A 122356-nucleotide genomic window follows, 5' to 3' on the forward strand; every position below is an offset into this window, starting at 1 on the left:
TGATGACACAAGGGATTCAGAGTTGGCACAGTGCACAGAGGAAAATGGGGAGTGGCTGGAGGAGAAAATGTAGCTGGTTGCGGTGCCACCATGTTGCTCAAAGTCATGAATTCTGTGTTCTGTGCATGAGAAACATTGTGGAGGCAGTCCTGAATGAACTGATGGCAGTCATGAGTTTCTATGAGTGCAGGAGCTGCTGTGTAAAATGGGCTGACCATTGTTTTGAGCCACCGAAGAGGTGTGGCAGAGTGGCCACTAACCATGTGAGTCAACATGCTGCTGAGAGGTTGAGAACCAAACACAAATGACAGAGGTAGTCTCTGCCAAGGAAGAAAGGAAGGAAGGAATAAAGGAACGAAGGAAGGAATAAAGAAGAAAGATTGCATTTAACATCCCATGGACACCAAGGCCATTAGAGACAAAGCACAGGCACAGATTGTGTGAAAATTGAGGAAGGAAATTGGCTGAGCCCTCTCAAAGGAACCGTCTCGGCATTTGCCTGGAGCGATTTGGAGAAATCATGGAAAACCTAAATCTGATGGCCAGACATGTGTTTGAACCATCATCCTTCCAAATCCCAAATGCGAGTCCAGATGAAAACATCATCAAGTGTGGGCCTGAGGACTATAAATTCGGATTATCAAGTCATTTGCAGCTCAAAGCTTGATGGGCGAGCCAGCTGGCATGTGGGATGATAAACAGGGCTGTGAATTTATGACTTCTGAGACGGAACCAACCAGATAGTGTTGGCCACTGATGTGTTGTTTGAGTACAAAGAGTCTGCTGTCGTAATGAGAGCAAGGTGGATGAGGCCAGTCACCATCTTTGCGAATGTCTAGGTGGCTTAGATACTTTACGCGGTTTGGTGCACCTTCTGTGAACTGTGCAGTGAGTTTGGGAGGTCACCTGATGAATGACAGTTGCAAGCTGGTTCACCAAACGTGCATAGTACCATCAGAAGCAATTCTGCACAAGTGTAGTGTAGTGTGGTTGGTAGGGTTCTGTGCAGGTTCACATGCAATTTGGTTGGCAGTTGGGTGGGAGTTTGTTGTGGTGGTTCAAAGGTCAGGCAGAGTGATGTAGGGTCAGCAGAGATTGGGCAAGATTGGCTCAGGTCGTGGTAGGTGAGAGGTCGATTGTGTTCCCAGTGTGGCTGCAAGTCACATTCGACACCACTATTATCACTGTTGTTAATACATTGTTGATGTTGAATGATAGAAATATTCTATCTACATGTTTGAGTCGCACATCTAATGGTTCTTGCTTGTGGGCAACCAGGGCCAGTTGCACTTATGTGGGAAGCTTGATGACTCATAATGCCCATAGAATATGATCAGACATGAGATGTAAATTTGAGTGCATAACCGATGCCATAGTTTCTTTTAACCGTTCATTGTAGATGACGCAGTCTAACTGTTCCTCTGGGGAATGAGTGAGACAGTAAAGGAGTGTCATTTTTGCAGCCTCACATTTATTGTAAGCAGGTGGGGCAAGGATGATACCACTGATCATATCCGTATGTTCACCTGGTTGACCAAGCAATGTGACGAATTTTGACCTACCACTGTAGATACCACTTGAAGCAAAACTGCTGTCCACAATGACAAATTGCAGGGTTGGTTAATCAGGCCAAAAAGGTGACAGCTTGCAATGGGTTCCTGGTCCATTGGGTTGTCTCAGTGACATCCATAGAGGAAGAATGGCTGTGTAGGTTCTGTGTGGGGCACAACTTGATATGGGGTAGGCAAATCGCAAAACAATGCAGCCAGATGCATGTGACCCAGAGTGAACGAATTTACACATGGCGTAGATGACTCCTTGGCAAAAGGAAGCAAACACAAATCAAACTGGTTGGATTAATGTAATGTGGAAGCAGCTTTGTTTACAAGTTAAACAGAGTCCATTCCAAAATAACAGAGTAGGCTGTCCAACACACTCCACTGTTCAGTACCATTGTTCATTGTCAGAGTGCTGTCTTGAAGAGTGTCACTATCACTTTTAATAACTTGAGTTGCGTGAAAGGTATTGTCCATAACTACAGGTACCATAGGACGAGACCACTGTGTGCAAGCACAAAATGTGCAGTACAATGAAGATTAGACAACAGCATTGTAGTCAAGCAATATACTTAAAAACCCCATATCAAATGCAAACACAGCCATTGTAGGTCACCATTGTTGCACTACACTGCATGGATAGTATGCAGGATAATAATACTGCACAGAGCCAACAGAGCACACTTTTTATTTTGCTTAAGGCTGTACAAGCCAGATACAACTGCACACATTGAAGACATTAAGTGCAATAACTGTCAAAGATTGCATGCATCGTCTTGGTTGACTGTCAGTGATGATTTTTGTAGTTGCAGAGTTGCCAAGTGTTAAAGGGAAGCATATAGCATTAGTATATCCAAAGTACATCTTTTTATATTATTACTATCATTCTGGATGTAGGAAACCTTCAAAAACAACCACCAAACTGGTTGGTAGGACCAACTCTTAATAGTTTAAGACTCAACCGAGATGGCCTTCATCTCCCTGGTTAAGCATGTTATTTTGTAGACATGGCAACTGTATCATGAAACTCAAACTCTGTGGCTGGATCTCATGCAGGGTTGCACCCCAAATAGTTTAAGAAGGTCTAAACATCTTTTTGAACTTGATATTTCCCCTCATAAAGTGTGGAAATTTGTATTTTTTCTGTATTTGGGCTCACAAATGAAGTATAGGTGAGTACTCATATATTAGCATGACTGTGTTCTTCACACTCTATTACAATCACTCTACCATGTAAAACTGAATCAATTCCCAGAAAACCATGATGGATCAAATGCAAACTTCGTGTTGAGATTAAGATGTGTGCTCGTGAACGAGTTGTTCTTGTGGGAGTTGGAGAGGGGCATTGGGCAGGTATAGTGCTTCCATGTTTTGGCTGGGCTAGGTTTTGGAACTGGTCCTTTCTGTAGCTTGTGAACGGCTGTACAAGCAAGCAGCACAGAAAAGACTGGGTACTATATTTTGGCAATGTTCTGTAAAGGTTCACACCCACCAAGTTTGCAAAACAGTGCTGAAACCGCCACCTTGACAAGAGAACACTATGATTTCCTGTGAACAACCTGACAACCCAAACAACATAGTATTTACTAAAGCCACAATGCCAGGCTTTGCATGTGGTTAATTAAAATCAGAGAACCATTTCTGCAAATTTGTGAGAATTTGAAATTAACAGCTTAACAGTAAATTTACCACAGACTCCAGGAGGGCACTAATGCCACCTCTTGCCCCCCCCCCCCCCTTCCACCACCCCTCATTCCCATTGAGGAGGTCTATGCCTGTGGCATATGGCTTTCTGTGCACTGCGTACTGGATGAGGAGACATAGTTTTCACATGAGGGGCATGCCATAATCTAGCTAATGACTTGGACTCTATCTGTTCTATGATGTAAAAAGCATTACCACTAAGTATATCATCAAATTCTGTTTCAGTAGCCAGTTACTACATAAAATTTCAGGAAAGAACACATTGTTACCATAAATGCTCAAACTTGCTGTAATAGATGACGTTTACACACCTACAATCTAGAACTGGCCTTAATGTTTTAAAAATACACTCATGGAAAAAAAATCACAACACCATTAATGCAGACTAATGAAATTTCTCTCCTCCCATGAACCATGGACCTTGCTGTTGATGGAGATGCTTGCATGCCTCAGCAATTCAGATAGCTGTACCATAGGTGCAACCACAACGGAGGGTTATTTGTTGAGATGCCAGACAATTGTATAGTTTCTGAAGAGGGGTAGCAGCCTATTCAGTAGTTGCAGGGGCAACAGTCTGGATGATTGACTGGTCTGGCCTTCTAACATTAACCAAAATGGCCTTGCTGTGATGGTACTGTGAATGGCTGAAAGCAAGGGGAAACTACAGTAAAATTTTTCCTGAGGGCATGCAGCTTTACTGTATGGTTAAACGATGATGGCGTCCTCTTTGGTAAAATATTCCAGAGGTAAAATAGTCCCCCATTCAGATCTCTGGGTGGGGGCTACTCAGGAGGAAATCATTATCAGGAGAAAGAAAACTGGCATTCTACAGATCGGAGCGTGGAATTCAGATCCCTTAATCGGACAGGTAGGTTAGAACATTAAAAAAGGGAAATGGATAGGTTAAAGTTAGATACAGTGGGAATTAGTGAAGGTCAGTGGCAGGAGAAACATTATTTCTGGTAAGGTGAATACAGGGTTATAAATACAAAATTAAATAGGGGTAATGCAGGAGGAGGTTTACTAATGAATAAAAAAACAGGAGCACGGATAAGCTACTATGAAAGTATAGTGAACACATTCTTATAGCCAAGATAGACATGAAGCCCATTCCTACACAGTAGTACAAGTTTATATGCCAACTAGCTCGGCAGATGATGAAGAGATTGAAGAAATGTATGATGTGATAAAAGAAATTATTCAGATAGTTAAGGGAGACGAAAATTCAATAGTCATGGGGGACTGGAATTCAATAGTAGGAAAAGAAAGAGAAGGAAAAGAAAGAGAAGGAAAAGTAGTAGGTGAATATGGCCTGGGAGTAAGGAATGAAAGAGGAAGCCACCTGGTAGAATTTTGTGCAGAGCATAACTTAATCAACACTTGGTTTAAGAATCATGAAAGAAGGCTGTATACATGGAAGAGACCTGGAGACATTGGAACATTTCAGTAGATTATATAATGGCAAGACAGAGATTTAGGAACCAGGTTTTAAATTGTAAGACATTTCCAGGGGTAGATGTTGACTTTAACCCACAATTTATTGATTATGAACTGTAGATAAAAACTGAAGAAACTGTGAAAAGGTAGGAATTTAAGGAGATGGGACCTGGATAAACTGAAAGAACCAGAGGTTGTAGAGAGCTTCAGAGAGAGCATTAGGGAATGATTGACAAATACAGGGGAAAGAAATACAGTATAAGAAGAATGCATAGCTTTGAGAAATGAAATTGTGAAGGCAGCAGAGAATCAAGTACGTAAAAAGATGAGGACTAGTAGAAATCCTTGGGTAACAGAAGAGATAATGGATTTAACTGATGAAAGGAGAAAATATAAAAATGCAGTAAATGAAGCGGGCGAAAAGGAATACAAATGGTTGAAAATGAAATTGACAGGAAGTGCAAAATGACTAAACAAGGATGGCCAGAGGACAAGTGTAAGGATTTAAAGGCATATATCACTAGGGGTAAGAGAGATATTGCCTACAGAAAAATTAGAGACCTTTGGAGAAAAGAGAACCATCTGCACAAATATCAAGAGCTCAGATGCAAACCCAGTTCTAAGCAAAGAGGGAAAGCAGAAAGGTGGAAGGAGTATATAGGGGGGTCTATAAAAAGGTGATACACTTCATGGCAATATTATGGAAATAGAAGAGGATGTAGATGAAGATGAAATGCGAGATATGATACTGCGTGAAGAATTTGACAGAGCACTGCAAGACCTAAGTGAAAAAATGCCCTGAGAGTAGACAATGTTCCATTAAAATTACTGATATCCTTAGGAGAGTGAGTTCTGACAAAGCACTACTAGCTGGTGAGCAAGATATATGAGACAGGGGAAATACCTTCACACTTCAAGAAGAATATAATAATTCCAATACTAAAGACAGCAGTTGTCGACAGGTGTGAAAATTGTCGAAGTATCAGTTTAATAAGTCATGGCTGCAAAATACTAACACGAATTCTTTACAGACAAATGGATAAACTGGTAAAAGGTGACCTTATGGAAGAACAGTTTGCATTCCTTGGAAATATTGGAACATGCGAGGCAATACTGACCCTACGTCTTATCTCAGAAGACAGATTAAGGAAAAGCAAACCTATGTTTCTAGCATTTGTAGACTTAGAGGAAGCTCTTGACAATGTTGACTGGAATACTCTCTTTCAAATTCTGAAGGTGGCAGGGGTAAAATACAGGGAGCAAAAGGCTATTTACAATTTGTACAGAAACCAGACTGCAGTTGTAAGAGTCAAGGGGCACCAAAGGGAAGCAGTGGTTGAGAAGGGAGTAAGACAGGGTTGTTGCCTATCTTTGATGTTATTCAATATGTATATTGAGCAAGCAGTAAAGGAAACAAAAGAAAAATTTGGAGTAGGAATTAAAATCCATGGAGAAGAAATAAAGACTCTGAGGTTTGCTGATGACATTGTAATTTTGTCAGAGACAGCAAAGGACCTGGAAGAGCAGTTGAATGGAATGGACAGTGTCTTTAAAGGAGGGTATAAGATGATCATCAATAAAAGCAAAACAAGGATAATGGAATGTAGTCGAATTAAATCAGGTAGTGCTAAGGGAATTAGATCAGAAATGAGACACTTAAGGTAGTAGATGAGTTTTCTTATTTACGGAGCAAAATAACTGATGATGGTCAAAGTAGAGAGAATATAAAATGTAGGTTTGCAATGGTAAGGAAAGCATATCTGAGGAAGAGAAATTTGTTAACATCGAGTATAGATTTAAGTGTCAGGAAGTTGTTTCTGAAAGTATTTGTATGGAAGTGAAACATGGACGATAAATAGTTTAGACAAGAAGAGAACAGAAGCTTTCCAAATTTGATGCTACAGAAGAATGCTGAAGATTAGATGGATAGAACACACAACTAATGAGGGAGTGTTTATTGAATAGAATTGGGGAGAAGAGGAAATGTGGCACAACCTGACTAAAAAAAGGGATCGGTTGGTAGGACATGTTCTGAGGCATCAATGGATCACTAACTTAGTTAAAAAATGGTTCAAATGGCTCTGAGCACTATGGGACTTAACATCTGAGGTCAGCAGTCCCCTAGACTTAGAACTATTTAAACCTAACTAACCTAAGGACATCACACACATCCATGTCCGAGGCAGGATTCGAACCTGTGACCGTAGCAGCAGCGCAGTTGCAGACTGAAGTGCCTAGAACCGCTCGGCCACAGCGGCTGGCACCAATTTAGTATTGGGTGGAAGTGTGGAGAGTAAAAATCGTAGAGGGAGATCAAGAGATAAATACTCTAAGCAGATTCAGAAGGATGTAGGTTGCAGTAGTTACTCGGATATGAAGAGGCTTGCACAGGATAGGGTAACATGGAGAGCTGCATCAAACCATTCCCTGGACTGAAGACCACAACAACAACAACAACAACAACAACAAAAATGAAATTTCAGTAATACATTTGTCTAGGTAATATATTTAAATAATTAACGTTGCAAGATCACAAGTTAATGTAAGCATGAGATAAGCCATTGCAAATGTGAAATGCTGGTACACTGATAACTGGTGTAACTGCCAGAATGTTGAATGCAAGCACGCAAGTATGTGTCCATTGTGTTGTAGAGGTCCTGGATGTCAGTTTGTGGGATGCAGTTCTGTGCTTGTCGCACTTGGTCAGTCAATACAGGAACGGTTAATGCTAGTTGTGGATGCTGCTGGAATTGTCATCCGATGATGCCCAATTGGAGGTAGATCTGGCGACTGAGCAAGCCAAGGGAACACATTAACACTATGTTGGAAAACACCCCCTGGAACACTGTTCATGAATGGCAGCACATCAGGTTGAATCACCAGACTAACATACAAATTTACAATCAGGGTGCATGGGATGATACTCATGAGAGTGCTCCTGTTGCCATACAAAACTGTACCCCAGACCGTAACTCCAGGTTTAGTTGGTTGCTGGCCCTCAACAGGCTTCCTTCTAATCAACATATGACTATCACTGGCATCGAAGTACAAGCAACTTTCATCAGAAAACATAACAGACCTCCATCCTGCCTTCCAAAAAGCTCTTACTTGACACCATTGATGTCACATGTGGTGGTGGTTTGGGGTCAGTGGAACACATGCTACAGGGTGTCTGACTCGGAGCTGTCGCTGAAGTAACCAATTTGTAACAGTTTGCTGTGTCACTGTGATACCAACTACTGCTCAGATTGCTGCTGCAGATGCAGTATGATGTGACAGAGCAACATGGCCCTCCACATCCCAGTCTTCTTGTGACAGTAAATTCTCGTGACCTCTGCTGCCAGCAATCATGTACAGTGACTAAATTCCTGCCAAATCTTTCTGCAGTATCTGCAGAAGGAACATCGATCTTCTCATAGCCCATTTACAAGACCTCATTCGAACTTAGTGAGATGTTGATAATAGCGTCTTTGTTGCCTTACAGGCATTCTTACCTAACAATAATCACTATTTCCAATTTCAAAGGCTGGGTTGTTTGAGGGAGGACACCAGACAGAGAGGTCATTGGTCTCATCGGATTAGAGAAGGACGGTAAAGGAAGTCGGCCTTGCCCTTTCAAAGGAACCATCCTGGCATTTACCTGAAGCGATTTCAAAAGTACCTAACCCTTATGACTGTTACAGCATGTATTTAAAACAATCCTGATTTGTATCCTTTTAGTGGCGCTACTAGTGCCACTTTTATGCAACTGAATTTGAATAGACTCTATCTTTCAGATGTAGAAACATGCCTATGAACTTTCATTTATGTTGCATAACTCCTTCTTGGTCATGCAATTTTTTTTTTTCCCTCAGTGCGTTTTTGTGCACTTTACCATTTTTAACCCATTTACTATTATATTCTCATTGTTGGTGTTTTTAGTAATTTCATATGCTATTTATTGTATTGTAAAATTCATCCCAGAAGAGCAAAGAGTTATTTCGGCATTAATGAACCAAGTCCCTACCAATGTGTTGGTGAGATAGGACCCCACTGAGACTGTGGGCACAGATGGGGGCACAAAAATTGACAAGAGAAAGAACAAGAAAGGAAGGTGATTTGAGAATAACCTGGAGTGGTATGTGAGTTCTCTCACCCTTTGTATTCCTGTCTTCTACTTCTAGAAGAAGCCTTTCTCTATGACTGTAAATGCAAGCTGTTATTACTCAGAACTACATTCATGGAGTAATTTATTACCCCATACTCCACTCTCTTGTTTACAATTAGGTTCCAATTGCCACTCAACTTCCATGTGTCCTTCATACTTGCTGTGCTTTTGCATTGTGCAGGTTTGTGCTAACTGGCAACCATTAGTTTCATAGATACATAACAGTTGTGGTTGAAATCTGCTCCACGAAGTTATAAATGTTACTTTTCTTATTTGTCATCACAAATTGTTTTCAATTGTTTTAGACAGAGTGGAGGAACATTTGAACAATGATCAAATTTTGTAGTTATTGTTAGCAAGTGAAGACTCCTGACTCATTGGATACACCAGATTCCTTTCAAGATGCAGCAGAGTTTAATGACAATGAAACAGAAACATCAGATCATGAAACAGACAGCAAAATAAAGGATGATGAAGAGGTAAAAGAGGGGAATATTCACAAAGAAAACCAAGAAAAAAAGGACAATCTGGCTATTTTTATGGAAAAAAGTTATAAATAAGAATAGCAAGATGGTGCATCTAGATTTGTAAAATAACTTGGAATGGCTTTAATCAAAGCAAATGTGAAAGAGGGGAAAAGGAATTCCAGGAATTTTTTAGGGACTTACAGACTGCAGTGGACAAAGTTCTTTGAACAAATTTTGGAAATGATAGCAGGGTCAAGGAATCTGCAGTGCAAGTCCAGGTAGGACCAAGTCAGCCAGAAAAGTCAAATGTCACATCTTTCCATGCATTAGAGACACAAAAACTACCACAACATGTTATAAATATTGAAAATACAGGTGCAAAATGATTTCCGTTAACAAAAATTTATTTATAGATTCCAATGACAGAAAATAAGTGCTATACTGATTTGTTCATGTACCTATTGTCATTTTTTATTGAAAGTCATTGTTTACTTTTTCTTTATAGTTTAGCTAAATGATTATTATTTGATCTGAAAATGTGTTCCTGAACACATTTAAAGTAGTTTTCTTTGGTTTTTTTTATATGTTAATTCCAAAAGCTCTGTTTAAGAGGCCATTGTTAATGTAAAAACATTAATTGTAGGTAAGATCATGTTTTTTTAATAAAGATTGACAGTTTTTGGTTTTGGGGTTGAAGACTACCCCATAGGTTATTGACATCAGTCTAAATAGTGAATGTACTTAAGGGTTGAAAAATGGAAATAAGCGTACAGCATTGTGGGCCGGGAGTCACCCATTCGGGAAAGTTCGGCTGCCGAGGGCTAGTACTTATTGCATTTGACGCCACATTGGGTGACTTGCACGTCAGAGATGGGGATGAAATGATGATGAGGACAAACAACACCCAGTCCCTGAGTGGAGAAAATCTCCTGCCCCAGCCGGGAATTGAGCCCGGGCCCCTTGGCATGGCATTACACCACGCTGACCATTCAGCTAACGGGGGCGGACAGTTAAGGGTTAAGTTTTTAGGACAGCCACAATCCACAGTCAATAGTACCAATGTCAGGGACTAATCTCTGACATCAGCAATATAATCAGCCAACTAGTCTGAACTGTAAATTCCACTGTTTCTGACTATAATCTTGTTAAAATGAGTGAAACTGGCCAACAAAAAATATTGACTATGACTTGTGGCTGGCCTACTAACTTAATTTCAACAGTCACTGTTTCCCCTGCAGTCAATGCCTGTTCTTCCAAGTTTTTGTCACAGTGTCATTTCGAGCAAGCAGCATCATAAAGAAATGACTACCATCAAACAGATATCTATTGATAATATGGACTTTGTGGCAACAGTATGATTTGTCCTCACAGCCTGCAAAGGAACCGAATAAAATAAAAATGTTCTTTGCTAAAATTATGCTTTCCAACAAGTTGATTTCACAAAATAATTGTTCTGTAACTTCTAGCTTGTGAACCTCCAGGGAGCATCTGCGTGAATAATAAACTGTAATTCAGGTTAAAGGCACTGTTCATAGAGCCTCTGAACATATGTTTGGATTTTCTGAGAGCTGACTATGCTAAAGTCTAGGGACTTACCAATTCATTTGTTGCATTAGCCATTAAAAATTTGGTCTCAAAGTTCAAATAAATGCAGGAAGAAATTTGCTGTGAAAAATAATGTCCACTACTCACAGTGCTTTTGAGATTTAACAAAACTGAGTTTATTCAGTTCACTGTAACACTTATCACAGGTTAATCATCCAGTTAATGAATGTATGAGCAAGTGCTTAGATCAAAGTGGAGCAATATATATATTATATTATATATTGTGTAAATTTCTAGAAAAGTTTTGGAAAATAATCGAAGTTTGTTTCCTGCAAGTTTAAGGTTCCTCAACTGCGAACCAATTGAAGTAAGAGACGAGATTACTCACAAACGTAACTACAGAAAGGTTTTAGAGTTCAGACTAGTTCACCTAATGTGAAATACTCAAAGTCTACAAGTTGAAAATATTTCAGAGTATTCACTAGTGACATGCATGAAAATTACAAGTCCACGGCTCAACACTTATGAGAAATTTTGACACACCTGTGATGCGATCTACTGTCCCACATACACAATCACTCCCTCTGTTCTCAGAACTCTGTTCCAACTGACCTGAACCAAGTGTGTAGCACAAAATGGCTGCTGCCTACAAAGACCTCACTTTGATGAGAGTCAAGTGCAAACATTTCCAACTTTTGCTATATATGTAAAAACCATAAGTTTAATGTTATGTATATGTGCTGTCCTTGGCTTTTCTCCAAGTTAAATAGTTTATTAAAAATAGTGATATTGTCTAAATAAACATTGCCTTAGATTGTTTTGTCACTAATAAATACAAACAATTAAAACAAAGCATATTCGTACATTCCTATTTATGTTTATATAGTAATGTTGCTGCTACTTTCAATATTTCATTTATTATTGAGGTAAAAATTCAGTTTTTGTATGCACAGAATGCACATTTCAGCCTGCAATTTAAAATAAGTATTATTTATTTAAAAAAATGACTGCAGTCTCCTAGTAATGCTCAATGAGACCTATCCATAGACATTTTGTTTGTTAAAACTGCTTTATGTGCTGATGAAATATTAAAGTTCGTTTTGCACATGAGCCATTTAGCAAGAAATAACTTAAAACTACTCTTCAAATAAAGGAGGTGTTTTCACCCATGCACTCATCTTATTTCTGTCTTTGTAACCGTGTTACAGACTTGTCTATAACTATTCAGACTCAGTTTTTTAATTTTTTTTATTAGGTTCAGTATTATTTAATATCTGTCCTGGTCACTCAATTCAGCCATGGCAGTTGCCCTCTCCATGTTTCTCACCAGTCACCAGATGTGCATGTCTTTCCAACCACAAGGCCAGAGCAGACATTTATCTGCTGGCACCTGTCCTGTGGACTTGGTAATTCTCACATTCAGAGTGCCCCCCAACCACTAAGGCTCAAAGTGTGCTGACATCAATTGATGACACCATGAGACATGTGTGTGTCACAGAGCTCTGCCCAGCTTGGCCAACCCACCCTTTTGGCTATCAAAACACACCCCATCCTGGCCGCACCTGGTCCCAGTGTCACAACATGACATGTCTGCCTTTTTAAAGCTTCCAGTCACTCTTACAATACACGGATACTTAACCATGTCCAATAATGGAGTTGTTGTTACTACTTCACTATAGTCTAGTAGGATCTCAAAGGTTGCTGAGTGAATGCCAAAGCAAACATGCTATTTACCCGAAGGCTTCAGATTCTTGCGAATTTCTGTTGTCTGAAGAGTAGAGTGAGACTGTTAGAGCTGAAGTGGTTCAATACATTTGATAAAGGAATAAGTGAAATGGAAAACAGATTTCACATACACTAACTGATCAAAAGTATTCAAAGACCTATTTGTGAACATTTATATGGGTCATGTCCATCCTTTGCCTTTGTGATAGCTTGAACTCTGTAAAGGACACTTTCAGTAAGGACTGAATGCCTGTGGAGGAATGGCAGCCCGTTCTTCCTAAAGAGCCAAAGCCAGAGAAGGTAGTGTTGTCAGATGCTGGGGTCTGGCGAGAGCTCATCCCAAATGTGTTCCATTGCATTCAGCTTGGGACTCTGGGCAAGCCAGCCCATCTCAGAAATGTTACTGTCTGCAAATAATTTCTTCATATTTGCAGCTTTCTGACAGATTGCAATATCATGTTGATACAAATTATCACCATCTCCCGATGTGATGGTTCGTCTTCTTTTTTCTTCATTTGTTGCTTCATTGATTGTCCTTGGTGTCGACATACAAAAATAGGGGGTGGAAAGTGCAGTACTGTCTACTGTAAATGATGTAGCCGGCAGGTGCAAAGTTGTGTTTCACAGTACTTTAATTTCACTGTTCACAACCCCCCAATAATACACAGTTATATGGCCCGTGCACTATTGTTTAACTTTCGATAAGCCTCATTAATAGTTTGCAGGCAAACCTCCACACACTGCTACAATTGTTTACTGTTGAACATCTTCGAGTAGTAAAAACCTAACCACAACATACACAGTTCTTGAAGAATAGAAAGGTACGTATGAAACTTCCTGGCAGATTAAAACTGTGTGCCGGACCGAGGCTCGAACTCGGGACCTTTGCCTTTCGCGGGCAAGGGCTCTACCGACTGAGCTACCCAAGCACGACTCACGCCCCGTCCTCACAGCTTTAATTCCGCCAGTACCTCGTCTCCTACCTTCCAAACTTCACAGAAGCTCTCCTGCGAACCTTGCAGAACTAGCACTCCTGGAAGAAAGGATATTGCGGAGACATGGCTTAGCCACAGCCTGGGGGATGTTTCTAGAATGAAATATTCACTCTACAGCGGAGTGTGCGCTGATATGAAACTTCCTGGCAGATTAAAACTGTGTATTGATTCTAAGGTACGTATGGATCAAACACTGTCATTGTTTTAACACATGGCCTAATTGTGTAACACTTATTTCACAGTTAAGTTGAAGCATTGTTGTTCTAACCAACACAGGTTTCTCATCTGAAACTCAGCCATGACTGAGTGTCTCATGACTAAAAATCAGTCCCATATATCATCACAAGAATAGGCCCTGAAACTACACATTGTTCAATGTTTACTTTACAGAAATTACAATTAAAACTTAACTCATTAAATTAACTTAATACATTGAAAATTTGGTTCTTTTTAACAGTTTCTACCACGACAAGAGTTAAGCTGAATTATTTGTTTAAATAATGGAATTAACATATATAGTTATGCAAACAATACTTTTGACAAAACTGTTAATTACTTTGGAATTAATTAAGGCCTGGCTTTGTTAACATGTTTTCAAATAGAGCCAAATAAATACTTAAAGAATGCTAGTGTTTTGTCCTCCAAACGTTTCTAATTATTATAGAATTTATATTTGTTTATACATCAACAATAGAATTTAAGTTTCAAAAAAATTACTGATTTCACCCTATAACAAAAGATACTAACTAGGTATAGTCAAAATATATTAGCAAATCAACTACATACATAAAACTAAGCCCAAAATTAGATCTGGTGTTATATTCTTTAAAACTGAGGGCCAACCTTTCTCTTTTATGGAAATGCAGATTATACTCATGTAGGTTCATAGTAATTAGTTAAAAGTGAAAAAAAATGAATTCTAATGAGGCAGATGGCAAAACAAGAGAGGAAGTAAAAAAATATCCCTGCTTGCTTCGCCACACATACTGTTCCTCTACTGTATGTCACTACACAATGTTGTAAAATATACTCATATTCTGCATCCTTTTTTTAAGTGCTGTTTGAGGACCACACCCTAACTATGAAAAACACTCCCATACTATAACATCACTTCTTCTGTACTTCGCTATTGGCTCTACACATGATAGCAGGTAACATTCTCCAGACATTCACCAAACCCAAAGCCTTTCATCGAACTGACAAAAGGTATAGCATAATTCATCACTCCAGATCACTCTTTTCCAGCTCTCCACTGCCCACTGTTGGTGCTCTTTTACACCACATCAAATGTTGCTTAGCATTGGCTACAGAAATATGTGGCTGATGGGGAGCTGTTTGACCATTGTATCCAATTCTAACTCCCTATATACAGTCATTGTACTAGCTGGACTGTTGGTAGCACTTTGAAACTCATAAGTGATTTCTTCTGCTGATTTCACACTATTTTTAACAAACACCCTCTGCAATGTTTGATGGTCCCTGTCTGTCAGCATGTGAAGTCTGAGTTTCAATCTCACAATCACGTTACTAACAGTTGACTTGGCGAGCTTTAAAAGTGTTGAAATGTTACTGATGGATTTATGACTCTGGTGACATCCAATTAAGAGGCTGCACTCAAAGTCACTGAGCTCTCCTCCGCCATTACCGCTTCTCTACTTAAAACACAATACTCCCTGCCTCCTTTATACTGTCAGCTCTGCCTCTAATGACATCTAGTGCTCAATCCCATGTTACATGGGGGTGTCTGGATACTTTTGATCAGAGAGTGTATGTCACACTGTTTAATTCTACTTTAATTCTTGGTCAGGATATGCCTTAAGCGCTCTACATCTTATCTCGAAACATATCCAGTTTAATTTGGTGCCAAATATAGCAGAAATATTGATACAGTATAGCCAGTCAGCAAAATAGCTGCTGTCACTTCTGGATGAAAGAGTAGATCAGGAGCATTGATACAGCTCCCCATTTGGATATTTTGTCTTCTTATTGTCCTCCTCCTCTATCTTTCTCTCTCTCCATTTTTTCTGCAGTATGGGTTGAGAGATGCTTCATAGCTTTGATTATATTTAGGATAATGTCAGTTACTTGTGAAGACAATATCAATAAATTAACGTCAACTATGGGCACAAGCAACTGTCAGATTTTGTTGTCTTGTTGACAGACACAGTTGCTAAACTAGACTTCAATGGCATAATCGGTGACTCTGCCTAACTCAAATTAAGGAAATGCAAAGCAAAATTATAATAATAACAACAAAATTCCTGGAAAAGGCTATTTTCTCAGCTCTTAATCACAGCCCATTTTCTTTTATTCCTAATCATTAATTCAATCAGTATTAATAATTTATGAGGAACAAATGAAATCTATTCTCTATTAAACACCATACTAAAACCAATGTACAGCAGCTGCCATAAGCAATAAGACATATCTATAGTTTTTTTTAGAAAGGTTATACAACTTGTAGATGATATGCTAGTAATTTACTAACTACAATGAACTAATTTGCTGTGGTCAATATTTTATTCCTATATAGTTTATTTAGACATTCATTGTTCAATAAAGCTTCATTTTTATTAAGCCTAGATACAGTAAAAAATTACAAGATTTGTTAACTCTGAGTAGAAAAAATTGCCAAAAGGTAGTTTTGGAAGGGGGAGATGGGGGGCACAGCTTTAGCATTTCTGTCAGGGTGCTTGATCACCTCAGTATGGGTAGCTCCTGCTGTTAGGTACCCTATACACTGATGTGACAAAAGTAATGGATAATGACATGCACATATACAGATGGCAGTAGAATCACCTACACAAGGTATAAAAGGGCAGTGCATTGGTGGAGCTGTCATTTGTACTCAGGTGATTCATGTGAAAAGGTTTCTGATGTGATTATGGCCACACGATAGGGATGAACAGATTTTGAACACAAAATGGTAGTTAGAGCTAGACACGTGGAACATTCCATTTCATAAATCACAAGGGAATTCAGTATTCTGAGATCCACAGTGTCATGAATGCGCTGAGAATACCAAACTTCAGGCATTACCTCTCACCATAGACAACACAGCTCCCAACAGCCTTCATTTAACAACCAAAAGCGGCAGTGTTTGTGTAGAATTGTCAGCACTAACAGATAAGCAACTCTGTGTGAAATAACCAAGGAAATCAATGGGAGACCTGAGATGAAAGTATCCAATAGGAGTATGCCGAAATTTGGCATTAATGGGCTATGGCAGCAGATGACCAACATGAGTGCCTTTACTAACAGCATGACGTCACCTGCAGTGCCTTTCCTGGGCTCACAATCATATTGGCTGGACCCCAGATGACGGGAAAACAATGGCTTGGTCAGATGAGACCTGATTTCAGTTGGTAGAAGCTGATAGTAGGGATCAAGTGTGGTGTGGATCCCATGAAGCCAGGAACCGAAGTTGTCAACACGGCACTGGGCAAGCTGTTGGTGGCTCCACAATGGTGTAGGCTGAGATTACGTGGAACTGATTGAGTCCTCTGGTCCATCTGAACTGATCATTGACTGGAAATAGTCATGTTCGACTACTTGGAGACCATTTACAGCCAATTATGGTCTTCGTGTTCCCAAACATAGAAGGAAGTTTTATGGATAACAGTGCACCTTGTCACCAGGCCACAATTGTTCATGACTGGTTTGAATAACATGCTGGACAATTTGAGAGAATGATTTGGCAAGCCATTAACACTTATGGGACATAACTGAGAGGTCAGTTCATGCACAAAATCCTGCACCAGCCAACTTTCACAATTATGGATGACTATAGAAGCAACATGATTCAGTATTTCTGCAGGGGACTCCCAGTGCCTTTTTGAGTCCATCCCATATTGAGATGCTGCATTATGCCAGGCAAAAGGAGGTGTGGCATGATATTAGCAGGTATCCCATGACTTTTATCACCCCAGTGTACAACAGCAATGGTATTACTCATTCAACCATGGTCTCTTCGCGAGATATACGTAGGAGGGAGCAATATACTGCTTGACTCCTCGGTGAAGGTATGCTCTCGAAACTTCAACAAAAGCCCGTACCGAGCTACTGAGCGTCTCTCCTTCAGAGTCTTCCACTGGAGTTTATCTATCATCTCCGTAACACTTTCCCGATTACTAAATGATCCTGTAACGAAGCGCGCTGCTCTCCGTTGGATCTTCTCTATCTCTTCTATCAACCCTATCTGGTACAGATCCCACCCTGCTGAGCAGTATTCAAGCAGTGGGCAAACAAGTGTACTGTAACCTACTTCCTTTGTTTTCTGATTGCATTTCCTTAGGATTCTTCCAATGAATCTCAGTCTGGCATCTGCTTTACCGACGATCAACTTTATATGATCATTCCATTTTAAATCACTCCTAATGGGTACTCACAGATAATTTATGGAATTAACTGCTTCCAGTTGCTGACCTGCTATTTTGTAGCTAAATGATAAGGGATCTACCTTTCCATGTATTCGCAGCACATTACACTTGTCTACATTGAGATTCAATTGCCATTCCCTGTGTTTTTCTTAAATTTCCACAAGTCATATTACTGCTCTTAATTCCACATTCTTTTTATTGCACTAATTTTTGGGACTTATCTCAAACTAAATACCATACCAAAAAAATATTTTACACATTTGTCCTATTGTAATCATTGTCTTCATTTGAGTCTTGGTAATGTTTACATTTACTTGATTACTGTGAAAACTAATAGCATTGTTGTTAATTCCAAAACTGTGTCTGTCAGTACAATATTTCTCTTGTCTCTCTGTATTTCACAATACTAACCAAGTTAAGTAAATTTGTACAGAATATGTTAAAAGAATGCAAAATATTACATGAGAAAAGTGGAGATGGCAGCAACTCTACAGATACATTAAAATTGTACTCCCCTGTCCCCTACTCTCATCATTGAGGACAACAGAATGCCATTCCACTCTGCAGTCAACCCTTTGTAGGCAACAGAGTAGCCATGCTTAGTGGTGTCATGGTATCGGTAGCAGCCTGCCCTGGGGCTTACATGACCTTAATCCTGCTGCAAGCAGCTGGTTCCCACATGGTCTCTGATGACACAGTAGGGGGAATGTGTGCCCAGATTTTGTCCCTCAAGGATGTTCGGACAGCAAATGCTGCTCACACACTGTGTTGATCTTGATGTTCATCTGTACTATGTAGACATCCAGAAACTGATCTATGGGTGTTTGAGTGTTCCAGGTGTTCCAGAGATCACAACTGAAAGCAGTGACACATCACTGTGCACTGTGCCCAACAAGCGCAGCACTCCATGGATACATCTGTCCAGCTTCCCACAGGCCCACAGTGTGACCCTGTTCAATGACATCCTAATCAGTGGGGCATGACTGTATCCTAGAATAAATGTTGCAAACACTGTTCATCTCTAAACTCAGCACCACGGTTGCTGCTTGCAGAGTCAAAACATAAAACACAGTGGGGTGCTCACCACTTATCGACTACTGTCATGAACATCTTTTCTCTGACTTATGTATTTAAGGATGAGAGACCTGTCATTCAAGGAATGGGATGTATCACTACAGGGCATACTGAGGGTTGTAGTGTTAGTGACTCATTCGTCATGATCATCGGTGATAAGATGGTGCTCAGGATCCCATACTTCAGTTGACCTATATCAATCAACTGAAGTATGGGATACAAATTTTATGTAAATTTAATGTATGTCACTCCCCCCTCCTTTACATAGTTAAACTGAGGAATATGATGCTAGTAGTAGCAGAGGAACAAAGCAACATCTGTAACATTTGATATAGGTCAACTGAAGAATAGGGTGCAAGTGCTAGCATAGGCAAAGAAGTCAACATACATTAAATTTGCATCCTGTACTGCAGTTAACTTATAAAGATCTGTTGAAGACCCTGATACAACTCATATATGCCAACTGAGGTACTTCTGTCCCTTATTTTTTTTTCCTTTTTTTTCCCACTAGTATCCTGTTCTTCAGTTGAGCAACATAGGTCAACTGAATAATACAATACTAGGATTCAAATAAGTGATATACTTAACATTCTGTTCCAAATATGGGTGTATGTGATATATGTCTGCCATCTGTTTTCTCTGTCCTGCATTCTTTTGTTTCTCAATATTCGTCTTTGCTGTTACATCTGTGCAATACATAATCTACGGTAACTTCTGATGTCATTGGTCAAAACTGACAGGCTGTATCCCATTCTACAGTAAGCCCAAATTGAATATAGGCCTATATAAGAAAAAATTTATAGCTATTAGCAATATCGTACCATTACAAAATTGGCTATTAGCAGAAGATGAGTGACAGAGATGTATCAAAATTACAAAACCAATAGTTGTAGGTACAATAAACAACTGTGAAGTAAATGTATACATAGACTCAGGAAGTGAAATTTCCGTTTTGTCAGAATCTTTATTTGATTTTTTAAGACAGAAAAAAGTTTATCCAATGTTTTCTGTAACTGGTATATATGTAGCATGCACTATAGGAATTAAAGCTAGACAAATTAAACAAGAAGTACAATTATCAATAACACTGAATAATTTTACATTTATGCAGACCTTGTACTGTATCTCCTGGGGTGGTCATGAATTTGAAATTTGTAAATGCCATATAGTGATAATTGTTGTATGAATAGCTGCTGATGTATGCCAAAGAATAAACAAATGCATTGTGTTGCAATATATTCCATGGACATTCAAGATTCTGTGTCTGAACTTTCTGTTCTTTTGTCTTCTTCTGTTCTTAGACTCGAAGAGGAAAGAATGATTGCCTGAGGTTCATCTTGCTGTAACAGTCTATGTAAGATGTAAACGAAACTGAAATATAGTTGTTCGTGACTTCAAACTTGTGTTTGGTACATAATTATTTGTAAACCTAAACTTTGCTTGTCCTGATTATACAGGGCCTTAATGGAACATTGACCATTGTTTGGCATCATATTAGAAAATAATTAGCAATTTTCTTTCAGCTCATCTTCGAAACATGCCGCCGATTAGAACACTAAACTTTCTTTCAGATACCACCAGCTATGCAGCCGCTATGAATAATTTAATATATTTCACTTTCAGATTTTCGCAAGGTTGCGAGATAACATTCCAGGCAGAAAGGACTGGTCACAGGATTCAAGTTCTAGTATAAGATTTCACCTGCAAAAGATTATGCTTGTTATCTCATATTGGTATTCGAGACGAAACTAGGTTCTGGAGTTACGAGTGTTATTACTTCACATTGAACTGACATACGAAATATTATCTGGTGCTATAAGCACATGAATTTTAAGTATACCTTTGATATATATTGAGGGATATCTCTGATAATTCAAGAGAGAGACAATTCGTTATTTATAATCCCCTAACCACCCTGAGTACTGAGTTAGTTTGCTGATTGCTGATCAGCTTTCGGCTAAATTAAATTACACTCCTGGAAATTGAAATAAGAACACCGTGAATTCATTGTCACAGGAAGGGGAAACTTTATTGACACATTCCTGGGGTCAGATACATCACATGATCACACTGACAGAACCACAGGCACATAGACACAGGCAACAGAGCATGCACAATGTCGGCACTAGTACAGTGTATATCCACCTTTCGCAGCAATGCAGGCTGCTATTCTCCCATGGAGATGATCGTAGAGATGCTGGATGTAGTCCTGTGGAACGGCTTGCCATGCCATTTCCACCTGGCGCCTCAGTTGGACCAGCGTTCGTGCTGGACGTGCAGACCGCGTGAGACGACGCTTCATCCAGTCCCAAACATGCTCAATGGGGGACAGATCCGGAGATCTTGCTGACCAGGGTAGTTGACTTACACCTTCTAGAGCACGTTGGGTGGCACGGGATACATGCGGACGTGCATTGTCCTGTTGGAACAGCAAGTTCCCTTGCCGGTCTAGGAATGGTAGGACGATGGGTTCGATGACGGTTTGGATGTACCGTGCACTATTCAGTGTCCCCTAGACGATCACCAGTGGTGTACGGCCAGTGTAGGAGATCGCTCCCCACACCATGATGCCGGGTGTTGGCCCTGTGTGCCTCGGTCGTATGCAGTCCTGATTGTGGCGCTCACCTGCACGGCGCCAAACACGCATACGACCATCATTGGCACCAAGGCAGAAGCGAATCTCATCGCTGAAGACGACACGTCTCCATTCGTCCCTCCATTCACGCCTGTCGCGACACCACTGGAGGCGGGCTGCACGATGTTGGGGCGTGAGCGGAAGATGGCCGAACGGTGTGCGGGACCGTAGCCCAGCTTCATGGAGACGGTTGCGAATGGTCCTCGCCGATACCCCAGGAGCAACAGTGTCCCTAATTTGCTGGGAAGTGGCGGTGCGGTCCCCTACGGCACTGCGTAGGATCCTACGGTCTTGGCGTGCATCCGTGCGTCGCTGCGGTCCGGTCCCAGGTCGACGGGCACGTGCACCTTCCGCCGACCACTGGCGACAACATCGATGTACTGTGGAGACCTCACGCCCCACGTGTTGAGCAATTCGGCGGTACGTCCACCCGGCCTCCCGCATGCCCACTATACGCCCTCGCTCAAAGTCCGTCAACTGCACATACGGTTCACGTCCACGCTGTCGCGGCATGCTACCAGTGTTAAAGACTGCGATGGAGCTCCGTATGCCATGGCAAACTGGCTGACACTGACGGCGGCGATGCACAAATGCTGCGCAGCTAACGCCATTCGACAGCCAACACCGCGGTTCCTGGTGTGTCCGCTGTGCCGTGCGTGTGATCATTGCTTGTACAGCCCTCTCGCAGTGTCCAGAGCAAGTATGGTGGGTCTGACACACCGGTGTCAATGTGTTCTTTTTTCCATTTCCAGGAGTGTACATTACACTGTTCATAGTATTATTAGAGTTATTTCTCTTTTGTTTTGATGTCACTTTATTAAAAGCTATTAAAAGCATAGATTTTTTATTAAATTATTGCTAAGATAATCCTTATCATTACAGAGATGGTTTTCGTCAACACAAACATTGTTTATGTTTTGCATTTAAACAGCTCGATTCATATACACCAACAGCTGATTGCACTGAACACTTGCTTGTGGGGCCAAAATCGAAACTAGAATCCTGAGACCTAAACTAGAATCCTGAGACTTAATTTCATTGTTGTCATTGATTATATGTATGTATAAAAGAATATAGTGAATAGTAATTAACGAATAAAATGTTTCCGTTACATGTATTATACACACAGGAACGACAACAAGCTGACTGAGAATCTGGATGAGGGATCGCAAACCCACACTGTTCCTTATATCAAAGATAGACTGTGAGGTAAGGAACCGAATGCACACAACCAGGTTTCTAAATAAAGCTAGACAGTAGTATCTGGGCACATGCAATTAATAACAAACTTTCCACATAGTTACCTTCTATCATTTCGATTGTAACTATTAGTGTAGAAAGTGTTGTTTATTTATTGTCTGATTTTTGCATGTGACACTATTTACATCAGTTAACACCATGGTTAGACCGAGTACAAGATGTAACCATTTGGAACTCGAAAATTATGAAACCAATACTTACTTACTTTCCGTGTCCGGAACTAGACTTCAGACTACCAAAAATCAGCAGCCAATATGGCCTTCTCATTTGCCTCCCATAAGTCATTCATTGTGCAGGGCTGGTATGAATATGGACAGATAAGCAGGTGTTGAGGATCCTGGACAGAACCACACAGACAGAGAGTGTTCTCATTCTCTTTTAGGAAACCCCATTGCTGCAGGTTTGTCTTGCACTTTGGCACTTCTACCCTCATACGGTTTAGGATTCTCCAGACTGTGTATGGTAGCTCTCCACCAGGCGCCAGTTCTTCTTTTACATCTTTATGGGGGTTTTTCAGGTCGATTCCCCACCTTTTCAAATGATTTTCTGCAGCCGACCCTTCCAGGGCTTGGGTACGTGACTGGAAACTCTTCCTCGAACAAAGCCGTCGGTCAGCAGGCTGGTGTCCATATAAAGGGTGATGCATGTCCTTTTCTTGCTTGGTTTTTTCAGCTTCGGCAGCGATGTCATGTTGTATGTTAGGTGGTGCGAGCCCCATGATTAAGTACATCTTGTGCACTGGGGTTGGCCTCAAGCATCCAGTAACAATCCGTGCCATTTCATTCACCGCGACATCAACTTTTCTCGCGTGTGTTGATGCAGACCATACTGGAGCGGCATATTCCATGGCTGACACACTGAGCGCAAGCACTGAAGTTCTCAGGACTTTTGGGTTTGCACCCAAGGATCTGCTGGTTAGTTTCCTGACGATGTTGTTTCTAGTTGAGACTTTTTCCTTTGTGGCATTACAATGATGTTTATAGGTCAGTGTGCGATCAAACGTGACACCAAGATATTTGGGTGTTTTACAATGCTTGATATGTTCACCTCTCCATATTACATTTAATTCACAATTTGCCTTCCTGTTCTTTAAATGGAATGCACAGACCTGCGTCTTGAAAGGGTTCGGCCTTAGGTGGTTTGCCTCATAATACTGGGAGAGATCTTCCAAGGTACTGGTTAATTTCTCCTCTACGACCATAAAACTGTTACCTTGGGCTGCAACTGCAGTGTCATCGGCATACATAAATTGGCGCGTGATGTTTGGCACTGGTTGGTCATTTGTATATATATTATACAGAGCTGGGGCAAGGAAGCTTCCCTGAGGTAGGCCATTCCTCTGATTTCTCCACCTGCTCGCCTTGCCCTGGAGACAGACGAAAAATCTCCTATTATGCGGGAAAGTACCTATCAGTGACGTTAAATGGTAATCTCTTGTCACGTTATATACTTTCCTAAGGAGCCTCCGGTGGTTTACAGTATCATATGCAGCTGAAAGGTCTATGAATGCCACTCCCGTGATCTCTTTCCTCTCAGACTCATCCTCAATATGTTGGGTCGGGTTCAGGACTTGACAACAGCACAATTTGCCTGGTCGGAAACCTGCCTGCTGTGGGATGATGTGTTGTTCCAAGACGCTTTCTATGCAACTTAGCGTCAGGCATTACAAGATCTTAAAACAGTGACATAAAAGAGACACAGGTCGGAAGCTTTTTGAATTTTCAGAGTCCTTTCCTGGTTTCAGAAGTGCAACCACTTGGGCTTTCCTCCACATCTTTGGAATATGGAGCCTTTCTACACATGTGTTTATCAAATATAGCGGCCACTGTAGGATATTACTGCCAAAGTTTTTAATTTGCCCAACTCTAAGTTCATCGATACCAGGAGCTCTGTTAATCTTCAAGCTGGAAATGGCTGCAGTAAGTTCTGACATTGTAAATGGTGCCTTGAGGTGATGATTTTCCTCTGCCAGATCACATGCTAATGATTCCTGGTACTTTCTGCCGTGGGTTTTGCCATTCATAAGGAGTGTAGTGGCGACTTGGTCTGCCGTGACGTTGGTAAATTTATCACTTGACTTTGTGGCGTCACCATTTAGGTTCTTTAACAGTTTCCAAGCCCACCTACTGTTCAGTTTCATGCTAGGTTCTCCATGAGGTCACACCATTTGGCTTTGCGGTTCTCAGCTATGACTGACATGAGTTCATCGCCTGCGAGAAGTGTTTCATCACCAAATGGGTCATTATCGTAGAGCCTCTGGTATCTTTCCAGTAGTGGCTTTGTGTCCTCAGATAGTCCCGAAATATACTGTGTTCTGCATCTTCACAGTATTGTTTTCCTAGACACCTTCTGAATGAGTTTGACAAAAGAGTCATACATCTCAGGTTGTGGGGGAATTTTGTTATTTCTACATCAATGAGCTCTCTAACATTCTTCCAGTTGGCCTTTTTAAAATTGAACCTTCTTTTGAAAGGAACTTGTTCAGGCTTAACAACTGCATTGACCGTGCATGTTATGGGCTGATGCTGCATATGGGCATTGGCTCCCAGTCAGTTTTCCACATTGGCCAGCGAGTTTCTTGCTAACAAAGATGTTATCGGGATTGTACCCTTTCTTCCATCTGCCACTATTAAAGGAGCTTGGCAGCTTCGGGTCATGTATGAGCAGTAGATTGTGCATCTCAGCCCAGGTCTCTAGTTCCACTCCACTGCTGTTAGTTTCTTTATAGCACCATGTAGTGCTCTGGCAGTTGAAATCACCCAATACAAAATTAAAGTCTTGGTAACTGAAATTGCAAGGCTCAGTGAAGACAAAATCTGATTCTGGAGGTTTATACACAGAGGTAACGTTATACTGATGAGTTTGAACAGTTAATATCTCAATGTCTTGCTTTTCAGTCAGTGATGCAGAAGTGACTCTAATTCCTGGCCTGACGAAGATGGCTCTACCATACCGTTCATGTGGTCTCTCCAAGTTCATCTTCATTCCATCTATTTTGGGTGTTGGTCTTGTACTGCCCCGATTAGTTTCTTGAATCAGGAGGAAGTCACATTGAAATTCTTTACACAAGTCAGATAATAAAACTTCTTTGTCTCTTGATATTCCTTCAATGTTTATCGACATCGTCACAAGTGGCCTTAGAATAGACCGTTTGGGTAGGGTCTTATTGGTCTTCATTTTCTCAGAAGTCCGTTCCGGTTGTTGAAGGTTTAGCTGCTGATAAATCAACGTTGCCCAGGGTGCACCCAATTGTGATTCCCGTTTGTATCTTGCTGTCGCAATCTTCGGGAAGGCAACTTCATTGCACCCCATGAAACCAATGAACAGGTGGAGAATATTCCAGGATTGTTGGCAGGAGGGACTGTAGTTAGTGAAACTGAACGAATTATGACCCCACATGACAGTGTAGAATCACAGACTAATAGTTGTCAACAGAGTTTACAATCACTGAGGGACAGGAGACTGTCAGACCCACAGTTGAAATCAGTTGTGACAGAGCAGCCGAAAGCGAACGAACACAGGCAGAGCTAGCAAATCTAAGTGATATGCTTGTGTTACTGTTCCAGAAATTGGAAATAATGGAACAGCAGAGAAAAAGAGAGCATGAGGAAGATATCCAATGGCAAAATGAGTTTTTTGAAAAGGTTGAGACTACCATAATCGTTAAAGTGGACAAGATATTAGTCAAATGCGAACCAGTGTTAGTAAAGAAGTTCAATCGTGCTCTAGATGTCAGGGATCAGCATATTTTAGAACACGTTAATAACAAAATAGAAAAGGTAGAATCAGATGTATCTGAAGTTAAGAAAAGTTTGAAGGATGTACTATACAAAGTAAATAATTTGGCTGGAGAAGTATCGAGGTCAAAGAGGTACAGGAACCTCTCAATGCCAAAGTCAAACAACAAACCATGGGCATCGAGGAGATTTCTTTAAACATAGAATGAAAGGTAGAAGCTGAAGTGAAGTTAGTAATTCTTGACCATGTTGGATATAAGAGTCATGAAGGTACAAGCATTAACCACGAACCTTTAAGACCCGAGATTATCAGAAAACCACTGGGTGACTGTGATCATAGAATTACGAACTGTGCCACACCTAGTCCAAGCTGCAGTAGTTCATTTAATGTACAGCAGGGTGGAAATAATGTATCAAATCAGGACACATCCGAAATTCACCAGCAAATAAATTGACTGTCAGTCCATCAGTCTATACACAGTGAATGCATGCAGAAATAATCTGATAGATGTGCACAATGATGTACCCACTCTTACTACACTGAAACATGAGGAGTCACTGTTGAACCACAGACAATTTCAGGTGTTTTTCAAAGAAAAGAAATATATTGATCCGGTAATATTCATAAAGAGTTTTAAGAATGTGTTACCTGCATCCTGGTAGGAAGGGCAAAATATACAGTTTGTTATCTCATATATTACCGGAGGTGCCACATTATGGGCATCAGAGATGGCAGAGAACTGTCATTCTTTGAGTAAGTTAGAGCAATATTTTTTGGCCAGGTTTTGGTCGGTTAGTATACAAGAAAGACTAAGGAAAAAGGTATATAACCCTGAGATCTGCAATTACAAGCTAGGAATGCTCTGAAAATATTTTGAGAAGTATATCAACAAAATGAGGTACTGGTCAGAGCCGATCACCACACGTGACATGCTTAGGATATTGGAACCCAAGTTGCCTATCTCAATATGAAGAGAGTTGATACATGTACCCGACAATGATTTAGATACATTCATGTTGGTCATGCACTCTTTGGATTTGACACAAGAGGATGCACAACAAAATAATAATGGTGAAGGAACAAGTAATAACCACAAACGTAGGAATAACGGTTATGGAAACCAACACCAGAATAATAACTAGGGATATGAATGTGTTGGTAATAGCTATGAGAGATTGAACGGACAAAAAGGAGGGAATGGAAACACAGTAAATGGTACATCAAGCGGTAACTGCTCTCCCAATAAAAATAGAAGGGATGTGATGAATTGGAAAAGGAGGAATGAGGAGAATTACAGAAGTAATTTTCAGCTCAAAAGTATGAAACAAGGAGGTGGCCATTGACGGCAGAATATGGCTGCTAACTGGTCAGCACCATCAAATAGACAGGAACAGGAAGTCCCCATCAATAATGTCAAAGCCATTCCCATGCCAGCAAATACTTCGATATTGACATGAGTTAATAACCCGGGTCCCACACAAAATAATACTAATAGACAGCACAATGTGCAAATAGTAGAAATTGCAGATGATAAATGGCCAACAAACTACAGGGGGTCGACGTAAGCCATCAGCACTCAGCCACTAGGAATGGAAGCGAAAGCAAACTAGAAAACGATATTAATCAGATTGCTATGCTGTGTTATAATGACAGCCAGGATTTGTCGCAGGAATTAGTCACAGAACTGCGTAAATGTTCTGACCAACAAACCAAGACCATGCAAGCTGCGGTACATGTAAAAGCGACAGTTTTAATTGACACAGGAGCGTCTGTGTCGGTGATGTCTGAGAATTTCTTTAATGTCATTAACAAAAATAAAATGCTGCTTATGTTACTGTTTCAAAATTGTAAAATTATGGGAGCAATAAATGGAAAGTCACAAAATGTCAATGCTCAGGTGTAGGCAGGAATAGGAATAGGAAATGATGTGATATTATGCACGTTCCTCATTGTTTAGAATTTAACTGCAACCTGCGTCCTGGGATGGGACATACAGAGGGAAAAAAGCGCCATGATTTACATCCATCAGGGCTTTTGCTTCCTACAAACACCTAACAAGGATTTGCAATTACCATTGATAAAAACAATGATAAAGCACAATAAGTACTGTCGGTGGTTCGAACATGTAGAAGTGGAACCCTTTGTACTTAATATACAGGATAATGTACCACTGAGGGCATATCCTGAAATAAAAGAACAGTATGATGAAAAAATTGTTAAAATATGAGATTCAAATGGAAGTAAGGGAGTCAGAATATTTAACTAGTGAACAGCAGCATGAGCTTTCTCGATTATTGAGTAACTATACAGGCACATTTTAGGAAAAACCCATACTAATTCAAGGATATGTGTACAATATGCATGTATATCCATACCAGACATTCTGTCATACTTCCTACTCCATGCCTTGGAGTAAACATGAGCCTGTGTCAAAGGAAATAAAGAAAATGCTGTATTGGAGAATAATTGAACCTGATTTAAAAATGTATATACAGGGAAGGATAAACAGTTAAGAAAAGTAATGTTTGTACCTGAAATGTCATGTAAATAGTAAAATACTTTAGTTTTATATTCATGTGTTAAACTATCATTGATAGTTTGTAGTTTTATAATAGGGAATTGCATTAATAAGACCTTCAGCCTTAAGGATGACCCTGACACAGAAACAAAGTATAATTGGCAAGAAATAATTGCATTGAAAATATAACTGAGAGAGAGATTTCAATTTTATGTGTATGTAGTAGGATAAGAGATTCAAACCATGGCATTTTTAGGGTATAGAGGAAATGCCTACCCTTCAACCCCAAACAACTGGGCCCCTCTACGTTTCACAACCACAGTTGTAACTCAGAGCTTGCTCCACATAAGGTTGAACACCTTTGACAATCAACCATGGAAGGAAATCTTTTAAGGAAAATTCCACCACTTGGCAACAGCCAGGAAAGACTGCATTCGGATACGGTGGACAGTCACTTGAAAGATAACCTAGATGAGTCGGAGCATCTGAAAATACCCAAGACTGACAGCAGACTGAAACTTAGACTAAAGGCAGGACAGATAAGTAACATAGTGGTGCACAATATAAATTCTCTCAATCAACAAGGTAAACTGAAAATTTTGACAGATGAAATGGATCAACAGGGGATTCTGATAACCAGACTTCAAGAAATGAGAAACACTGATCAACAACCAATGGAATCACAAGGATATAGACTTTACAGGGGAATATCAGAGAAAAGAGCAATGAAGCAATGCTTGCAATTTGGAACAGGATTTGTGGTCAACCTCAAAATGATAGATTCCAAAATAGAATTCAAAGCACAATCTCCTAGGCTCTCAACATTAACTACAAAAGTGGCAAATAGAACATACGCAATAATAAATGCCCATGCCCCAACTAAGACTGCAGAGAAGATGTGGATGGATTTTGGGAGCTTTGGATCAGACAGCAATGAACATCAACAAAAATCACATCAAAATTTTAATTGGAGACTTTAATGCCCAATTAGAATGGGAAAAGAGATGCAGAGATGTAACAGGGAAATGGCCAGCACAACAAAGAAAAAAACAGAATGGCATTAAAGCGGTGGAATTCTGTAGAAACCATGACATGATCTCAAAATCAACATACTTCATGAGAAGACCAAATAAACTTAAAACCTGGAAACACCCAGACTGGACGAAAGGAGAATGGCAGTTGGATCATGTCTGCATGGATAAGAACTACCACAAGGAAATCTACAATTTGAAAGTCCTGAGAGAAACTGACACTGGATCAGATCATTACTTGATAAAAATAAAAATTAAACTCACCCCACTGAGAAAGAAAAAATCCCACCAAAAAAGAAGATAACCAATGACCCTAATAAATTGATAAATAACAAGGAATATGAAGAACAAACTAGGAATATAAAAATAACAGATGATCTGGATGAAATAATTTCCCAATTGAAACAAATAGCTGACCAAGTAGCCCCAATAAATCCAAGGAAAAAACACCAGTGGTGGAATGACAAATGTGATAAAACAGTGGAAGATAGACACCACACCTGGTTAAGGTATCAGAGTCAAAAAACAGAAGAATCTTGCTTGGAACTCACAAAACAAAGAAAGATGACTCAAAAAACATTAAGGAGGGTTAAACGTCAATATAAAAAAGAGCTACTTTATACGATAGAAACAAATAGTAAGAAAACAAATTCATGATATTACTGCAAAACATTTAGCAGACAACTCCACAGATATGATCCCCCAACACTAATGCTAAAATATGAAAACAATAAAATGGCCTGTAGTGATAAAAGAAATTCAGAAATTTTAGCAGAAACATTTAATGAACTACTAAATTGTGAGGATCCTCCTGAGCTTCTTGAAATAAACACAGAAACTCCAATAAAAACCCCACTAGTAAATATAAACCCACCAACAATTCAGGAACTCTACAAAGCTTTGAACGAGCTCAAGAACTACAAATAAAAGCTCAAAAACTAACATGGTCTACAAAAACGTCTATCAATTCAAACAAAGTTAAAACACTACAAGACGGTGGTTCAGCCAGAGCTAACATATGGAAGTGAGACTCTTTTTTAAAGTCACTCAGAGAAATAGTGTCGACAAAATACTAAAAGTAGAGAGAAGAATAGCTAGAACATCCAAAAATAAAAGTACCAGAAGGAAGGACAATAGCGGATAGTGCCAAATGAAGTAGTGTACAGGGAACTGGAGCCCATCACAGATACAGCACATAAAAAATAGGATTTCTTTCTTTGGCCACATAATGAGGACACCAGAAACCAAATTAGCAAGAAAAATGGTGCAGAAACTGTGGAATCTGAAGCAACAAGTAGGCTGGATCAAGGAAATTAAAGAGGATATGGGAGAACTAGATATAACCTCAGATGATCTGCAAAACAAGACAGAAAATCTCAAGAACCTGAAAGACAAGAAAATAAGATTTAAACCAAAAGTAGACAAATGACACACAATGAAAAGGGTCTTTACAGGTGAGGAAAGACAGGAAAGATCAGAACAAATGAAAAGATACAGGGCAGTTAAGAAAGAATGAAACATGCACTTACTGAAGAAGGGGACCACTAAATAATTGACTAAAGTGGTACACTGAGGCCATAAAAGCAAATATTAACAGTAGTAGTAGTAGTAGTAGTAGTAGTAGTACTTGTAGGATAAGAATTTCTTTTGCGTTTTTTGTGATCAAGTAGTTTTAGTAAGTAGAAAAATGGTGTGATTTAATAATATTAACAAGTACTTATACGAGTGCATACAATGTATCAATGCATAGTCGTGACAGTTGATTGATTTCTCAGAGTGTGAATGTAAACAGGCATGTTTTAATTAGAACACTGTTTTAGATCTAAGTAAGAGTTTTATTTGCTCCAGCAGTGGCCTTCAGCCATGTAATAGCATGTGTCCAGGGAGCACTATCGAGAATTAAAGGAATATATGTTTTCGTGTAGAGAAAGTAACTGCTTGGTATAAAGTTTAGAGCCACTATATATAAGGAATGATGTGCGCGAAAGCATGAATTGCACACCTGCAATTGAGACCTAGTTTACGGGCAAATGATTCCTCACTTAAAATTGTAAATAGTTAAAAGTGTGGATCTGTGATAAGTGATGAATAACACACATGTAAAACTGCCTGAGGATCAGTAGTCCAGATGGCCAAAGGTCTACTTTTGGCACGAAAGGTTGAAGGAAGTCCATGGCATAAAATTTATGCAAAGAACATCAAATCCTAATATGGATTAAATGTTAATGTCATGGCTTGTAAAACTGAAAGATGTAATGTCAATGACAAAGCCAATACATATAGCAACTTAGTGAATAGTGCTTCAACAGAAATCATATGTAAAGCAATTTAATTTGCAAAAGCATCAGCATGTGCTACGAAAGTGAAAAAAGTCTAGCAAACGCATAAAGACAATGAAAGACTATGTCAATGTGCACTTTTATCAGTTAAAATTTTTAAGAGAAAAGGATTATGAAATCTGAGTATGAAGGCTGGTATAGGAATTATTTTTATTCATAAAAAATTTTACATTTCGTGTATTAAGATTATGCCTGTGCAGCAAAGTTGACTTTGCAGAATAATATGAATATTAATATCATGTGAAGCTAAAATGTGTTACAGCTAGCGAACACTGTGAACACTGTAGTGAGTGTTGACAAAAGTAATTCAACCTTTGGACACCCAACCATAGTGACAGGTAAATAGACTAACTGACTGTTATACAACTGTGTACGCACGTGTTGTGAACAATGGTACAGAGTTGTAATTTATGTAAAGTGACTACATGAGTTTACAGGACACTCTGAGAGTGTGAAACTTTGCTAGTTATGAACCAATACACTGTGTAATTCTCAAAGGAATTAAACAGAGAATACATCGTGTTCTGAAATCTGGACTAAAGGTTGCTCAGAAAATTGAATACATTACAGAACATTAAAATGAACATTCAAGTATGAATATCGGATGAATGGACCACTAAGTAATTCTCTTTTCGCACTAGCCAGAAACATCTGTTACATAAATAGTTAAAATTAATGCTAGCTTGGGTTATTTCATGTTCACGCACCTGCAACGGACACAATGCTGAGATGGCATGAGAGCAGAGGTGAATCAGCTGATCAGAGTGCCAACTGCCGCCACTCAACAATCGCGTCCGCAGTATCGTCACACCACCATTTTGAGGGTTGAAAATCGGTGATCGATGATGTGTATTACATATGATGAGTGCATGTGTGTTGCAGTAACAAGATTCAGTGGTATCATTCGAAGTGTGTGTTCTACTATAAGTGAAACATGCTCAGCTTATCACCTGCAAGAAGAGTGTTTTTTATTTCCATTTATGTGATCATAATTTCACAGTTTTCCCATGTTGCATTCCTTGATGTGGTTCCCTTGGAGAACTTTCAATCAACATGTCCTTGAGTAGAAGCCAAATCGAAAGTGGGATTTTAGAGACGCTGAATGAATGTGGCCTTGGTAACAGTCTGAAGGCCCTGGGCTGGTTTCTAACTCCTGGATTTCCCATGCCTGCGAAAATAGATAGGGGGGTTAACTCAAAACATTTTCCGGTGAGATTTGTTAATACCTTTCCAGACTGAAACATCTGCCACACGGGTAGGGAAGTATTGTAGTTACACTCCCTTAGAATTAGGCAAAGCACATATGTTAATTAGTATTGTGTGCAAATGATTTTTTAAAAGGCCATTTAAGAAACATACATGAACAATGTAGTGAAATTTGAAACTATAATCGAACAGTATCATGGTCTGACTGGTACGCATAAATAATTTTGTCCCAACCATCCCAGGGGACAATTGCACTGTATCTCCTGGGGGGGTCATGATATGAAATTTGTAAATGCCATGTAGTGATAATTATTGTATGAATAGCGGGTGATGTATGCCAAAGAAAAACAAATGCATTGTGTTGCAATATATTCCATGGACATTCAAGATTCTGTGCCTGAACTTTCTATTCCTTTTTCTTCTTCTGCTCTTGGACTCGAAGAGGATAGAACGATTGACTGAGGTTCATCTTGCTGTAACAGTATATGTAAGTTGTAAATGAAACTATAATATAATTGTTCATGACTTCACACTTGTGTGTGGTACATAATTATTTGTCAACTTAAACCTTGCTTGTCCTGATTAGACGTGGCCTTAACAGAACATTAACCATTGTTAGGCGTCATACCTCCTGCCACCGAACTTCACTAATTCCCACTATATCTAACTTCAACCTATCCATTTCCCTTTTAGTGGGAAAAATTATATATAAAAACAAAGATGAGGTGACTTACCGAACGAAAGCGCTGGCAGGTCGATAGACACACAAACAAACACAAACATACACACAAAATTCAAGCTTTCGCAACAAACTGTTGCCTCATCAGGAAAGAGGGAAGGAGGGGGGAAGACGAAAGGAAGTGAGTTTTAAGGGAGAGGGTAAGGAGTCATTCCAATCCCGGAAGCGGAAAGACTTACCTTAGGGGGAAAAAAGGACAGGTATACACTCGCACACACGCACATATCCATCCACACATACAGACACAAGCAGACATATTTAAAGACAAAGACAAAGACAAAGACAAAGAGCTTCAAGGAATCCTCAGAACCTTAGGCCCCCTGCAAAACCTTTCACCTGACTCCATCAACCTCCTGACCCCACCGACACCCCGCACCCCTACCTTCTACCTTCTTCCTAAAATCCACAAACCCAATCATCCCGGCCACCCCATTGTAGCTGGTTACCAATCCCCCACAGAACGTATCTCTGCCTACGTAGATCAACACCTTCAACCCATTACATGCCGTCTCCCATCCTTCATCAAAGACACCAACCACTTCCTTGAACGCCTGGAATCCTTACCCAATCTGTTACCCCCGGAAACCATCCTTGTAACCATTGATGCCACGTCCTTATACACAAATATTCCGCACGTCCAGGGCCTCGCTGCGATGGAGCATTTCCTTTCACGCCGATCACCTGCCACCCTACTTAAAACCTCTTTCCTCATTACCTTAGCCAGCTTCATCCTGACCCACAACTTCTTCACTTTTGAAGGCCAGACATACCAACAATTAAAGGGAACAGCCATGGGTACCAGGATGGCCCCCTCGTACGCCAACCTATTCATGGGTCGCTTAGAGGAAGCCTTCTTGGTTACCCAAGTCTGCCAACCCAAAGTTTGGTACAGATTTATTGATGACATCTTCATGATCTGGACTCACAGTGAAGAAGAACTCCAGAATTTCCTCTCCAACCTCAACTCCTTTGGTTCTATCAGATTCACCTGGTCCTACTCCAAATCCCATGCCACTTTCCTTGACGTTGACCTCCACCTGTCCAATGGCCAACTTCACACGTCCGTCCACATCAAACCCACCAACAAGCAACAGTACCTCCATTATGACAGCTGCCACCCATTCCACATCAAACGGTCCCTTCCCTACAGCCTAGGTCTTCGTGGCAAACGAATCTGCTCCAGTCTGGAATCCCTGAATCATTACACCAACAACCTGAAAACAGCTTTCGCATCCCGCAACTACCCTCCCGACCTGGTACAGAAGCAAATAACCAGAGCCACTTCCTCGTCCCCTCAAAGCCAGAATCCCGCACAGAAGAACCACAAAAGTGCTCCACTTGTGACAGGATACTTTCCGGGACTGGACCAGACTCTGAATGTGGCTCTCCAGCAGGGATACGACTTCCTCAAATCCTGCCCTGAAATGAGATCCATCCTTCATGAAATCCTCCCCACTCCGCCAAGAGTGTCTTTCCGCCATCCACCTAACCTTCGTAACCTGTTAGTTCATCCCTATGAAATCCCCAAACCACCTTCCCTACCCTCTGGCTCCTATCCTTGTAACCGCCCCCAATGCAAAACTTGTCCCATGCACCTTCCCACCACCAGCTACTCCAGTTCTGTAACCCGGAAGGTGTACACGATCAAAGGTAGAGCCACGTGTGAAAGCACCCACGTGATTTACCAACTGACCTGCCTACACTGTGATGCATTCTATGTGGGAATGACCAGCAACAAACTGTCCATTCGCATGAATGGACACAGGCAGACAGTGTTTCTTGGTAATGAGGATCACCCTGTGGCTAAACATGCCTTGGTGCACAGCCAGCACATCTTGGCACAGTGTTACACCGTCCGGGTTATCTGGATACTTCCCACCAACACCAACCTATCCGAACTCCGGAGATGGGAACTTGCCCTTCAGTATATCCTCTCTTCTCGTCATCCGCCAGGCCTCAATCTCCGCTAATTTCAAGTTGCCGCCACTCATACCTCACCTGTCTTTCAACAACTTCTTTGCCTCTACACTTCTGCCTCGACTGACATCTCTGCCCAAACTCTTTGTCTTTAAATATGTCTGCTTGTGTCTGTATGTGTGGATGGATATGTGCGTGTGTATACCTGTCCTTTTTTCCCCCTAAGGTAAGTCTTTCCGCTCCCGGGATTGGAATGACTCCTTACCCTCTCCCTTAAAACCCACTTCCTTTCGTCTTCCCCCCTCCTTCCCTCTTTCCTGATGAGGCAACAGTTTGTTGCGAAAGCTTGAATTTTGTGTGTATGTTTGTGTTTGTTTATGTGTCTATCGACCTGCCAGCGCTTTCGTTCGGTAAGTCACCTCATCTTTGTTTTTATATATAATTTTTCCCAAGAAGAAATATTGAATTTAATTGATGAAAGGAGAAAATATAAAAATGCAGTAAGTGAAACAGGCGAAAAGGAATACAAACGTCTCAAAAATGAGATCAACAGGAAGTGCAAAATGGCTAAGCAGGGATGGCTAGAGGACAAATGTAAGGATGTAGAGGCCTATCTCACTAGGGGTAAGATAGATACCGCCTACAGGAAAATTAGAGAGACTTTTGGAGATAAGAGAACGACTTGTATGAATATCAAGAGCTCAGATGGAAACCCAGTTCTAAGCAAAGAAGGGAAAGCAGAAAGGTGGAAGGAGTCTATAGAGGGTCTATACAAGGGCAATGTACTTGAGGACAATATTATGGAAATGGAAGAGGATGTAGATGAAGATGAAATGGGAGATACGATACTGCGTGAAGAGTTTGACAGAGCACTGAAAGACCTGAGTCGAAACGAGGCCCCCGGAGTAGACAATATTCCATTGGAACTACTGACGGCCGTGGGAGAGCCAGTCCTGACAAAACTCTACCATCTGGTGAGCAAGATGTATGAAACAGGCGAAATACCCTCAGACTTCAAGAAGAATATAATAATTCCAATCCCAAAGAAAGCAGGTGTTGACAGATGTGAAAATTACCGAACTATCAGCTTAATAAGTCACAGCTGCAAAATACTAACACGAATTCTTTACAGACGAATGGAAAAACTAGTAGAAGCCAACCTCGGGGAAGATCAGTTTGGCTTCCGTAGAAACACTGGAACACGTGAGGCAATACTGACCTTACGACTTATCTTAGAAGAAAGATTAAGGAAAGGCAAACCTACGTTTCTAGCATTTGTAGACTTAGAGAAAGCTTTTGACAATGTTGACTGGAATACTCTCTTTCAAATTCTAAAGGTGGCAGGGGTAAAATACAGAGAGCGAAAGGCTGTTTACAATTTGTACAGAAACCAGATAGCAGTTATAAGAGTCGAGGGACATGAAAGGGAAGCAGTGGTTGGGAAGGGAGTAAGACAGGGTTGTAGCCTCTCCCCGATGTTGTTCAATCTGTATATTGAGCAAGCAGTAAAGGAAACAAAAGAAAAATTCGGAGTAGGTATTAAAATTCATGGAGAAGAAATAAAAACTTTGAGGTTCGCCGATGACATTGTAATTCTGTCAGAGACAGCAAAGGACTTGGAAGAGCAGTTGAATGGAATGGACAGTGCCTTGAAAGGAGGATATAAGATGAACATCAACAAAAGCAAAACAAGGATAATGGAATGTAGTCTAATTAAGTCGGGTGATGCTGAGGGAATTAGATTAGGAAATGAGGCACTTAAAGTAGTAAAGGAGTTTTGCTATTTGGGGAGCAAAATAACTGATGATGGTCGAAGTAGAGAGGATATAAAATGTAGGCTGGCAATGGCAAGGAAACCGTTTCTGAAGAAGAGAAATTTGTTAACATCCAGTATTGATTTAAGTGTCAGGAAGTCATTTCTGAAAGGATTCGTATGGAGTGTAGCCATGTATGGAAGTGAAACATGGACGATAAATAGTTTGGACAAAAAGAGAATAGAAGCTTTCGAAATGTGGTGCTACAGAAGAATGCAGAAGATTAGATGGGTAGATCACATAACTAATGAGGAAGTATTGAATAGGATTGGGGAGAAGAGAAGTTTGTGGCACAACTTGACCAGAAGAAGGGATCGGTTGGTAGGACATGTTCTGAGGCATCAAGGGATCACCAATTTAGTATTGGAGGGCAGCGTGGAGGGTAAAAATCGTAGAGGGAGACCAAGAGATGAATACACTAAGCAGATTCAGAAGGATGTAGGTTGCAGTAGGTACTGGGAGATGAAAAAGCTTGCACAGGATAGAGTAGCATGGAGAGCTGCATCAAACCAGTCTCAGGACTGAAGACCAGAACAGAACAGATTATGCATGTTATAAGCTTATGAGTCTGAATTATTGAACGATTTACAAAAAGATGATTTGTACAGAATGTTACTAAAGCACATTATAGTATTTTCATATAAAGCTGGAGTACTAGATGATTACATGCATTGTTTTATGATCAAGGATAAAACTCCTTTCTTTTGTAAACTGTATCCTCTGCCCTTGAGTGTATGTCCAGCAGCACATGAAGAAAACAATAAGATGTTGCATGAAGGAATAACACAAGATAGCTCAAGTGTATGTAGCAACCCATTACTGGTTATGTGTAAAGCCATAGAGGGAGTATGTCTGGTACTGGATGCACGAACTCTGAATAAACTTATAGAAAGAGATGGACTGATCAGTACAGATGAGATTTTGACAAAATTTGAACAAGCTAGAAATTTCATTTCAAAGGATCTCACCACTGGGTACTGGAAGGTGAAACTGGACGAGAATTCAAAAAGACTTACAGCATTTCTGTACAATGGTAAGTCATACCAATTTAAAGTATTACCATTTGGACTGAACGTCTCAGTATCAGTCTTTATTAGAGTCTTGGATGTTGCACTAGGTAAATATTTGTTAAAAGAACTCTGTGTGGACAATATACTTCTAGTATCCAAGAGGTGGGGAGAACATTGTACTTTATGGTCAAGAACACTAGCAAAGTTTTAAAGGCATTACTATTAAACTATCTAAATAATTTTTTGGTAGGGAGGAGCTCGATTCCTTGGAGACCTAGTAGGTACAAACGGGATAAAACCTGATTCAGAATGAATCAGAGCGGTAAAAAAATGTGCAGTACCAAAGAATACCAAACAGTTAAACGCCTTTTCAGAATTAACAGTTTTTTATAGGCGACATATTCGCGGTCAACTGGAGAATAACCCAAGATTGTTAAACTTGTTGAAGCAAAGATCAAAATGGATTTGGAAAAGTGAAGGGTCTAATGCTTTAAATCAAATTAAAGTAGCATTGGTAGCAGCACCAATTTTAAAACATTCACAATTTTTTTAATTTTTAAAAAACTTGGGTTGAAATGTATTATCATAGTAAGATTTTGTGAAGTACGTCAAAGCATGAAAGACAGTAATCAAGTAGTGTTTTAAAAGTTGTATCCAATAATACTCAAGGGACTGCACAACCACACAGCAGTAGATCTTTTTGGTGGGTAGTTGACTTACATATTTGTAATAGTAGATTGTTGGTCGAAGTATGCTAAGCTCTATCCAATCAAACAAGCTAACACTGAAACAATAATTAGGTGTTTAAAGGAATACTTCAATGATATAGGAAAACCTTGTAAGATATTGACAGACAATGGACCATCGTTTACCACTCAAGCCTTTAAAGAATTTTTAGGATGGGAAAACATTAAACACATTGCTATTTCAAAATATTGCCCGCAAAGTAACCATTGTGAATTAATAATGAAGAACATTGCTTGACTCTGTAGAACCAATTGTTCAAAGCAACATACAGATAGTGCACAACTGATTCCAGAGTTTCAAATGATTATTAATGAACTGCCAGACCTAACTACAGGCCTATCAACTATACAAATAATGGAAAAACAGTTTATAGGAGAACCTTTGTTAAAATTCTTTAGTTGGCCAAACATGAAACATTGCCAATAGGAAAAATACATCAACAAGTGACAAACAACCTAATAGACAGTGCAGATCTACGAGTCCAACGATACAATGAGCAAGCGGAAGTGCCACTGTTTAATATTCGAGGTCTAGTGCTAATCATTGATCATTACATGAGCTAAAATACTAAAACAGACTAGTAAATTTTTTCCTAAGTATGTTGGAGCTGAGTGAGTTCCCCATCCAAAAGCATTATTTCTAGTAGAGCCAACTACAGGAAAAGAAGAAGGACATACGAGATGATAAGGATATTTAAACAATAGAGTATCTGACTGGAAACCCACTCAAGCATTGTTTTTTACTCTGAACAGTGTGAATTGGCTGATTTTTTTAACTTTTATATTTAATTATTGTCTTGTGGGTGGGTTTTTGTTCATTTTGGTGGGGTCTGCAGACATCAGAAGCCACACAAACACAATTAACATAGCGCTATTGTTGACTCTCCACAGGCATTCCATAGCAGGGTGTTGGACTCACCTTTCAGGGCCTGTTCAGGTGAAGTTGGGACATTACCATTCTGTAGGGCATATTGACCACTCTGTGTCCTAATGAAGTACCTGGCACAGAGGGTGTCCTGGAATAGGGGGCATGGAGAGGGATTATTTCTTTAGGGGTCATCTTCTTTCCTTCTTCGGATCCAACACTCTTGATTCTATTTTTCCACTTTGTTACTTCTCAACTTCTGAGAACCAAGTATGAATTTCCTCTTTCCATATTCATATGTCTTTGTTGCTGAGACCCTTCCCTGTTTTCTGTATCAATAGTGGCATTCATCATGGAGTGATTAAAAAGTTTACTCCAGCAAACTGGTCGAGGAAAAATGCGCACATACACACGCATGCATGTGTGTGCAAGTTTGCATGCCCCCCCCCTTCACCCCCCCCCCCCCCCCCCCACACACACACACAAAACAGTGTACAATCATACACCTGATCTCAAGCACATTTGGGAAACATAACAAGAACAAAATAGATTAATTTTTTTTTTTTTTTTTTTTTTTTTTTTTTTTGAGACAGTCACGTCAATTAATTTTTTCAAGGTGAGAAATAAAGAGGCCAGGCGTCAGAATAACTCGAAAGATAAGAGTGACAATTAAACATTTAAAAGGAAAATAGTTCTGGAGGAGAGTAGTGATATGAATTAGAGGATGGAGAGAAAATCAAGAGTCTGTAGGAGTCTGGTGGGGAGTGCAGAGATAGAAAAAAGAAAAACAGAAGGGAGGAGTACTCAAAATAATAGTAAAGATGCTATGTGATGCACTTTATGGGTAAGTTACCACACAGAAGGGAACTTATACCAGTTTCTGATGGACCCAAGGAAGGGAGGACCCCAATTACTTTATGGGAAGTGAGGTACATCATGTTAGCAAGGGTACAAAGTTAGAGGAAAGAGTACTGAATCCCTGGAAAGGCAGTGCGGGGAAATGTTTACGAGTTTTATTATTTGCACAAGAGTAGAGACCCTGGATAACAGATTATTTCCTTCAGACTGCTTAAATAAAATTATTAAAGTTAAGCAACGACCTGTTTCCAAGGATACAATGTAATCTCAGAGTGTTCTGACATTTGATCCTAGACTTATAGATAACATTTTCCTTCTCCAAGAAATAAATAGATTTTCGTAATAAGGTATAATAAAATGTGTGTTACTGGTAAAACCAAACACAAAGAAACACTTACTGCAATGATAAACTTAAAGAAAAATTGAAAGTGATAGCAAAACTATCATGTCTATTTACGTAACACATCCTTAAATACATATGTCAGAGGAAAGATGTTCATGGCAGAGTAGTCGATAAGTGGTGATCACCCCACAGTTGGAAGGTATTTTAAATTGTAGGTGCTGATACCACTGACTGTACGGAAGTGGATAGCAGACGACCCTACCCGCTAAGTGGGAGATAGGGGTTTCCATGGAGTGTTTTAGCTGCTGTCGCAGCTAATCCGCACATCAATAGCAGACAAACTGCGCGAGAATTGGCAATCTCAAAAATGTCGGTGTTGAGAATGCTACATCAACATCGATTGCACCCATACCATATTTCTATGCACCAGGAATTGCATGGCGATGACTTTGAATGTCGTGTACAGTTCTGCCACTGGGCACAAGAGAAATTACGGGACGATGACAGATTTTTTTGCACGCGTTCTATTTAGCGACGAAGCATCATTCACAGACAGCGGTAACATAAACTGGCATAATATTCACTATTGGGCAACTGAAAATCCACGATGGCTGTGACAAGTGGAACATTGGCGACCTTGGAGGGTTAATGTATGGTGCAGCATTACGGGAGGAAGGATAATTGGCCCCCATTTTATTGATGGCAATCTAAATAGTGCAATGTATGCTGATTTCCTACATAATGTTCTACTGATGTTACTACAAGATGTTTCACTGCATGACAGAATGACGGTGTACTTCCAACATGATGGATGTCAGGCACATAGCTCGGGTGCAGTTCAAGCGGAATTGAATAGCATATTTCATGATAGGTGGATTGGTTGTCAAAGCACCATACCGTGGCCTGCACGTTCACCAGATCTGATGTCCCCGGATTTCTTTCTGTGGGGAAATTTGAAGGATATTTGCTATTGTGATCCACCAACAACGCCTGACAACATGCGTCAACGCATTGTCAATGCATGTGTGAACATTATGGAAGGCAAACTACTCGCTGTTGAGAGGAATGTCGTTGCATGTATTGCCACATGCATTGAGGTTGACGGACATCATTTTGAGCATTTATTGCATTAATGTGGTATTTACAGGTAATCACACTGTAACAGCATGCATTCTCAGAAATGATAAGTTCACAAAGGTACATGTATCACATAGGAACAACCAAAATAAAATGTTCAAATGTACCTACGTTCTGTATTTTAATCTAAGAAACCTACCTGTTACCAACTGTTCATCTAAAATTGTGAGCCATATGTTTGTGGCCATTACAGCACCATCTATCACAAAGCGAAAAAAGTGGTCCAACTAAAACATTCATATTTCTTTACATACTACACGAATATGTAATAAAAAATGGGGGTTCCTATTTTTAAAAAAACGCAGTTGGTATCCGTTTGACCTATGTCAGCGCCATCTAGCGGGCCAACCATAGCGCCATCTGGTTTCCCCCTTCAAGCTAGACAAGTTTCGTTCTTTGTAGTTTTTTCATTTGACGCATATTTCATGAGATATTTGGCCTGGTCACGATCAATGGACCACCCTGTATATTTAAAAAAATTAGCAACAATAAAAACATAATATACATGGGAGCAAACAGCTTTAATGCATTGGGATCAATTCCTAAAAATCGAGAGGGTCCATTCTACTGCATTTGGAGTGACCATATAGGGAAACACATACGCTGCTGGAAAAAAAGTTACTAGACCTGGAAATATGACGAGATTTTGATCTGATGACTTTCTATGCTACCTGGGGGTTAGCAGATATACTAACAATGGTTTCAACATCGTCCGCCAACAGATAGCATAGCTACCAGAGTGCGATCTGTGTCTACCCTTTAAAAGGAAATGTTCACAGCTAGAAGACTCAGAGTGGTGCAAATGTGTGAAGCAGGCAACCACCACAGACATGCACTCAAGCTTGCTGTAGCAAAGTAAGCGAATTTGAAAGGGGTCAAATTATGGCTATGTAAGCAGTGGGATTGTCCTTTCTGAGAACTGCCACAAAAATTGGACGTGCTCCGTCAACTGTGCAACAATGCTGGTATCTGTGGTCATATGAACATTCTCACACCCATAGATGAAGTTCTAGATGTCCGCAAGGCACAGATGCCCACCAGGATCAACATATTGCAAGGGCAGCAGTGGCAAATTATAAAGCTACCACAGCATAGGTAAGAAGGCTTGTGAGACCAGATGTGTCAACATGACATACTGCAAACCAGTTATTAGCAGTGGGAGTATGAGCATGCACTTTCTAGCCCATCTTCCATTCACACCAAAGCATCAACATGCGTGGCTCAACTGGTGCTACCAGAGAATCATTTGTAAGACAAAATGGTCCACCAGTCTTTAGCGATGAAAGAAGATTCTACCTGCACACAAGTGATGGTTATTTGCATGTACGACATAGACCTGGTGAGTGCTCTCTCTTGGAGTGCATTCATCCAAGACACACAGCCCCACCCCAGGCATTGTTTTTTCTAGGATGTGATAAGCTACTAATCTCATTCATCTTTGGTTTTTATGGAAGGTATGTTATCTAGTGTTCGGTACACGCAAATGTTGTTAGCCCCATACTTTGTGGTTCTTGCAAAAGGAAGATTGTGTGTTGTTCCAACAGGATAATGCTCACCCACAAACTGCCTGTGAAATTCAGTATACTCTGCAAGATGTGCACCAAGTTTCCTGACCAGCACGATCTCTGGACTTGTCTCCAATCGAGCATGTGTGGGATATGATGGGACGAGAAGTGACTCATGTGACTTTACAGTCAACAACTGTTACAGAACTACGTGAACAGGTTGAGCAAGCATGGCATAATGTATCCCAGGACAGTATTCCTGGATGCCAGAGTCAGTACCCGCACTGCCACCCATGGATGCCACATTATGTACAAATACAGATGTTTTAGCATGGATCTGTACCTGGTACATCCTTGGAACTGCTTTTGCTATTGATCTCCAAGCATAATCATTTCATTTACTCTGTATGCACTGTTGCAACATTAAATCTTGAGTGAACTGGAATCCTCACTTTTGATTGCTATAAGTGAAGTGTTATTTCCAGCAACCGAAAAATCTTGTTTTTTTGGTTATACACGCTGGCCGATGAATGTACTGAAAGGAAAGCATTGCCTATGTATCCCACTGTGATCTTGCACGCTAACATCCCCAAGATGTTTGGGCTCACATGTGGTTCCTCTTCATTGAAATGTCTTGGCTCAAACTCGTCTAGGGGTTAAACCGCATGTCACGTTGTTGTTGTTGTGGTCTTCAGTCCTGAGACTGGTTTGATGCAGCTCTCCATGTTGCTCTATCCTGTGCAAGCTTTTTCATCTCCCAGTACCTACTGCAACCTACATCCTTCTGAATCTGCTTAGTGTATTCATCTCTTGGTCTCCCTCTACGATTTTTACCCTCCACGCTGCCCTCCAATACTAAATTAGTGATCCCTTGATGCCTCAGACCATGTCCTACCAACCGATCCCTTCTTCTGGTCAAGTTGTGCCACAAACTTCTCTTCTCCTCAATCCTATTCAATACTTCCTCATTAGTTATGTGATCTACCCATCTAATCTTCTGCATTCTTCTGTAGCACCACATTTCGAAAGCTTCTATTCTCTTTTTGTCCAAACTATTTATCGTCCATGTTTCACTTCCATACATGGCTACACTCCATACGAACACTTTCAGAAATGACTTCCTGACACTTAAATCAATACTGGATGTTAACAAATTTCTCTTCTTCAGAAACGGTTTCCTTGCCATTGCCAGCCTACATTTTATATCCTCTCTACTTCGACCATCATCAGTTATTTTGCTCCCCAAATAGCAAAACTCCTTTACTACTTTAAGTGCCTCATTTCCTAATCTAATTCCCTCAGCATCACCCGACTTAATTAGACTACATTCCATTATCCTTGTTTTGCTTTTGTTGATGTTCATCTTATATCCTCCTTTCAAGACACTGTCCATTCCATTCAACTGCTCTTGCAAGTCCTTTGCTGTCTCTGACAGAATTACAATGTCATCGGCGAACCTCAAAGTTTTTATTTCTTCTCCATGAATTTTAATACCTACTCCGAATTTTTCTTTTGTTTCCTTTACTGTTTGCTCAATATACAGATTGAACAACATCGGGGAGAGGCTACAACCCTGTCTTACTCCCTTCCCAACCACTGCTTCCCTTTCATGTCCCTCGACTCTTATAACTGCCATCTGTTTTCTGTCACATTACACATCCTAAATTAGACACTTGTGACCCTTTGGTTAAACTGTCTGGCTGATGGCAAGTTTGCGAAATACAAAGTTAACATAACCTATAATAACAGTAATAATAATATCAGCAACTAAATTAATGACCCATAAATGATGTAGACCACAGTTGTGATTTCGTTAGAACAATGTTTACTCAGAAAGAAAACTAATAGCAAAAGTGGTCATATTTAGAGTTACTATTTCACTCAAGTGCATATCCATTTGACATAGTTCGATCATTCACAATCTCATCGCGAAAAGTTGGAGGTCACAATAGGCGCGCGGCTGCTCACTGCTCAGAGACAAAGTCCCGCCACACCACACAACGCGAAATTTTCTAAGTCATTTCACTTCCTAGCTGCCTAAAGACTGACTGTCTGCTTTTGCGTCTCTATCCAAACTGTACCCTTTGGTGTCCCCCAGCCGAACTTTGGTGTCTAGACCAGAACTGCCCTCTGCCCATCTCCGACAGCATTCCCGTGCGCCAAACATCTTCGCTCAATTGACTAGTGTAGTTCCCTTTCCTGAAGCCATCCATCTGATTGGTTACAGCTTATTCTACATTACTTTACATTTTAACATATCTAAATAATCAAAGCTTGACCGCTTTCACGTTCTAAATAAAATAACATCCGTTACATAATAAACGTTAAATTCTTTTACATAAAATCAATACAAGTTCCTTCTTAGCTTTGAATGCCACGGCCAGTAGCCTTGCACCAATGTGCTTTCTGATAAATAAACAAAGAACAAAAGTAACTATTATGCACTAAACTTTACAACAAATATTCTATTACCTAATGATTCAATAAGGTGTCACGCTGTCATCGTTCAGTGTGTTTTGTGTGGAGGAAATGATGATCTGATGCTTAACTGAAAATAGCGATAATTTAAATTTACTGTATCTTTTAAACAAATAAAGTTACAGTGCTGATATTTACCACATTTGTCATTTTAATGATGCGCTTCTATATGTAATGTAGAGCCTTAAGATTGACTAAGTGTTCAGATTTTAGCATTCAGGTCTTTGTTACAAAACTTGTGAGTATCTCTTTAACAGTAAATCCTAAACTATTATAGATATGATCAATATTCAATTTTTATTGGGTTCACCATGAAAATTTTTGGACGATGGCAGATTAAAATTACTATGGCTCGATTCCCTGCATTACTACAGAATTAAATAGTTTTCATAAGTGTTTCCCTTTATGGCCAATCTTAGGCCTGCCATATTTAACACTGCTACGTATGCCTGGCCACAAAGCCTTCTACAGGGTTTCCCTATGATGTAGGTTCTCGTCTGTCTCACTCGCACACTACAGCGCTTAGGCCTCAAGAGACAAAAGACGCCTGCGAGTTTCCCCATCTCATGGTGAATCTGGCCCTTTGTGGCCTGCGGTCCTGGACAACAGCGTTTGTTTCACAATTCCTGTAGGCTGACTATTTCGGCCATATATTTAAATGAGAGCGCAATGCTCGTTAACTCACAATCACAAGTGTCATGAGCAGAGCTTTCGCGGGAATTACTGAATTGATCCCATACCAATCATAACTCCTAACACACCTTATTACTATTAAAATCAAATGTGCCTTAAATTATGTTTCATGTACTAGCTTCTCTACTTGGGATTCAATTTTACTAAATGACAATATCATCTCCTGTCGTGTCATTCTTTCCTTTCTCGCCTGCGTGACAGGCTCATGCATTTCTGCAGGCTGCAACAAGTTTATAGGGTTATTGTGTGTGGGTGGCACTTATTATTCATAGCAACAAAGACAAATACACATTAATAAATTAACCTTTGGCAGCAATACAGACGAACAAAGTAGTATATCTCTATGATTAAAATGCAGAATGTGGCGTCAATAGTGCTTCAGCACAAAGCAGACTTAGATGTGGGTAGCATCCCAAACACGACTTGCATGGGTTGGCTTGTGCAAGTACACAGACTGATCTGATCCCTGTAATGACTTCAGTCTACTTCATGTTGTTCTGATTCTTGTACGCACTTCTTTGCGCACGTCGCTCACTCATGCGAATAACTGCTAGTATATTGCTATGAAATGTCATGCAGCAGAATTAAAACACAAACACACTGTTTAGCTGCATTTGTGTTATATATATATATATATATATATATATATATATATATATATATATATATATAATGGAAGGAAACATTCCACGTGGGAAAAATTATATATAAATACAAAGATGAGGTGACTTACCGAACAAAAACGCTGGCAGGTCGATAGACACACAAACAAACACAAACATACACACAAAATTCAAGCTTTCGCAACAAATTGTTGCCTCATCAGGAAAGAGGGAAGGAGAGGGGAAGACGAAAGGAAGTGGGTTTTAAAGGAGAGGGTAAGGAGTCAGTGTTTGTTGGTAATGAGGATCACCCTGTGGCTAAACATGCCTTGGTGCACGGCCAGCACATCTTGGCACAGTGTTACACCGTCCGGGTTATCTGGATACTTCCCACCAACACCAACCTATCCGAACTCCGGAGATGGGAACTTGCCCTTCAGTATATCCTCTCTTCTCGTCATCCGCCAGGCCTCAATCTCCGCTAATTTCAAGTTGCCGCCACTCATACCTCACCTGTCTTTCAACAACTTCTTTGCCTCTACACTTCTGCCTCGACTGACATCTCTGCCCAAACTCTTTGTCTTTAAATATGTCTGCTTGTGTCTGTATGTGTGGATGGATATGTGCGTGTGTGCGAGTGTATACCTGTCCTTTTTTCCCCCTAAGGTAAGTCTTTCCGCTCCCGGGATTGGAATGACTCCTTACCCTCTCCTTTAAAACCCACTTCCTTTCGTCTTCCCCTCTCCTTCCCTCTTTCCTGATGAGGCAACAATTTGTTGCGAAAGCTTGAATTTTGTGTGTATGTTTGTGTTTGTTTGTGTGTCTATCGACCTGCCAGCGTTTTTGTTCGGTAAGTCACCTCATCTTTGTATTTTTATATATATATATATATATATATATATATATATATATATATATATATATTGTTTCCTTCATTTTAATGTCTGCATTTTATCTGGCCAATGTTTTGTGTGTGTCACTCAACTGTAGTTTACTTTGTTTTTGTCTCAATATCCATATTGTCTTTATATAGTGTGGTGTTACGGGTCTTTTTTTTTTTTTATTCTTTAAGTAAGCGCACAATTTTTGAGCATTAAACTGCTTGTATAACCTTCTACAACAAACCCCTGTTAAGTGTACATGTGTAGTGCAACAATTTTTTGTAGACAGTGATATATTTTCATGTAGAAAATGAATATAACAGGCTTGGGGTATAATAAGTGTGCCAGATAACCATAACTTATCCAGTTTGTGTCATAACTTAAGAGAATCATGCTAAGAAATGATGCAGTGAACATCAAAGCATAACAAACAGCATATGAGAGGAGTGCAACAGGCATTATACACAAAAGGAACTGCAAAGTGCTTGTTGGTAGTTTATAGAAATCCTTTCTCAAAAGACAAGTGACGGGCATTGTGGATGTGCAAAAAAGATCACTGTTTCCCACTGCAGATTTTTTTTGTGAAAGTTTATGATTGAAGAAGGAACTTCTAACCAGCTGGTTTTCTGTGCTAGGGAAACACATTCTTCGGCTAAAACAGTGCCCCCATGAGAAGCATTGTGGGGCAGTTTACCCTTCTGCAAGTGTGTGACTACTCTGAAGCCACTTGAAGTCTCCTTGAATGGGAAGCTTGTTTAGGAAATGTTGGGAGCTGTCATCCAGCTGGTCCATGAGAGTGTTTACTACATGTGTGTATGCAAAAATCCATCCACAATGACTGGCCACCAATGATATATTTTACGCACTTACAGGACAGTTAAGCAGAATGTTGGGCAGCCTGGATCAAGAAAACAAGAGGAGGAAAACTGACCAGGAAAACTAGTGTACTGGCTGAAACTGATACCTTGTCAGCCATTGATAAGATTTTACGACAAAATTTCAGCACTCTGGAAGTACAAGAGTGGGAAGGCCTGGATCAAACCCAGAGACTCTCTTCGGTAGGGTTATGAGATTCGGTGATCACAATTGGTGGACTATTTCGGTGGAGACACTAACTCAGCGACGAATGAGGCTTCATGATGATTCTTTTGAGACACTTCATATTGACACTTCATCTTTATACTTGTAAGTCAGGACTTGCCCTTGGTACTGATCTGATCCCTGTAATGACTTCAGTCTACTTCATGTTGTTCTGATTCTGCTACCAGACTTTGATGGATTTCATTCCAGCCCAGTGCTTGTTCTTACGAGTGTTTGACTTTGTTTTCTGTCTCTCACTTGATGCTGCTTTTTGCATTCCGTTTCCAATACTGACCTGAGTTCTGACTCTCTTGCCACAGAATCATCCTCATGACCACTTTCATCTGGTTCAAATCCGATTCCTTGGGTGACTATTCTGTAATTCAGCTACATGCAAAACTTCAACCCTGCAAGACATACGACTGCTCGTAATTTGATGGCAGCATAGCCCTAACCAGAGGACCATGACTCTTTAATCCTCCTGGGCTGCACAAACAGAACAGGCTATTCAACTACCGATAGCTGTCAATCATCCACTGCACACTGCCTGTTCACAGAGATGATGTACAAGACACATGCAGCGCATATCAACGGCTGCCAACAGCCGAATCTACATTGTCAGTGGCAGGTCCACGACTTTGGTGAGATCTAACTGACAAGCAACCCCTCAGAGAGCCAGTTGTACCATGTCTGCCAAATCCAAACAGCTTGAGATACTGTATTTAATACATTTCTTGTTACTTCCTTTGTTGCCTGAATATTAGTTTTCGCATTCAACTCTCAGTCACTCTGATATTTTGCATACATGCAGTGAAGATGTGGCTTTCAATTTGGTTAATGATGATCGATTTTGTCACCCAGCAAACAAGAAATTACTTAAATTTTCCCTACACTCCTGCTAAAAATTCCCATCTACATTGTACAGCTTGACATTAGTTAATATTGGAGTTTAACTGCTCACTGTGACTGGTGACAGTGACAGTATATGTCGGTCTATGCCTGTCACATTGTCACCACTCTTAAATCCAGGTTCTAAAGTCATCTCATCTAAATTAATTATGGTTATTACATTATGAATCAATTATCATGGTGACATCAAATATTTTATTTTTACAGACATGCATAGATCATATAAAGGTACTTCAGTGAAACTGTGAACACTACAGTGTAACTGCATTCACAAAATAGGACTTTTTCTACCATTGACTTCTTACACGTAAATGAATGAACACACACAAGAAATAAACAGTAGAAAATATTACTTAATGTAAACAAATAATTAAAATCTCTGTAATAATTAATCCAAAGAAACAAGATAATACAGTGATGTTGGTAACAATGTTATCAAACTTTTCAGTGAGATCAAATAAAAAAAATGTTATGGTGTTAATACACACTTGCTCTCAACTTTCCAAAGGTCATTCATTCATGGGAACATGAAGTATGAAAGTGTAAATTTACAACAAATGTTATTCAAGTTCCAAAAATATATAAAATTTTGTGTGCCACTGGTTATTAGTGTTGGAATATTTACAGCAAATTTCAATAAGAAAAGCAAGATAATACTTCATCAATTGAAGTTACATAGCAGATCTTACAACATAGATCATTGTACCTACATTCAAAATTTGCTCCAACATCAAACTAGCTTCTCGTTGTTTTTATACAAACACAATTAACAGATAAAATAATTACAAATGAAAATACTGCAAATTGTACATGTTTCCAACTTTTTAACACAATTCCTTAGAGTCACAGCTCTAACAGTAGCCTACAGCACCAACTATGCCCTCTAAGACATTCCAGGAGCAATGCAGAAGTGGAAAGAGAATAGGCAATAACAAGTTTGCATATCAGAATAAGATCCAAGCCTAAATGCAGAACAGAATACCATTTTCCAGTCTGTCATAAAACAATGAGTTCCAATTCTTGTCACATTCACTCGCTGGGAAATATTCAATAATTGCATGCTTGCCACTATAAAACCACAGCACCAGCTTCACTACGACTTTCTGGCAATGGAGAGCAGTTGCGCCATGTATCTGATAATGGGTCATAACACTCAACTGATGTTATTGAGAACTGGGCACGGTAAAAATGTACTTCATGAAGCTGGTCGCCACCAATAACGTACAGAAGACCATCTGCTGCAGCTACTGCTGGTGTAGCACGCCCCACCCTCATTGGTGGTACAACAGTCCATTTGTTCTGAAAGAAAAAAAAAAACTATAATTTCAGATATGTGCTTTTAGGTCATTTGAGTAAGTCATATTTAATCAAAATGGAAAAATGTAACATGAAAGTCTGTAGTGTGGATAACAACAGGCACTATGGGCACATTTACAAATTATGATTTTAAGCGGTAATCTGAAATGGGAATACCTCCATTTGCACTTCCTTTGTACCATTCATGATGGCTTCCCATCAAATAATACAGTCACATCCGAACACCAGATACAAAGATAACATCACTCACATAACCTTTTCAACGCAAAACTCACCCATGCCAATGCCTCCAATTTCTAAATATAGGAATTTACCCAAGAGGACACAGTTTCCACCTTTACATGTCACTCCACCCAGTTGTCTGGAGTCTAACCCTGTCTCTTCCTCTCTGCATTTTTTTTTAAATTAGGCTTATCCATATCTTCCATCACCTTTCTTCATTACAGTCAATTTAATATCTCACCTCTCTCTCATCATTTCTTTGTGCCACGATTTTGTGTATTACTCTACCCCCCCCCCCCTTCCCCCAGTCCATTTAATTTTTATATCATTTTATACACCATCCAAAACCAATTTACCATGGCACTGTTACACTAATGCTATTGTCATCATCAGTATCACTATAACAAATAATTAAATTATTCAACTTTATTTGTTTGCATTTGTTCATGGTACTGTTTTTAGGTTATGTAACTACACAAAGTTCTGAGACTGATTTTATTCCTGGTGTATAAACAATGTCAACACAGTAACTAGATGGCATCTTGAACAAACAACTGCAAACCCCAATGTGCATTCAGCCAGTCAGCTGTGAGCAGACAGTGTTCAGTAGTGGATGTGTAGCCATAGTGTGTCAACATTATTGTGTCACAAAACACAATGTAGGAACAACTCTAAATCAAGTTTTCAGGGCATTCCCCAGAATGTTTAAAGAAGAAACAAGTTTACAAACCTTCCACAAAACAATAAAGTGCACAAATTCATGAGACAGGGTCTACGCTTTGATGACATAACTGACATCCAAGCCAATGTGACACACAAATTGAACAATCGTAAAGAAGGGCTTTTCTGACAGTTTAACATGATTGTTAATGTTTGGGTGTTACACTCAAGTATGGGGAGAGGAGGGGGGGGGGGCAGAGGAGAGGGTGTCTATTTAGAAAACCTGTACTTGTCTCTACTTTTTTAATAATCCACTCTTGAAATTTTCTGGGCTATCGGGGCATGAATCTCACCTTTATTGGTTGGGGCATGTATCTCACCTTTATTGGCTCTAGTTTCTATGTCCAGAACTTTGGGTTGGTTTTATCAAACAGCAGCTCCAGCTGCACAACACATAGTCCTTTACCAAGTGTTAAATCACAGCAGTGGCCTTGTTATATGTGAGAATGCTGAGGGCATACATCTTCGTGTCAGTACTGCACCGGAAATGAGTGATACAGCCGGCTTCATATTTGCTGTTCTGCCTATGAGCAAATCCTATCCTCCATGAAATAGTGAGATATCCTTACGATACACCCCCGTCCCCCCAACTCTGCACAATCTCCCAAGTGTAAAAGATAGTGTTGTGCACATGTATCTCTCTTCCGCTTCCACTGTCATCCTCTTTGTAACTAGTTCATAGTTCTGTAAAAGAAGGATTCAGCATTAATTTTACAGCATTTATTCTACCCTTCCAATACTTCTGTCACATCTGCCAAGCACACTTTCTTATGCAGTCATTGTTCTTACTATTAAATTCCAATATTTTATTCAATTTTTCAATGCCTTTGAAAGACAACTCAAAATGACTGTGTAAGTTGTTCAAATATTTCTGAAATTTGCATTTTGCTACTGTGTTTTACATTTTATTTGCAAGAATTAAGTACATGTAATTACTGCAAGCATTACAACCAAAATACTTATAAGCCAGCAATCTACAACAAACAGAACATGTCATTTTTCCCCATACAATTACTATGTTTTTCAATCTTTCATCAGATCATCGTAATTTGTATTTGGACGTACAACAACTGTTTTCTCAAATTAAAGAGGCTCTGTGCAGATGTATTTTTAATTCTCTTCCAGAACAGTTCCAATGCATAAATAAAAACAGGCTCTCAAGTCACACGACCTTACTCCTTGTAAGTAATTTAAGAGGAGACCCACTCACTAAATAGCAGAAGCACCGAGTTTCAATAGGTACGTACAAAAGAGAAGAAGAAAAACACTCACTCTCTCTCTCTCTCTCTCTGATCACCACATTTCATATTTATTATTCATTATTTAATATTGTGTGAAAGAACTGCAGATTACATACCAATTGATACTGAATGTAATGCATCATCAACAAAATCACAAATTTTAATAATTTGCAATATGTTAACATGTTTCCAAGTTTATAATTAGCTAAATGAAAATTGTCAAAAGTAAAAGAATGTTAACTCAATTTTGTTTACAGTTATTTTCATATAAAATAATCAGTTTTAAAGTTCTAGGGTATTGGCATTAAAATATAAAGACTGTTTAGTAATGTACAACAAAGTAGAAAGTAACTTGCTGAACTAAAAAATGTAGTGCTTATGCGAGAACATGTGTAAGTGTTAGTAATTGAAAAATTGTAGAAAACTAGAAGTTTTTGGAACTAATTGTTTACAATTCATATTTTTACAAAATTTTGAATGAAAAACACATCATTTAAGAAAATAAACTGTGTCATAATTTTCCTCATTACTGTGAAACATTCATGAATACATAATTTTTCGTTTTGACTTTAGAAAAGTAATGTTTCCTGAGTTTAGCATTATGGATTATTATGTTTTCATGTAAGGTCTGGTGCAAGGTCAAACAAGTAAATTCAGACACTATATCACAGTTGGCTGCAGCATAAACAAATGAGAACTTGGAGCATACACAACACACAGTGAAGTGCGCAAAGCATTTGCTAACTGCTGCAGAGACATTCCTTGTTGGGGCTGGTAGTGTCATAAACATGGTAGTTTAAGCCCACACTCTACCAGTATCATAACCAACCACAGATTGAACCCCCCCTCCCCTCCCTCACTGTCTATATAGTGTTTGAATATTAGTTGTTAGTACAGCTGTGGCTTAGATACTTCTTGTATTTCGTAGTGTAGTGTAATATAAAACAACTGCATTTTAATATCCTATATAGAATTTGAATTCATCAGTAAAGTGGAATCAATGATTGTGAGAAATCGTAAATTTATCTATTCCATCAGGAAAGAATAAATGGGAAGAATATATTCACATATTGTCAAATTATTATTGATGATAAAGACACTTGGACCTCTTTACTCAATGTGGAAGTTAATATTATTTTTGTTCTACAGATATCCGATTAACTGGTTGTATGTGGTGATACGTTTTGGGTTGATGTACCAACAAAATCACCTGCTAAATGAGACTACGATATATATTTTTGCAAAAGACAGATAATTTTCCATTGAAGTAATCAAAAGTTATTTCAGAATGTCCATCCTGAAGAAAGATAAAATAATTATACTGATATTGCTACATATTTCATTATAACACAGCCACAAGATTTTAATTCTCTTGGAAGATTGAATTACTTGAAAACTACAGATGATACCTGAATATTGAAGTGAAATGTGGCAAACTGCACTGCCATTGCAGAGGGGGGCCAGAGAAAATAAGTTTTGGATATAATCTAGATAATTCAGTGGGTGAGCCTGGTGACTGAAGTCACACACCTTGATTTCAGAATTTGGCACACATTTTTTTAATCAAGAGAGTCTTAAAATATAGATGTAATTTGTTTGCTTATTTATTTACCTATCTATGAAATCATGTTCACGATGTGGGACACTGTCAAGGAGGCACCAATCTGAAGTTGTAGCCAACCTAGCTTTTTTATGTATTTTTCTTTTTGGTAGTCTAACAGTATTATTTAATGGACATTTTTCAAGTTCGGAACGCAGGAAAGCAATGGGTATTACGATACACTTTCATCAACTCAGCATCTTACCAGGATGATTTAAATAGTAATAAAAATGATTTAGCCAGCATAATATCTTGTCTCGCATAAAAATATTTTGTATTCTCCATGGTGACAAGAATGTGACAGTTGCTCATCCATAATGAGGCAGTGTTATGGCTGTGAATGTGAACATAGTGACACACTGCTAACTTTTGCAGGAACTTATGCTGCATATCAATGGCAGCATCCATTTTCAAACTCACCTCCTTGGGATGAAAATAACACACAGAGTTTCACAAACTTAATACCTCTAAAATGGTGTTAACAGTGTGACCACCCTCTATCGTCCTATCAACAACAAATTAATGTAATCATTGTTACATACAACCTTGCAAGAGATTTTAAGAAGTGAGCATTTTGAAACAAAATATAAATCCTAATTATTGAGCTGGTGTGAATATTATTATTTACATACAACTTTCATCTCAGCCATTTGTAACCACATGCAGAGGGAAAATTCACCTTGTTAGTAACTACTCTGCAAGAGTGATTTCTGAAAATGAAATTCAGAGACGTGAGACCTTAACTTTTCCTGGCGAATCGAATGTTCAAATAACTTACGGGTTTGCTGCCGGGTGACGTCGTCGAACACTGCCGATATTTTGACAGGAGCACACCCTGTCATTCTCAAGGCACAAATGCAAGGAAGAAAAAATATGCAAGCAAATTTAATACCTCGGTTCACAGAGGAGAAACAAGGAAGACACCACACACAGAACAAGTGGCAACACAACCAAAGATAACCAACATCAGAAATATCGATAGTTACTATTAATCAACAGGTGAGGTAGCACTAATTCTGTCCCTCTGTTTTTTAATGAGAGACAGAGCCGGATTCCAAGCAGCATTTAAACAAAATCCACCATCTCTGTAAATAAGGTTGCTCGATAGTCTGATTTCAACAGCTTCCTTAATAATTTGCTCGAGCAAATCCGCTATTGCAGAACACTGCCTTGACACCAGTCATCCCATGGAATACAACAACACGGAGATTCTGGTTTGCACGTCTAGCTATTGGGATAGTGTTGTTATGGAAGCTGTTGAAATCAGACTATCAAGCAACCTTATTAACAGAGATGGTGGATTTTGTTTAAATGCTGCTTGGAATCCAGCTCTGTCTCTCATTAAAAAACAGAGGGACAGAATTAATGCTACCTCACCTGTTGATTAACAGTAACTATCGATATTTCTGATGTTGGTTATCTTTGGTTGTGTTGCCACTTGTTCTGTGTGTGGTGTCTTCCTTGTTTCTCCTCTGTGAACCGAGGTATTAAATTTGCTTGGACATTTTTTCTTCCTTGCATTTGTGCCTTGAGAATGGCAGGGCGTGCTCCTGTCGAAATATCGGCGGTATTCGACGACGTCACCCGGCAGCAAACCCGTAAGTTATTTGAACTTCAGAGACTTTTGAAGACTCTTTCAGGTTATAAAGCTGGTAGTTACCTCTTGGAAGGAATATTTTTCCACCGACTGCAGCACTTCATTATGTCTATTAGTGCCCCCTACAATATAAAGATGGTCATTCAGGACTGCAACACCCATCTGACTTCGGGGAACCGACATAGGTCGCAAATTTGCCCATTCCTTAGTTACAGGATTATAGCTGTAGAGCTCTCTTCCATGGCGGCTACGATGTGTACAACCACCAACCATGTAGATCAAACCTAAGGAGAAAGAAAAATAGTGAGTTTAATAGTTTCTAGAATAACAGGAAACAACAAATGCAAAACCATTAATTTAGCATTCATTAGAGCAACAAATCTAAATCATGGCAGTGTTTCACTAGACACAGATCCTTGGATTAACTATGTAAGTAGTAGGTGACACACTATAATTATCAGTACTGCAGTGGGTTTTATTACTAATCATGGACATCTAAATGATACTTACCTTCAAAAACACGAGTGTATAACTAGAAATTTGCAGAAATTTCCAGTGTCATCTAACAATGTAAAGCATTGTGCTACAGTATGGGATAAAAAATGGCATCTGACGAAACAACAATGTGATTCTGTAGGAGAATAGAGGAGAGGTCATGGAAAGTACGACAATGAATTTCTACAGAATTGTCTAGAAACAGTTACAGAATCCACATTTTAAAAGAATATAAAGATTCTCTGCCAGAAGAATAATATTAAATAGATTACAGCATAATCAGAGCTGTGTGTAAACATCCCAGCATGGAGCTTATAGAATCCACTCATTTAACAAAACACCACACCATTTAAATTAGAAGTGTTGGAACATTATCTGACCTTACATTATGCAACAAATAAAATATATTCAATGGTGATTTGCAATCATTACACCACCAACATAATAAACTGCAAGACTCATCTATCTTGAGGCAATTCAAAGAACTCCACATAGCTAAAGTAACTGAGAGGTAGCTGGGCATTCCAGCCATTTATCACCCCAGTGGTAGAAATGTGTTACTTGTGATTAATAAGCGTATTACCTCATGCAAAGCTCACACAGGTGAAGCAGGTTCCAGGATCTGCTGCTGGATCACATTGAGTACATTTCACAATATTTCATCAAGGCAATAGTTTGACATCATCACTGTGCGGAGACTGGCACTTGCTACTTGCTTGTGGTAACCAGTTGCAATTACCTGGTGATGTCAAGTAGTTGTCTTGAAGAAAAATCATGATCCAGTGGCAGTCCCTTGAGCACATTTGGAACAAATCAATCTGTATGTAATGTCAAAAATCATAATTTCTCTTGCCTTATTCTCACAATCCTTATATGAAATATACATATATTACACATATCCATATATTACACAGTCTTCATTGATACCAGTCTTCTAAATTCACGAAATAAGGTGTCATGAGAATAAAGTTACCTCTCTTTTTGGAATTACCATGAAAGTTAATGCTAATCTGCTATAATCTTATCAGCATGGGTTACGCTAATCTGCTACAATCCCATCAGCTTATCTCTGAATCTGTTTATGTCAGCTGAATTTGTTGCATGTCAGCTGAATTTTTTGTATGTCTGCTGTGATGCCTCCTAGGTAAGTACCAAATGCTGAAGTGAAATTCCAGAACTGGTGACACTAGTATCCTGTATGGAGCATATTCTGAAAGTGTGGGTCATTTGTTTATACTTAAATGACGGCAGCCCACAATGAAGTTACACGAATGCAGTACCTTCTGTCGATTATTTACGAAGCAGTAGCAGGCACTTGTTTTGATTTGGTTGTTGTTTGAGTGTGGGTCAAACCAGATAACAATGATGGCTTCAACAACTGTTGCTCCCAAGAGTTGCTAAGTGTGTGATGCAACTAAATTTGTATGGGCAAAAGGATCTACCCCTGCCAAAATTATTCAGGAGCTGTGCATAGTTTAAAGGCCTACAGTAATGGGTGGACAAAAGATTAGACAGTATTCAAGGCTAAAACTGATCATACAAAGTGAATTATGAACAACAAAGCACATGATGAACAACAAAGTGCATGGCGAACAGCAAAGTGGCAGCCCAGTATCCAAACTGATGAAATCATGAAACAAGTGGACCAAAACCAGGGATCACCCTAGTGTAGATATGGGCAGCAAATGGGAAAATCCATTGACATAAGCAACTACGCAAAGCCTGTGAACGAGTAATTTGAAAACAGTAAAAACGGTACATGCTACTGTCACGAGCATCTATGGAAAGAAGTAGAAGCACAGTGAAACTACCAATAGGTGCTAAATGGTTGGATGTCCTTGGCTCTTCACTCGAACATGGGATTCAGAGGCCTGTCTGCTCTGTGAAGTAGGATAGCTGGTAATCTGTGGTATCTCTGCTGAGAGCACAATGCTGGCACATGCACAAGTGTTTCAGAGCACACTGGTCATGGAGTTCCATAGCAGATCACTCCAACATGTTCACATGTTGACCCAACAACGTCGTCAATTACAACTGTGGTGGGCATAGGACCATCGGGATTCAACCATTGATCAACGGAAATGTGTTGGCTGTTCAGGTGAATCTCATTTTTCCTACACTAGGTTGATGGTCATCTCCACAAACCCCATCATCGAGGTGACCAGTAGCTCCAAACATGCAGTGTGCCATGGACACAGGCAGGCGGGAGCATAATACTGCTATGGGAGACATTCTCTTGTGCTTGCATGAGACCTGTGACAGTAATCGAAGGCATACTGACAGCTACAAACCAGCTACATCTATTCATGTTTGATGTCTTCCCAGATGACAGAGATGTCATTTTTCATCAGTATAATTGTCGATGTCTTGGAGACAGAATCATGGTAGAGTGGTTTGAGGAGTATTATAGTGAACTCATCTTGATGTCTCATGACCAAATTCACTTGATGCAAATCCTGTGGAACCTATCTGGGTTGCTATCGGGCACCATCACTGCCTACACATATTAACGGCCTGCTATTTGCACGAACTACATGACATGTGCTTAGACATCTAATGCCACGTATCTCCACAAACCAACCAAGAAACTGCCGAATCCCTGATGTATTTTATTCCAAAGACAGACAAACAAGCTATTAAGCAGATGGTCATAACGTTTTGGCTCATCAGTGTGTGTCCAAGTGAGCAGCACTTATATAAAATAAACAGCAAATTAAGTATGAAAAAATTTATGATCAGTGCAAGAAAATGACACAGATTCTGAGCTACCAGCACAATCCCACAATGAGGCAGTTACCTATGAGATAATTGGTGTTCAATAAGCGGTTGATCAGGGATCTGATGCAACTGCACTGTTTAATGGTTTGAGTGGGTCTTTACTGTGAGGTAACATCTGTATGTGGCCACAGAGTGATACAATGAAAAGTTTATGTTATTGCTGTTTTATTCAACAGTGATTTATCTCACACAATGAAGTTTATTTTATCGGTGTTTAGTTACTATAATTTTAAACAGTCGATTATGCCTGTATAAGTTTATCTTGTTAACAAAAAGACTGCTATTCTTTATGTGTGTAATGAAAAACAGTACATCTGATTGAGGGTTAAAGATAATCTTGGCCCGAGGGTGCTGGGGATTTATAGTATTCCTTGCAAGTTTGGCAAATGTTATGTGGGCCAGTCTATATGGACTGTTGCTGATCACTGTATCGAGCACCAGTGTCACATTAAATACAAGTATTTGGAAAAATTGGCAGTAGCTGAGCACATCATGATGCTATCCAGCCAATCAGAAGCCATCCTCTAGGTACAGAAGTTGGAGCCTCACCAATTGGATAACAGTCAGACTTAGCCCCTGACAATGATGATAGAGACAAGCATAGAATGCTTGGGATTTTATCTGAATTTGACACTACAAGTAAATCATGAACTTTTTATGCATTACCTTTCAATATTTAATGCACTATCATTAAATATTTAAACAAAGTGACAAAGTCCAGGAGTTCCTCACTGATCTTTTAACTGGATGTTATTGAGTATTTTCCCTTTATTATAAGCAATAGTTGACATTTGTCCACAATTAAGGAAAGCTGCAATTCTATATACAAGCGCAAAATCCTAAGCCATTCTGCATTTCCTTATGATAATTCAGCATGGTACTTAGCTTCAGGCAACAGCACTTGTGTGTGTGTGTGTGTGTGTGTGTGTGTGTGTGTGAGAGAGAGAGAGAGAGAGAGAGAGAGAGAGAGAGAGAGAGAGAGAGAGAGAGAGAGAGGAGGTAGGTAGGGAGGGAGTGGGAGGGGGGAAGGGAGGGAGCGAGAGGGGGGAAGGGAGGGAGCGAGAGGGGGGAAGGGAGGGAGTGGGAGGGAGAGGGAGAGAAGGGGAGGAAACAAAATGAAACTACATGGGGTAGGAGGGTATGCGATGTTATTTCAATGATTACAAAGAACTAGAGTCCACTTATCAGTATGATATTGCATCCCATCTGGCCTGAGTGAATGCACTGATCATTGGGTAGGATATCCTAAAGCTGTTGTATCCTCTCCCAAGGCAAGCTGGCCCACAACTGTTATAAATGATCCTTAATATCCTGGATACTGGCACTGGGATGGAGTTGACATCTGAGCTGGTCTCACACTTTCTATTGGGATAGATCTGGGGATCTCACTGGTCACAGGAGTACCTCAACATCATGCAAACAGTTGATGGTGACAGCCTATGTGCAGATTAGAATTGCACTATCGAAAAATAGCACCACAATACCCCCTTGCGACAAGTAATACATGAGGACTCAGGATGTCTGTGAAATACTGCTGTGCCATCAGAGTTCTCTCAACCACTACCAGTCATGCCCTGAAGTCACAGCCGATGGGTTCCCACACCGTGACAGTAGGAGTAAATATTGGAAGAGTGGGGCAGGTCACTGCTGTACTCTTCAATGATGGTCATCCAGGGTACTGCAGAACTGTGATTGTTCACTGAATACCATGTGATGCCATTCATCTGCAGTCCGTGCTTCCCAGTCACAGCACCACCTCAAATGCTGCAGTTTGTGTTGTGGCAATCTATGAATGGGATGGTAATTCCCTAGTCTGGCTGCTGCTAATATCCGAGCAATGGCATGGAATGACACAGAACAATGCAGGAGTCCATTACCTGTTCTCGGATAGCATGTGCAAATGTGAAGAGATTATGATGCTTTTAGTGAACAATACACCAATCCTCCCTTGCAGTGGTTGTCCCCAAATCTTGACGATGTGTATGCCTGCAACATTAGGCCACTGTCATATCTGAATGCCCCACAAACCTTGATAATGCACGATTTGACCAGTTGGACCAATGGATACCGACAGGCCCTTTCAAACTCATCTGGTGCTGATAATACTATCTCTTATGGCATTGCTGTGTCCTTCAAAGTGATCACTCAACATCTGATGCTGTTCCCACTCCTATATGTCCGGCCAAGTCTGGTAACAACATTCAACATGAAAAACACTAATGCAATCTGGTTGCCACTCTACCTGCCACACGAAATTGCAGCTCTAATTGTTTACGTAACCACTGACAGCTGACATCCAACCACGTCTTCTGGGTGCTATGACACCTAATTCTAATGAAAACTAATGTCCCAGAAAATCCTGACAACATAACCAATAAATAGCCTGCAGTTTAGAACTAAGTCATCAGAAATTAGAGATTTAAAAATAATGTGAAATATCACGAGGTACTTAAAGCAATTCACATGAATATTATATGCTTGGATTTACATAAAAATTTTAATTGGAAGGCAGATTTATAGATTACTTAGTAAAGAGATCAAATAGGATTTGCAACTTTTATATTTTTATTTTATCTGATACCCCTCATATGGACATCAGGAAGGTATTTGGTATGTCACAGTGTTCTGAGATAATTAAACAAAGATAATAATATTACAGGAGGAAACGAACACTAAATTTATGTTGTCCACGAAAGAAAAAGACATCATCTGTTATTTTAAAATACTAACCATTATTTCCTTTGTAATTTTGATTTTGTTTTGCAAAATATCACACACTTACAAATGTTTGCCTGAAGCACAAGATAAAATTTTAAATTTACCACACACCACTTAAAATGTTTCATCCATACATCACCATCTATGGTGCCTACAATTTGCAATGAAATAAAATGTAGAAGTATATTTAATGTATAAACTGAATTCGCAGAAAATATTAATTCATGTATTTTCAGTAGAGGAAATCCATTATTTCACTGAAAATTTCATTGATGACAGTTTTATATACTGAACGAGAAAGTAAGAATGTTAGTCACTATATTACATGAAATTTCTTGAAACTTGTCAATAAAGTTTCTTAACTCATATTTTGGTACAATCACTCTGATTTGCAACACACTTCACCCACAGTTTTCATGAACCAGTGAGAGGAGTCCTTGGAATTTTGATCATTTGGCAGACTTCAACTGTGTAACCCATATGTCACCATAGTATGCATTAAACAAAGGTTCGCTATGCTCCTGAAAATCGATTCACATAATGCCCTTGAAACCCCACAAGACTGTCAGTATGACTTTGGGAATTGACAGCTGTGACTCTTTCCATTCTGTCAATTATCTCTTACTATCCGATTCCTCTCCCACAATTTCACTGGGAAAAGCATCTCTTCCACACACATAATGGTCCAAGTGCTCCTGAAGCAACACGTTTAGTATCTATTACTTGCTCATTTTCCTATATCCGTAACTTTAATGAATAATACTGCATGCAGATGAGTGAAACATATTGATTCTGCTGGCAATACAGATCAACTACTTGCCTGCAGTCTCACTGTCACACACACACACACACACACACACACACACAGAGAACTTACAATCAACAGTTTGTTGATGAAATAGTTTCTTAGTCTCTTCACTCTTTTTAGTTGTTGTTTTTACCGAAACAACTCTCTCCATTCTGAACTTTTGTTCTGCTATAGAGTCCAGACACACACACTCTCTCTGACAATGAACAGAAACATCATTTTCTCTTGTATGGGAGCCGGCCGCAGTGGCCGAACAGTTCTAGGCGCTTCAGTCTGGAACCGCACGACTGCTACGGTCACAGGTTCGAATTCTGCCTTGGGCACGGATGTGTGTGATGTCCTTAGGTTAGTTAGGTTTAAGTAGTTCTATGTTCTAGGGGACTGATGACTTCAGATGTTAAGTCCCATAGTGCTCAGAGCCATTTGAACCATTTTTCTTGTATGGTTAATACTGACCACCATTAGGTAAATGCTACTGGTCATCTGCCATGACACCTTTGCGGCACATTGTGATATAGCAGTTTGCCAGTATTGCAATAATATTTACACTACAATAATTACTGTGTCAGCTATGGATAAGGATTATGCTCTGCAAAAAAATGGGCAATTACTTTTTATCTTCGTTTGAATTGGAAGCTTCTAAATGAAATGCCATTTTGTAACCAGTAACGTTAACAATGCACACTTGGTACTTACATGTTCCACTTCCACTTACAGCTTAAGTTTAAACACACTATGGCAACAAAACACTGAAATCTCACAGTTGTCATTGTTTCAATAAAACAGCTCTACTTTATATTTCATGGCACTGCCTCTCAGGATTGTCTGGAAATTCTCATTTGTTAGTGCATCTGTACTTGGCACTCTGCTTATCTCCATGAAAGCCAACTGACTCCCGCCCCCTCCCCCAACGAAAAAAAAGTTATGAATTTATGAGCACAAAAATGTTTGTTACATTCACTCCATTATACAATCTGTCTTTGCTCCAAGTCTGAATGACAGCCTATGGGTGCACATTCACTGTTCCATCTCTTCCATCATGGACAAAGAATAAAGTGACAAACAGACAACACCATCCCATAGACATGACAATCCTATAATGTTGCAAAAGTTACATAAATTTATTGCAAGGTGAAAGATAAACTTGTTGCAACTCATGAAAAATATATATATATATATATATATATATATATATATATATATATATATATATATATATATATATTTTTTTTTTTTTCATGAGTTGCAACAAAGCTTGAATTTTGTGTGTATGTTTGTGTTTGTTTGTGTGTCTATCGACCTGCCAGCGCTTTCGTTCGGTAAGTCACCTCATCTTTGTTTTTATATATAATTTTTCCCACGTGGAATGTTTCCTTCTATTATATATATAACAATTGTTCAACAATCCTGAACCATTGTATGTGCCCAATGTATTTCAAGAAGTAGAGCCATTTTACCTACGAATTCACTATGTACTCTCTTAAAATTATTTGCTTATATTTTACAGGCAATTTATCTGGCGATTGTTTCTCTCCCAACAACGCAAGTTGTCCATTTCATTTTTGATAATTCTGAAAATAACTCCAGTATTAAAATATCTGATGTAACAGAGTAACAACTAAATAACACATCTCATGAGTAACATACAGCAGCGGTGTTGGTGAAGTGGGAGGGTAAGGGGGAGGGGTGAGTTTTAGCAAACAATCACAGTTCTTCATCTTTTGTTAGCTGGTTTTACTTGATTTCTTTGGTAATTGCAAACACATGAGGTAAACATTTATGTGGTGCTTACATGTTCCACTTTCACTTATTTATTTTTCTAGTTGTTAACCATCCACCTGTAAAGAAATCAAGAAATGTGCAAGAGCTACTTTGATTATGAAATACTCACCTTCATATGATACAACACCCATGCTGAAACGAGCTTCAGGCAGGTTTCCTTCCAGTTGCCACTCATTTTGCATGGGATCATATCGCTCAATGGAGTCACCAATGTCTTCACCAACCCAGCCACCTAGAGCATACAGGTGACCATCCAGAGCACACAGCCCAAACTCACAGCGCGGCACCACCATGCTTGCAATTTTTGACCAACTATTGTCAGCAGGATTATAGACTTCTCCATTTGCCAGTATTTGGGAATCCTGTTCACCTCCAACAGCAAAAATATGCCCATTCAGAGTAGTAACACCAGGAAGGATTCGACTGATGCCCATTGAAGCTGCAAGTTCCCACTGCTGTAGAAATGTGTTGAATTTTGCCACAGAGTTGAAGGTGCATTCTGAAGAACGGGTCCATGACACCTCTAACTCACGCTTTGAGCCACCAATCACATAGATGTCCTTCTTTGCACACATTCGTGGTTGAACATTCAAAGGTACGAGGCTGCCTCGTTTTGTCATTAGGTCCTTACGGATAGAACGTAATGCCACCTGCCATGAGATGTATTGAGCATTTCAGTGTGAAAAAATAATGTAAGCAAATTAAGTTATATATAGCACATCACAGTAACTCTGAATAAGAAGAGTTTAGTGAAAAATTGTTTGAATAGCAGGGAGGTATGGAGTAAACTCTAAAGGTGTCGTTTACAGGGACTAACTAAGTAATGAAATGCTAAACAGCATTTACAACAGTAATACTACACTGAAACGAGTTGTAATAGAAATACATGCAACAAACATAGCAAAAATTCAGGAAAATACATGAATTATATTATAAACTATTCCTGATAACTTTACAAATGAATATCATAGTAAAAAAAATCCACCATGTCATTTAATACTACAAGCTACATCTGTCATGAGTTCTGATGTTTCCTGTTGGTAATGCATCAGTGCATTTTTACTCACACCATTCCTTCATCACTCAATCAAACATGTGACACAGATTAATGCAATCAGTTGCTCACTAATGAGACCATAGATTATTTCTGCAGTTGTAGAATAGCAACAAGGAACAAAGCCACTCTAGCCGTAAGTCATTTCTTTATAAACATCAGCCAATGGTTTCAATCTTCAATGAGGTGCATTTTAAATCATAACAGAACTAAAATTAAAATGGGGACAAGTAGCATCAAATCGATGATAAGTATACATAAAAAAAGTCATACAAAATGTTTGTATTATTCTGTTAAAATACACTATTTAATAACATAAACAAGCTGAGATTATAAGTCCAAAATACAGTCAAGACATTGTTGATGAATATCTCTGTACTTTATCAAGACAAGAACCGATGTGGGAATTTTTTGTTTTGTATTTTATTTGGATTAGGCCTTTAATTATTACCCTTACTATTAAATTATTTGACTTTTGATCTAGTTCTGTTATCATGTCACTAAATACTGTTTTTAACAGAATTATTGGAATGTTTCATGTTTTAAGTAATTGTCATTTTACTCTTATCATGTATGTAAATTTCCTCTAAACTTATCACTGATGTCATACTACTGACTCTCACTTCTTATCCACATTCTGTTACCACTGAAAATGGCTTTACTGAAAGCTGAAAGCAATTACAGATATGTAGACAAACCACTTACAACTGGCTTTTATTTTTTCTTCATTAGTACGCTGTTTTGATCAAAAATTTGTGGAGACTCCACTGAAATTACTCTTCAAATGTTATGCTGTGCATAGGAGGGTATATAACTGAAGAGACAACTCATTAATGTCACAGATCTCTTTTCTTCACGAATTAGTCAGCTCAGAGCAATGAGTTTCAACAAAGCATGATTCTTGGGTCTCTCATGATCAGGCATTCTGTCAAGAGAGGTTTCCCAGATATTTCAGATTCAGGGGTGCACTGAGACTGAGAATTTAAAGCATATGGGAAGAAACTGAATCGAACAGATGCACACATGCTTAGACATCAACACACCTAAGACAGGTATCAGAGAGTGTAGCTTAAACACTGAAATTCTGCAGCTATGGGATTTCATACTATGCAAGGAACACAAGAGCCTAGTCTATTTTCATAGCAAAAATAAGACCCAGTTACTAGCAAATAATGGGCTATAAAAATTACTTGTCTTGAATGAGATGAGTTTTATATTGGTCTGTCAGGCAGAGGCACAGCAGCTATGTTGGCTGAACATGAACACAGTTGGAGAATGCATAATTGTGATGCAACATTTGCTGAGCATGTACTGAGTGATGGTCACAGGTGTTAGCCACAGACTGACATCATGCACATAGCAAACAAAGGCCAATAACTCAACTTGTTGGAAGCCCTGGAAATCAACAAAAATCTGGCCTGGAGTCCAGATTTAATGCTAAATGACCAAACACAGCTCAATACTTTCCCCCTTCTAAACTTCCACTTAATCCTCACAGTTTCCCAACACTTCCTGCACTGTCTGTTCCTTTCTATTCCTTCATTTTCTGTATTTATTTACTTTAATGTGACTGCTTTTCTACTCAATGTATTCTGTTGTCAATTGTCAATTCTATCTTTTATTCTGTTTCTGTGTCATTTTCCATATGTAATACCTATACAAAATATTCTTTAGTAATCTTGTCAAGTAGTAATTTTCCTTTATTAGGATTGTTAATTTAATTTAAAATGTAATATATGCACTGTTTTGTGAGCTTAGAGATACTGTCTTCCTGGTTTCCTCCATTTATATTTATTTACTGTTCAACTACTTACCTTTTTAACTGCATATCCCTGCCACTATCAAAGATGACATTCACTGTGTTCATGCCTAGATTGAGTAAAATCTTTTCCAATATTGTTTGCAAATACTGTAACTCCTTTAATGATGACAGACAGTTACAATATGATGATGACCTAGTACACAAAAACTGGTTAAGTAAATAACCGAATCCTGTACAATAATGACAACATTATGAAAAGGACAGATTGCTACCCAGCAAATAGAGCAGACATTGAATTGCACACAGACACGAGAAAATGACTGCTACACACCTGAGCTTTCAGCCACAAGGTCTTGCTCTAAGGCAGAAAAAACATGTGCATTCACATAAGCACAACTCACACACAAATGACCATTGAGGTTGGACTGTGCACAGCAATGTGCATAATGGGAAAAGCAATATGTGGGTGGTAGGGGCAAGGAAGAGGCAGGGCTGGAGAGGAGGGAGAGCAGCACAGGGCTGAGGGAAATCGTAGGGCACTTTTGGGAGCAGGCAGTAATGTGGTGCAGACAGAATAGGCCTGCCACGTGTGCTGAGGAGATTTGAGGGTGGGAAGAGGGGGAGGGGGGGGGGGGGGGGGGGAGCTGGAAAGGACAGAAGTAGTGGAAGGGAAAAAGATTAGTGGATGCATTGGTGGAATAGATGGCTATGGAGTGTTGGAGTGGGAGCAGGGAAGAGGATAGGTGGATGACAGACAGGGACTAGCAAAGATTAAGGTCAATGGGGTAACAGGAATGTAGGATGTGAAATGAGGCAATTTCGGAGACTTGACTGGTTATGTACATAGTCTGACACAGCAAGTGAAAATTTGTATCAATGTTGAGAATCGAACCCAGGTTTCCTGCTTACTAGATAGGAGTGCTAGCCACTAAGCTACATTAGCACAGCAGTTCACACGACTGCACAATTACCATGGCATGTCTCTCTGCTTAATCCAAAATCTCACACTGCCCCTAGTCCACTTTGAATTCCCCCTTATACACGAACAGAACTGCCGAGTCTCTCCATGTTCTGGAATAGCACTTCAGCATTGAACGTAAATGGGGGATCTAGCCTGAAACCCAGGTACAGGTACTTTTACAAATGAAATGACACAATTTCAGAGACTTTACTAATCTCATACAGATATGATATTATGTGCATAGACTGAAGAGGTGAGTGAAAATTTGTATCAAGGCTGGGAATCGAACCCCGATCTTCTGCTTACCAGGCAGGTATGTTAGCCATTAGGCCACCTGGACATAGCAGTTCGCACAACTCCACAGATTACCCTGGGACGCCTCCCTCCTATATCCAAATTCTAACTGCTGCCCTAGTCAACTTTAAAATCCCCATTACACAGAACATGGAGAGCCTCAGCAATTCTGTTCATGAGTAAGGGAGAATTCAAAGTTGACTTGGATGGCAAAGAGAATTTGGATCGAAGAGGGAGACATACCAGGGAAATCTGTGCAACTGTGCCAATCACTGTGCCAATGTGGCTTAGTGGCTAGTGCACCTACTTGGTAAGCAGGAGACCTGTGTTCGATTCCTGGCCTTGGTACAAATTTTCACTCGCCGCTTTAGTCTATATACATAAAATGAACAATATATTGCAGTGCAAGTTTCCACCTGCCCAGTTCAGGAAAGCAGTTGTTGATAGGAATGATCGTGATTTTGCAGGCTGTGAAGCAGACACTGAAGTGAAACATGTTGTGTTCGGCTGCATGGCCAGTACCTAGATGGTCCAGTTGTGTCTTGGCCACAGTTTGCTGTTCGCCAATCATGCGGAGAGACGGCTTGTTGGTTTCCATGGTCATGTAGAGAGCAACATAGTGGTTGTAGCTTTGCTTGTAGACCATATAACTGCTTTCACAGGTAGGCCTGCCCTTGATGGGATAGGTGATGCCTGTGGCCATACTAGAGCAGGTGGTGGTCGGAGGATGTATGGGACAGATCTTACATCTAGGTCTAATGCAGGGATATGATCCATGAGGTAAATGGTTTGGAGCAGGGGTGGATTAGGGTTGGACAAGGATATTGCATAAGTCTGGTGGGTGGCAGAATATCACTATGGGAGGGTGGGAAGGTTAGCAGGTAGGATATTCCTCATTTCAGGGCATTATGAGACATAGTCAAAACCCTGGTGGAGAATATGATTCATTTGCTCTAGTCTTGGACTCGTCCTGCCTCATTCTCATGCACTTTCATGTGTTCTTTATTGTACTTTCCTGTATCACATAAACTTCTTGTACCTCAATCTACTAACCCCTCCTTTTCTCCTCCCCCCTTTCTCTTCCTTTATTCCAGTACACATGTACTAACCTCACCTCATTCATTTACATCTGCTCTCCCCTCTCTTCACACATATCCACCCACCAACCTGCATCCTACATTATTGTTTTTTATTGATTTTTCTCTTTGATCTCACTGTATTTTTAAATCAATTTTAGTCCAGAATGAGATTTTCACTCTGCAGCGGAGTGTGCGCTGATATGAAACTTCCTGGCAGATTAAAACTGTGTGCCCGACCGAGACTCGAACTTGGGACCTTTGCCTTTAGCGGGCAAGTGCTGTACCACTTGCCCGCGAAAGGCAAAGGTCCCGAGTTCGAGTCTCAGTCGGGCACACAGTTTTAATCTGCCAGGAAGTTTCAATTTTAGTCCACTTTGACCTAGTACTGTTGGCCCTGCTCCCTAAGGTTTCAGCTTTGTCCCCCACAGTTCAATTGTCCTGTCTTTTTTGCAATTTTTTTCCATGCATTTTATATGTTTTGTGCATTTTTACAATTTTTTCACACGCATTTTTATGTAATTTACATATTTTTTATCGTCCACCATGAACCCTTGCTCCTTCCATCTGCACCAACAAAGAAAAGTTTTCTTACACCTAACCACAATCCAGTCCCACATACTGTTTCTGTGTTGTTACCTAGCTCATGGAATCCTCCCAAATGGCCTTACCATCAAATTACCCATCTCTGGCTGCAACTGCTACTTCCACAATGAACTCCATCTGTTCAAATTATGCCAGTCCATAGCCCTCACCAACCTAGACCTGCAAAAACCAAGTAAACCAGGCCCAAACCACCTCCACCTCATCCTCTCCATCCGTAAAATTCTCCTGCTCTGCAATCCCAAATTCCTGCTTCCCATCTCTGACACTGACACTCTTGCCCTCCAACAACCAGAGCAGCATGCACAGCAACACCTCAAAAAACCTATCAAACCTATATGCCTCTTACTCCTACCTTGGAGTGCCACTATCCAGCACCTTTACAACCATGTCCAAACCTCCCCCACATACCCTCACAGTTGAAAAACCCTGCTTCACGCACCTATTACATTTACCACACCCTCAGAAACTCCCTCCCACCACTATACTGAATCCAGAACCTAAACAGACACCAAACACAGTCATGAAGCTTTCCCTCAGCAGCCTTCGCCCCACAGAAGTATCAGTCTTTTCCAAAGGACTTACTTTTCGCCCCATTCACAAATTTAATCATGTTGTACTTCTTAAAGATCTTCTTCCTTCTCCCAGTTCCTACAGTGGAAACACTTTTTACCACCAACCCTACCCATGAGTCTTAACCTAAAACCAATGCTGAACCTTGTTTCACTCAGTTCACTACTCCTACATAGACAACAACCATTTCCTCTACACACTATCCACAGTTTCTGTTCCTTTATCATATGTCACCCTGCTTATCACTATTGATGCTACACCCTGTACACCAGAGGTACCCAACATTTTCACTTACCTGGGCCACAAAGGAAGAAGATGAATACTTTTGCACCACACATAACAGCAAAAATATAAAATGTCGGTCAGAGGAATATAGTTAATGCATTTAAGCCTGTTACAACAATATTTCTATACATTAGATAGAAAACACTGGCAGCAGTTGCAATCCATATGAAGATTTCTAACTTCTGTACCTTGTAGTGATTAGAATTATGGTGAAAAAGATTCTTTATCACAACTGTAAAGAAATAACACATATTTCCTTGTATTTCCGTAAACTAATTTCAAGCATTATCGGGCCTTTTTTGTTTATTATGTACATCAGTGATATAATAATTCCACAAAATTCAAACCTTGTAAATTATGCCGAAGATACCTCCTTCATAAGCTGGGCTGTACAAGACAAGTTAGCAATGGAAAATAATACAGAGAACATTAGCCTCATCACAGAATATCCACCAAAAACGAATTGGTGCTAAATAAGGACAAGACCATTTTGATGGAGTTTCTGCTAAATGGTACAGCAATGGGAAGCCTTATGGCACCATCCTATGCCAACCTATTCATAGGTTATCTAGAGGAATCCTTCCTACACCCAGAATCCCAAATCCCTCACCTGGTTCAGATTCACTGATGGCATCTTAATCATCTGGAACGAGGGATGGACACCATATCCACATTCCCCCAGAACCTCAACACTTTCTCCCCCATTTGCTTCAACAACCCAACAAACCACTTTCCTTGATGTTGTCTTCCACCCAAAAGATAGCTACATTAGTACCTTCTTCCAAGTCAAACCTACCAATCACCAGCAATATCTCTATTTCGACAGCCACCACCCATTCCATACAAAGAACTCCCTTCCATACAGCCAAGCCACCTTTGGCCATCACATCTGTAATGATGAGCAGTCCCTCTCTGAATATATCAAGTGTCTCACTGAGACCTTCACAGACCAAAATTACTCTTCCAGCCATATACAGAAACAGATCTCCTGTGCCTTGTCTCTCCAATCACCTACCACTTTCCATATTCCCACTGTCTGGCCACAAAGGAGCACTTCCCTCATGAGAGCACTTCCCTCGTAACTCAATAGCACCCAGGACTGGAGCAACTAAATCACATTCCCTTTAACCCTCATCATACCCTGAAATGAGGAATAACGTACTCACTTTTCTTCCCAGCCCTCCCACAATGGGATTCTGCTGCCCACAGAACCTATGCAATATCCTTGTTCATCCCTACTCCACCCCTTTTCCCAACACCTTGCCTCATGTATGCCCACAATAGACCTAGATGCAAAACTTGTCCCACACATCCTCCCATCACTGCTGACTCTAGTCCAGTCACAGGCTTCACTAATCATGACAAAGGAGTGCTGCCTGTGAAAGCTGTCATGTAATCTATAAACTAATATGCAACCACTATGCTGCTCTTTACATGGGCATGAAAACCAATAGTTGTCTTTCTACATGAATGGCCACAAACAAACTATGAGATAACTGGACCACCCAGGTGCTAACCATGCCGCCTAACACAATGTGCTTCTTTTCATTTCAATGACTACTTCACACCCTGCACCATCTGGATCCTTCCTATCTACACCAACTTTTCTGAATTGTGCACATGGAAAGTCTCCCTGGAACATATCCCATGCTTCCATCCCCCTACCCCTGGCCTCAACCTTCGCTAAGCCCTGTCCTTCACCTACCTATATCCTTCCCTGCTCCCACTCCAGCACCACACAGTCTTCTATTCCATCAATGCACCCACTAGTCTTTTTCCCTTCCTCTACATCTTCCCCCCCCCCCCTGCCCCCCCCAAACCTCCCAAATGCTCCTAGCAGCCCAACCCTGCCCCCCGCCACATCCTTGTATGATACCACAAGCAGCACTGCACCTCCCCCCAAACCTATCATCTGTTCCTCCCCCTCCTCACCTCAGCCTTCTCCTTACCCCCAAGACTGACAAACTGCTTTCTCATCAGGCACAGCTGCTGTGCACAGTCTGGCCTCAGAGGCCAGAGACAGTGATTTTGTGTGTGTGTGTGTGTGTGTGTGTGTGTGTGTGTGTGTGTGTGTGAGAGAGAGAGAGAGAGAGAGAGAGAGAGAGAGAGAGAGAGAGAGTTGTACAAGTATGAATGCGTGTGGGTTTTCTACTTTAAAGGAGGGCCTTTTGACTGAAAGCTCAAATGCATAGCAGTATTTTTCTTGTGCCTGTCCGCAACTCAATGTGTCCTGTATATGGCGAGTAGCAAACTATCCTTTTCATAATGCTGTCATTATTCCATCTCAGATTTTCTACTGTTTGAATCCTGTAGAACATACACAATATTATGCTTTTTATTTATAATAAACAACAGTGGTCAACTACGTTATGCAACCATATTCTGAGGCATATCAGCTAGAAGGATATTTGTAAGTAGTCAGTATATCATCATACAAGAAACCTTTAAATGTTACTACTGTGCAGAAGACAATATAGTATTATATATTCATCTTGTTACGTGAATTTTATGTATACACATAGTAAAAGATGAGAGTTAATAGTGATATGACATTTAATCTTGTTTGAGCTTGGTACATATGTTATTAAATTAAGCAAATTAAAGACCAACTGTATCTGGCTGATGACACTGTGTAGCTACAACAATGTTTTTCTACAAAATCTCTCTGAGCCAGTCCTGTTATTTCTGTAGCTCAGATCCTCAGTATACACTCCACTTGTTTGAAAGTGACGTAAATGCCAAAACTATCAGTCACAGTTAAGAAGAATTAATAAAAATTAGAAGAAGTGTGGAATAAAGACCTCCTTGCAGAAAACTGGTATCAGCCAACGATCCAGCAGTAGAAAAGCTATTGCAGAGGATTCTCTCTGAAGCCCACGTACAGGGTTCAGTTCTAGACCCATTCATTAACAAGCAATAGCATTCTTGTTAAGTAGTTTTGCTGCTGCCTAGAATCCACCACAACATGAATGAATGTGCCACATCACTTATGCTTATGTAAACAAAACAATAGGAGGTGGTTTTAGAGCACGATGAGCACGAGTACACAATGCAACAAGCAAATATATATTTCTAGCGGCCGGAAGAATGTCTGCCCAGTGTTATTAAACCAAATGTTATGTCCCAGAAACAAAATTTGGCAGATATGTAAAGAAGAATGATGAAGATTAGATTGGTACATCACATAACTAATGAGGAGGTATTGAATAGAATTGGGGAGAAGAGAAATTTGTGGTACAACTTGACTAGAAGAAGGGATCGGTTGGTAGGACACATTCTGAGGCATCAAGGGATCACCAATTTAGTGTTGGAGGGCAGCACAGAGGGTAAAAATCGTAGAGGGAGACCACGAGATGAATACATTAAACAGATTCAGAAGGATGTAGGTTGCAGTAGGTACTGGGAGATGGAGAAGCTTGCACAGGATAGAGCAGCATGGAGAGCTGCATGAAACCAGTCTCTAGACTGAAGACCACCACCACCACAACAACAACAACAATGATATAATAGTCTGTTTTAGTTCTTCTTGCTCTGGAAAAGTGTTAAAAAGTTCTGGACAATGGCAAATGAACTACTGTGTTTATGAAAACATTTTACATGGCAACAAGCTTCCCACACAGTGGTAACCATTTGGAATAGGTTCTTGTCAGTTGTCCACAAGCAAGGTTCAATGTATGAACTCGATATGCCTGACAGGACTGGCCAAAGATTTGACTTGACCACCATGCAACATTTTTTAAATGGGGTAGGACTTTAGTTTAGTGCTAGACCATTTGCGTAAAACTCTCAATAACAAATTCACCATGGCTCAGAGTTACAGATTCTTGACACCACAGACAAGAAACATAACCTTAAGAATTTGGTTTGTTCTGAAACTCCTACAAACTGTGACCAGAGCCTCTAAAACATTGTGGCAAGAAATCAAAAAGGACCTCAATGCGTTTTGGGGGACTCTCGGTTTACGTGGTTTGTGAGCAAATCCACAAATCTGGTTGCTATTGAACAGTGACGAACCACTGCTGATCAAAATAACTTCAGTGAATTTAATGGTTCAAATGGCTCTGAGCACTATGGGACTTAACATCTATGGTCATCAGTCCCCTCGAACTTAGAACTACTTAAACCTAACTAACCTAAGGACATCACACAACACCCAGTCATCACGAGGCAGAGAAAAACTCTGACCCCGCCAGGAATCGAACCCGGGAACCCGGGCGTGGGAAGCGAGAACGCTACCGCACGACCACGAGCTGCGGACGTGAATTTAATGGGCAACATGTCAGACAAATGTGTAGGCCAGGGTGACATCAGTACCTATCATCTGAATAATGCTCATACACTCCTTGCCACATACAAATAAGCACTGTTCGGATCAAATATGGCACGTGGAGTTGCATGGAGGATGGACAGTGCTCTGGGCTCCAAAACCTCCCTGGTGTAGACATACTTGGCATTTGTTTGCTGTCCCATTCAACAACACACAGGCTGCCACATTGCACTCACTATGACAGTACCTAATAAATACAAGGTTATCATTGCAGAACAGGCTGAAATTGGTTCAAAAACACTACATTTTGCCATTCAGCATGTAAAATCAATATTCATGTGCAAATTGCAGGCTGAAGCATATACTGTTTCCAAACAATGGATTGATAACAGTGGCATTCATGCTACCAGCTAGATTGTAGCAGGTTGCAGTGAACCACTGATGGAAATAGGTACACAACCACTGCAGTGATACAGCTAACACTGTGGTTTAAGGTGTATAGTCTGTTACAGTCGTGCAGACAAAATGTCAGTTTCTTATGCTGTGGTCACATTGCATTACCCAATACCCACTCATCACAGCACAGGGCCCTCTTCCATACCGCTATCTTTTGCAATGTCACTCACTCATTATTTGTGCAATGTCCTGCACATCTTTCAAGTTCAGAATTACTAGGGTCATTCCTACTGAATGCTGTAATTTTCTTTATGTTACTCTAGCAGCAATTACAGTTTTACAACAAATTAATTAGATGGAAACACATTAACTGGCCAATATTGCTGAAATTAAAGTTAAAAGTTGTTGCTGTCTTCAGTCCAGAGACTGGTTTGATGCAGCTCTCCATGCTACTCTATCCCATGCAAGCTTCTTCACCTCCCAGTATTTACATCTACATCTACATTTATACTTCGCAAGCCACCCAATTGTGTGTGGCGGAGGGCACTTTACATGCCACTGTCATTACCTCCCTTTCCTGTTCCAGTCGCGTATGGTTCGCGGGAAGAACGACTGCTGGAAAGCCTCCGTGCGCGCTCGAATCTCTCTAATTTTACATTCGTGATCTCGTCGGGAGGTATAAGTAGGGGGAAGCAATATATTCAATACCTCATCCAGAAACGCACCCTCTCGAAACCTGGACAGCAAGCTACACCGCGATGCAGAGCGCCTCTCTTGCAGAGTCTGCCACTTGAGTTTGCTAAACATCTCTGTAACGCTATCACGCTTACCAAATAACCCTGTGACAAAGCGCGCCACTCTTCTTTGGATCTTCTCTATCTCCTCCATCAACCCGATCTGGTACGAATCCCACACTGATGAGCAATACTCCAGTATAGGTCGAACGAGTGTTTTGTAAGCCACCTCCTTTGTTGATGGACTACATTTTCTAAGGACTCTCCCAATGAATCTCAACCTGGTACCCGCCTTACAAACAATTAATTTTATATGATCATTCCACTTCAAATCGATCCGCACGCATACTGCCAGATATTTTACAGAAGTAACTGCTACCAGTGTTTGTTCCGCTATCATATAATCATACAATAAAGGATCCTTTTTCTATGTATTCGCAATACATTACATTTCTCTATGTTAAGGGTCAGTTGCCACTCCCTGCACCAAGTGCCTATCCGCTGCAGATCTTCCTGCATTTCACTACAATTTTCTAATGCTGCAACGTCTCTGTATACTACAGCATCATCTGCGAAAAGCAGCATGGACCTTCCGACACTGTCTACTAGGTCATTTATATATATTGTGAAAAGCAATGGTCCCATAACACTCCCCTGTGGCGCGCCAGAGATTAACCTTAACGTCTGTAGACGTCTCTCCATTGAGAACAACATGCTGTGTTCAGGTTGCAAAAAACTCTTCAATCCAGTCACACAGCTGGTCTGATATTCCGTAGGCTCTTACTTTGTTTATCAGGCGACAGTGCGGAACTGTATCGAACGCCTTCCAGAAGTCAAGGAAAATAGCATCTACCTGGGAGCCTGTATCTAATATTTTCTGGGTCTCATGAACAAATAAAGCGAGTTGGGTCTCACACGATCGCTGTTTCCGGAATCCATGTTGATTCCTACAGAGCAGATTCTGGGTTTCCAGAAACGACATGATCCGCGAGCTAAAATTCTACAACAGATCGATGTCAGAGATATAGGTCTATAGTTTTGCGCATCTGCTTGGTGACCCTTCTTGAAAGTTGGGACTATCTGTGCTCTTTTCCAATCATTTGGAACCTTCCGTTCCTCTAGAGATTTGCGGTACACGGCTGTTAGAAGGGGGCAAGTTCTTTCACGTACTCTCTGTAGGATTGAATTGGTATCCCATCAAGTCCAGTGGACTTTCCTCTGTTGAGTGATTCCAGTTGCTTTTCTATTCCTTGGACACTTATTTCGATGTCAGCCATTTTTTCGTTTGTGCAACGATTTACAGAAGGACCTGCAGTGCGGTCTTCCTCTGTGAAACAGCTTTGGAAAAAGGTGTTTAGTATTTCAGCTTTACGCGTGTCATCCTCTGTTTCAATGCCATCATCATCCCGAAGTGTCTGGATATGCTGTTTCGAGCCACTTACTGATTTAACATAAGACCAGAACTTCCTACGATTTTCTGTCAAGTCGGTACATAGAATTTTACTTTCGAATTCACTGAACGCTTCACGTATAGCCCTCCTTACACTAACTTTGACATCGTTTAGCTTCTGTTTGTCCGAGAGGTTTTGGCTGCGTTTAAACTTGCGGTGAAGCTCTCTTTGCTTTCACAGTAGTTTCCTAACTTTGTTGTTGAACCAAGGTGGGTTTTTCCCGTTCCTCACAGTTTTACTCGGCACATACCTGTCTAAAACGCATTTTACGATTGCCTTCCAACTTTTTCCATAAACACTCAACATTGTCAGTGTCTGAACAGAAATGTTCGTTTTGATCTATTAGGTAGTCTGAAATCTGCCTTCTATTACTCTTGCTAAACAGATAAACCTTCCTTCCTTTTTTTATATTCCCATTTACTTCCATATTCAGGGATGCTGCAACAGCCTTATGATCACTGATTCCCTGTTCTGCGCTTACAGAGTCGAAAAGTTCGGATCTGTTTGTTATCAGTAGGTCCAAGATGTTATCTCCACGAGTCGGTTCTCTGTTTGATTGCTCGAGGTAATTTTCGGATAGTGCACTCAGTATAATGTCACTCGATGTTCTGTCCCTATCACCCATCCTAAACATCTGAGTGTCCCAGTCTATATCCTGTAAATTGAAATCTCCACCTAAGACTATAACATGCTGAGAAAATTTATGTGAAATGTATTCCAGATTTTCTCTCAGTTGTTCTGCCACTAATGCTGCTGAGTCGGGAGGTTGGTAAAAGGAGCCAATTATTAACCTAGCTCGGTTGTTGAATGTAACTTCCACCCATAATAATTCACAGGAACTATCCACTTACACTTCACTACAGGATAAACTACTACTAACAGCGACAAACACGCCACCACCGGTTGCATGCAGTCTATCCATTCTAAACACCATCTGTGCCTTTGTAAAAATTTCGGCAGAATTTATCTCTGGCTTCAGCCATCTTTCCGGACTTATAACGATTTCAGCTTCGGTGCTTTCTATCAGTGCTTGAAGTTCCGGTACTTTACCAATGCAGCTTCGACAGTTTACAATTACAATAGCGATTACTGCTTGGTCCCCGCATGTCCTGACTTTGCCCCACACCCTTTGAAGCTGTTGCCCTTTCTGTACTTGCCCGAGGCCATCTAACCTAAAAAACCGCCCAGTCCACGCCACACAACCCCTGCTACCCATGCAGCCGCCTGCTGCGCGTAGTGGACTCCTGACCTATCCAGCAGAACCCGAAACCCCACCACCCTATGGCGCAAGTCGAGGAATCTGCAGCCCACACGGTCGCAGAACCGTCTCAGCCTCTGATTCAGACCCTCCACTCGGCTCTGTACCAAAGGTCCGCAGTCAGTCCTGTCGACAATGCTGCAGATGGTGAGCTCTGCTTTCATCCCGCTAGCGAGACTGGCAGTTTTCACCAAATCAGATAGCCGCCAGAAGCCAGATAGGATTTCCTCCGGTCCATAGCGACACACATCATTGGTGCCGACATGAGCAACCACCTGCAGATGGGTGCACCCTGTACCCTTCATGGCATCCGGAAGGACCCTTTCCACATCTGGAATGACTCCCCTCAGTATGCACACGGAGTGCACATTGGTTTTCTTCCCCTCTCTTGCTGCCATATCCCTAAGGGGGCCCATTACGCGCCTGATGCTGGAGCTCCCAACTACCAGTAAGCCCGCCCTCTGCAACCACCCGGATCTTGCAGACTGAGGGGCAACCTCTGGAACAGGACAAGCAGCCACGTCCGACCGAAGATCAGTATCAGCCAGAGACAGAGCCTGAAACAGGTTCGTCAGACAAACTGGAGAGGCCTTCCATTCAGTCCTCTGGAATGTCTTTCACCTCCTGCCACACCTCGAGAAGACCTTCCACTCTACCACTACTGACATCTACATCCTTCTGAATCTGCTTAGTGTATTCAGCTCTTGGTCTCCCTCTGCGATTTTTACCCTCCACGCTGCCCTCCAATACTACATTGATGATCCCTTGATGCCTCAGAATATGCCCTACCAACTGATCCCTTATTCTAGTCAAGTTGTGCCACAAATTTCTCTTCTCTCCAATTCTATTCAATACCTCCTCATTAGTTATGTGATCTACCCATCGAATCTTCAGCATTCTTCTGTAGCACCACATTTCGAAAGCTTCTATTCTCTTCTTGTCTAAACTATTTATCGTCCATGTTTCACTTCCATACAAGGCTACACTCCATACAAATACTTTCAGAAACGACTTCCTGACACTTAAAGCTATGCTCAATGTTAACAAATTTCTCTTCTTCAGAAACGCTTTCCTCACCATTGCCAGTCTACATTTTATATCCTCTCTACTTCGACCATCATCTGTTACTTTGCTCCCCAAATTGCAAAACTCCTTTACTACTTTAAGCGTCTCATTTCCAAATCTAATTCCTGCAGCATCACCCGATTTAATTCGACTACATTCCATTATCCTCGTTTTGCTATTGTTGGTGTTCATCTTATATCCTCCTTTCAAGACACTGTCAATTCCGTTCAGCTGCTCTTCCAGGTCATTTGCTGTCTCTGACAGAATTACAATGTCATCAGTGAACCTCAAAGTTTTTATTTCTTCTCCATGGATCATAATTCCTACTCCGAATTTTTCTTTTGTTTCCTTTACTGCTTGCTCAATATACAGATTGAATAACATCGGGGTTAGGCTACAACCATGTCTCACTCCCTTCCCAACCACTGCTTCCCTTTCATGCTCCTCGACTCTTTACAACTGCCATCTGGTTTCTATAAAAATTGTAAATAGCCTTTCGCTCACGTGTTCCAACATTTCTACGGAATCCAAACTGATCTTCCCTGAAGTCGGCTTCTACCAGTTTTTCCGTTCGTCTGTAAAGAATTCGTGTTAATATTTTGCAGCCATGGTTTATTAAACTGATAGTTCGGTAATTTTCACATCTGTCAACACCTGCTTTCTTTGGGATTGGAATTATTGTATTCTTCTTGAAGTCCGAGGGTATTTCGCCTGTCTCATGTATCTTGCTCACTAGATGGTACAGTTTTGTTAGGCCTGGCTCTCCCAAGGCTGTCAGTAGTTCTAATGGGATGTTGTCTACTCCCAGGGCCTTGTTTCGACTTTGGTCTTTCAGTGCTCTGTCAAACTCTTCACGCAGTATCATATCTCCCATTTCATCTTCATCTACAGCCTCTTCCATTTCCATAATATTGTCCTCAAGTAAATCGCCTTGTATAGACCCTCTATATACTCCTTCCACCTTTTTGCTTTCCGTTCTTTGCTTAGAACTGGGTTTCCATCTGAGCTCTTGATACTGATGCAAGTGCTTCTCTTTTCTTCAAAGGTCTCTTTAATTTTCCTGTAGGCTGTATCTGTCTTACCCCTAGTGATATTCGCCTCTACATCCTTACATTTGTCCTCTAGCCATCCCTGCTTAGCCATTTTGCACTTCCTGTCGATCTCATTTATGAGACGTTTTTATTCCTTTTTGCCTGCTTCATTTACTGCATTTTTATATTTTGTCCTTTCATCTATTAAATTCAATATCTCTTCTGCTACCTAAGGATTTCCATCTGCCTTCGTCTTTTTACCTACTTGATCCTCTGCTACCTTCACTATTTCTTCTACTCTATTTCGTTCCCCCATTCCTGTCAATCGTTCCCTAATGCTCTCCCTGAAGCTCTCTACACCTCTGATTCTTTCAGTTTATCCAGATCCCATCTCCTCAAATTCCCACCTTTTTGCAGTTTCTTCAGTTTTAATTTACAGTTCATAATCAATAAATTGCGGTCAGAGTCCACATCTGCCCCTGGGAATGTCTTACAACTTAGAAGCTGGTTCCTGAATCTGTCTTACCATCATATAATCTATCTGTGACCTTCCAGTATCTCCAGGCTTCTTCCATGCATACAACGGTTTAGAAGTAGCAAAAACTATTCAGAGTCTTCAGAACTTCAGACCTTGTATGATGGTCTTCTCAACCTAGGGTCTGAGTAATATGCTTCCTCTTCACCAACATTCCCCAACCAATCCCTCTTTCATCCCTGAAGAAGGAACAGACAAGTTTCAAATGCTAGTAACAAGTTTCAAGTGTTAGCACAAATATTTTTTCCTTTTACCTGTTTCTATCAACAGAGCTTGGAATTTCACCTCCTTAAGGTAAGTAAAGACCAAGCATTCTGTTTTCTCAAAATGTAATAGTTTTCTCAACTGAATTCTCCAACTGACTAAGTACACAGCTGGACAGTCTGTAACAAATGGTACTAGGTTTCTGGAGACTTTTGGTCACATAGTGCATTATGTTTTGCTGTCATTTATATCCAGAGAATAATTTTGGTTACTTTATTGCTTATTGTTAAAATTTAAATTTGACTGGTAAATTTTGGCAAATCAGGCTGAAAACCATACATGACAAAAGATTATTTCAGTATCATTTCCTGGTACAATTTGCGGTGAATCTGAGGTAGAAATCTATTAACCTGACTTGATGCTACTGTATACCTATTGCAGTTACTTTCCTACCTACCCAGCTAGCCTAGTATGAGTTTAGAGATCACAACCAGGCCAGCAGGAACTTTATATTGCAAATTCACTATGTGGTCCTAGCTGCACTTCTGGTTTCCATTTAGCCATAAACAGCTACATAGTATGTACATAATTTTTTTTTTAAGTCCATTAGTCTACATTTACAAATTTAATCTATCACATATACAAACAAAAACCAACACACAACACCAATAGCAGCATTTCTCATCATAGCTACTTATAATGACTACTTACAACAATACCAGAAATAATGAATTTACTTCAGAAAATTAATTATGCTAATGATCATAAAAATTCCATAAAGGCTTACAATGAATACATGATGTATTACTTGCTGCTTATTGTCTCGGGATATTTGGCTTAAGTTCATTTAACAATTGTTTTGACTTTTTACCTTCATGAGCAACTGGTACTGTCATGGACTCACATGGACTCAAGCCAATAGCCAGAGATACAGTGTATCTGATTGGTTTTTGATACACACTATGGCCCAGATTCTCCCTGTCCCTTGTAACCAGTACTTCTACAAAAGGTTGATGTTAATTCTTTTCTGCAACCATAATAAATGTAATGTTGACATGGAGACTGTTCAGATGTCTTGGGAAACAACCAAATTGTTCCTCACCATGGCTCCCCACAAGATGAGGGTGGTGTTGACATAGCAGTAAGCACACCTTAGGTTTATAAGGTGCCACATTCAGCACTTGTCATTTGAAATGCTCCACTGGACTAAATGGACTAATCATACGGAAACCTGCATGCTGTTTGTAGAAATTTCCATTACACACACAAGAGCTCCTGATAAGACACACTCCTGTGAGAGATGCAGAACAAGCTCAACTATTACACCAAGAGACAGAAGAAAAAGTTTGAAAGATGCAGAAAGCACACTGACGAGCGGATTCCTGACATGTCAGGAACTGTGCTCAATCTCAGAGAAAAGTCAATGCATAGGAGGAACCCTACGTTCAAAAAGGAGGGAATCCATTACCATACAAAAATTTTATCCAGCACTGAAGCAGCCACTTGGAACTTTCCATGTGGAAAAGCTGTAAAAATACACATTGAAACCAAACAGATATTGTGTCAAGCAACCTGAAAAGAAAAGTCTCAATGCTGACAGGAGCATACTGGTTCTGCTTGCCAATGAGAGAAATGTGACCACTGTAATAAAGACTGAAGATCATGATCAGAAGATGTGTGACGTGCTAGGCCCAACAACATTATAAAAGCCTAGCACAGGGCCAATACAGGGGATTGCACAGAATAAGAATCAGTTAATCAAGGTGCCTTCTCTCTATGACATACAGAGGAGCCTGTACAACACAAAAGCCCTACCATCTTGGCTGTATTGGTTCCCAAAAATTCCTAAAGATGGTGTACCATTAAAGCTGATCATTAAGTGCTCCAGGCTTACTGATGTATAAACTGGATAAACACTTGGTCTTTCTACTTCAGTCACGTTTAGGAAATGTTGCAATATACATAAGGGACTAGGACAGTTCACTGAGAAGTTGAAAAAACTAAAGCTTGGACCAAACACCCTTCTGGTCAGCTTTTATGTTGCTTCTTTCTTTGCCAAAGTTCCACCTAATGACACTCTGGAGCATATCAGTTTCACTATTCCTGCTGGATGTCATCAGGCTCTCACAACACGTGTATCTTACTGTGAGTTACTTTTCCTGCAATGGCAATTTTTACAAAAGGGCTGGAAGGTACACTGATGACACCTTTGTTAAGTAGAGCCATTGTGAGGAACATTATGGTGACCTCCTAAGATATCTAAATAGTCTCCATGCCAACATTAAATTTACAATGGAAGAAGAAAAGCATGTACAGCTACATATTTCCTGATGAACTGGTTACAAGTAATTGTGAGAACCTTGGCCACAGCAAGTATTGTAAATTGATATACACCTATAGACACCTGCACAAACTTTCATATCATCACCCTTGTCAGAAAAGAGGAATGGTTATTGTACTTACAATGCATGCAAGATAAATATGTGAGCTGCAGCACCTCAGATGCAAGATGAAGCACCTGGATTGCATGCTGATGAGTAATGGATACTCCACCAGTTGCATAAGAAGTGTCACACACCTGGCAGGTTACACATTGGTAGAAGAAATGTTGGGTACAGCCTTTCAGTCGTACATTCCCAGGATGACACAGAATGGCAGCATACTGTGCAAACATGGCATTAAAGCCCCATTTACAAACTGAACAAAAAGATCAAAGAATGTCTCAGATTGGCAAAGAACAAAATGGACCCACTCCTAACATCAAGAATATACAGTATAAGTTGGTATGTTGGAACGACTGGATGATACTATGATACCAGGACCACAGAACAACAACAGTGCACGTTCGGACAGTTGGAAAAATTGGCACGTGCTGTGCAAGACCAATCACATCATAAAACTCACTTACACACAGGTTGCGAAGAACTGCCATGACCATTTGTTCAGTAAAGCATAAGAAAGTCACAAATATGACAATAACTTTAACAAGAAATAAAAAGACTCAAAGTAAATGGATCCTGGATTCCCGCGCTGAAGCTAACAACTGTTGCGGGTGACAAGGGGAAGAGCCATCAGACGTCAGTGTGACAGGTCGCAGTTTGTTACTAGCAACAGAGGGCAAACCTTTAACAATGCCACCCACTTATGCAGCCAAAATGTCAAAAAATTTGTTAACAAATGTTGGCCTAAGATGAATGCAAAAGTGAAAAAAAAATTCTGATTCTCACTGAGCATATGCTGAATGGAACTGGTAAGTCTCTTAATGGATCACAGTTATTATCAGCATACAAAAAGAGGACTTATTCCATTACAAGAAACAGAAGTAATGTAATTAATGAGGCTAGTACTATTTAACTTCTGATCACACTGCCATGAAGTGCTTTAGAATGTGAATTCTCATGTTTTTTTCACTATTGTTTACATTATTGTTTAATTATCAGTTCAATGTCATCTAAGACAGACAACCACTGTTCTCTGCTAATCCCAACACAATATTCATACGCAGCACATACACGGAAGTACATCCTTTGACAAGTTAATTATTTCCTTTCCCTGAAATGCTTCTTTATTGAATCCACATCAATGCTCAAAATCCACACCAATGATATATCGCTTACAGAAATCTGTCACTGCACTTTTCTCTAGATTATTTGTAAAAATACTATAACAAAGTAGATTAAAATTGTTTACCTCTAAGCTGCTGTCAGTGCACTCTGAAATAGCACGATCTAGAAGACACAGGGAAAGCAGTGGGAGGCGCACTTTAGACAATATCTCAAACACGTAACATCGTCGCTGTACAACATCATGCATGATCCAGCGCATTGCAGCTTGAAATACCTACATAAGAAAAAGTACACTTCTATAAACATTTTATGCCCTCTTCAGGTATATGATCATGGGATTCACAGACAATCTTTTTTTCTTGACTTCAATCTGCCTCATGAGTATTTATCTGCAATTACTCCAAATAACAACAATATTGATTAATATTGTACTTTTTCAGAAGCTTTGAAAGCTAGGAATAGTATTTACTAAGTTTAAGTATATACTCATACCTCTCAAATACCTTGAGGAGTGAGAAAACAGTGTGTTAACACTTATATGTTCCACAGATCCTGATTTCCAGAAGCATCTTCAAGGATGAATGTGATGGACAAAAGCAAAATGGAAAACTACTATAAATGGCATCTGTATATATCTCAACTATGGTCCATCAATGGTGAAAATTCTTTTTTTTTTAAATCTCCACATATTATTTTCCATATCCATTTATGTATGCAGAAAATAATTAGCTTGCTCTGTACTCCATAAAGCCACTATGTCACAAAAAACCTGCTGATTTGCTGTTTGTAAGCATGCTAGTGTTGGAAACTTAATTACATGGTAAGTACAGAAGCTTATTTTATTGTCTTTGAACAGCAGCATAAAAACTAGTGTGTGAATTTTGTGTAAGTGAGACCTGTAAATTTTTGGATTACCTATTCTACAGGCTGAATAGCTCATGGGTTTTTAAATTTAATTAAATAAGAACAGTTATGGCAGTAACGGCAATGCATTTGAGAGATAGGTATGCTATTGTATGATACAAATACATCTACCAATTAATTGCCTTAAATAATTTGAGGAGATAGGATAACAACTCAATGACTATTGAGCTGCTGAGTCATCAACAGGAACACAAACAAGACTGAGAACATTGTTAGTTCTGCAATGTTCTCAGGCTTGTTTGTGTGTCTGTGCCAACTATATGGTTAGTTTTTACCTTTACTCCTTAGTCCTTTCAGGCTTTCTTTTTCATTTCTGGGAAGAAAATTATGTAATTTAGTGTCCAAGAAGAGCTTAATTAGAAATTTTTTCATATAACAGAAACCAAACTGGGCCATCGAAATATAACTTATGATTTGTCCAGCACAGAGGATGCTGTGACTTAAAGGTATAATACAGTTATCAGAATATTTTATTGCATACATTTAATCTCTAAATTTATTGTGACATCTGTTTTTCAGGGAGTGGAATGTTTAAATAATATTCTTATAAAATACTTATGAAAATTTAATCTTTCCTTGCTCCTCCCCTTTTCTGCTCTGTTTTCCCCACCTCCCTGCCCCACAGCCTCCCGACACTGCACCTGTTGGCAGTCTAGTCCCTGAACACTCGGCCAAACAGTGCTCCTCTCTCCCCCCACCCATACACTGCTATCCCTTCCTCTTTCCCTTCCCCATCCCCTCCAGATTGCTGCGTCCATTCCATGTGACAGCTGCATTCTGTTCTGAGCTGCCAAAGTTGGTGGTCATGTGTGTGTGAGGGGTGCTATCTTGTATGAATGAATGGTGTGTGTTTCTCTTTCTTTTTCTAGCTAAGGCTGTGGTTGAAAGCCAAAGTGCATGTGTCTTTTAATTGTGTATGTCTGCGAATTAATGTGTCATCTTTAAAGAAAGTAGCAATCTGTCGTTTCCTTACATTTTTAGTTATGAAAATTTATAAGAAAAAGCTTTACAAAAGTGAAATTAAGCTGTGACACTTTGTTTTCATGCAAAGATTATTTTGTATGTAATTTTAGAAATCAATTGTGCCCTCTTGCTATAGAGAGATAGAGCTTGAATTTGGCATATTGCATAAGTGTTATAGCTCTCCGCCCAAGATTTTTACATCTAGATGCCCATTTCTGCTGCTCAAAGGATGGTAAATGGTCCATAGAATCATATCTCATATCCTCTACAGTTTCCATTCATTTCTACACTTTGCTTAAACATATTCTGGGGTAGCTTGATTTCAAGGTCTGACTCTCTTCTTCATAGTCCACTTTCATGTCATAATCCACAATTCTGTGATACATTGATGGCAGTTGCATGGATCCAAAGTTTTCTCTTCAGGAAGACCAAGAAATTTTACTGATAACCTCCTGCAAAAATACTCCTGGTTCATTTTTCTTTGTGTATGCTTCAGAATACGAAAATCAGGCCAATCATCATGATTATCTTCATCTCAACTTTCCTCCTTGACACAACCCAGTATCTGGGAAAGCTCGTCATAGCTGTCAGTCACTGAAGAAAAACTGTCATTACATCCAAGTTCTTCAATATTGAATATGTCACTATTTTCCAGAATTTCTACACTCTCCTCCACAATGACTTTTTCTTTATAATTCCTGATCATTGTTGAAACAATGCCAAGGAGTTACCAACAACACACTATTGTAATTATGAGCGAAAACCTTTCGAAACAACACACAAGCAAAACATTAATTGTCATACGAAACCAAAGTTGATGATGGTGTTAGACATTTTGTCCACAGTCGCTAACAATTTTTTGAGACTTTGCCATGGGAACCGTAATTTTGCTAACTTCTTGTTGATGTTGTTGTGGTCTTCAGTCCAGAGATTGGTTTGACACAGCCCTCCATGCTACTCTATCCTGGGCAAGCTTCTTCATCCCCAAGTAACTACTGCAACCTACATCCTTCTGAATCTGCTTCGTGTATTCATCCCTTGGCCCCTCTACAACTTTTACCCTCCACACTGATACTAAATTGGTGATCCCTTGATGCCTCAGAACATGTCCTACCAACTGATCCCTTCTTCTAGTCAAGTGGTGCACAAATTCTTCTCCCCAATTCTATTCAGTACCTCCTCATTAGTTACGTGATGTACCCATCTAATCTTCAGCATTCTTCTGTAGCACCGAATTTCGAAAGCTTCTATTCTCTTATTGTCTAAACTATTTATCATCCATGTTTCACTTCCATACATGGCTACACTCCATACAAATACTGTCAGAAATGGTTTCCTGACTATCAGCTGATTTAATTTGACTACATTCCATTACCCTCATTTTGCTTTTGTTGATCTTCATCTTGTATCCTCCTTTCAAGACACTGTCCATTCCGTTTAACTGCTCTTCCAGGTCGCCGTCTCTGACAGAATTACAATGTCATCGGCGAACCTCAAAATTTTAATTTCTTCTCCATGAATTTTAATTCTTACTCCAAATTTTTCTTTTGTTTCCTTTACTGCTTGCTCAATATACAGATTGAATAACATCGAGGATAGGCTACAACCCTGTCTCACTCCCTTCCCACCACTGCTTCCCTTTCATGGCCCTCGACTCTTTATAACTGCCATCTGGTTTCTGTACAAATTGTAAACAGCCATTCGTTCCCTGTCTTTGACCCCTGCCACCTTCAGAATTTGAAAGAGAATATTCCAATCAACAATGTCAAAAGCTTTCTCTACATCTACACAAGCAAGAAACATAGGTTTGCCTTTCCTTAATCTATCTTCTAAGATAAGTTGTAGTGTCAGTATTTCCTCCAGTGTTCCAACATTTCTACAGAATCCAAATTGATCTTCCCCACGGTTAGCTTCTACCAGTTTATCCATTTGTCTACAAAGAATTCGTGTTAGTATTTTGCAGCTGTGACTTATTAAACTGATAGTTTGGTAATTTTCACACCTGTCAACATCTGCTTTCTTTGGGAGTGGAATTATTATATTCATCTTGAAGTCTAAGGGTATTTCGCTTGTCTCACCAGATGGTAAGAGTTTTTTCAGGACTGGCTCTCCCAAGGCTATCAGTAGTTCTAATGAAATGTTGTCTACTCCTGGAGCCTTGTTTCAACTCAGATGTTTCAGTGCTCTGTCAAACTGATCACGCAATATCATATCTCCCATTTCATCTTCACCTACATCCTCTTCCATTTCCATGATATTGCTCTCATGTATATCACCCTTGTATAGACCCTCTATATACTCTTTCCACCTTTCTGCTTTCCCTTCTTTGCTTAGAACTGGTTTTCCATCTGAGCTCTTGATATTCATACATGTGATTCTCTTTTCTCCAAAGTCTCTTTAACTTTGCTGTAGGCTGTATCTATCTTACCCCTAGTGATATATGCCTCTATATCCCTACATTTGTCCTCTAGCCATTCTTGCTTAGCCATTTTCCACTTCCTGTCAGTCTCATTTTTGAGATGTTTGTATTCCTTTCTGCCTGCTGCATTTACTGTATTTTCATATTTTCTCCTTTCATCAATTAAATTCAGTATCTCTTCTGTTACCAAGGATTACTACTAGTCCTCATCTTCTTACCTTCTTGATCCTCTGCTGCCTTCACTATTTCATCTCTCAAAGCTACCCTTTCTTCATCTACTGTATTTCTTTCCCACATTCTTGTCAATCGTTCCATAATGCTCTCTCTGAAAGTCTCTTCAACCTGTGGTTCTTTCAGTTTATCCAGGTCCCTTCTCCTTAAATTTCCACCTTTTTGCAGTTTCTTCAGTTTTAGTCTACAGTCCATAACCAATAAATTGTGGTCAGAGTCCACATCTGCCCCTGGAAACATCTTACAATTTAAAACCTGGTTCCTAAATCTCTGTTTTGCCATTATATAATCTATCTGAAACCTTCCAGAGTCTCCAGGCCTCTTCAATGTATACAGCCTTCTTTCATGATTCTTAAACCAAGTGTTAGCTATGATCAAGTTATGCTCTGTGCAAAATTCTACCACGTTGCTTCTTCTTTCATTCTTACTCCCATTCCATATTCACCTACTACTTTTCCTTCTCTTTCTTTTCGTACTATCGAGTTCCAGTTCACCACGACTATTAAATTTTCATCTCCCTCATTATCTGAATGATTTCTTTTATCTCACCATACTTTTCTTCAATCTCTTCATCATTTGCGGAGCTACTTGGTATATAAACTTGTACTACTGTGGTAGGTGTGGGCTTCGTGTCTATCTTGACTACAATAATACGTTCATTATGCTGTTCATAGTAGCTTATCCACACTCCTATTTTTGTATTCATTATTAAACCTACTCCTGCATTATCCCTATTTGATTTTGTATTTATAACCCTGTATTCACTGGACCAAAAGTTTTGTTCCTCCTGCCACCAAACTTCCCTAATTCCCACTACATGTAACTTTAACCTATCCATTTTCCTTTTTAAATTTTCTAATCTACCTGCCTGATTAAGGGATCTGACATTTCACACTCCAATTCGTAGAATGCCATTTTTCTTTCTCCTGATAATTATATCCTCCTGAGTAGTCCCCATCCAGAGATCCGAATGGGGGACCATTTTACCTCCAGAATATATTACCCAGGAGAATGCCATCATCATTTAACCATGCAGTAAAGCTGCATGCCCTCGGGAAAAATTACAGATGTAGTTTCCCCTTGCTTTTAGCTGTTCGCAGTACCAGCACATCAAGGCCATTTTGGTTAATGTTACAATGCCAGATCAGTCAATCACCCATACTGTTGCGCCTGCAACTACTGAAAAGGCTGCTGCCCCTCTCCAGGAACCACCCGTTTGTCTGGCCTCTCAACAGATACCCCTCCATTGTGGTTGCACCTACAGTACAGCTATCTTGTATCGCCGGGGCACGCAAGCCTCCCTACAAACAGTAAGGTCCATGGTTCATGGGGGGGTTTGCTAATTTATGATTCTAAATGGTTTTGAAATTATTGAAATAATTTGCTAACTTATGATTCTAAATGGTTTTGAAATTATTGAAACCTCTTTCAACAGGAAAGAATACCAGACTTTCACTGAAATTTAGAAAAAGATGTGCAGAATTCTAAAATCTACGTGGTCACATTCAGCCACAATCTTTGCACAACCAACACTTTGTGCACATCATGGAAGTTCAAACATCGCTGAACAGGTGGCAGAAGCATGCGGACGTTTGGAAGAGAATGTCCACTACAAAGTATGCTTTGCCCAGGGCCTTACAAAACTTTTAGAAAGTGTATATCAACTGAAAGTGAAATCACCCACTACAGTGGACAAATACGCTGAAAAATTAAATTAAAAACAAAGATGAGGTGACTTACCGAACGAAAGCGCTGGCAGGTCGATAGACACACAAACAAACACAAACATACACACAAAATTCAAGCTTTCGCAACAAACTGTTGCCTCATCAGGAAAGAGGGAAGGAGAGGGGAAGACGAAAGGAAGTGGGTTTTAAGGGAGAGGGTAAGGAGTCATTCCAATCCCGGGAGCGGAAAGACTTACCTTAGAGGGAAAAAAGGACAGGTATACACTCGCACACACGCACATATCCATCCACACATACAGACACAAGCAGACATATATGTCTGCTTGTGTCTGTATGTGTGGATGGATATATATGTCTGCTTGTGTCTGTATGTGTGGATGGATATGTGCGTGTGTGCGAGTGTATACCTGTCCTTTTTTCCCTCTAAGGTAAGTCTTTCCGCTCCCGGGATTGGAATGACTCCTTACCCTCTCCCTTAAAACCCACTTCCTTTCGTCTTCCCCTCTCCTTCCCTCTTTCCTGATGAGGCAACAGTTTGTTGCGAAAGCTTGAATTTTGTGTGTATGTTTGTGTTTGTTTGTGTGTCTATCGACCTGCCAGCGCTTTCGTTCGGTAAGTCACCTCATCTTTGTTTTTATATATAATTTTTCCCACGTGGAATGTTTCCTTCTATTAGAAAAATTAAATTATTTATATTTCACCAAGGGCTTTCCATTCCCATATTAATTCAATACCTCATCCACAGACGTCACATATCTATTGTACAATCTTGGCACTCATCATCTAGTATCTAATGCAAGCAGTATTTCCAGAAAACTAAAAAAAGTTGTATAAAATGTGATTAAACATTTGCTTCCTAATTTAAATGTAGTTCCAGCACTGATAATAATTGGTGAAATTAAATAGAAAATTAAAAAGGAAGAACCACTGGAAACCTTCAAACCAGGGTATTACATTTGGTGATTATTTACACTGCCATCACAACAGATGGCTTACTGGAAGTCCTGATCTTAGCCACTGGAACACCTCAGGGTTAATGAAGTTATATTTTTCGGGAAGACCTTGTTATGGAATTGTATAGCTATGACCTATGTTAACATTTCTTACATTTACTCAAGTGGGTGCCCAATTGCTGTCAACAACAAGCTAAATTTCTAGAACTGAAGTTCACACTGCACATCAGCCTTGAGACGGGAACTAATGGTGAGCTAGCGCAATCATCTGCAATCCCAGTGGAGCCCACCAATGTGACTTAATGGATCCCCCCTCCACAGCCTGTTCTTGCTGTGAGATGTTCTAAGATTCTACAAAGAGCAGTCTTTTGTTTAAGGGTTGTACAGTAGATTATGGTTGAAGAGACGCTAACCTAGCTGCCAGGTCAGAATAGAATTTTATGGGGATTCCATCAGACGGGAGAGCTTTGTTCAGTTTTAGTGTTTCAGCTGTTTCTCAATGCCAAGGACACTAATCTTCTTCAGTGAAACAATTTTGGAAAAATGGAATTAAGTTTTCTGACCTTATCTTTAACATCCTCAGCCTTGAAGCCACAGTGGTCACCAGAGGTCTGGACAGATGGCTTTCAGCTGTTCGTTTATACCTTAAAATCACACATAATCAATAAGAATGTCCTCTGCCCATGTGGAGGTAAGAGGCAATTGTGTCTTTTGAGTAAACAAAGTTTCAGAAATGTATCTTCCTTTGTTGTTGAAAACTGCCATGAACAATTACCTGGAATCTTTTCTATTCTTTCAGTTTCCTGCAATGATTAAACCAGCTTCTGTGTGTTTGAAGATGATAGATGATATGCTTCACAGTTCGGTACTCATCCTTGATATGACATCATTCCATGGCCAAGTCATTTATCAAGTTGTCCATAGACAGTTCTTTTCAGTCCTGAAATCATCCTGACATCAGTTCATGCCAGTCTTTGTCAAACATCTACCTCTGTCACTGTTCTCATCCTGCCCAATGTTACGTCAACACAGCAGCTTTTTCACATCGTCCTTCCCCCACTTGAGTTATGGTAGGCTTATAGGTCATCCACACTATTCACACTAACGGTCTCTCTCACTCTTGTACTCATCAAGCTCTTCTTCCCTGGTATGTTCATGGGAATCGTACAACTACTGCTGCTTGCATCTGAGTGAGCAATCTTTGGCACCATATTCCTACCGCATTCCCTTATGTTACATCTTTTCCTTAAGTCTAATCATTCCTTTCCTTTCACCTTTTCTATTCCCTCATCTATTCCGTGTTCACCCCACCTACACATATATGCATGCAAAAAATTGAACTACTTACATGTCTTTTGCATGAATGTCATGTGCTTTACTCAGTGTCTTCACTATCCACAGTCAGTTGTTTATTTTAAGTAACAAATTAAATGCCTAACCACAGCACAAAGTACCAAAGCCTTTGAATAAAGCTCAAAAACATGATTCCAACACTGGCCTTTGAAGGAGACTGGTGACGTTGACAACTTAAATAAATCTTTGAATTCATGTTAAGGGTCAGATTTATTTTATCTCAAGAGATAGGTTTATACGTCTGACCATGGCTGTAAAGCCACAACCGATTACTGATTCAAATCAAATGTGACTGTTAATACTTTATGATTAAAGGACACCACTCACCAATACGCAGAAGTGTTGAGTTTGTTGACAGGCACACACAAAAGTTTTTAGATTTTATCCTTTGACAAACTAGAGTAAAACAAAAAACACATACATCTAAGCCCCTGCATGGTGCAAGCTAGACTCACAGTGCCAATGTCTTTTTGCAGCAGGTAGACTGGTTGTGGTGGGGGTGGTGTTGGGTGGGGTAGGTGGAGGGAGGAGTAGGCAGAAAGCAGGGAGACAGACTGGGAGTGGCTGGTTAGTGGCAAGGAGGGAGGCAGCCCATTAGCTGGCTAGGAATGGGGGATGGAGAGGTAGCAGGTATATGGACAGCTGGTGAGAAGCAGCATACACTGAAGGCAACGTGGGGACATGAATTGATAGGGGGTGACAGGACGGAGGAAGAGGAAAGTGTCGAGTGGAGGGTGTGGGAACAATGGGTTACCTTAGACTGAAGCCAGGACAATTGCGGTAGCGGATGATGTGTTGTAAGGATACCTCTCATCTGCGTATTTCACAGAGGATGGTGGTGGAGGGAAGAATTCTGATGGCTTGGGCTGTGAAGCAGCCACTGAAATTGAGCATGTTGGGCTAAGCAGCATGTTGTGCCACTGGGTGGTCAACTTTGTTCTTGACATCAGGTTGGCAGTGGCGGACATTTGGTCAACAGTCATACCAACATACAAGGTTGCGCAGTGTTTGCAGTAGAGCTGGTATATACGATATAGCTGCTTTCATAGGTAGCCTGGCCTCTTAAGGAGTAGGCTAAGCCTGTGACAGAACTGGTGTAGGAGATACTGGGTTGGTGGATTGGGCAGGTCTTGCACACTGGTCTGCCACAGGTATGTGGCATCTGTGGAAAGGGGTTGGAAGTGGGGCTGGCATAGGGATGGACTAAGATGTGTAGGTTGGGAGGGCGATGGAATACCACTTTACAAGGGATGGGAAGAATCTTGGATAAGCTGTCCTCACTTCAGGGCAAGATGGGAGATAATCACTCTGCACTTCACAAAACAAAAAAAGTAGTATCGTATGACTATAATATCAATGTGTCACCGTTGGAATCAATCAACTCGTCCATATACCTGGGTGCAACACTTTATAGAGATATGAAATGTAATGAACACACAGGCTCAGTCATCGGGAAAGTAGGTGATACACTTTGGCTTATTAGTAGAATACTGGGGAAGTGCAATCAGTCTACGAAGGAGATTGCTTACAAATCATTCATGCGACTGCTTCTAGAATACTGTTCAAGAGTGCGAGACCCCTACCAAATAGGACTACAGAGAAAGGCAGCAAAAATGATCACAGGTTCGTTTGACCCATGAGGTACTGAAGGAACTGAACTAGAAGGCTCTTGAAAATAAACAACTAGCCCAAGAAAGTCTATTAACAGAGTTTCAAGAAGTGGCTTTAAAAGATGTGTCTGGTAATTATTACAGCCCCCTATGTATCACTCACATAGGTTTCATGAAGATAAGATTAGAATAGTTACTTCACTCACACCTTCCTGCACTCCATACATGAATGGAATGGAAAGAAACAATAATTGGTACAATGGGACGTACCATCTGCCATGCACTTCACAGAGGTTTGCAGAGGATAGCTATAGATGTAGATGTAAATCAAAGCCCTGGCGAAGGGCTGCTCCAGTCTGGGGTGACACTGGATGACAAGAGTCGCACTCCCTTGTAGATGATTCTTGTCGGTGGTGGAAGGATTGGCCATGCATCAGGATATAGCATGGGAAATGTGTTTGTGGACTAGGTTTGGGAGGTATTGCCTGCCTGTGAAGGCCTGTGTGAAGTCTTTGGCAAGGAAGTTATCATCACTGCAGATGTGTCATCCAAGGGTGGCTGGGCTGTATGGGACAGATTTTTTGGTGTGCCATCCCTCATCATCTTCAAATAACTATTGCAACCTACATCCTTTTGAGTCTGCTTAATATATTCATTTCTTGGCCTTCCTCTATGATTTTTACCCCTGCACTTTCCTTCAATACTAAACTGGTGATCCTTTGATCTCTCAGAATGTGTCATACCAACTGATCTTTTCTTTTAATCAAGTTATGCCACAAATTTCTTCTCTCTCAATTCTCTTCAGCACCTCCTCATTATTATGTGATCCAACCATCTAATCTTCATTCCCAAACAAGGCTACACTTCAGACAAATACCTTCAGAAAGGACTTTGTAGGCCTTGAATCTGCCTTCAATTTTAACACATTTTGTCTTCTTCATAACGCGTTTCTTGTCATTGCCAGTCTACATCTTATATCCTCTCTACTTCAGCGATTATGTTATTTTGCAGCCCAAATAGCAAAACTTATCTACTACTTCAAGTGACTCGTTTCCTTATCTAATCCCCTCAGCATCACCTGATTTAATTTGACTACATTCCATTACCCTTGTTTTGTTTTTGTTGATGTCCATCTTACATCTGCCTTTCAAGGCCCTGTCCTACTGCTCTTCCAAGTCCTTTGCCGCCCATGACGGAATTACAATCCCATACACAAGCTCAACATTTTTATTTATGCTCCCTGAACCTCTTACTTTCTTTTGCGATTTGCTCAATGCATGGATTAAAATAACACTGAGGATAGGTTACAACCTTGTCTCACTCACTTCTCAACAACTGCTTCCCTTTCCTGCCTCTCGACTCTCATAACTGCTGCCTGGTTTCTGCCCAAGTTGCAAACTACTTTTCACTCCCTGTATTTTACCCCTGCTACCTTTAGAATTTCAAAGAGTGTATTCCAATCAACATTTTCAAAAGCTTTCTCTAAGTCTACAAATTCTATAACATCAGTTTGCCTTTCCTTAACCTATCCTGTAAAAGAAGCCATAGGGTCAATATCGCACCCATGTGTTTCTACAGTTCTCTGGAATCCAAACTGATCTTCCATGAGGATGGCTTCTACTAGTTTTTCCATTCTTCTGTAAATAATTTGTGTTAATATTTTGCAACCATGACTTATTAAACTGATAGTTGGGTAATATTCACAACCTTCAGCACCTTCTTTCTATGGAATTGGAATTATGTTCTTCTTAAAGTCTGATGGTATTTCACCTGTCTCATATATCTTGCACACCAGGTGGAATAGTTTTGTCATGGTTGGCTCTCCCATGAATACCATTGAGTCTGAGGAAATGACACCTGTTACAGGTGCCTTGTTTCAACTTAGGTCTTTCAGTGCTCCGTCAGATTCTTCTCACAGTATCTTATCTCCTATTTCATCTTAATCTATATCCTCCTAATTTTCTATAATACACCCCTCTACATACTTCTTCCACCTTTCAGTAGTTGGTTTTTATCTTTACCACAGCTATAAAAGCTCCTATAGACTTACATTTGTCCTCTAGCTATTCCTCCTTACCCATTTTGCACTTTCCCATTTTGCACTTTTCGTCAATCTCATTTTTTAGATGCTTGTATTTCCTTTTGTCTGCTTCGTTTACTGCATTTTTCTATTTTCTCTTTTTATCAGTTAAATCCAGTATCTTTTGCGATATCCAAGGATTTCTACTAAGCCTTGTCCATTTCATCTCTCAAAGCTACCCATTCGTCTTTTACTGTATTCCTTTACCCTATTGAAGTCATTCGTCACCTACAGCTCACTCTGGAACTCTCAACAACCTCTGGTTCTTTCAATTTAACCAGGTCCAATCTTCCTAACTTCCTAACTTTTTGCAATTTCGACATCTGTCACTGGAAATATCTTACAGTTTAAAACCTGGTTCCAAAATCTCGGTCTTACATGCGATTCCTCACATACTGGCAACACAAAGATGTCTCTCACAAAATTTCGTCCTGCACATATTTCGAGCAGTAAATTAACATTACAGAGTGGCAATCTGGCAGCACTTAATGACACCTATGATAACTGCCTCTGTCAGCAGATAAGAGCAGTGCTGTGCAGTTGGTGCAGTGGATAACATTTTAGATTAGCATGCAGGAGGTCGAGGGTTCAATTCTGGGTTGAGGTTTACTCGCTTTTATTTGCTAAAAGTAGTCTGCATGGTACGATATCTGGCGTCTTAATAGTGATTACAGTGGGCCTTCTACAAAACATTTGCAGTTACGAACTACAAACACAGAAATGGAATACAATTGTTTTCACTGGTCAACTTTTAAAGAAGCCTTTTGCATGTCATGGACCAAATTGTTTTGCGCCACTGCACCTACTAAATTCCAAACCTGTTTTCTGTGTAACCTCCCTCAATGGTTCAATCAAAATTATTTGCAAACCAGTTTGCTAGCCCTACTGGTGACGTAAGGCTCTACTGAAATGTAATGGTCCTGAATGTGCCAAGAATACTATTTGGTATTAATTGATGGGACCATTGGATAAGGGACACACAAAACAAGTTTGGAATCTTGTAGATGCTGTGATGTAAAACAATTTGCATCCATGGCACATGAAAGGTTTCTTTAAAAGCTGGCCAATGAAAATGACTGTATTTTCATTTCTGTGTTAGTAGTACGTAACTGCAAATGTTTTGTAGCTGACCCACTATAATCACAGTACAATGATAAAAGATGCCAGATACCACACTACACAGACCACTTTTAACAAATAAAAACAATTTGCCTCGACTCAGAATCAAACCCTCGACCTCCTGCATGTTAACCCAAAATGCTAGCCATTGCACTAACTGCACAGCACTACTGCTACATCCTGACAGCAGTACTTACTGTACACGTGATTGTAGTGTTAACAGATTGCCCATCTTTAACGTCCATTTACTATTCATAATATGCACAGGACGAAATTGTATTGCTAGGATTTGAGGAAACATGCTGTGAAGTCTGAATGTGACAATTTTTCTTTGCTCTACACAATCAGTCTGATATCTTCTAATGTCTCCACATGTCCTATACACACATGACCTCTTTTCATGATTGTTAGACCAAGTATTAGCAATATTTAAAATTAGACTGTGTGTAAAATTCTACCAAGCAGTTTGCTCTTTCATTCCATTCCCCTAGTCCTTATTCAATCTACTAACTTTACTTCTCTTCCTTTTCTTACTACTGAATTCCAGTTCCCCATCACAATTAAATTTTTCTTTCCCTTAACTATCTGAATAATTTCTTTTATCTCAGCACACATTTTTTCAAGTACTTCATCATCTGTGGAGCTAGGTGACATACAAACTTGTACTACTGTGTCAGATGTGGACTTAGTATCTATCTTGGCTATGATAATGCGTTCACTAATGTTGTTCATAGTAGCTTACCTGCATTCCTATTTTCATATTTATTATTAGATCTACTATTGCATATATTCCCCATTTGCTTTTTTATTTATAATCCTGTACTCACCTGACCAAAAGTCCTGTTCGTTTTGCCAACTTCACCAATTCTCATTACACCTAACTTCAACCTATCTGTTTACCTTTTGAAACTTTCTAACCTACCTGCCTGATTAAAAGATCCAACATCCATGCCCCAACCCACAGAACACCAGTTTTGTTTTTCCTGATGACATCATCTTCCTAAGAAGCCACCGCCCGTAGATCCGAATGGGGGACTATTTTGCTTCTAGAATATTTTGCCCAAATGGATGCCATGATTATTTATCTATACAGTAAAGCTGCATGCCCTTGGGAAAAGTAATGGCTGTAGTTTCCCGTTACTTTCAGCTGTTCGCAATACCAGCACAGTAAGACAATGTTGACTGATGTTACAAGGCCACATGAGTCAATCGTCAAGACCACTGCCCCTGCAAATACTGAAGAGGCTGCTGCCCCTCTTCAGGAGCCAAACTTTTGTAAGACCTCTCAACAGATGTCCAGCCATTGTGGTTGCATCTATGGTACATCTATTTGTATCATTCAGGTACCATGGCAAGGTCCATGGATCATGGGAGAGGGAGAGAGGGTACGAAGAGGGGAGAAGGGGGGGGGGGGGGATGTGACTAAGACTGTGAATTGCCCGATTTGCATTATTCAAACTAATTTACGAGGAAAACTGTTCCTTGCAGCTCCTTAACATATGATACATGAATAAGGTGACTGAAATGCACTGTGATTTTGTGAATTTTCTTTAAGAGAATTCTTGATTAGGCCTACCTGGAATTCTGTGTCAACTCTTAAAAGTTCACTGGACAAGAACTTTATCAGGTCTTCTTTTGGTAGTTCAGCAAATTCCTCTTCACAGCACACTTGTGGGAAATGACACTGAATAAAATCTACTGCAAACCTGGTCAGTTCCTCAAAGCTGTGTCCTTCAGCAAACCTGTACATTACATAAGCACCATCAATTAAAAATGACAAAACAAACAGCATTATAAAATGATTAATAAACTGAAAAACAAGCCACATCAATGATACAGCGAAAAAACACACAATGATTAATACTGCATGCTGAGTATCTGGAACCAGGGTCCTTCTTCAAATCAACAAAGGAAAAGAAATTGAGTCAGAAGCAGCAGTGGCATGACAATGGACCAGAAAGTTTCACAGGTAGAGTGTCCAGCAAATTACCACTTTAGGAGAGCTAGATAGGTGTTTTGGAAGGTATTGCACATTTCAGGGGACTGTGAAGGGCAAGAAGTCATAGAGTATAATGTGATTCACCCAGCCCAAGCTGGGATATTGAAGAGCGCATTCCTTTGAGGCTGGTTAACCAATGTTGTTGAATATTAGGAGTTTCTTACTTCTCACTACCTCACGCCAACCTCATTCTGATTTGGCTTGTATGTTCATGGATCCTGATCCACATGGTTTCCCCAACAACCCCAAGCCTCTTCAAATCCATATATAACATCTTATGCATGCTCTTGCACTTTATTCCTCCCATCTTCTTCTGTGTTGCAACACTCCTCCAATTATACCTGCTCCACTCTTTCATTCACCTGTTCTTCCTTTAACACCTGCTCCACCCAGGACAGGAACTTTAGTCAGCTTATGGACTCCCTCTCTGTCTTATAAAAAGTAGTAAATGATGTTAACAATAATCAATCCATTTTACTGATTGTTGAGCCTTATCGGTTGTGGATTATATTATTTTAAGAAATGACAGTAACCAGCCACTTTTTATGTGCTTTTATTTATGCCAATAGCATTTCATTATTATACGAACTGAAGATGGGTAAAAGGCTGAAAAGGGCACTGGCATTAATACAAGTGTGTGGCAGAAAGTAATGCTTCTCAATTTTTTACTCTTTTCTCAATATTGGATGACGTATTGCACGTCTTGCATATTACTTGGTCAACTTTCCTGCTTTGCAGACACAAGTTGCAGCAACACTATGCTGCTAGAGGGCTCCTAATTTTAGCACGTAATGTGGCAGAGGTGTAACGTAACTATGTTGGTGTGAGAGAGATCCTCAGAAAACTGAAAGTATAAATTTAAAGAGTTCATCCATACACGGAGCAACCCTTCCTTCAGCATGACAAAGCCAGACTGCTCACAAGCATTGTGACATCTGCAATAATTGAATGCCTTGGGCTCACTCTTATCGATCATCCTTCATACAGTCCTGACTTGACCCATTCTGTTTCCAAAACTTAAAGAATAACTTCGAGGACTTCTCTTTGATAGTGATGAAGTGTGCAAGCAAAGGTGAGGTTGTGGCTGTGTCAGCAATGTCAAACATTCTACAGTGATGGCATCAACAAACTGATATCTCATTTGCATAAATTTGTTCGTCGCTGGGGTGAGTAGTTGAGAAATCAGAGTTTTCTTGTAAGAAATTCAGAGGTCATGAGCAAACACATGGAGCATCACTGGTGTAGGCAATTTTCTGTAGGTCCTCAAAGCATCCATACTGAAGAGGGCACTGGGCAACCATCCGTCATCACTGACAACCCTGTGGAATGACATGGGAGTGCACTTTGGAGAACCATTATTCGCAATCTTGCGCCCGGTGATTTCCAAATTTCCTTGGACTTTATGACATTTCTGTCCTATGGTCAGCATTTTCACAATGTCAAAAGGCTGGAGGTGACTGCCACATACTGTTTCCACTGACCTGCGGGAGACACGAATACAAAAGTTGCTCCCACAATACAGCAAGTGATCATTTACGGTAGTGATTATATCAAAAAATAGCTGAGACATTGCTATATCCGTTGCCAAAAGAGTTTTTATGCAACAGGTGTTTTCTTTAAAAAAAGAAAAGTAGGAAAAAAAATTCTGGATTACGCTCATACATCACACTCATGAGATAAATATGAAATCGTGTGTCAGGTCTTATAGTAAGCTGTTTATAACTTTCTTGATCACATTAATTGTTAGGCATCAGATTTGACTTGAAACATCTGTGAGCTGCATACCTGTTGTTTTTAATTTCATGTTATTCAATTGTCAGTCAATAAGCAAGTGTTTTTTCTTGCCCCAACTGTATGTACAAGAGCATGACTGTCATAGAGAGCCATGACCGTATCAGTAAGTTCATGAATTGTGGGCTTTGTGGCAATTTGTTGTCGCTTAGTTTCTATGCAGTCTGCTATTAGAACACCACAATCTATATGTTTAATGTTTCTAAAAATTATGTTGCATGCTCTGAGCTTTGTGTAGCTGTGAGAGTACACCACAAATATTATGTCAGGTGCTGAGAGGCCCAGAGCCAATCTCTAACCAATATCTCTTTTTTTTTTGTCAATCTTTTTCATTGCAGTTAACATCTTTGTGGACGTTACCACCAATCACATGGTGTGTGGGTTCTAGGCAAAGAATACTTATACTGTCTGCATCTAAGTATTCTTCTCAGACATATTGTCTCCATAACTCCCTTCACAGTGACATGCCCATGTTGTCAATGAAGAGATGTCACCGTGTTGATCTTTTAGCTCTGTAGACTTATTTCCATGAACATAAATTCAACCTGGCTTTTTTCATTAGGATTCAACACATTTATGACTCTAGGTTGTATGTCCAAATGTATAAGCCCTATACAGATGCACACCATCACCATTCTACTGTGACCTGTCAAGTATAAGAAACTTATATCCTGGCAGGCAAACAGATTAGGAGAATATACTAGCTTCAGCCAAGTTTCAAGTAGGAAGCTCTGGTGAAATTTCAGTTGATGAAAAAGGTGACTCATTAATTTGTAATGCGCTCAAAACAACTGGCCATTACAATGTGCACATAATATCTTTTGCAAGTACATCTGAGGGGCTGGCAATGCCCCCGCCCCCTCCTGTTTTGTTTTTATTTGAACAGCAAAGCAAAGTCATGTAGTTTCTAAGGTTTTATGTGAAATACTGAACTGTACGAACTGAGCCAGGTAACGATTTAATGATAATAATTTAACTTTAACATCTACTGGTATAAATACTGGACACAACGGCTTACCAGACTGGAGTTCTATCCCAAGTCAATTCTAGGATTTTTATCTGTCACTAAACACTTTTTTGATACCTGGTAATGATTTTTTTAAGTGAAAAATGTTGAGTTGCACTATGGGTCAGACTCTGTGAAAAACTGTAGGTTGCCGTACAACCAGCTACGTAAGATAGCTCAAAGTTTGGAAGAAGGTAAGGGCATACCAACAGGGCAGTGCCTAGTAAAGCATGGTAGTGTTATAACCAACTTTCAGATTGATCACACCTATGCTTTCCAGTTATTTGTATAGTCTGACAGAGGGTGGTGGGGAGGACACACAAAAAATTTGCATATCCCGCCAATGTAAGGTGCAGTTCATTTATCTACTTTAGTAACAACAAAATTGAAACCTATGGTATACTGTGTCTGCACCAAATACAGAGTGGCTACTACTATGATATGGAGATGGAACTGATAACACTTCCTACCTTTGTGCTATTAAGGTAAAAATCATTTGCCTATTATTCTGTAATATTTTAACATTTGCAGGTGTTCACCACAGTTCACACAATCAAAAACCATAGCTAAATCATGTCTGTCAAGCTAAATAAAGCCTCTTCAGTTGACAACCCTTTTTGCAATCCAATCTGTTTGCTGCTGAGGACGATTTTTGTGCACTTTGTGTTCACAAATTCTATTCAAAATGACCTTATTAAGAATGGTGATGATAATCAAAAGGATCAGTACTTCTTTTAAGTTGGATTGGTATCAGCATATGTGTGTCTGACCTTAGAAAATACTAATATGAAGGGATTTTAATTGCAGCTTGGCCATAATAATTGACCTTTCAAGTTTGGCTGTAATAATTGACCTTTCAAGTTTGGCTGTCAGTACTGGCAGGAAGCATGGTGTGTGGAATGCAGATTGGGATGGTGTGACAGGACAGAGGACAGGGAGACTGTAGGATAGAGGGTGTGGGTGCAGTGGTTAATGGAGATGGAGGCTAGGAGGTTTACGAGAGTGAAGGATATGTTGCAAGAATAGCCCGTGTTTGTCTAGTTCAGAAAAGCATGGATTGTCAAGCAGCCACTGAATCTGAGCATGTTGTGCTCAGTAACGTGTTCCACCACTGGGTGCCAACTACGTTCTTGCCCACAGTTTTGTGGTCGCAACTCATTCTTGTGGACAGCTGGTTGGTGGTCATACCCAAATAAAATACCGTGCAGAAATTTCACAGAGCTGGTATATGACACGGCTGCTTTCACAGGAGGCCCTGCCTCTGACAGGATAGGACTGATGTAAGATGTGCTGGGTGGGTGAATAGGACAAGTATTGTATCTAGATCTTCCACAGTGATATGATACCTGTGCCAAGGGGCTGGGAGTCGGTTTGGAACAGGGTTGACCAGGCTGTTGTGTGGGTTGGGTAGGATGTCCCTTATTTCTGGGCATGATGACACATAGCTGAAGCTCTGACAAAGGACACTGTTCAGTTGTTCCTGTCTGAGTTAGTATCTGGTGATAAGGGAGGTACTCCTTTCCATCTGGTTCTTGGGGTGGTGGGAGTACTGTGATTGTGTGAGGCATTGCTGCCAACCTTGAGAAGGGGCTCTCATTAATTGTATGACAAATACGTTAGGGGAAGGGATCATTCTGAGGTCTTCCCCCAGAAAATGATAAAAATTACAAGCCTGATTAAGCACTATATTTTAGATACTCTCTGTCCTAAATAAAGAAGATTTTTCAGGAATAAAAACAATTGTAAATAAAACAATCAATATTATCATTTGGGTTAGGATTATCTTTACAATATTGTTACCAGTTGCCGAAGGAACAAAGAAGTTGCATATTTTGACAAAATTAATACAAAATCCTTAGAAGCTAGCACTATGTATACAGTGTTTTTGAATTCTAAAAGGAAGAATAAAGCCACTGAACAATCAGTCACAAAATTACAGAAATTGTCATTGGTCTATAATAATTTACTTCTGGCACAATGTAAAAAAAATTAAAGGAGATCTCCATTATTATAATAATGTGGTGTGTGTTATTAACTATTGATAAATTGATGAACTGTGAAGTGTATGACATCACCTGGTTATAAAAGTGGCAACAATTTACAGAGGAATATCTTGAAACTTCTAACGTCATTTTCATTCGAAAGCAGCTTTATTCTTATACTTTAAGCTGATATGCACAGAAAGAAAAATGTTCATCACTCAGCATAATCTAAGTGAGCCATGGTAACGAAATCATTCACAGACAGGTTTTACTGTGTGCTCAAAAAGGAACTCATTACAATCTATAAAACATTTTAGGGGCATACAATTAGCAAAATGTAAACAGTACCTGTTCCAATATTTTAAAAACATCACATTGTAAAATGCTTATTTCCACAATTTTTAGTAACTTCCTGTAACTCCAGAAGCTGATCCACTGCACCCACACTTTCTGCCTCTCCTTCCTCTGTCCCATCACCTTCTCCCAATCAGTTTCTCCACATCACCACCACCATTGTTCACCACATGAACTTTTCGGCACTGGTGCCTATGCACCCCTATTCTACGCACCTGCTGCCTCTCCCTTCTGCATTCCTACGCTTCCCTTCAAGCCATAGGCCACCCTTTCCTAATGCCTGTCCCCACACCCTGCCTCTATCTCTCTCAACCCACCCTCTGTGTACTCCTATTTTCTCTCCCTACACGTGTGTGTGTGGGGGAGGGGGGGGGGGGGGAGAGGAGGAGGGAGTATTAGGTGGGTGTGTCCTTTAGTTTTAAAAATATTCCTTCAACACAGAGGCCATTAATGACAACTGAAAAAATAAAAAAATCCTTGTTGAGGTCACTTACAAAAACATCATGAAATCTTAATTGTGAAGGCGTGGTCAGGATTTGAGTCCCACAGGTCACTGGAAGCATCCAATTCCACTCGTCTGCTTTGATGCGTGATGTAACAATGCTGTCATGTGCGACTTCACCATGGTACAGTGTTTTTGAGTTGGTTTGTATTTGTAGATGTTGGTTTGTAGATGTTGTGTTGTTATATTTGATTGTGCATTTTGCTGGTGGACGCTGATGAGTGAAGTTGTTTGTGTAATGTGCAATATTGGGTCATTTGAGTTTTGGTAATCATTGTGTTAGTGTGGACTTGAAAGAGTGTGCTTTGTTTGCAGTGTGTTGTTATAATTCATTGGTTTCTGTGGTTTATGGGTTTGGCACTTTCGTTAGGTATGGTTAGTTTATTTTTTGTGGGTGATGGATATGACCAATAAGTTTGCAAGTTATTCTTTGCTTGCAGATTTGGACAAAGACATATTGTCAATCGTTAAGTTTTTACAGCCTTGCCGGTTGATTGCGGAGTATGTCTGTCATGTATCCTGTTTATGGGCAGTGTATGGAGTTGACCGAAGTCCCAGCATTTTTGACCAGGGACCTAAATGTGTGAAAGTGCTGTTAGAGTAACATCTGGCAATCAATTCGGTGTGGAACCTGGTTCAAGAAATCTAGGTTGTCTTGCTTACGTGTTATTTTTGTTAGAGTTCCTCTTTAAGTTCACCTGTCTATGACACCAGTGTAAGTGTGAGCACTGTGTTAGATAGACTTTCTTTTTTGCAGAGAGTTATGTTTGGAGTATGAAGTATAGTGGGAAGTTGAGTGGACCTGGGGTGGTATTTGAAACTGATGAGTCTGAATTTGGTAAGAAATAGTAGGGGAGGGGTGGTTTGCATGTTGGTTTGTAGGTATAGTTTTTGTGTGTGTGTGTGTGTGGGGGGGGGGGGGGAAGGGGGAGGGGGAGAGGAGTATACAACATTTTGGAATGTTGTAGTGAGAAGGAACTTGTGGGCCTATTAAGGAATACATTGAGTAGAGTAGTACTGTGATGTCAGATGCATTTTCGTCTTACAGGGGTTTGGGGAAGAGGAGTTATGAACATAAAGTGGTTACCCATAGCATTCAATTTAAGGATTATAGCACTGGGGCTTGCACTAATACCATAGAGGGTTTTTAGAGGCCATTAAATCTGGAGTTGGAACAAGTGCTCTTCAAACCAGCAACCTCATTCACATGGGAAGTGCCGGTGAAAGTGTCCCCCTGAATTTATTTTTAATATTTATTTATTTATTTATTTTGCAGTGGGTAGGATTTATAGGTTGAGGGGCTTGGTTCTAGGGGTATGTTTCCAGTTTTTTGTTCCTCGTGTGTGTGTGTGTGTGTGTTATATATATATTTTATGGAATAAATGACTCTGTCAAATGAGTACCTGCTCAATGAAATACGAAATAATGACATAAATGTAACGAACATACAAGTACTGAAGAGAGTATTAGATAAAATCATTAGTAAAAAGTCATAAATTTCTTTTGAGAATCTTAAACAAGTGGTGAAACATACCTATAGATGCCAACAGCATTAGACGTGTGCAACTCCCTTTTCAGGAAATCTGTGCATCCTTGCACTACCTCTCGAAGCTGCAACATGTCAGCAGCTGCCATCAATTCCTGCACATTTTCTTGGCCAATGCTCACATCACCTGAAAAGATATATATCACTAAATTGTTAGTTCAAAGTGTTGTGTGTAAAACTTGTGATCTAAAGTGGAATGAAGTGAAAAAGTAGAAAGTGAGAGCACCACTGCTGAGCTTTACACCATAAGTCAAGATAAGTAACAAATACCTAGCAGGTAGCTTGCAACAAACTTGATGTACTTTAAGCATGTATATATCTGTTACATCAAATGTTCTAGTGTGTGAACTTACTGCACAATATAATGTAAAAGCATATTTCTTTAGTAGAACACACATCTTTCCACCAGTGACTGACAAAATAGGAAGGTCTGAAGAAGCTTATGATAATGCATGATAATCACCTTATTCAGCTCATGCCAAAAGAAAGGTCTCATATAATTTAAACAATATGGCACAGTGCATGTAAACTATATTGCTCAAACTGTCACTGTATCACAACACACCTGTGTAAATGAAGTCAATAAGTGTGTGTAGAATATTTGGTGAAACATCATGCAATTCAATGGTTTCTTGCTGCTCTTCAGATAATCCTGCAGTGAACATGGCTTGAAAGTATGGGCTACTAGCTGATAAAACAGCTCGATGAGCCTTAAAATGAAAATACATATCATAAACAACCAACGAAAGATACAGCTAAAGTCCATTTTGCTTCAATTGTAAGCCTACCTTCAACACTTTTCCCCCTGCCACAATTGAAATATCACAGAATCTACTATTTTGCCGCAGAAAATTGAGATTGAGCAACACTTTCTTTGCATAATCATTGCTACAATGATATTTATTGGTATTTGGCATGTCTTGAGATGCATTGTTTTCAAATGGCGATACTTTTAAATGTATCTGGCTGCTGGACCCTGCTGTCAAATCATTCGGTTTACTGCTCTTCAGCGGGGGCATTGTTGCTGTATCCATCAAACACAAAACAGAATCAACGTAAACTCCAAATCTTCCCTGTTCATACTAGCTGTGATCTGTAATATTTTTGCTTATTCACATTATATAGTTTCTGTTACGATACTCTACCATAGCAATACCATACACAACTCATGTTTACAGGAACAGTTGCTAGATGAAATGCGACACTACGTTATACTATTTTATTGTTGTACGCTCGTCATTCGCCTGATGTCAAACAGCTGACTAGTGTCAATCACATTTAGGTCAAGCTTCAAAGGATATGTAAACTATTTTGTTTTGATTTAAACCTCTAGCTTTATTTTAATTCAAATCCTGCAGAAACTAATTTTATACTAAAAATGTAAAAGCGTTAGCGTTACATATGAAAACAAAATCTGACACGGTACATTAAACATTCATAGACTTCAGATACACTTATACATGGAGATCGCCAGAGAGACACAAAATAAACACAAAGAAAGCAGAGTGTTGCGCTCCACTCAGCCATCTAATAAAAAATTTAAAAACATTGTTATTGAATAATTTTTGGCGTTTTGAAGTCGTGTGTTGCTATTACGAAAAGGTGTTGCTCAGACAAGTAGGGCCTTTAATGTTCTAACAAGGCATCGATATGACCCGATTCAATAAAGACTGAAACAGAATAATGACATTGTTCATAAACATAAAAGTTAGCACGATTCAAAAAGAGGAAAAAAGGGAGCATTTTAGCGAGTCCAACGCCAAAACGAGAATGTTATTTGTTCCGCAATAACATTTACTCTACAAATATTACAAAGAGCGGTCTACCCTGTTTTTACAATGGCATCAATTTGATGGTTTTTACTTTGTACGATTTGCTGAAACTGGTTTGATCTTTCACCTTTCCCGAAAATGGCTCAATGTGAAACACTCTAAACGCTTGTAAAAATCATATGCCACCAATTCGTTTTGAGAGACAGCTCTTGTGACGACTTCTTGTGTATTGAATAGAACTTAAAACGATAATCCTTATGCAAAAAAGCAATATGTGCTGGAACAGAGTATGGTAATGACAAAAAAAATCATTGATGATATTAGCGTTTAACGCATCACATCACATGATATCTCAAAAAGTCCGCCAGTGTCGAAAAGAAAATTTGCAAGCTATCACACTAAAAAACATTCAGAGCTACGTCTGTGCACTGCCATACAAACAACATAAAGTGCATGGAAGGGACGCTTCTCGTCATGTAACATATCAGAAAATCTTCCAGTTCAGTTCTGAATTGGGCACGGGAAAATGACTGCTTAAATATCTTTGTAAATTCTGAAATTAGTCTAATCCTGTATTCGTGATTCAGAGAGCAATGGGCAGGGGGTTGTAGTACATTTCTAGATTTATCTGTTAATACTGGCTTTCATGGTGTAGTTGACACCTATCTGCAGGCGCATCTTAGCTCAGGTTTTTCAGCATTTTCGTGCCACTCTTCTGTGAGTCAAACAAACCTGAAACTACTCATGCTGCCCTTAGTTGTATATGTTTAATATACCCTGTTAGCCCTGTCCGGAAAAGATCCCACATACTTCACCAATATGGCATGGCTCATACAAGAATAATGTTTTAAGCAATCTCCCTTGCGGACTGTATTTTCCCAATACATCTACATGTACATGACTAATCTGCAGTTCACAATTAAATGCCTGGCAGAGGGTTTGTGGACCCACCTTTAAGCTATTTCTCTACTATTCCACTCTCGAATGGCACACTGGAGAAATGAGCACTTAAATAGATCTGTGCAAGCTTTGATTTCTCTTATTTTATTATGATGATCATTTCTCTCTACATAGGAGGGCATCAACAAACTATTTTCGCAATCAAAGGAGAAAGTTTGTAATATAAATTTCACGAGGAGATCCTGCCACGACAAAAAATGTCTTTGTTTTAATGACTGCCACCCCAATTCACATATCATGTCTGTGGCACTCTCTACTCTGTTTCGCAGTAATAATACAAAGCGAGCTGCTTTTCTTTGAACTTCGTCGATGTCTTCCGGCAGTCCCATCTGATGTGGATCCCAGGCCGCACACTGCACAGCTATAAGCCTGTTCCAGAAGAGGGCTTACATGTGTGGTGGAAACAGTCTCTTTGGTAGTCCTGTTGCACAGTCTAAGTGTTCTGCCAATAAATCGCAGTCTTTGCTTTGCTTTCCCCCACAACATTATCTATGTGATTATTCCAATTTGACTTATTTATAATTGTAATGTAACTGTAATGTATTTAGCTGAATTTAGATACTTTAGATTTGTGTGGTTTATTGTGTAACCAAAATTTAGCTGCTTCATTTTAGTACACATGTGGATAACTGCACACTTTTCATTTTTATATGCAGTTGTAACTTTTCATACATTACAGATATCTTGCCTAAATCATTTTGGTTTTGATCATCTAATGACTTTACAAGAGGGTAAATGACAATATCATCTGCAAACAGTCTAATGAGATTGCTCAGATGATCCCCTATGTTGTTTATATAGATCAGGAACAGCAGAAGACCTATAATACTTCCACAGAGAATGCCAGATATTACTTCTGCTTTACTCGTTGATTCTGTGTTAATTAACACAAACTGTAAGCTTTCTTACAGCAACTCATGACTCCAGTCACACAAATGAGGTGATAGTCCATTGGTGGGATTAGAATTTACTTGTGAGGAATGGTGTCAAAATCCTTCTGGAAATCTAAAAATATGGAATCAATTTGACATCCTCTGTCAGCAGCACTCATTACTTCATGACAACAAACAGCTAGTTGTGTTTCACAATAATGATATTTTCTGAATCCATGCTGTTTGTCAATAAATCGTTTCCTTCAAGGTAATTCATAATGTTCAAACATAGTATATGTTTCAGAATATTACTCTAAGCTGACGTCAGTGATATGGGTATGTAATTCTGTGGATTACTTCTATTTCTTTTCTTTAGTATTTGTGTGACTGCAGTTTTCCAGTCTTTAGGTGCAGATGTAACGACGAATGAGCAGTTATATGATTGCTAAGTACGAAACTATTGTGTCAGCATACTCTGAAAGGAACCTGATTGATATAGAATCTGGACAATAGACCTTGCATTTATTAGGTGATATAAGCTGCTTTGCTACACCGAAGGTATCTACTTCTAGGTTACTCATATTGGCAGTTGTTCTACCTTCGACTTCTGAAATATTTACTTCGTTTCCTTAAGTGGAGGAGTATCAGAATACAAGGTTTAGTAACTGTAATTAGTGCCACTGTGACATAACCATTGTTATGTCTCTCTTTGGATTTTCTGCCAGGTTTTGAGACAGAGCTTCATTGTGGCATCTATTAAATGCATCTTGTATTGAAATTCGCACTAAATTTTCAGCTTTTGTAAAACTTTGCCAATCTTGGGGATTTTGCATTATTCTAAATTTGGCATGCTTTTTCATTGTTTCTGCAACATTATTCTGACATTTTTTGTGCACTCTGAAGAAATAGAATCAATTCTTATTAATTTATCTGGTATATACTCTTATCTCACAATTGCCACTGATACTCTTTCTTTGTGTTCAAACCACATCCATTCTATGCTTACATAGCAGATCGGAAGGAGTGGAGACTGTCTCTTACAAAAGTGCCAAACGAATTTTTATTTGCTTTTTTAAATAGGTGTACTTTGGGTTAATTTTTGCTGGGTTTGGACGTTACTGTGTTCAGTCTCACTGCAACAACTTTGTGGTCACTAATCCCTTTGTCTGTCATGATGCTCCCTATTTGACCATGATTATTGAATGCTAAGATGTCAAGAATGTTTTTGCCACCATTTGCAATTCGAGTGGGTTCCTGAACTAATTGTTCAAAATAATTTTCTGTAGAAGCGTTCAGTACAATTTTGGATGAGGGTTTATGCGCACTGCTGGTTTTAAACAAGTAGATTCAAGTCACCACCAACTATAATTGTATGAATTGGGTACTTATTTGAAATAACACTCAAGTTTTCTTTTAACTATTCAGCAACTATAACATCTGAGTCAGGGACTCAGTAGAAGGAACCAATTATTACTTTATTCTGTTGATAAATATAACTTCTACACATACTAACTCACAAGGACTATCTGCTTCAGTTTCACTACAAGGAAAACTACTTTAAAAATTTTGGCCGAACTTATTTCCAGCTTTATCCAGCTTTCTGTTCCTATAACGATTTTAGCTTGAGCGCCTTCCATTAGTGCATGGAGCTCTGGTTCTTTCCCAACACAGCTATGAGGATTAATAACTATACACAGGCCCCATCCCTGTGTTACCACTTTCTATATGTAGTGAACTCCTTGCCTATTAGGCAGAAACCAGAAACCCTCCAATCGATGACGCAAGTTGAGGACACTGCAGTCTACATGGTCACAGAACTGTCTAGCCACTGGTTTAGACCCTCAACTCAGCCCTGTACCAAGGGATCATAGTCGGTTCTGTTTATGAGTCTGTAGAAAATGAGCTCCACCTTCATCTTGCAAGGAAGACTGGCAGTCTTTCCATTTCAGCTAGCTGCCTGAAGTCAGACAGACTCTATTCTGATCCAATGTGACACACTTAATACTGATGTACGCCACCACCTGCAGTTGGCTGCATCTTGTCCTCTTCAGGGCATCTGGAAGCAGTCTTTCCACATCTGGAATGACTCCTTTTGGTACGCACACAGAATGTACGCTGCATTCTTTCCCCTCCTTTCCAGTCATAGCCCTAAGGGGCTCAATTATGTACCTAATGTTGGCGCTCTGGACTATAAATAATCCCACCCCCTGTGTGAATGCACAGACCTTGTGGGCTGAGAGGCTTCCTCTGGAACAGGGTAAGAGGCTGCATCTGGATCAGGCATTTCGTTCAACCATAGGCAGTGCTCAAAACCTGTTTGTCAAATGAACTAGGGAAACCCTCTGTTCGCCCCTCAGAAAGTCTTTTCCTGCCCGCCACACCTTGGAACGACCTCCCACTCAACTACAGGTGGGGGATCAACCTCAGAGCAGGTAGTACCCAGGGCAGCCACAGTGGTAGACTGATCAGGGACACATGGGATGTACTGGACGTCTCTTGGATCTCCTTGTCTGGTCCCCATGGTGGTCCCATTGGTAGCAGCTTCAAACCGTGTGACAGAAGCCAATACCACCTGGAGCTTTGAATGAAGAATCACAACTCAGCTCGCATATTATCTTTATCAAGGACGGCGAAAATATACCCTAGACAGTTAGTAAACAAACACTCACGACATTAATGAGCAGTTCAAACTGTGTGACTGAGGCCAATACCACCTGGAGCATTGAGAGAAGTGTTACCAACTCAGCTTGCGTCCTGTCCTTACTAAAGAAGGCGAAAATATACTCTAGACATTTAATAAACAAACACACACGATATTAACGACTTTAAACTAAAGAACATGGAGAAAATACAAAATATGTCGCTTCTTACGAGATGCTGTGTCAAACTCACAGACGAAAACAGTGTCTTCTGATGTGCTGGTGCAGTAATATTAGCTAGCACTCGACTGGTGAGGGCTGTAACTATTGAAGTGGCTATTCAGATAAAAACTAATGCCTGGCATGATGCAAACAGCGGTACTATGCGCTACACAGTAAATAAAATGTGGAACTGTGCTTGATAAATAAACAAACATGCACGAAAGTAACGAGTTTAAACTGGAGAGCTTAGAGGAAATTTAAAATAAATCGTTTCTTTTGAGAAGCTGTATCAAACTCATGGGGTCTATACTATAAATGGACCAAAGTCTGCTGCCTTATTTATGTAGGGTTGAGTGGACGTGATCATTCAATTTCATGTCTCCAGAATTGTTAACCAGGATATTTGGATGAGTCAACTGATTGCTGTTGTGACTCACTGACAGTGCCATCGCATAAAAGTACTTTTCTGCATTTTGTGAAGTGTACAATTTTAGATTTTGGGCGAACATTTAGAGCACATCACCAAACCTTCAACCATACTAAAATTTTATCAAGATATGATTGCATACGTGTGTATATTTTCTGAGGCAGTAATTCGTTACAAATAAGTGCATTATCTTCCAAATAGTCGGAAGTAATTGTTAATATTGTCTGCCAGCTCATTAATACGCAACATGAATAGCTGTAGTCTCAACGCATCTCTGTGGGGCACTCCTCAAGCTACTGCTACATCTGTCAGTGATACTCAGTCCAAGGTAACATTCTCCAGCCTACATTCCAATAAATCCTCAAGCCATTCCAAATCTCATTTGATACCCCTTATGACTACCTTTCGGTTAATAAAAGTTGGTGTGTACTGAGTCAAATCCCAGAAGTGAAGAAATTTTGCATCGACGTTGATCCATGATTTTCAGGGTGATACGTGAAAAAAGCTTATCTTTGGTTTCATGTGAATACAGGCTACTTGGCATGGAGAAAGCTATTCTGTTTGAGGTATCCATTATTCTTGTGCTCAGAATATGTGCTAAATTCTATAACAAATATAAAGCAATGATGCTGGTGGTAGTTTTGTAGACAGCATACAAACAGCCGACCATCTTCTTCATTTATGGGATGGTCATTCCTAGGCACACAGTAATAACAGTCTGCCCTTTATCAAAGTCGCTTATGTCAATGGATTTCTGCACTTGGGGGCCACATTCTCACTAGAACGATTTCCCATTCACCTCTGTTCCATTTATATATGATCCTTAGTGTGTGTCATGTGCCCACAATGTCACCAGTCGTGCAGTAAGCAGTAGTCATGATGTTCTGGCATATTAATGTATCAGTGTAAGAAATCATCATGTGAAAAACACTACACGAGTTGAGGCATCATTTAAAAGAGTTCAATAAGTAATATCTAGTAAATAACTAATACTAAAGTTCTGTAATTAATTTTTTGTTCGCTTCCGGGTAAATGTTTCCAGTCCTTTGACGGTTTGAAATCCTCGAGACACAGTGCCATTCCAGCTGCCAGATTTCCACTTCCACTATCGATTTTCTCTCCCATCTAAATGAATGTCTTGCTCTACTATAAATTGGATGTAAGATGTAAGACAACATAATTGGAATCTGGATAATCACACTCTGTATTCATACTAAATCGGTACAGCAATGGTAGATCTACAATGTCAGAAGCCTTTAACTGCCAGTCAGAGGTCACTTGCCTGCGATCTTAGTCGTCCACCAGTGGTAATGTTTCTTGCTATGGAGTTCCCACTCAGCCCCTTTCCTCCTACCCTCCATAATGTGGAGCACTGCGAGGGTAGGTCTTGGAATGCAGAGGTGATGAGACAATGTGGAGGCAGAGATGTCATTGAGGCGCCATGTGAATGTGGTGAACATGTTCCCATCTGGTGCAGAGCTGGTCCTGGGAGGCGATGTATGCCACATAGCATACAGGCAGTAGTCGTGAAGACGCACTAGCACATGGTGGGGCAGCCGAAGCATGACTGCATGGTGGTGTCAGGGGCCGCAGGAGTGGCAGAGAGGTCATCAGCAGCAGAGGGCACCAATGAGGGTGCATGATCCAGAATGGGGTAGGCAGGGAGCTGTAATGGTGAGGATACCATCAGCAGAGATGTTGGAGGAGAGAGTGGGGGTATCGACTTCATGTGGTATCTTAAATGTTTTCTTGAAGTGAAGGGCAATAGAGTTGTCTGAGGTCTGGCAATCTGGATGCTGCCCGTCAACAAGGAGGTATTTGACAATCATCTTGAAGTTAAGGTCTCCAACAAGAAAATCTTGGACATCAAGGCACAGCTCAAACCTCACCAGATTTCCAGATTTGGGGGGGGGGGGGGGGTGAATCGTGCAACAGGGCATTGGAAGGACGTTGGCAGGATTCATCGCCTGGCAAAGTTTGTTGCAGAGCCCACGCTGTTTTAAGGCATCTGGCAGATACTGTCGTAAGTTTCCCCTTGTAGCAATATCTCAAATACACTTGTTCCATCCAAGTACCTTGTGGGGATTGCAGCAAGAGGGTTGTAAGGATAGTCAGATTATGTAATGGTGTAACACCACAAACTCGTAATCTTTTAGAACCTTGTGAAGGAATACCTTAGGCACAGTGTGAGGAAGAGAGGGAGTTATGCAGATGTGGGCGATGTGGCGTTTTACTCGCGAGACCAGATCGATCAGATCAGGAGATGTGGTCGAAGGTTGTGGGAAGACCATGTGTGCAGGCAGGGAGAGACTTCGCCGTACTAAATTTCAGCGAGCAAAGCTCTGAGATCGCATTAGTGTGCCATACACACAACCAGTAGTACCCATGGTAGTGCCTCTGTAAAGACTCCATCATGGCAGTTGAGATAGTGAATGCAAACTGCCGATCTTGGTCGTTTGTTATGGACATGGGCCTACCAAAGCATGATTTATGGATGTCGATAAAGGCTTTGCCGGTTGAATTGGCCATATTAACCTTAAGTGGTACAGCCCCTACCCATCAAGTGAAGTGGTTGATCCCCTACCACATACTGACAGCCATCAGAAGACTGTTATTGGTCCCACGAGATCGGTGTACGCATGTGGAAAACATTCTTATAGAACTTAAAAGTACCCAGGGGCAGTTGTGGGTGGTATTATACCTCACTCATTTGGCATAGAATGCATGCACGAGCTTAAATTCCTTCTTCACATTAAGCCATACGAAATGGTCTGTCACCTGATGCATAATCGAGGTGTGACAAGTTATATAACTGGTCAAAGATGACGTGGCGGAATAGTTGAGGAACAAGGGGCCGTGACATTTTTGCAAATCGTCACAGACGATCGGCGGGTTGCGTCTGGGATAGACCAAAATTCGATCGGTACAGTCACGGAGAAGACCCTATAACAGCTGAACTTCCTGTTGCGCTTCTATGAACTGCTCGTAGTTTGAGTGTGATGACAATACGTTGATGCACGAGAAGTAATCTGCCGCGACGTTTTCTGTACCTTTTAGATGATGGATGTTGGTGGTAAACTGTGCTATGCAATCCAAGTTCCAAATCCGTCAGGTTCAAGTGTCCTTTGGCGCGTTTCAGACAGTCAGCAAGTGTATGATGGTCCTTGTAAATGAACAGAGGGTGTCGTTCGATGTCTTGCTGGAAATAAAGTATTGCATCTTAAACTGCTCGATCATATGCTGAAAACAAGCATTGTGGAGGTGAGAGGTTGTGCGAGAAAGAAATTCAGTGGCTGTTGTGTCTGAGCAGAGTTAATTAAGTTCAAATGGTTCATATGGCTCTGACCACTATGGGACTCGACTTCTGAGGTCATCAGTCCCCTAGAACTTAGAACTACTTAAACATAACTAACCTAAAGACATCACACACATCCATGCCCGAGGCAGGATTCGAACTTGCGACCATAGTGGTCTCGCGGTTCCAGACTGTAGCGCCTAGAACCACACGGCCACTCCGGCCGGCAGTTAATTAAGTCTGTACAGAATGAACATAAACTCAAAGAAGCTAAAAGACGTGATTATAGCAGTTTTGTCGATGTCATTCAATCACATGGGAATTTGCAGGTATGCTTTATCCCAGTCAGCGACACTAAACACAGACGCCTGCCAGAAAATGAGTGAGGTCCTCGATGTTTGGTACTGAGTAGCTGTCCAATATAGTACGAGCACTGAGAACTCTGTAATCACCACACAACATAACAGATCTTTTTTTCGGGAACCAATTGATGGTTGAAGCCCAGGACCTGTTGGAGGGCTGTATGGTGCCAGTTTGTAGGAATTCGTCAGTTCGTCTATTGCTACCTTAATAACCTGGAGTGAATCTAATGATGGTCTACGTGCTCTGTGGCACACTGGATGTTGGTTTAGTCATCATCTTATTAACCATTATTTTTTAAATGGCACACTGCGCAAATCCTGCAGGGAAGAGCATGGATACATATTGGAGGGAGGACGAACAGAAAACTTACTACTGACCTTCATGCCAGAAAATGATGATGGTGCTGTAGCTGCATCTGCAAATGGTGGAAGAGGTTTAGCATCGGCTCAGTACAGAGGCGCTGAGGGGACGTGGAAATCAGGTGGATATATCTGGTCGAGAAGGTGTTTTGCTATGTGGAGTTCTTTCTTTATTTGAAGAATTCTGCAGTGGACAGCAACATTTTCATGTTATAGATGGAGGTTTGTTGCGTACCTGTAGAAATAGACCTGTTGCACTTTCTGAAAGTGATCGATAGCGTGAAGGCAGTCCTAAAGGTACTAATAGCCACAGGGAACTCCCATGAGGGCGGAAGCTGTTGCATGATGCAGGATGCTCCAATGTGCTGGGCCACTAAGAGGATATGACTGACGACACCTATGACAGAGTGGCCACTGACATTGAATAGAAACGTCGCCGTACATATCAGGAACCAAAGGGAAGAGTCAAAGGAAGTCTCTACTGAGCACTGGAACATCGACATCTGCAACTATAAATATCCAGGTGAAAACATCGTGGAAACCGAGGTCCAGTATGCAGGCCAGAGAACCATAGACTCCGATTATCGAGTCGTTTGCTGCACAGAGCTGGGAAATTGGGCTAGACGATGTAAAAATGGTTGGTGAAGTACTGACTTCGTAGCCAGAGTCAACAAGGAAATGTTGGCTGTTGACGTGGTCGAGAACCAAAAATGAAAAGTCTGTTGTCATGATGAGAGTGAGGGAGAGAGATCCAATATCAACATTCTGGGTGTCTAGGTGGCTTAAATTTTCTACACAGTTTGGTACGCTTCATGTGCATTGAGTTTGGGAAGTCACATGGCAGGCGACGGTTGCGAGCAGAGTCACCAAATTGTGCATGTTACCAGCAGAAAAGGTTATGAGCAGGTGCAGGCATGGTGCAGTTGGCAGGTGGGTGGGGGTTTGTTGTGGCAGAGTGTAGGTGGTCACTCCAGCCAGAAGTGGTGTTGTCAGTGTTGGCAGACATTGGACAATATCAGCTTGGTTCATGGTAGCTGGAAGGTCAGCTATAATCCCACCGCAGTTGAAAGTAACGTCCAGTTCAATTTTTGTCAGTGTTATTAATATATTGTTGATCTTGAATGACGGAAAATATTCTGGCCATAAGTTTTTGATATGCATCTAATTGCTCTTGCACATAGCCGACCATGGCCAGCCGAAA

General features: G+C 40.1%; 1 protein-coding gene across 1 annotated transcript; it reads right to left on the reverse strand.

The window, feature by feature from the left end:
* Positions 1-51518: 51518 nt before the first annotated feature.
* On the reverse strand, positions 51519-111729 carry LOC124792005 (actin-binding protein IPP). Its single transcript, XM_047257903.1, has 9 exons — positions 111392-111729; positions 111035-111270; positions 110812-110956; positions 110235-110373; positions 102643-102808; positions 87851-88000; positions 66721-67261; positions 58094-58314; positions 51519-52632 (listed from the first exon to the last, which is right to left on the reverse strand). Exons 1-9 carry the CDS (start codon positions 111414-111416, stop codon positions 52402-52404), a joined length of 1854 nt encoding a protein of 617 aa, XP_047113859.1. The 5' UTR covers positions 111417-111729; the 3' UTR covers positions 51519-52401.
* Positions 111730-122356: the final 10627 nt, after the last annotated feature.

The sequence above is a fragment of the Schistocerca piceifrons genome, chromosome 1 (genome assembly GCF_021461385.2).
Source record: "Schistocerca piceifrons isolate TAMUIC-IGC-003096 chromosome 1, iqSchPice1.1, whole genome shotgun sequence".
NCBI classification, from domain to species: domain Eukaryota; kingdom Metazoa; phylum Arthropoda; class Insecta; order Orthoptera; family Acrididae; genus Schistocerca; species Schistocerca piceifrons.

Bases quoted from the DNA above. Each gene is read 5' to 3' on its own strand.
- LOC124792005 (XM_047257903.1), bottom strand. From the start codon at position 111,416: ATGAGTTGTGTATGGTATTGCTATG. The intron at 111,271-111,391 runs GTAGAGTATCGT...TGATGGATACAG, and splicing joins TTGTGTATGGTATTGCTATG to CAACAATGCCCCCGCTGAAG. The intron at 67,262-87,850 runs GTAAACAATTTT...ATCTCATGGCAG, and splicing joins GCACTGACAGCAGCTTAGAG to GTGGCATTACGTTCTATCCG.